The sequence below is a fragment of the Nomascus leucogenys genome, chromosome 2 (assembly GCF_006542625.1).
Source record: "Nomascus leucogenys isolate Asia chromosome 2, Asia_NLE_v1, whole genome shotgun sequence".
Taxonomy (NCBI): Eukaryota; Metazoa; Chordata; class Mammalia; order Primates; family Hylobatidae; genus Nomascus; species Nomascus leucogenys.
Window position 1 is genome coordinate 42817030 of NC_044382.1, and position 144179 is coordinate 42961208.

A 144179-nucleotide genomic window follows, 5' to 3' on the forward strand; every position below is an offset into this window, starting at 1 on the left:
TTTCATGGAAACTAGAGTTAAACTGAATTTTTATTAACTTAATTTTAGTAGGAAATTCAAAGACCACTTTATGAGACTTTGTCATTCCTATATCATCTTTCTTTCCCGGGGCTTCGTGTGCTTGTTATGTGCTTTTTGGAATGCATATTTACATTTTAAAAGTATTTAAAATTAAAATGTTCACTGGTTTAAAAAAAACTGAATAGAGGCTGTTAAACAGCAAATGGGAATCTTTGGATAATTGCACTAGGAATGAAAACACCCAATCCAAATGTTCTCCCAGAAATCAGTACTAAAAAGAATAATGATAAGACATTTAAGAGAAAAAAAACCAAATACGTGAAAAATAGGTTTAGGAAATTTTGACACACATACAGTAGGAATTATAGTAGGAGGAAAAAGAAGATTGGAGGTCAAAGAACTAACGGAAAAAAAATTTACTGAGCTCGAGAATGTCATCTTAAGATCTAATGAGCCAACTGCATGCTCGTCAGGAAGAATCAAAGAACAGCCACAACTAGACATACTCTGGTGAAATTTCTGAATTTCAAGGATGAATATCATGTAATTACAGTCTTAATCCTGAAATTACAGACTATTAAGGAATCCATGAGAATGAGCAAACTACTTTACAAAATCTATGCAATGCTGTCCATGCTGTGTTCAAAAGACGGCTCCTTATCCAGCTATACCTATGTGATGCTGGGCAGGTTACTACACTTCTTATAGCTTCCATTTCCTCATTTTAAAATAATATTAGTTTGGTTCAAAAGTTATTGTGGTTTTTACCATTACCTTTAATGGCAAGAGCAGCAATTACTTTTGCACCAATCTAATAATATCAACTACTTCCACTGTGCTGTGTATGGGTCAGACACTGCTCTAGGGGCTTTCTAGGTACTACTTAATTTATCTTCCACCACAGCCCCATGGTGTAGCTCATATAATTATCCCATTTTGCAGATGAGAAAACCAAAACACAGAGAAGTTATTTGCACAAGGTTATGGAATGGTAAGTGGCAGAGACTGTCTCAAGTCTGCACTCATAACTAATTTGCTATAAATACCTCTTATATGGCCTTGTGTGGTATTATGAGGATTCAGTGAGATAATGCATTTAAGATGTGCAGCATGGTGCCTACCATACAATGTATTCGATAATTGCAGCTGCTATTTGTTTAAAAGGCGAAGCAAATATTCAACTCAAGGAGCTAGAAATTTAAATCAAGTAGAAATTAACAATGAAAAAGCATAAAATGCTAAGTTAGGAAGATAAAAATCATACACAGAATTGATAAATAAAAGCAAAACTTGAATCTCTGAAAAAAATCAAATATACAAATTTCTTACAAGTTTTTTTTACAGAGAAAGATGGGTAAAATGCACACTTTGTCAAATCTGGGATTATTTCCTACAAAAATGCACACAAAAATATTAAGTAGGAAATGTAATAGAGTAATTAAAACAGAAGAAATAGAAAACACCAACAAATGTACCTCCAAAAGTAATCATTCCCAGATTTTACAAATGAATTCTGTCAGAACACAATTGATTCAGCAAATATTCTAATTATGGCCAGGTGTGGTAACTCACGCCTGTAATCCCAGCACTTTGGGAGGTTGAGGCTGTAGGATCACTTGAGGCCAGAGGTTGGAGACCAATCTGAGCAACATAGCAATATGTGAGGGAGACCCCATCTCTATAAAAAATTTTTAAAAAATTAGCTTGGTGTGGTGGTGCGTACCTGTGGTCCCAGCTACTCAGGAGGCTGAGGTGGGAGAATCACCTGAACCCAGGAAGTCACGGCTGCAGCGAGCCAAGATCATGCCACTGCACTTCAGCCTAGGCGACAGAGCAAGACACTGTCAAACAAAAAAATTCTAATTACTATGTCTTGGGAACTGTCTTGTCACTGGCTTTGTGGAAATAAAAAAAGAAAAATCCTTGCTATGGAGGAGTGAGGAGATATTGAAAATTCTCATACTATTTAAACTCTTCCTAACTCGCTTTTTATGTGCCCCAAAAAGGAGGCACATAAAAGGAATATGAAGAATGAACTGCCTTAGGGATGGACATGATCTAAGTAAAGTTGTTAATGCAGCCTCTTCCCTTCTGAAAGAGAACCTGGCTTTTCCATTCATTATTTAGCTCTGTTCCCCTACGCACTAGATGAAGATGAAATATCTAGTAGGCCTGGGTGGCAAAGTGTCTGGGCTGGGACAACTATAAATGAACTATCCATTTTTAGTGGAGTGTCACAGCCTTGGGCTCTCCTGAGTGCAGGGGTCTTGGAAGCTGTCTGTGGAGCTGTTTCACCAGATATTGATTCCTGTGGGGCACAAAGCCTTAGGCCAGGACGTCTTGGGCCTCCCAATGGAAGGTGGGCTTCTCCACACCTGAGTCATCACCTGGAGCACTAAAGAGAATGGTGCCTGGACGACCTTGAGGGCCATTCCTACTGAAGAGGAGCACCTAATGCTGCCACCCTGGGAACCTGTGTTTCATCCTGTTTTCAAAATAAAGGAAGAACAAATTGATTCCATCAGTGTATTAAAACCGTAATATAGTATGACCAAATAGAACTTATTCCAGGAATGTGAGGATGGCTCAACATTTAGTAATCAATTAAAATAATGTATCATACGAGTTAGTGGAAAGAAAACTCATGATCCTGATAAAAAATTGAAAGGCATTTGTAAAATTCAGCTATCATTTCTAATAAAAATTTGGAGAACTGAATATTCGAAAGTGTTCCCTATTAGGAAATCAACAGCAAACATGATATTGATTGATACGTGATTATTTTAGATTCAGGAGGTACATGTGCAGCTTTGTTATATGGATATATTGTGTAATGGTGAGGTCTGGGCTTCTGATGTACCCATCATCCAAATAGTGACCATTGTACCTAATAGGTAATTTTTCAACCCTCACCCCCTGCTCCCCTCCCCCCATTTGGAGTCTTCGGTGTCTGTTGTTTCCATCTTTATGTCCATGTGCACCCATTGTTTAGCTCCCACTTATAAGTGAGATCATGCAAGCAAACATGATATTAAAATGAAAAGCATTGAAAGCATTCCCAATAATATGAAGGAAATGTCAACAATCATTACCACAACTGCATTCTAAAGTCCATCTACAGCTGTAAGATAGCTCATTGGACTAAATTAGAGTCCAGAAAAACACTTAAGAAAAATTAAAATTTAGTGCTCAATAAGGTGGTATTTCAAATCAGTAGGTAAAAGAGATATTTAGTTAGTAATAGTATTGACCAAACATGGAAGAAAAATAAATTAGATTTCTTCTATGCCCTCAAATAAACTCTAAAAAGATTAAAGATTTAATTGCTGAAAATAAAATTATTCACAGACTGGAAAAATAGAGATAAATATGTTATATGTTTGACCACATGAAAACACAGTCAGAAAACACTACAAGCATAACAACAAACAGAAGAAAATAAATGTAATATATTTGAAAAACAAAGATACAAAAAGAACTCTTAGAAATCAGTAAGATTAATATACCAACAGAAAGATGGCCACTAACACGTAACTCACAAGTGAAGAAATATAAAAAACCAAGAATTTGTTAATTTATGAATTCAATACATACGTATTAGCATCATAAATTTGCCAGACACACGGCCGAGGTTAATAAAAAATCACTGTCCAGTGTTGACAAGGATGTCAGAAGTGGACATTCTTAAACATGACTAATGGGATTATTATAAATTATAAATTCTATTATTATATGTTAGAACATCTTTCTGGAGGGCAGTTTGGCAAAATGTATTGAAAGTGAAAGGGTTACAAATACTTGACCATTCATTCCAAATCTAGGATTTATATTGTCATGAGTGGATGTGAGCCCTGGAACTGGGCAGTCATCTTATAGCCCCAAGGGGAGGGAAGTCAACCCACAGTGTGGCAAAGCAGCCTGTCCTCCACAAGATCTCAGAGCTACAGATCCGACCACCCCAGGACCCACCGTATCCACAGATGCAGTGTTTTGTGAGATGGCAAATTTCCTTATCACTCCAGTCAGTGTTAACTGGGGTTTTGTGATTTGTGGTCAATCCAATCTTGATGACACAGGGCTCTGCCCTTCCATTCAGACCTTCCAGCCTCATCTTCCACTTCTTCCCAACAGCCACCTCTACAGTAGTCAGGCTGCTTCCAACCCTGCCAACACCTCGATTTGCACTTCTGGTCCCAAGATTGTGAGAGAATAAATTTCCGTGGCTTTAAGTCACCCAGTTTGTATACTTTGTGATGGCAGCCCCAGGACACAGATACAGCTGAGGCCTAGAATCCACCTCCCTCTGCCCCAAAGGCATACGTTGATTTTCTGCTTGTATTAAGTAGACTTGGAATACAGCCTATAAAGTATGGGTCAACAGAAATGGAGATTGATTTATGGCCTTGCAGATAAGAACACAGGCTCTGGGGTCTGGTAAATCTCATTCAAGTTGCCAGCTATGTGTCTATGGCAACTCTCCTAGCTTCTCTGAGCTTCCATTTGGATATCTACAAATAGGGTTAATAAAGATTGTTGAGAGGGCTGAGTGAGATGATATATATAAAGTGCTTAATATGTTACCTTGTGCACAGGAAGATTTAACAAATTCTAATGCCTTAAGGCCCCAGTGTAATCCAGAACAACAATTCTCATCCTCCCTTAATTAGATGGACATCAATGAATTGGCCACAGCAAAGCGTGGGGAGTAGGGGGAGTCGCATAGTCTATGAGAAATACAGGGGCAGATCTCAAGTAATGATGGACTATGCCAATGGGAGGATGTGAAATTCCTTTTACAAGGATAGCCCAGATTGTTATTAACCAACAACAGTGAGGAAAGAGAAGTGAGAGGAAAGAGGAAAGAAATAGAGTCTAGGTCTTGGAGCTCAGAGAAGACTGTGTGGGGTCACACAGGGAACAGTAGCTTCTAAGGGCAGCAGACACAGGGTTTGCTCAGGCAGGATGTGAGGGAAGGGGTCCTGGGTTCCCCTTCCATGGAGAGAAGACCCAACCAAAGGACAGCATCACCAGCGGGGCTTACCCCATCACGCTTACTTAGAAAGTAGTGATCTAGAAATAACTACTTGATTAGGAAATTAGCACTTGAGGATTCTCATAACTAGTTATCTCTTGGCTGCTTGGAGTAAAAGGCAGAACGGGTTTTACCTGGAAATGTAGTGCCTTTTTTTTTTCTTTTTTGGTCATTTTATGCTGTGCCTTCCTAGAACACATAACCATTTTGTTTTATTCCTAAAGAAATAATCCATGACATATGAGCTTTTATCACAAAATAAAAACATCAAACTTTATCTTTGGAACAAAATAAATGGTTGATCATTGTCTTTTGTCATTTATTGTAAAATATGTTATCTATGATAACTCCTGGTATGCATCTCACTCCAATCTTCTTGATATTTAAAATAGGTGAGTAATTGATTTCTGAGCGTGGTGTATTTGCTCTGTAGCTTATTTGCATACTTACATTTTGATACTGAAAGAAATCCTAGGAGCTAAACCTCAAAAGTCATAGACTTGGCCTAGATAAACATCTGCTGTTTTAATGGCATTTTGAACTGCAGAGCTACCATTTAACAACCTGTATTCTTTTCTTTTTTATAACTGAGTGGGTGGGGAAATGGGAAAGAATTCTAAAGAACCAGTCACCTTACCTGTCTCCTTCTCTCTGTTTCATTCTTTGCAGAGGAGCTCCTGCACTACGCATGCCTTCCTCGTGCAGTTAGTCTAAGAGTCCAAAGAAAGAAGAGATTGAAAAGCACTTCAGAAATTCTCAAACCCTGCACCAATGTAAGGGACTACAGAACTGCAGGAGGATTTACTCCCTTGTTGGTTAATCACTTTTCAAATGTGTTCCTTGTTCAGGTAAATGTGACATCTGCTTTTTGTTTGTTACTTGTCTACTGGGAACCATGTATTGGTCATTTCATCAATAACACAAATTTAATAAATGTTCACAAAATTAAATGTATTAGTCACTTATTCATTTAACCAGGAATTCCTGAGCACTCTGTATAGACCATGCCCTGGGAATAGTGATGAGCAAGAGAGTCCATTGTAGTGTCCACTGTCATGGAACTGACATTCTCCTGGGAGAAACAGACACTGAAAGAGGCACAGGGCAGATGGCAGTGATTGCTGTGGTCGGAGAAGGTCTTGCTGAGGAGGTGGTAGTTGAGCTGAGTACTAAAGGATGAGAGCAGGTCACGTAGGGAGGAGCTGAGGAAGGAGCCAGCAGGCAGAGCTTAGCAAGGGTAAAGGCCTGGAGGATGGAAATGGAAAAAAAACTGATGCAATGGGAGGGTAGTAATGAGGGGGTATCAAAGAGCGAGGCACCTGGACCAGACCAGACCACATTTCCAAACGGAAACATACCTCATTCCTGAGAATATATCCCAAATGGAGCACTCCTATCTTTCATGAGGAAGGGCTGGGTAAAGTCTCACATTCCTTTCTCTAAGTGAGTGAGCGCTGGGGGTGCATTGGTGCAGGGAAAGGGTAAGTAACCTGCCCAAGGAGCACCAGTGGCCATGGATCACTTGACCCTGAGCCAGCTCCTGAGGTGGCAGGGAAGGTGGTCAAGGCCTGCTGGTCAAGCCAAGACTTAGCTTGTTAAGTCACTCACTTTTCTCCTAACTTCAATATGTGGGACTTTTCCTAGTAAACCAGAGCCTGCCTGAGATATCTTTGCTGCAGCTACCGGATTTCATTGAGAGAAGATCTTTGGTTCATTGGACCAGCGCACTTACTCCACAAAAAGCCTCAGGAAATGACAGGCCCCCATCACTTTGGATAATCTGGCAGTCTGTGGCCCAGGTCCCCTGCTCCCTTCCCTCTGTACAGATGCCTGACCTAAATAACCAGATGGGGATAGGGAGAAGAGACACCTGAGCAACCAACCCCTAGCTCTACCCTTCCCAGGTCTGGAGGATAATAGTTGATGACTTCAGAAAATGAGGGGTGGGGTGTGGGAACTCAGCCAGGGGGTGGCCAACTTTTCCTGTAAAGGGGCCAGATAATAAATGTTTAGGCTTTATGGGTTACATATGGTCTCTGCCACACATGCTTGTTTTTATCTGTTAATTATTTCTTTATAAACTTTAACACTCTGAACCCTTAAAAAGGTAAACACTATTCTTAGTTTACAGACCTTACACTCAACCTGAAAAGTGGATTACAGTTTGTTGACTCCTAACCTCGGTTGCTTTGCCCTGACAAACTTCAAACCGGAGGCCACTTAATCCAAGTTAGGGATGGAGGAGCTGTTTCTTTTCATCTCTATGGGAGTACTCTGAAGGGAGCCTTCACTGACAACTGCATCTCTACATCCCTAGATCCCCATTCCCACTTTCCACATCACCATCCTCACTTACAGTCAGGAAATGGAAGCTGGGAGAGGCCAAGCAATTCCCCAAGGCCGTGGAGCTAGCAAGTGATAGAGGCAGGACTTGAAGTCAGGCATTCTGATTCTAGAGTCACCGGTCTTAACCACTGCACTATACTATCCCCTGCTAGAAACTAGAGCTGTGGCTTTCTCTGTGTGGGCAAAGCCCCCATCTGTACAACAGGAGGGGTGGGGTAGTGTTTTCCTCAATGTGATAGGCATACCCGATGGCAGGTGAAATGATTTCCACGGTTCACACACACAGCATCAAATAATATTGATTCACAGAATGAAAAGATGATTGCCTTTTCACATCTCTCTCAAGTCTTCCAATAATGTCAGGGAAGGAGGTTTAATCTGATGTTAATGTATCTTTAAAATCTCTCCAAAGCATGCAAATTTTCTTTTCTTTTCTTTTCTTTTTTTAAACAAGAACAGGTTTTATAACTCAGGGTCCTCAGTAGGCAGTGATAGCTAGCTAGAATTTTAGTATCACTGTTGTACTGTTATGGTTACTTCTCTTGTTAGTTTCATGGTTTTATTTTTGATTGCCTTTTTGATTATTTGCTATTTATGAAAAATGTTAGTGTTGCCATTGCTGTAATTCTCTTTTCCATTTCTTCATAGTTATAATATTGCTGCTGAAGCTTCTGCCATCACACCCAAATTGGAATTAAGGGGAAAGACAGGATTCAGCCACTTTTATCTCCTATTACCAGGAAAGCAAAATAATTTTACATACTTTGCATTGATCGAAACTTGCTGCATGGCTACGTGTAGCAGCAAAAGAGGCTGAAAATGTGGGTGTTTGGCTGGATACATTGGTACCTCAAACTAATCAGAAATCTATCGTCAAGAAAAAGGCATACATCCAGTGCTTTGTAACAAAAGTGTTTGCCACAGGCTGGGAATCCTTTGAGTTTTTTCTTCAGTGTCTGCAAAGAGCAGGGATGGAAGTCAGAGATGTGGGATGGCTTAAGGGAATTTAGCAAAACACCTGTTTCTCTTTATCTTGTTTACCACCAAGACACTCCCTTCCCTACAGTGCAGTGGAACACTGACGAGCCATCCTCACTCCTAAGAAACAATACACGATGAAAAAAAGAGTATTGCCATACTCTTACAGTGAGGCGAGGAAATCTTATGAGTTTGTCCCCATTGGCTGTTACAGATCAGAGTGCTAAGCTAAAGAACGCCTCCCCTTTTCAATCTACTGTGTAGAAGCTATATTTACTTACCTGCACATACCTCCAAATATGTACCCTAGAAATCAGATTTGAAATCTTATAAATCCCAGAAATAGGAAGTGTGTACTTCAAGAACTACTTTTCAAATTAGTGTTTTAATTCAACAAGCATTTAGTGAGTGCTCACAGTTCCCCAGGCACCTTCTTAAGTGCTGAGAATATAGGGATGAACTGGACCCATAAGGCCCTGGAGTATATATCCTGGTGGGAGAGGCAGATAAAAGATCTGCAGAAAACCGGAGCTCAGGAGGATTAAGAGCTGAAATCAGGAGGCAGACTTCTGGGCTTGAATACAAATTCTGCGGCTTCCTGACTTTGTGGTTTTGGGCAAATTACTTGCCTCGCTATGCCTCAGTTTCTCCATCTGTAAGATAATAATTATAGTACTTCATAGAGTTACACTGAGACTGCTTTTTTGACTCATAGTGATTAAACCCAGCCATACTGAAGGGCCAGAAAGCTAAGATGTAGACAGTGTTTTAAAGGGTAAAAAATGGTGATGACAAATCACTACCCACCTCATTTGGCAGCCGAGTGTATTACATGGCTTAATGTATGTAAAGTGCTTAGAAATGTTGCTAGTATGGCCAGGCCCGGTGGCTCATGCCTGTAATCCCAGAACTTTGGGAGGCCGAGGCGGGCAGATCACGAGGTCAGGAGTTCCAGACCAGCCTGGCCAACATAGTGAAACCTCGTCTCTACATGGATGAAACTGGAAATCATCATTCTCAGTAAACTATCGCAAGGACAAAAAACCAAACACCGCATGTTCTCACTCATAGGTGGGAACTGAACAATGAGAACACATGGACACAGGAAGGGGAACATCACACTCCGGGGACTGTTGTGGGGTGGGGGGTGGGGGGAGGGGGGAGGGATAGCATTAGGAGATATACCTAATGCTAAATGACGAGTTAATGGGTGCAGCACACCAACATGGCACATGGATACATACGTAACAAACCTGCACATTGTGCACATGTACCCTAAAACTTAAAGTATAATAAAAAATACAAAAAATTAGCCGGGAGTGGTGGCGGGTGCCTGTAATCCTAGCTGCTTGGGAGGCCGAGGCAGGAGAATCGGTTGAACCTGGGAGGCAGAGGTTGCAGCGAACCTAGATTGTGCCACCACACTCCAGCCTGGTGACAGAGGGAGACTCTGTCTCAAAAATAAATAAATAAGTAAATGTTACTAGTATGTAGTAAGTTCTCAGTAAATGTTAGCTATTATACTCTTTCAAGTACTGGGTTTTTACTTGATGTCATACAGTGTTATATAAGGTCTCCAAAGATACTGAGGAGTCCTCAAGGCCAATTTTAACAAGCATGGTTGCCACATTCTTGTGCTTATAGTTGAAGATTTCTTCTTTCAGACACTTGCACAAAGGGATACTTCTAAGACGCATTTGCATTAGGTGGCGAATTTGGTCCTGGGTATGAAAATCACTGAGATTTGGGAATAAAGGATAGTAAGACTGAGGTTGCAATTACTAAAGGAAAACCCCAACAGAGAGAAGTGAAGTTCTGCAATATCACGCACCCTCCCCCGACCCGCTCTCTCTCCCCAGGCCCCCCTTCGTTAGAACACCCATGACTGGCTATATTATATCAACATTTCCCATAATGTAAAAAGGGAAAATACAGACCTGGGCTTTCATGGAAAGTATTCTAACTCTCACAACGAGAATGCCTGCCTTTGAATTTTTTTTTCTTGGTTTTTAGATCTTTAACTTTTCCTTCAGCATTTCAGTACTCAACTTTTTGAAAATCATCTTTTCTGAGGAATGATATTTCCTGGCACAACATCATCCTTGTCAAGTGACTCAGTTTGATTTTTTTGTTTGTTAATATAAAGTGGCCCCAACTTACAGAGAAAAAGTGGGCTCTTGGTATCAGTTTGATGTCAGGGGTTTTCCACGTTTGAGAGGGAACTTTAAATACCACTCGATCTGAAGGTGTCTGCAGGCGAGCTCCAGTCCTCTGTCAAGATGCTTCTGGCCGTGGTCCTTACCTCTGCCCTGCTGCTGTGCTCCGTGGCAGGCCAGGGCTGTCCAACCTTGACAGGGATCATGAACATCAACTTCCTCATCAACAAGATACAGGTAGGCTGCAGGGGGCGCCCGTGGGAAAGACCGCCACTGACAAAGTGAAATATGTATGAGGATGAAAAAACTCGGGGCTAACTAAAGGTCCTTATCTCTCTATCTACTTTAGGAAGATCCAGCTTCGAAGTGCCACTGCAGTGCTAATGTGAGTGAATGCTCTTTAAGAACTTTCCAAATTAATTTTAATTTTCACATCTGGAATCTTCACTCTGAAATTTCCCTTGCAGGTGACCAGTTGTCTCTGTCTGCCCATTCCTTCTGTAAGTATAGTGAAAGAATATAATTTTGACCTTGCATTTTTTTGGTTTGTTTTTAAGTAAAAATAAGTTGCTTTATTTAATATTTAATGTTATACATTGTTGCTTAATTCAATTGTTACAGATTAGTATTCCCTGTTAAAACCGCATTGTTACAAATTATTCCCTTTTAAAACTATGATCTTGAAATCCTGTATTATGAACATTTCTTTGTATTTAGTTAACTTTATGCCTCTTGAGAAGTCTGAACACTTTTCAACATTAAAAAAAGAATCCTGAATATCTTTTTAGATAGGTGGCCATGTGCACAATTAAATAAAACTGGAACTAAGGATATAATAATTGCTATAGCTCATATCATATTGCTTTCTAACTCATTTACTGATAACTCTAGAGTTGTGAAACAATGTAAATAAAATGACAAGTCCTTATCTTTCATCTGTCATGAATGATCTATGCGCTATACCTCCCCCTCCCTGCCTCCTCCCTTCCTCCCCACCACCCTGTTGTCTGTCTAGCTGATTAGAGTGACTGTTGGTTTGAATGCTGCCCTCTGGGCAGATAGAGGATCTGAGGTTGTGAGTGGAAGGAGGGCTTCCAGAGGTCCACTGTCCACTCTGGCAGGAAGGATGGGTGGCAGGAAAGTTCTGATTCCTAATTCAAACTCCTGGGTAGGGTGAGGAGGAGGCACTAAAGGTGCAGTGCATTATTCTTTCTCATGCAAGGCCTGGGAGAATCTGAGCTTCTTGCCCGGGCTAGGGTAAGACATCGCACCCATCGCAGTCCATCCATTAGGTGAGAAGAGGATAGAGCGCCTTCTGGGCAGGAACCAGGCAGACAGCACAGCCCCTGTCCCTCGGTGTACAGTCCGTGTTTTTAGCTGCTGCTGAAATACCAGCTGCATTCAATTGTCACATCCCATTAACTGGTGTGAAAAGGCTTTTCCTCACTCTGCACTTTCAGACTTACAATCCTTGAAGCTGGGAAGCACCCGTTGAAAAGAATATTCAGAGCTGACTATTTCAGGGCCCACAGCCCTCATGTTTCCTGGATGTAACATACAGGAAGTCTCCTCCAGGAGATGTCACTGTGGAAAAATGGCATCCCCTTTAAATATGGGAGATCACTTCCTACATTGGCAAGGGACCTATCTAAAAATAATGCAAGTTTGAGTAACGGTAATTAAATAAAAATCATCTCTATTATATTGCTCTTTGTGATATATTTCCAAAGCTGTCCTCAGAATATTTCTTGAATAAATCCTTACTATTTATCAGGACAACTGCACCAGACCATGCTTCAGTGAGGGACTGTCTCAGATGACCAATACCACCGTGCAAACAAGATACCCACTGATTTTCAATCGGGTGAAAAAATCGGTTGAAGTCCTAAAGAACAACAAGTGTCCAGTAAGTTTGTTTTCATATGTGATATGTTCCCGTTGGTGATTTCTATGTGAATGGTGATGCCAACCTTGTTTGAACTCAAAAGGATGATAAAGTTGGAATTGATAGTTCAAGGTTGATAAAAGACATCTAAGAAATTTAATCAGAAGTAATATAATTAAAGCGAGATCCATTGAAACAATAGAATTAAAGTGAGATGGATCATTGTTCCCGACAAGGCCATTTACTTCTCTCTACTATGGAATAATTAAAGAATCCTTTCTGAGTGTAATGAGAAGCTACAATCTAGAGAATCAGGGATGTAACTCACATAACCCTAAATTATCCCAGAGATTCAATGTACTAACTGAATGGATGTTGTTAACAGGGATTTTTTTTTTCCTGTTGATTAAGGAGGTTTTGTTTTGTTTTGTTTTGGAGACAGAGTCTTGCTCTGTTGCCAAGGCTGGAGTGCAGTGGTGCCATCTGAGCTCACTGCAGCCTCTGCCTCTCGGGTTCAAGTGATTCTCCTGCCTCAGCCTCCCAAGTAGCTGGGATTACAGGTGCGTGCCACCACGCCTGGCTAATTTTTGTATTTTTAGTAGAGACAGGGTTTCACCATGTTGGCCAGGCTGATCTCGAACTCCTGAACTCAAGTGATTTGCCTGCCTTGACCTCCCAAAGTGCTGGGATGACAGGTGTGAGCCACCACACCTGGCCTGCACTAAGGAGGTATTTAAAGGGCAACGCACCCAGGTCAAGGTGGAAGCTTGCCACTCATCCTGAATGCCCGTCCACACATTCTTTTCTTCAGCATATACCCTAGTCCCTGACAGCAGAGTGGGATGGCAATTTGGATAGAGGTGACCTCCCTCTTTTTTGGGTATTAGCATCTCCACACAAGATCCTAGAAGGCTGAAAGCCCTGAGCTCAGCTGTTTAGCTGTATGTGTTTCTACCATCAATGGCATCTAGTTCTAAGTGCTTAATATATGCTGTCTCACTGAATAAATACATACCTTAGGGACAATTATTCAATTTATTACTCTCAGTGAGGTTAACTAATTTGCCTAAGGCTACATATTTAATAAGTGGCAGAGCTGAGATTTGAACTCAGGTCTATGTGACCTCAGAGCCCCACTCTTAGCCATTGTACTGTCAAATGACCTTGGAAAGACAACCTAAAAGGATAATGACACAATTTTAGGCCTCAAAGAGTCCCCAGAAAAGGCTTTCTCTAATGCAGAGATTTAGGGCCACTTAATAGGAGAGTGTGTGTGTGTGTGTGTGTGTGTGTGTGTGTGGTGTGTGTAAAGACCCCTGAAATCCAATTTGAGGTCAACCACCTATGCTGTCTTTACACCACATGAGCTAGCCTGGACCTGCCCACCTATTTGCTCTGTGTCTCAAGCTGCTTCCCTTCCCATCCCCACAATCCTCACCACCGACTCTGGCTCTTGGCAGGCTGGCTCCTGGGGCTGCTTGGCTCTACATCATTTGAGTCACTCTGTCCTTATCAACTTTTATCCCCACAGTATTTTTCCTGTGAACAGCCATGCAACCAAACCACGGCAGGCAACACACTGACATTTCTGAAGAATCTTCTGGAAATTTTCCAGAAAGAAAAGATGAGAGGAATGGGAGGCAAAATATGAAGATGAAATATTATTTATCCTATTTATTAAATTTAAAAAGTTTTCTCTTTAAGTTGCTACAATTTAAAAATCAAGTAACCTACTCTAAATCAATATCAGTTGTGATTATTTGTTTAAAATTGTATGTCTTTATTTTGAAATAAATACATATGGGAGAAAAACAACATGAGCTTGTCTCTAGGCAATTATTCATTTTTTGCTGCTCAGAACAAAGAAAGCTACAAGTGTTGTTAAGGGGGAGAATAGATCAGACGCTCCTGTAGTGATAAGACTCCTGATGCTGAATACAGACCCTCAGGCTCATAGGCTGTGGCTGGAGCTGCAGGGGGCCTGCAGGGAGCAGTTACAAAGAATGTCTATGGGGACCATCTGAGGGTTGCCGCTAGGGGAGGCTGAAGGCATGTCTGACACTTCTAAGGGGGCTAGGGTCCTGAGAAACTGGCCATGTGCCTGAAAGAGGCGGAGGCAGCAGCTTGGAAGTGGGAGACTGCTCAAGAATGTGGGCATGCAGAATAAATGCTTAATAATTAAGTGCTTAACCCACTAGTTATGGTAGGAAGTAGATATTATTATTACGCATTTCTGTTTTATATATGCTGAAACCAAAGCTTAGAAAGTCTGCATGGCATTCCCAAGATCCCACAGGTGGTGAGATTTAGATGAAGGATTCACCCCTAGTGCTCTCTGCTTCCAAACCCTTTGCTGTTTGCGTTCTGCCCCTTTCTTATTCTCTTTATACCAAGGGTGTACATTGTGCTTCTTCCAACCATAGCCTGAGGGTAAAATAGACCCATCATAATTCCAGTCCACACTCTCATATCCAGAAACCTAGGGAGTCAGATAGGTTTCAGAATTCAAGCTTTTTAGCCTTTTAGAAAGTTAAAACAATCCATGTGCCATATATTACATAACACCCACAGCAGGGCCTGGGGCAAGTTTCCATAATTAAACATATCAATCCTGCAGCAGTCACTGAAATGGTCAAGTTTTGCAGCCAAATGAGTCCTAACAAATCTTGAGTTTTCGCAGCTGTTTGGATTTCAGAATAATGATAAGAAATTAGTAAGCTGCATTAACAAAACAGCCTTTCTCTAGCTCATGGCCTACTTAACAAGGGAGGTGGGGGCTGGGGGCACTCTTCCCAAGACATTTTATCTGGGGCTGGGCTGGGCGTCTCCAGGAGGAATAGAGGTTTCTGTAGCTTCCTGGACAGCCAGCTGTATGGAGTTCCAGATCACAGCTGAAGGGCCTTCTCTTCTCCTCTCCTCTATGTGGGTTTTCTGAATGACTGGTGCCAGACATAGTGAATCATGTGACATTATGTGGTTTACCACCCGCAGCATGGGGAGACACCAGCCCAAGCAGGATCACAGCAGGGACAGATGCTGATGGTTGGTGATGGTTTCAGAATACAACTCGGAAATGCAACATGTTGCCAGAGGATATGGGCAGAGACGAGCTTCCACTCACTGATGCAGATTAATCACCAGCATAGCTTGGTGCTTTCCCTCAGCTCTTCTGCAAAAGTCACATAACCTGCAGTGTTCATTCCTGCAGGCAAGCTCCAAGGAGGGTTCACTTACAGTGAAGTGTGCTATAATTATCATCTTCTCGGTGCCAGGAGAGTTGAGATTCATCAAGAAGCCACCCTGGAAAAAGGAGAACTAATATTCATCGTTTACTCTGTACCAGGCACTCCTCTAAGCCTATTTTGTAGAATATCTGGTTGGATCCTCACAACAACCCCATGAGATATTTATATAATTGTTGTATGTAATTTTTCCCATTGCACAAATGAGATAAGTAGGCCCAATAAGGTTGCATAACTTGGCCAGAAGCACGTTGCTCACAAGCGGTGAAGTTGCTACCCTCTCCAGGTTGCCAGGCCCCAGGCAGAGTTGTTTCCAGTAGATTCCAGATCAAAGCACACACTGCAGGCCAAAGCCAAGCCAAGATGTGGCCAGCCATAAAGCTGGCTTGCCCATCTATCCATCCATCCCTCCCTCTGTACGTCCATCCAGTTTGAAGCAGGAAGATGCTGTGATGTTTAAACCTCACAATTCCTCTCCTCCCATTGTCACACTGTCACCCTGATTCATTGACCCCAGACCAAGACCTTCCTTTCTCTGCAAAGGGAGGCCTCAGCAGAAACTCAAAGAGGACCCAAAGGGCTTCATTCTTTATTTTTATCACTTTAAAAAGATGGCTTTAGCCAGGCACAGTGGTTCATGCCTAAAATCCCAGCACTTTGGGAGGCTGACACAGGCAGATCACTTGAGCCCAGGAATTTGAGATCAGCTTGGTCAATATGGTGAAACCCAGTCTCTATGGAAAATACAAAACTTAGCTGGGTATGGTGACATGTAACTGTAGTCCCAGCTACTCAGAGTCTGAGATGGGAGGATCGCTTGAGCCTAGGAGGTCGAGGGTGCAGTAAGCCATGATTGCACCGCTACACTCCAGCCTGGGCGACAGAGCAAGATCCTGTCTTAAAACAAACAAACAACAACAACAGCAGCAACAACAACAACAAAAAACAGATGGCTTCATTGAGATACGCTTCAGATACCATATGCAATACAATTCATCCATTTGAAGCGTATAATTCAATCGATTTTAGTACATTGGCAGGTTGCGCAACCATCACTTCTTATACCGTATCGTATTGTCTGTAAATAGAGGTAATTTACTTCTCTTTTTCCAATTTGGATGCCTTTTCTTTCACTTCCTTGGCTAATTTCTGGCTAGAACTTCCAATACAATGTTGAATAGAAGTGGTGAGAGTACATATTCTTGTTTTGTTCCTGATTTTAGTGGGAAAGGATCCAGTCATTCACGATTAAATATTAATATGATGTGAGCTGTGGACTTTTCATAAAAGCTTAGTATCAGGCTGGGAAAATTCCCTTTTATTCTCAGTCTGTTGAGCACTTTTATCATGAATGAGATTGGACTATGTCTGATGTATTTTCTGCACTTATTGGTATAGAGGTTATTGATACAGAAGTGAATTCTTGGCTTTAGAGTTTCCAGTGGTAACTTTCCTAGCCCTGGGATAGAAAGTAACTCCTTGGACTATGGAAGAGAAGTCCGAGAGGAGAGGATGATGGCAGACACTGTTGAGTTCCCTGGAGAAGGGCTCTCTGCCTGGCCCCCAGCAGAGCCTCAAGGTAAAGGGCAGAACTCCTGGGGAGGGTAGAAAACCAAGAGTGAAGGGCACATGAGCCATATCCCCTGAATGCCCTGGGAGATGACATGAAAAGAGAATGCCTCTCGCCACGTAACCCAAGGTGTGGTATAGGGAGGACCACCCACTGGCCCTAGGAAGCGGGGCTTGATGCAGCCCCCTGAATAGTTTCAACGGAGAAACCAAAGATTTTCACACAGGGCAGAGACGGGCACTGATGTGTCTTAGAGGATGGTAAGGCCGGAGAGGCCTTGGGATGGGCATATATGGCAGGCTCGGACGACGGGACAGGGACCAAATGGGACTGAAGATGCTTCTACAGAAGCCACCCTGGAGGGAAAGCCATGCTCAGGACTAGCCAGGAAGAACATCAGGGTAGGACAGAGCACCTCCCAGGTCCCTGAAACCTCTCCCTAAATCCCAAACTTCCCAGATCTAAAGTCAACCCCAGGGGAAGGTGGAGAAGGAAAAAATCTTGAACTGGGCATTTAACTTAGAATTTCGAAGTTTTACCCTGAAAAGGCAAAATTATTTTTTTCTGTCATCAGCTTGAAAAAAAATCTCAATTTAGTTAATAAAAAATAAAGAAACCTTCATTTATTTGCTGCAGACCTGAGGATGTGATTTAATCACTCAACAGACACTAACAAGTGCACAGTGAGGAGCACGCGCTGAACTCAGCGTGCGGTGAGGAAGTCGCTACCGCTGTCCTCAGGATCCACGGGTGCAGGAGCAGGGAAAAACCTGGTCTATGCTGAGAGGAGACCGGAGGCACGGGGACGTGGTACTTGAGACTGGAGGGAGTGGCTGAGCCCAGAGCTCACTGGCCCCTCCCCATCCTCAGACAGGAGCGAAGCAATGTTTCTCTGGGTGGTTTCTGGCTCCCTGGTGCTCATGGTCTGGACTTCTCTGCTGGACCAAACATTTCTTGGAAAGCTCTTTGATGCCAGCCTAGCAGAGTGCGCATTGGGGATCACAACCTTGGGGGGCTTGAATCAGTGATTCATGAGGCATCCCAGGCATCAGAAGGGCCACGTCAGTATCTGCACCATCCTAGCCCACGCTTGCTAATTGATGTCCACTTGGAGGTCCAAAGGCAAAACATCTGCAGCTCTTAGGGCTTCACATGCAGAGATGACGCCCAGGGAACACTGTAGTCATTCTGTGTTCACCTCCTGGAAAAAGCAAACAACCCAGACTCAGAGAAGAAGGCAGGCAAAGAACAGAAACCAGAAAAATCACACCAGGCCACCCCTTCCTCCAACCCCTATGTTTTGCACTTTACAGTTTACAAAAACACTTTTTCACTTGATCCTTATGGAAGCTGTGCAAAGTAGGTAAGGGAGACCAGTGTGGCCATTTTACAGATGGCTCAGGGGGCACTGATGCCTGCAAGAGCACAGGTAGCTGATGGCCTACGAGAAACTGGAACCCAAGGGGAAGGTCTCCCTAGTGTGAAGTTCTTTCCACCACAGAGAAGGAAAAGGGCAACGCCAAGGGAGATAGTGAGACCCAGGAAACAGGAAAAGAAGTGTCACGGGGCCCAGGTGCTCTCACCACAGGGCCAAGGTCGTGCACTCCCAGACGCGGGCTCCTGCCGAGAGTTTAGTTGACCTCTGCTGCCACCAAGTGGCTGTTCTGCAGGGTATCAGCCTTTGGGTGAGGGATATGTACATATACATATATATATATACACATACACACACACATATGTATTTTTTCCCCTGTAGGGCAACAGTTCTCAAAGAGGACCCACGAGGTCAAAACCACTTTCACAGAACACGAAGATGCTATCCGCTCTTTTCAATCTTATGTTCTCACAAGCGTACAGTGGAGTTTCCCAAAGGCTATATTGCAAGTGATAACCCACAGACTAAAAGCAAAAGCAGACAGGGGAACACAATTGCCCTCTGTTTAAGCCAGACTTAGCCGCAAAAACGGAAAATGCAAGTCTTCTTGTTAATTACATTGGCTTAGAAAAAATCGTTATTTTCATAGCATGTTATTTATGTTAAAATGTCATGGGTTTATTATTATACCTAAGTGGATAAATATTTTTGAAGTTCTGTTTGAACTTCCAGTAATTGTTGGTAAATATATATATATATATATATATATATATATATATATATATATGCAGGTGTTCTTTGAGGTCCTTAATAATTTTCAGGAGTGAAAGGGGCTGCTGTTGAGAACTGCTGCTGTATGGTAATGGTTTTTGTTCTTCTTTTCATCATTCCTGGTAAGGCAAATTGGCCAACTCTGAAGCCCCCAAACTCCAAGACACAGACACCAAAACTGGTTCTTGGCTTGGAATTCTGTTTTGTTTTCATCCTTCTTAAAAATAGGATTCCATTTGTTTAAAGACTTTCCTGACCATGACAACAGAAATTAATGCCTGATACTAAGCTCCCTGAGGGCAGGGTCCCTGCCATTGTCACCCAATGCCTATAACAGCAGTCAGTTATAGTTATAGCCACAGTCAGACTACACACACACACACACACACACTCTCACACACACACACTCTCTCTCTCACATACACACACAACTATATATATTATATATATTATATATTATATATATATAATATATATATATATTTGGTTAAATAGAACCATAATGTGTTGATGGAGGAAGACTCCCAAGCTGTTGGCCCCAACTATTCCACAAGATTGCCCTCTCCAGAAAAATCTAAGAGGCAGCAGATCTGTTGCTGGCTGACCCCTCCCAGATCTGGCTACCACATGAGATTTGTTTGGGTTGGAGCCAAGTTTCTTCAATAAAGCCGAATTTCATTCATTGCAGCCCAGGTGCTCCTGGGTGGGAGTGAAGGTGCAGAAGATGTGCTGAGGCAGTGTCTGCCCAGCATGGAGGAGGGCAGGGGGAGGGGGTGTGGCAGGGGCTGTTACTCCGAGCCAGGCTGAGGCTGGGCAGCGAGGCAGAGCCAGCTCGCAGCCTGGAAAACAAGTGTCCAGCAGGGAGCTCTAGCTCTGCAATAAGGTGTGCTTTTATTTTAAGAAACTATAAAAACAATATATGCTTGCTGTAAAAAAATTAAAACATTACAATAAACAACATCATCAAATCACTATCATTATAGTGATGTACAAAGAAATCACCAACATCAAAGTCGCAACTGAAAGCCTTCTCCCAATCCCACATCCCAGAAATAGCCACTATTAAATTTGGTGTGCATCCTTCAAGGGTTTTTTAATGCCCATATAATTACCAATATATGATATATATTTTAAAATGAAAATGAATAACATCATATATGTTATTCTGCTCCTCCATTTCTTCACTTACAATGTCGCTGACATATTTCCATGACAATATATGTGAGATCTATCTCATTCTTTTTAGTGGCTGTTTGTTCAACCCCCTCTTCTATTGATAGGCATTTAGAAAGTTTCTGAATTTTCATTATTACAAACAATTCTCAATTAACATGGTCATGCTTGCATTTATGCCCATTAATTTATGCTTCCTTTATTCTAAACCCTGTTCATTCTTGCTGCTATGCTGAATCTAAGGATTGGGAAGACTCAGCCCTGGCTCTGAAGAGGGGCACAGGCCAGTGAGAAAGAGAGGGTGCACAGACATGACTGTAGCACAGGGAGGGACACAGTGCCAGAGGGGTCATGTCGGTGGAAGGGCCATGGATGCTGCTGGGGGAAAGAGAGAGAGAATCAAGGAAGCCCTAACATCTAAGGGCTTAAAGCATCTGAGCTGGGTCGAAAACAGGAAGAATTCCTGTTCCTGGTGATGCTGGGGGTAAGAGTGTCCTATAGGTTAAAGAAAAGCATAGAGGCAGGGAAGCCTGGAGGGTGCTGGGCAGACAGCAGCTGGCCCAGCAGCCTTGTTGGATCACTTGGGAACTCTTTTGGCAACAATTAAACGACCATTATATGCCTGGCACTGGATGAGACGGGGGAAATGACGAGAGCACAGGGAACCTGGACCAGAGCAATGGGAGGTGGGTCCAGAAGGGCAGTTCTGATGTGGTTGATGGGAGGCCTTCAATAGCAGTTTCAGACTCCATACTTATGTGTCCCAACACTTTTTCTTTTTTTACACCATAAAATAGCCATCATCATGGCTGCTGGCGATGTTCCCTGGGCTGGACAGCAGGGAAGTGTAGCCTCAGGAAGATTATCAAATGGGATTGGTGGTAAAATCCTGAGCTGGGGCTCAGGTATGTTGAAGCCTCAGTTTCTTCATCTGTAAACTGGATGAACAATGCTTCTCTCTGCTTGCCTCCTTCTACCATCAAGAGGTGCCATGATGATTAATAGAAACTAGGAAAGGCTCAGACACCTGAAGAAGGTGGTTGTTGCATCTCAGCGTCATCAGGAGCACCCAGTAGAAGACCCCAGTTGGCCTTGTGGACACAGCACCACTTCTAAACAAACTGTGCAAGCACGCCTTGCACCAGGAAATGGTCCAGTTGAGACAGACTTAAGAAACACATTCTAGGATGTGTTAGAGCAGAGACTTCAGGTCTGCCCAGGGATGAACCAGGTGCCAGAAGCATCTCTTCACCCGCATCCTCTGTGCCCACCCAGGCCCAGTGATACTTGGGCAGACAGGCAGGCTGGTCTCTCCCATCAATAGAGCCTCTCCAATGCACCAGAATGACATGCCACTGGAGTCCCTCATGGCTGTCCTCACCACCTAGGTCAGCATCTGCTCAACAAATGTTTGATGACTGAACAAATGAATGAACGTCCCACTGCTGGAGGGTGGGCAGCTTGAACGGTAACCTGCAGAGATACCCAGGGGACCCTGCAGTCCCAGGGGCTGTGAAGGAGAAAGATTGAGGAGGGCATGCTGAGGGTTTTATTTCAAGCATGGAACCCTCCGCTCCAGTAACAGGTTTCACACCGAAGAGATGGAACACTTTCAACTCTTTTGCACCATAGCATTGCTTTGGTGTTGGGTCTATTAAAGCAGAGATTTTTCAGAGACATGGCCCAAATCATTCAAAGGCAGGGGGTGGTGGGGGAACAGCGTAGTGGAGAAACCAAGGAAGACCTTTCCAAGAGAAAGAAAAAAGAACAAATTTGAGGACATTTCCTTCACTGGGATTTAAGCCAGGGATGGCAAATAGATTCATTTTGTATGACAGTTCTGCGCGGCTGGTGGTGGCTGCCACGGCACTGTGCTGAGAAAGACTCTGAGGCGCCACTCAGCTCATCAAGAAAGGGCTCTATGATTGACCAGGAATGCTTGTTGTGGGCACAGAATTGGGAGAGGCTGCAGGGACACACGCCACATAACAGCAAAATAGCAATGGCCTCCCCACGCAGCTCTAGCAAGGAATAAAATTTAGAACAATGAAGTCACTCTGGAAACCAGACTGTGGATCAAGTATTTTGTTTTGTTTTGTTCTCCATGTAAAAATAAGGCCCAGAGAGTGCCCATCACAACCAAGCCCAGGGCCAACCTCTCTGAAGCAAGTCACCAACGTGTGCCACTGCTCAGGGTGGGAGAACCCCTAGAAGGTTTCTGTCCCTCATCACCCTTTTCAACCACTACACCCACTGCTGCCGACCTTAGGCATCTGGGAAAAAGGAAGCCAGGCTGCCCCGCTCAGTTTCTTGCCTCACCTGTGTGGAGGGGATTTCCCTCTGGGCCTGCAACACCCACAGAGGCCTGAACAGAGAGAGAGGAATGACAGTGGCCAGGTGCCTCTTGGAAGCCAGGCAGAGGCATCTGACAGAGAAACAATGTGAAGAGGTTTTTAATGCTTTTATTTTGAAACTTAGAGCCAACTCTAGCTCTTCCATGAATTCACAGTGAGTTTACAATAGCCATGGGGGGAGGGTCTATTTTACTCCAGTTTTGTTTTGTTCTGTTCGTTTGTTTGTTACCAGGTGCAGGTCCAAAGCTGAAATAGTTGGTGATCAGTTGACCAGTGGTCAGTTGAATCCCTCCAAGGCAGAAGCTCTGCTGCCCCAGCCGGGGTGGGGATCAGTATGCTTGTAATTGTGAAGGAAGGAAGGGGTTCCAAGGACAGCCTGTTTGGCTGAAAGCCCACCTGGCGGAGAGTCTTTCTTTCTCTTCAGTAAATTCACACCATGAGTTCTGCAGACACTTTTAGCATTGACCTGTTAATGGGATGAGACCCTGGGAAGAAGGAGGAAAGACAAGAACATCATCTAACGGGAGTCTTGAAATCTTGGATCTTGGGGTCAAACAACCCATTTGGAGACTGGGTTTGTGAAGCACCAAGAGGCAAAGTACAGAGTGGCAGACGCTCTCAGGGTTGCCGGGGCTATTTGTAAATGTTCAAAAAAGGTATCATAAGAGCACTATGTCTTCTTTCCTTGGAAATCAGTTTTCCTGAAACTGAAGGTAGGCTAATGAGACCTGGAGCATGCATGTCAGGACAGAGGGCAGACCAGCACTATTCCAGGAAGCTCTGGGGGCTGGTCTTGAACAGGTAGGGATGGCAGAGTTGGATTCATGAGCCACAGACAAGTCTGAGAGCCAGCCACTGGTGAGTGAGTGGGACGCCACTTCCACTACCAAAGGTCACTGATCTTCCTGCATGGGACTTGGAAAAGCTGGGGGAGATCTCCATGCCTGGTTGTTGGAAGGCACCTGGCAGCTGCTGGGAGCTGGGTGATCTATCCCCTGCAGGCTCTTAGAAACAATTCTCCAGTCATCCCTGTCATCTGTACCCAGGAACTCTCAAGATGGTCCCCATCCCGCCACTTCTTAGGGACGGCTTGGCTCCCTGGATCTCTAATGTATGTCATCTCACTCTGTCCTGGGTCTAGACAATGAGGGAGGCATTCAAAGAGTGGGTGTGACTGCTGCCTGAGCACGGCCTTCTCCAAATCTCAGAGCTACTTTGTAAATTAAAATCCAGTCTTGTTAAAAGGCCTTGGTGTTTTGGGGTTACAGCAGGAAGTTGAATGCCATGGGCAAGACTTGTTTAAGATGAATCTGCAGACCGGTGGCTGGGGACCTCCCTCTCCCACCAGGAGGTAACAGCCTCCTCCCTGCCTTAGCACTCCTCCCTCCTAAGGGAGACAGACGTCCATGCCCCTTGCAAGAAAGAGCGCTTTCAGAAAGAAAAGCTTCCAATTGGGTTGGTCACTGCTTGTGAAAGGCTAAATGCAGGACAATCGTGATTGGGTTGCTAGAAAGTTCCTCCTTTGTCCTGAAGCAGTCAATCACCAGGATGGTCACAGTGGCAGGTATGACAGGTTGGGCAGGCATCCAGCCACTCTGGGATCTGGGAGGTCTTGGCATTAAAACCGTCTTGTAGCTGAAGATTTCATGACATAGGAAAATGGTCCCAAACTACTAAATGGGAAAAGAGGGCTGTAAAACACTGTGTAGAATAGGATCCCAATTTGAAAATACACATAAGACATACTTGGAAGAATAACAACAAGGTCTTGTGATGACAGGTCTTATTATTTTGTTCTTTCTATTTATATAAATTTTCTATTTTTGTCTACAATAAAAATGCCTGGCTTTTATTATAGGATTTTTAAGAAATTACTTTTCTCTGTTAAAAGGGGGAAATGGCCAATATCTAAGCACAGCTTTAAGAATAAGACGAATTCCTTCCCTGTCCTGGATGCCACCCAAATGCAGTAACTCTTCACTCAAGATGTTTAATTATGCAAACTGTGTTGCTACCCTTTTCCTTTTATAAGAAAGGGCAAATGGCCAGAAAAGCTGTGAATGTTGCCACTTTAGCAAAAAGTAGAGAGCATTTTATTTGAAGCCAGCTTCTGGGGCTTGTCCTGGGCTAACTACAGTTAGCCTGATTGGTCAGGCCCCCTGCCTTTGTCCAGGTTCTGGCACCACCCATGCACCCCGGCAGGGCTCTGCTGTCCCGAGAATGCCCCTGCCAGCTCACAGGGGAGGCAGCAATGAGGTTTTATAGACAAATATCATCCTTCCCAGGAGAATTTGTGCTAACCAAGACTGATGTCGAATGGCTTCTTGGTTGACTAGAAAGTTCAGTCCACACTCACTTTGTCTTCTGAGCTTTGCAGGTAGCCGGTATGGGGCCAGACAATGAGGAAGAAAAAGGACAGGGAGGAAGAGGAGGCCTGAGGGGATATGGGGGCTGGCCATCCACCCATCCAATGACACTGCTGAGTGGTCCTTTGTGTGCCAGGCTCTGTGTCAGGCGCCATTAGTGCAAAGGTAGGGACAGCGCAGCAGCCCCGCCTGGGGAGTGAGGGTGGATGCTTGGGCCAACGGCAAACTCTCTGGAACTCAATTTTCCCAACTGTAAGAGGGAGTAATAATAGAATTGGCCTGATAAGAATGTTGGAGGGACTAAATGAGATGAGGCTTTTCAAGCACTTGCACAGTGCCTGGCATTTAGGATGCAGTGGGGGTGGGGGTGGGGGATGGTCTGCAGATGGCGCGACTCACCCCAGCTGAGAAAGCAAGCCAGCATCCTGGAGGAGGAGACTTCTACAGCCTGGATGGCAAAGAACTGGTGAAGCCAAGGACAAGTGGGAAAGGCGCGAGAAGAGGATGTCAGGCAGAGGGGACAGCCTGAGAAAAGACCTAGGGGCGAGAGAGAGGGCGGGGCATTCAGAACAGTGGTGAGGGGTGAGGCCAGCGGAAGCAGGGTGAAGGCTTTATCTAGAGGGCAATGGGGAGCCAAGGAGGGCATGTGAGCACGGGAGTCAGATTTCTGTCTTCAGAAGAGTCCTCAGGCTACAATGATCTTTTGGCAATGAGAAAGAAAAACAGGGCATGGGAGGCAAAGAATGGTGGCAGAGACCTGTCCTCTAGGGCTCTGGGAGCCTGTGGGTGGCTCTCAGAGTCAGGCTGTGCAGTTCAGTAGGGAGGTGGGGAGACGGTGCCCCCTGCAGGTACCCTGGTTGCAGTCCTCACTTGTGAGCCTGGGTCATTGCATCTGCACAGTGAAGGTAAAAGTACTTCTCTGCAAGGGCTGTTGAAGCTGCTGGATGGGAAAATGGAGAGGCAAGCTGCCTGGAAACAGGTGTATTCTGTACCAGACTTGGTCCCTGGGGACCCAGCACACCACCAGTCACTGGTGGGCATTTCTGAACTGCTGTTTGATGACGAAAAGGGTGGCAGCTCTAGCCCCAGCCTACCACAGATTAGATATGTGACAAACAACAGGACATTTCAGAAGGCCACAACATTCTCATGACAAAAAAAAAAAAAAAAGAGTTTCAAGTTCCTGGGAGGCACAACTGGCCGGGATGGAAGCACACTGACCTGGCGCTCATGGGCTCGTCACTGCATGGTCCCCGCGGATAGCCTGCAGCGACAGCTCGTACCCAAGGAACATGGCCGCGCTCATGGGGAAGCCCCGCACCGCGTTCACAGTGATGCCTCTGAAAAACACCTTTGCACAGGGGCCGGGTTATTGCAGGGGACTGACCCACACCCTCTGCAGGGCCACCAAGGAGGGGCAGAGAATGGCTCGTGGTGCTGCCCAGCCAGGCCCCGTGCCCCGCGAGAGCCCAAAGGACCTGTGCAGGCAGAGACCACACAGGGAAGTCCCAGTCATGCCCTGCCCTGACCCATGTCATGCCTGATGGTGCTTTTCCTCCCAGACCCTGATACACATGCACTAAATACTATAGGTAAGCTGTTGGGTTAGGCAAACACCTACATACGCTTTTTAAATTGCCCTCTCTCTCCCCCTCTCTCTTCTTCTCTCACATGTACACACACACACACACACACGTACACACACACACACACACACACTCTCTCTCCTCAGGAATCTGGAAGCCCTAAGTAGACAGAGCACCCAGCCATGCCCAATCCCTGTAGCAGGGGCTTCACAGGACATCCCCAAAGTGGCAGAGAACAGAACTCGAGCTGTGCTTAAGACTCTGCAGACATGGGGTTGAGGCACAGCTTTGCCATTGAGTAGCTGTGTCACTTGGGCCAATGGCAAACTCTCTGGAACTCAATTTTCCTGACTGTAAGACGGGGGTAATAATAGAATTGACCTGATAAGAATGTTGGAGGGACTAAATGAGATAAGGTTTTTCAAGCACTTGCACGGTGCCTGGCATACAGTATAAGCATGCATTAACTGCTGATTATCATCATCACCCTCCTTGTTCTTATCAATAGTCTATCACCTAATAGGGAGTAGGACTCAACCTCCATCACTAGCATGCGTGCTCAGGAAGCATGGCCTGTGCTGATGAGCTGATGAACTCTGCCTTTGCTGCTCCATGACACCTGTATTTGTCTTCCATCCCTGGGGAGTATTATGTGATGCTTCCCAAACACTGCCTATGATCTTCCTTTCCTCCCTCAATCTTCTTGCTTGGTGTTGGGTGTCGGCTCATAAATGTGATGTGATTCCAACTCTCAAGCAGTTATAACCCATTAGCAGAGACAAGGCCCCTTCAGGAACAATAACAACATGACCCAGAAAATGAATGACGAGAGCAGGTAAGAGCTTTGGAGAGGGGGATTGTGGGGAGGAGCTGGCCTTTAACGCATCCTCTGGTAAGAAACAACCATCTAATAAGCAAGTTCCCACACAAATGTAAATGACTTGAGAACTGTCAGGCACAGGTAGAAACCAACTCTGATTCCTGTGTGATTTTCTAAGTTTAAGAAACAGAAGTGGTCATTTTGTAAAAGTAGAAACCAAACCTCTTCATTTCCCCAGTTTCCTCAGTCTCTGGGCACTGTGGTATCAGAGTTGGTGCAAGCCTCTGTCACTGGCTAGGATAACAGGTGGCCTTCCTTCAGGAGAGGTGCCTGCACCTCGCAGCAGCCTGCAGGGTGCGACATGACCCTGGGAAAGGGGCTGATGGACAAGGATCCCTAGAGATGAACAAGTGGCTCAGCCAAGCCCTCGAGCTGTTCAGGCAGGGTGCAAGTGAGATCCTGGTAATATTAACACTCTTCTCTAACATCTGACCTTTCTGGAATTCCACAGGCTCATCCAGAGTGACTGAATAACAGCCAGGAACTGGGTCAAACTCTGAGAGGAAAATTCCATGCTGGTGCCCACAGAAGTTCCCCTGTGGGTCTGGGCTTGGCTCTGCTCTGCAAGGCAGAGGCAGCCAGGGCCCAGCTTGGAGTATGAGCCTTCTGTCCCACAGCCCCAGGCCCTGCAGGAGCTGTGGGCCACTTCAGACCGGCAGACAGCACCCCCTCCAGCAGCTGTGGCCTGCTCTGCTGCAGAGCCCACAGAAGGCAAACAAAGTGCAGACCTGCCAGCTTTTCCCCAGAGCTTTCAGAGCATATGACCTCCAGACCGAGTCCCCCCTCACTCCCACCCTACAAAGCCTCAATGGCTCCCTATGGCCTAGGGTCAGGTCCACACCCTTTCCTGGCTTGCAGGGACCCACATGCCCTCCCTTGCACTTTCTCTGGGCGGCATCTCACAGCTGACACTCTGGGCAGGTTAACAGCCTGTCATTCCTTTAAGGGGCCAGCCTTTTTCCTCCACTGGGCCTCTTCTGGTCCCCTCTGCCTGGAGTGCTTCCCAGGCCTGGCTTGCAGCCTGGCAGTGTCCCCATGGCCACCCCCAGGTGGATGATGGCCCCTCACTTTCTGTGCACTCGGTGTCTCCCCATCACAGCACTCCTCACACTGTTCTCCAAGTGTCCGTGACTTATCTGTCAGGAAGGACAGACAACAGAGGTGGGGGTGGGATTAGCAATCACAGTCAGAGCAGTGAATGCAGGGCTATGTGGGTGGCTTGCCTCTGAAACCCCAGCACCTGCAAGCGCTTAGCCCAGAGTGGACCTTCCATAAACACATTAATTGAATCAGTGAATGGATGGATGGATGAGTAAATGAATGAATGAATGAATAAATGAACTTTTGGACGTGTAAAAGGAAGAGCCTCTGAACTGAAAGAGTCCTGGTGGCTGCAGTTCAGGTTTCCTGGAGTGAGAGGAAGGCTCCAGATTCCCCAGGGACAGCAACCCAGGGCAGCTAGCCCTGGTGCCTCCGGAAGATGTCTACCTACAAATGCCCCGTCTGTCTGCCATTCAGCCTCATCTCACTGCCACAGCCCCTCCACAGCAGCTGCTTCCATGGAGCCAAGGTTACCAAGGTGCTTCACCAGCCTGGTTATTTCAGATAGCAACTCTCCAAGTCAGAGCTATGGTCCATGTAGCCCAAGACGACCCTAACAGTGGGCAGAGAATGGCTCCAAAACTACCAGACTTTTCTTCTGTTTCTACTTGGGGATGCCTCCACAAGTCCATGGACTTTTGATTCCCCCACCACAAAGGCTGCACCACTGATCATCCCTAAGTGGGTTACAAAGAGCTACTCAGATTGGTCACCATCGTAATTATTAATGCCTTTCTAATTCTTTCCTTCATAAACTTCTTCCATAGCAAGGTGAGAACAGATTGGATGATGACGGGCTTGGGGCCTTGCACTCTGCCTCTGCGAGCCACAGTCAAGAATGCTTGGGGAGGGGGGCTCCATACGGCCAGAGCCCAAGCCAGCTGGGAGCTGGAGCCATCCCTGGGGCACCGGGGGAATCCTCTCTACCTCCTCCTGCTGCCGCTGCCAGAAAACTGCCTTTGAGACAACCTGATTGTTCTAGATGGTGTGGTTATTTTTGTTTATGTTACTATTTATATTCATAAGTAAACAGTCACATATGCAAGCATACATAGATATGCACATACACATATATTCTTATATACACTGTAAATGTTTTTGAAACGTATCACAAGAAACTTTACGGTAATTGCCTTTGAGCGAGGACAGGGACCACAGGCAGAGCATCGAGACAGTACATCCTCGTGTAGTTTTGGAAGCTTCCTATGTTCATATATTACCAATTTCTGACCAATTAATACAAATTTTAAACAATTAACCTTGAACCGTCTGATCATGCAGTGGTTACTCAAGCTGAGTATTGTTATCTTGACTTAAAACCTGTCTCTGAACCAACAGTGAGGACCAAACGCTATCGAGATTAAGAAACCAATCGTCTGACCTCAGCTGACTTCCGGGACTTCATTTTTTTAAAAGAGCACAGTAATTTTCAGAGGAAATACTATCAGCAATATATTTTGCCTCTACAGACTTTTTACGAATTATGACACATTACTATTTGGGGAAGTAGACAAAAACATCTCAAATAAAAATGAATCATCCATTTGAAACACTTTTATATCCCTCTATACTCATTGGCTGAATCATAAACTGTACTTCTGCTAAAAATAAAAAAAGAAAAAAAAAGAAGAAAAAAGATACTAAAGACAATTGAGGCCGCACCAGGGCTGGACTTCACCCTTCTGTCAGAGCAGCTCTTGTTAAAAATTTAAAAAAGGAATTTAAAATAATGAGAATAGTAAAGCTTTGAGTTTATCCATCCTTAAAACATAAAGACAGAACTCAAGTTTCCTCCGCATCACATCTTCTTATACTAACCAGGGTCCAGCCTCTCCTCACACGCTATGATATCCTGCTCTTCATTCCCAGGGCACCACTAGGGTCTTGCTTAATGGGTAGTGACCAAAGGCGGGTGCAACATTCCAGCTGTAATCTGGTCAGGGCAGAGGCCTCCACCTCCCTTATTCTACCCACTATACTTCTATTAATGCAACCTTGGGACAGGTCTCACTGTTGGCTCACTGCACATTAGCTGATCAGAGCATGGGCTTTTTCTCTTTTGTTTACTGCTCTGTCCCCAGCTCCTAGAACTGTGCCTACCACATACTAGGTGCTCTAAAAATAAGCATTTGAAAACTAAAGCCCTTATGCATTTTTCCCTAGGAGCCTTCACCAAGTCAGATTGCCCCATCCTCTACAGAGATGATTGATCCATGACTGAATACTAAGGGCTGGACTTTACAGTGACTTCTGGTAGTTCTGTCCTTTAGATGTGGCCCTTTGATCCAGCTTTTGGATCTTGTCCCTCTCATGTGGCATGTTAGTTATTTATCTCAACACTGGGTCATCCCAACTCTGGATCTTTCCCAAGTTGGGGGAGAGAGTAAAACAGGACCTCAGAAAACTTGCTGTAAGAGGCAAAGGAGGGGCAGGTATAGAAATAGCTGTCGCCCATGGTGGTGTGTGAGAAGCGCCTTGAGAGAGGTACAGGAGAAGCAAGCCAAGGACATGGATCCTGGGAATGGCAGTGGACTGCACTGGGCCTGGAAGAGTGGAGCGGATTCATCTGGCAGGGCCTGGGGTGGGGCAGCCATGTGAGAAAAGACTCAGAACTCCAGAGTAACACTGGTGCTAATAAAATCAATACTGATAATACTAATGCAAATGAGAAAGGGTTAACTCTTCCCTATGGGTTACATATTGAATGGAGTGCTTTTTGTATTAACCCACAAATGCCCCGCCCTTCATAGAAGGGATGATCATTCTGGGAGAAACTGAGGCCCTGAGACATGAAGCTGCTTGCTTGGATCCTGCCAGCTCACAGTAGCTACATCTGACTTTGAACCCACGTCTGCTGACTCTAAGAGCCACACCAAGAAAGCAAGGAGCCCGTGCAAGGAACAGCCAGCAGGATGGTTTCTCCGGAGGGTGATGAATCTGTTTATAACCTTGGATACCAGACATGGAAGTCTGGTCTATCCTGGGACAGCACCTTTTCAGGTGGTGGGAAGGGGTGTGTGTTAGGTTAAGCTCTTGAGCTGTAGGAAGAACAGAGGAGACACAGCCCAGGGAAACGTGTTGGAGGCTGCCTCCTCAGCCGCGACCAGAGGTGTGGGGTCAGGGCTCAGGTGGGAGAGCAGAAGACAGTTCACAGGGCCTGGAGCTGGTGAGATGAGCTGACTGAGGACAGGAAGGAGGCAAGGTGGCTCTGGCACTTCCCACTGGGAGGAGGGGTGAGGAAGGCACTAAGCCATGAGTGAGGAAGGGCTGCCCAACCTATCTTGCTGAGAGGGCAAAATGCGGTGACAGACAGACATGGACCAGCTGTGTGGCTGCAGGCAGGTTACCAGCCCTCTCTGAACCTCTGTCAGGTAGGTCACGTACCTATCTCCTCCACTGGCCATGTGAAAAGAACACCCAGGTGAAGTGCTTGACAAAGCACCTGCTTGTGGCACCTGATACACAATCACCAGCAGCCCCCTGGTCTCCTGATTCCCTTCTCTATAGTCCCACATCCCCCTAAATGTGTGAACCACCTTCCAGGGACTGACACTGACCCCGCAGGCCTGCTGTGGGCTTACTTTAAGACCTTCCTTCTGGTAACTCTGGGAGATACAGTCCAGGACACCTTTATATTTGTTTAAATAAACCCCATCAGCTTGGAGTCGACTTTTCACGACATCCATAGGAGTCGCTGTCCCCCAAGAAATTGCTCCTGCAAAGAGAAAGAAACAGGTGTCAGGGGCTGGCTCCTTAGGGTCTGGAGGAGCTTGGTTCCTTGTGGATTTCTACCATTTAGAGATTCATTAAGCTGGGAGAAGGGACAGAGCTCAGGCTTAGAACCCGCAAAGTTTGTTTCTGATCCTCCCTCACCACTTGCTGTGAGACTTGGCAGAAGTTTCCTCCCTTCTCTAAGCCTTGGGCTTCTCATCTGTAAAATGGGGTGGCAGTACCTGTCCTTATGGGGCTGTTTGGAGGACCATATTAATTGATGAACATGAAGCATTGGGCACAGTGCCAGTCCACAGCCAGTGCTCGAGACGTGGCAGTCTTTATTAGCAGGTTTTATTGGAGAAAGAGTAACAGGCTCCACAGGTACTTGGCAGCACATTTCCAGGGCACAGAAGGGAGCCCAGGGTGAGGCATGAGGCTGAAGGTTTGCAGCTCACTGAGGGCAGGATTTACTCTGCACAGAGAGAAGCTAAACAAACACAGGCAGACAGGCTGCTCACCAAGGAAGGGCCAGTCTGGGGGTTGCAAAAACAAAGCAGGGACAGCTTTTTGAAAAATCTCTTTTCTTTTTCAAGTATGTGGAATAGAAGCCTTGGGATCACGTGCCACTAGGTCATCCTCGTGGGATATGCTTAGGTAAGGAACTCTAGGAAAACAATGCCAGGTTATTATAGAAACACAGAAATTCGTACATTCCTAGATGGGGAGAGAAAAACAAATTGATGTTAAAGTCCAGGGCAACTGGTTTGCATGGTTTTGTAATTGCTGCCCAGTAGCTCTCAAAGGAGACCTTAGACTGCCCTTGGCCCTCTGCCTATCCTGGCCTCTGGTCCCCTCAGCCTTCTGCTCTTGGTCCTCCAGGAGCCTCTCTAAACCTGTGCCTTCTGCCAGGACAATGGGGCCACTTCCCCAGGTACTGCCCTGGTGCACTCCCTTGTCCCTCAGCCCTTGGGTGAGGGCATCACAAAATGGGACTTGCCTGCCAGGCCATTCACACCTGCTCTCCGCAGAAGTGAGAGCAGATGGGGCCTTGCCGTCCTCTCTGCCAGTCGGTACTGACTGAGCTCTTACTAGGAGCTGGGCACGAGCACAGGCACCTGGGGGCCAGAAGGTGAAACTGTAGTTAGGTGGCTGACATGAGCTTCGTCATGTGTTTGCTATGAGCTGACAGCATGGCAAATGTTATGAGGAGGAGGAGAAAGAGAGGGAGGAGGAGGAGGAGAGGGAGGAGGAGGATGATTCATGATTTTCTTCTTTCTATTAGATCTTTCCCATCACATCAAACATGTCATGATGTCAACCTTCTTAAAAAGCATCCTCTCTTGGCTTCCAAAGGCCCTTCTGGCTATGGCTGTGTTTATCTGTTCCTCATTACAGCATAGCAGAACCCTCAGAAGAGTTGTGTATACTTGGGTGCACCAGTATCCTTCATCCCATTCTTTCTTTATCCCACTCCATCAGGTTTTTACACCCTTCTCTCCATCAAATGGCCCTTGCCAAAATCCCCAGTTGCCTCCACGTTGTTAAATTCAGGAGGTGGCGAGTAGCAGGTACAAAGGCCCTGTGGTCGGGGAAGGGCCAGGCATGGTCAAGTTGCAGCAGAGACCAGTGTGACTGGAGAAAGTGAGGAAGGGGAGAGGAGTAGAAGTGAGGTGGGTGGGGAACAGGGAGCTAGATCACTGAGGGCCTGGAAAACCGTTGCAAAGATATCAACTTTTACCTTAAATGAAAGAGGGATGTGGTGCAGGATTCTGAGCAGGGAGGTTAAGCAACCAGTCCATGATCACAAAATGATGAAGTGTGGATTTGAACTTAAATCTTTCTGGCTGCAGAGTCCCTGCTATACTGTCAGCTCCAGCTGTATGACCTGGGATTGGCTACTTAACATTTCTGGACCTGAGTTTTCTCATCTGTGAAACGGGGAGACTGATTCCTACCTTGTAGAACTAATGGCATCCTTACATTACAAAGATTGCATTTAATAAACTGAACCATGATAATGGATTTCCTTTCCAAAGCTTAGTAATGCCTGACACAGAGTATGTGTTCAAAATATATCCATTGCCTCAAAGTCAAATGGGAACTGCCATTCTCATAGCTGCATGGGGAAAGGGATGAGACTGAGGTGGGAGAGGGCCGGGGACAGAGTAGGTACCTAACAAAGAATTTTTGGGTGAGTACCTAAATGTGTCCTGCCCTCCCCCTGGGCTGAGAAGGGCATGGCAGTTCCCCAGCTGTCCCACAGCTGTGGCCTGCACAGGGGTGCGGCTCCAGCTGCTGCTGCCCTTACCTGCCATGCCGCCCGCCAGCCACACGGCACAGGGGCTGGGGCCTGTGCAGGCCTCAGGTGTGATCCACTCACTCAGGAACACGTAGGGGATGAAGTAGAGGCAATAGCCTGGGACATCCCTCAGCAGCATGGCACTGGCCCCCCGGTACAGCCCCGCCAGGCCCTCATTCCTCACAATAGTTGTAATGCAGTGCACGGGTCCCTGGTATGCTGGCTGCTCCCCAGGAGCCACTGCCCTGGACTTCAAACCGAGGTTGGCTGCAAAGACAGGGGAGAGAAGGTGGCAAGTGACCTAGGGTGTAAGAGACTGGACATTCCCTGACACTGGAGCCAGCCCAGCCCTTTGACAGTTCCCTCTCATGTAGCCCATCAGCTTTTACCAAATCTGACCTTCTTGGCAGCTCAAACCAGGACACTGAGGTCCCAACAAGAGCCCCTGCCAATATACACAGCCAGACTGGGGACAATCTCAGCCAAGTGATAGAACACCAGTTACTTTAGGTCAATACTACTACTTCTTTCGAAGCAGATGTGACTTCAGAATGTCTAGAATCAATTATGACAAGCCACACTAAGCTCTTCTTTGAAGCTAGAAAATCCAACATGCTGTGTGTGTGTGTGTGTGTATGTGTGTATGTGTGTATATGTCTGTGTACACACTTATTTATGCACAGTGTGGCGGGGCAAAATGTATATGAGATTTGGAGCCAGACTGTCCTGGCTGCAAATCCTAGCTCTACCGCTTATTGAAAATAATTTATTAATTATATGTAAAATTTAAAATCTATAATTTAATATTTATAATTTTATAAAAATAAAATAATTTTATTAAAATTATTTGGAAATAATTCGAAGTTTACCTTGGCAGGGCAGCATTTTCAGCCCATTTCCTTATGTTAAAAGAGGGAGAGCTTGTCATGAGTGCAAATAAAGTAATACATGTATAGTGTTCAAGACAGTGATTTGAACATTGTAGGGGCTTAAAAAGTTATCAACTGAGACCAAGGTTGCTGACATGAATTGGTGGCAGGACCCACAGGTTGGAGAGCTGGGTATATTCTCAGTGACTCACTCCAGCCCTGGCCAGGCTGTGCCCTAAACAGTCGTAGGGCAGCACTGGGGCTTTTGGCTCCTCAAAGTCCTGTGACCCAGGGCTGCTATCTTCTTGTCTAACCTCAGTAGTCTATGCTGGCGGCAACTCAGGGGTTGTTTGTCTCCAGCTTCTTCTAGGGGTGCACATAGCCAGCAGTGACTCTGCCTCTCTCTCATTTGCTACCCATCTCCCGCTCTGATACTTGTCTTCTCTGCTATGGATGCTTCTCTGCTATAGATCCTTCTCTGCTATGAGGCTTTGACTCATGACCAGACAGAACTTCCAGACCCAGTGCAGATAAAGTAGGCTCTTGTTCTTGACTTTCCCTTCTCCAGGAAATAACATAATGTGACATGACCAGGAAAGGCTGCGACCACAAGCCTATTTTGCCACTTGAGTTTAATTCTCTGTACAGTGTTCCAATTTGGTTTTACACATGCTGGTAAACAGGCATACAGCTTTCATCATATAGGTCAATATCCAAGTCCCCCAAACAGTCCATCTTTATCAGAGGAAAGGTTAGAAGCATTCAGCTTCGTGACTCCACAGTCTAGAGATTGGAGAATAAAGTGCAATCTGTACTTTAACTCATCCCAGAAGCAGGTGAGGTTGAGAGGGTGGTTTCTGCGTGCCTGGGAAGTGTGCTTGAACAAACCCATGCTGTATTATCCATCTTCCAGTGGGGAAGGGAGTAAACCCCTGCCATATCCATTAGGCCAACTTCAGTGGGGGCAGGAGATGGAGCCAACTTCTTCCACAGTGGATCCCATAGGAGGTAAGCCAGAGTGGTAGCCACCTTTGGGGGCACAAGGCCCCTCTGAGCAAGATCAGACATGATGGCCTTTGAAAGCCCACTGAGAGATCACTAGGCACCCCTTCCTCTTCCAGACCCATGGTGCTGCTGCCTGGTTCATCCGGAGAAATTCTGCCATTAGACAGAATAGATGTCATTGTCCCAACGTATAAACTTTGCCTGAACTGCTTTCATCTCCAGGCAACACTGACTTGACCCAGGAGTCAAGGTTTTCATGAAGCAACTATGGGTAAATAGTGGCTTTCAGGAGTTACTGATTGAGGGAGAGGATCTTGATAACATTCTGCTTGTTTGAAAGTACAGATGTTGGGAAAGCACTCACCAAACCTCCAACTGGCCTTGTCAACAAAAATCCTGTACTGTTTTCCTTTTCCCTGAAGAGTAAGCAATAAGGAAATTCTCTCTCATTCTCCCAGGTTTGCCACATAACCAATCTAGCTTTTATTGCTTTGGAATTACCCATTTATGGCTGTTAGTGCAGTATAATTATCATGGTGACTCCCATCACCAGGATACTGACACAGCTCCAAACTGACCCAAGTTTATACTGTGAAGCTCTTGGAATTCTTTCTAGCTCCTTCATTCCCAATATTTTTTTTTTGAAAAAACTTTTTATTTGGAAATAATTCCAAATTTGCAAAAGAAGTATAAAAAGCAAAATGTATAAAGAATGCCCATACATACCATTTACCCAGATTTATCTATTGCTAACCTTTTTGCTCATTTGCTTATTGTTTGTGGGTTCTCTCTCCCACTCTCTTCGCTTCCCTCCCTTCTCACTCATTTGTGTTCAATTCAACGGAATCGATGTAATTGTCCCAGTGTCTAAACTTTGCCTAAGCCCCATTCATTTCCACGTAACAGTGACCTGACCAGGAGTCAAGGTTTTCATGAATCAGCTATGGGTATGATGGTGGCTCTCAGGAGTTATTGATTGAAAGAGGGGATTCTGATAACATTGTGTTTGCTTGGAGGTGCAGATGTTGCAAAAACACCTGTCAAACCTTGAACTGACTTTGGCAATAAGACCCAAACTTATCCTTTTTCTTCTTTTCTTCCCAAGGTAAGCAATAGGGAATGTGTGTGTGTCTGTGTGTGTGTGTGTGTGTGTGTGTGTACATGTAGATGTATTTTTACACATTCATACATAACTTCATTTTCTAAACTATTTCTGGGTGAGTTACATACTTGGTGGGTCTTTACCCCTAAATATGTTGAAACATATTTCCTAAGAATGAAGATATTGTCTTACATAACTATAGCACAATTACCAGTTTCATATAGCTACATTGACAATACTTTACCATCTATAATCAAATTGTCATTTGATCTTCATGGTGCCCTTTATAGCATTTTCCCCTCCAGGACAGGATCCAGTGCTTCAATCTGGAACATTTCCATAGCCTTTCTTTGTTTCTTGTGACACTGACATTTTTTAAGAGTACACAACCCCTCTGCTTGTTAATAGAGCTTTCCAGATTCGGTGTTTGTCTGACATTTCCTTACTACATTGTGGTCATGCATTCTTGGCTGGACCTCCGTCCCATTCTTAAGTCTCATTCTCAAAAGTCCCTGTTCTCCTCCTCTGGCCTCTTATTTTTGTTTTTTATCAGTTTGTTTTTTAATTGAGCTATACTTTGTATTCAATAAAAGGTAAAGCTTTCAAGTGCACGATTGATGAGTTTTTACAATTGCATTCACCTATGTCATCACACTCTACAGTGGAAGTGACTTCTTATATTTGAAATAAACTGTTTTGTTTACAGCCCAGTTAGGGAGAGCAGTGATTCCACAGCCTAACTACCCTCTCCTGATTTTCAAGGTAAAAGAACTCTGTGATATCATGAGGTGTCACTCACTGAGAAGCAACCTTTCTCTGGGGCAGTGGTTGTAACTTGAAAGTCCATCAGCACTAGCACTACCAATAGTGGTATGGATGATTCATATTGGGTCCACAGAGCAGAATGTCACCAAAGGTAGTTATTATAATTCTAAGCATAAATATACCTGAGATAAAAATGCATCACACCACCACCATTGGTGAGGTCCAAAGTCCGACAAACCTAACATGATGATGCACTTATAGTAATACTGATTTTCAATTCAACAGCAAGAGTAGGAGCCGTAGAAAACTATGACCAGTATAAGATAGCCCTGCTGATGAATGAACAGAAGAGCCTTCTGGAAAACCACGGAAATCTCCACCAGTGGCCCATGTGGTGCTAAGTGCTCTCTGGCTTGTGGGGGTGGCAGAGCCGGGGGGTTGCCAGGAGCCTCAGCAGATAGCCTCAGGAAAATACTGAATCGGAGTTCTTGGTACTCTGATACCATGGGACCAATTTTAGTTTGTGAAAACCCAATTTTGATGACTCTTAAAAGCTGATTTGGAAAGTTACTGGAAAGTCAGTCTTGGAAATATGCACAACTGAGATCTGTGGACTTGCATGTCCTTTGTCCAAGGAACCTGAGGAAGACTATGAGGTGCCAGATCAGGACACAGCTCACAGGGAACTGCCAACTCCCAGCCCATTGTTCCTGAACCTTCAGGGTGTACATGTATATGTGAAAGGATTGGCATTAGGTATATTTCCTTCTCAAGTGAAGTGTACCTAATTTCTCTTTTTTATTTTTTATTCTGTAATGAGGAAAAATATTAATGAAATTTTGATTTTTTAAAATCATGAATGCTTTGCATTTGAGAACAACTTTTGCTGCCTCTCTAGATCAAGGGCATATTACCTTTCATTAGGATAGATACAGATTATGTACCTCAAAAACTCAGGATGCGTGTGGTTTCCTTCGTTTTCCCAACTTCAATTAGGGCCATCTCAGGCCCCCTGCACCTATGTAACCAAGACTAGCAAGATGTTCAAAGTCAATGAAAACAGCAACCTGCTGCCCTAGGAAGTGGAGGAGGGCCCAGGCCTCCTGCCTTGTCCAGCTCAGTCCCGGCCAGCATACCTAAAGCCACAGGCCATGGCTATCTGGCTCTGCAGCTCTCTGTGAAGTGCTAGTGCCTCACTGCTGGCCTCCTGTTTGGCCTGGGAGGTCCCTTAGAAGGTAGATGCCTCTTCAGGGAGTTTTATTTTGGGGTGTGGTGGTTGTAGGTCCAGGTTTGGCCGATCATAACAGGTACCAGTGCAGCTATCTCTTAGGGGACATCCAACTTCAGAAAGGCTGAGCTGGGCTGGACACAGCCTAAGGACACCAGATCTGCCACTACTGCCCCTTTTCCAGAACCCAGAGACCCAGCCACAGAAAGTCACTGTGCCTTCTTCCTCAGACACAAACACAAAGATGTTCCATTTATTTTCCTTTCTCAGTCAATGCTATTCAATGTCTTCAGTGGGCCATGACCTTGGAAACAGTAAGGCCAGCAGAAACACAATGGCTGGCCACTGAGGGGAGCAGGGCTGGCCCTCAGGAGCACAAAGGCCTGGCCACTCGCTGGAAGGGGAAGTGCTCCCAGCCTCCTCTGCTGTGTGGGTATGTGGGTGGTGGGACAGGGAACACAGTGTAATTTCTCAAGAGGCCACTTTCTACAGAAAATCCTTGACAAATCAGCCATCCACAAATGAGGCCCTGTGGGTCACTAGTCAGGGATGTGCGGGTTTTCATGAGGGTTCTATGTCCAGTAAGGCTCAGCCAGTGGGAGTCATTTCAAGGCACCCCAGAATCCATGAGCATTATGCAATCACAGAATTCCTGCAATGTCTCACACGTACATATGTGCCCATTTTTCTCATATGTGTGGGTGCTATCACAGGTAACACCATAACATTTTACTTAAACATATTAGTAATCCATAGCAGCTTCTTGACATGTTTGTTTTCTTAGTCCATGAACACTTAAAAGTACAGCTGCTGTTCGATGGGCTGGACCACATTTTCCATATTAACAAGGCGATCTTAGAAAAAGGGGCCTGCAGCCCATGCCTGAGGCTGTGCTCCCTAGTATGGCTTGCCACTGTTGCTGCTGTTTTCTGAGCATGTTGTTTTGCCCTTAGCGTGGCGGTGAGTTTCCTGATGACAGGAATCATACACTGTGGCCCGAGTTCCATATATATCTCAGCATCTACTCCATGGACAATGGAGCACCTGACTTAGGCAGGTCTCAGCACTCCCAAGACTCACACCCTTGGCATTCATCAAAAGGCTGGCCCTGACTGATCCTTGGGTCAGAGGCTTTAGATATTAAAGGAAATTCCAAAATCAGGGTCCCACCTACAGCACTGCTTAGGTGTGATGGAAGCATTCAGTAACATGGCTGTACATCCTCCAGCAGACAGGCTGGCTGTAACATCCTCAGTTTGGGTTTGAGCTTGAGCAGACTGGTGGACCCCTCAGATCACTTCCCGGGATATTAAGAGCTGGGAAGCTCCTACCTACTTCCTGTTTCTAAGAGTCCAGCAGTCTCCTCATGACCTGAGAGGCTTAAGATAGGCAGATGCTTTCGTAGAAAGAGCCCTGGATTTGCATTCCTGTTCAGTTGCTATTTTTTTTTTATTTACAACTCCATGCAAGAGATTCAGTCTCACTTGGTCTCAGTTTCCTCATCATCTGTGAAAGGTGGAGAATAAGTGGCCTGTCCACCTCATTTGGCTTTTATGAACATGAAAAGGGAATGTTGACAAATGTACTTCACTGAAATGCATGCCGTGCAAATGTCCCTTACTCAAGGCAAGTAGTTCTTATTCCTATTTTTATCACCGTGTCCTTATATGACTGGATTCTGGAAGTGCTGGACCTGCCAACTTCAGGCAGCTGTGGCCTGCAGCCAAGTCTACTGTGGGAAATCACTGTTGCCCACATGGGGCCAAGAATGACCAATACTGGTGTTAAGTCCAGAAATCAGGACAATACTTGCTATTGTCAATTGCTTTAAGTAAACCATGTGTCACCAATGTACCTAATTTGCACAATGGTGTATTATGCACTACCATTAATGTCTGGTAACTGTGTGGGACAACTGTTTGAAAAGGACAAACTGTTCAAAGGGTTCAAACTAGTCAAACCGTTCAGAACAAGGACTTCTTTGGAACTGCATGGCCATATGCTTGGCCTCTCCACAAACCTCCTCCCTTCACTCCTGGGCTGCCATTGCTCCAGCTCTCACTTGCTATTGGCAACCCACAGCCTACTTGAGAAGGCCCAGGCTATACAGGCCTGGGTTGTCTTCAGGATTTTGGGTCCCTTTTCATGCTCCAAGGGTTCCTGCCTTTCTACATAAGCTTTCATCTTTAAGGGTTGTGTGTCCCTTCAGGGATCTTAACATCAATAACCCCTGCCCTGTACTGGGAAAGTCTTGGAAAATCTGCTGTTCCTTCCCAAAGTCAACCTGCCTGAAGAAGAATATTTTCCTTGGTTGCCACACATCTTCAAAGTAGCAATAAAATGTTGCTAAAGAGACAAATGGATGCATTCAGGGCCTCAGAGGTACAGCTGATGACCTCCCAGCCAGGCATCTCTGAGGACTCAGGGAAACTGGAGAAATGTTTTTGCTTTATTTTGTCACCATGCAGATTCTTGGGCTCAGATGGCTTTGTGGCTGAGACCCACCTCTCAGCTGACCCTCTCTGCTGTTACCATCCAGCCCAGCTTGTCTGCTCTTGGCATGTCCAGAAATTAGGACCTTCTTCACCTCAAATCTGGCCACACTCTGATTCCTTTCTATCCAGATGGTCTTCAGTATGATGGAGCCAGGGCTTCTGACATCAATTCCCTCAACTTCCTCCCACTTGCCCTCAAGAATCTCTCTGCATTTTTACTTTCTTTCTTCTTCCCTCCCAACTTGGAAATGAACGCCTTTTCCTTCTCCATTGCCCTCTGTCTCTGTCCCCATCATAACCCCAACTTTAGCACTTTTCCCCTCCACACACTCCTTCCTCCTACTTCAGTAACACCAATTTCTCAGGACTCAGTTTCTAGGGGTCACAGAGTTGCACGGCCTGGGGTAATTCCCCACCTCCCCAAGGGACAGCCATGTGAGCATGGACAAATTATGTAATTCAGCCTCGGTTTTCTCATCTGTAAAATAAAGATGATAAGTGGGCCTATTTCATAGGGTTGCTGTGATGATAATGGAATGGGCATTAACGTGGTATAGCTCAATACATGGTATGAGCTCGACAATTTTAACTGTAGTTATTAGTGTCACTGTAACTCTTTGCTCCTTCCCAAATTCCTTCACTAAATCTTCTCTTTGCTGCCATCCTCTGCCTTATTTGCAGCTCGCTTGGTGTTTGCATCTAATGTCACGACCTCGACTGTCACTTCTATGCCTATTGCACTTGTGCCTCTACCTGCAGCCCTGATGCTTCCAGGTGTAGTCTCACAGACACCTCACACTACAGAGACCAGGCCAAACTCGTCCTCTTCTCACTCAAGTCTGCCCCTCCAGCAGTAGCCACAGTAAGCATTGATTGATTACCTGTTCCATGCCAAGAACCGTCTTACATGTTTCATTTGCTACTTAATTCCCTGTGTGGGGGGTTCCACTTGTCTCATTGTCATCCAACTTCGGGGTCTTTGGTCATTTTTGACACTTTCCTCTCTCCTGCTTATGCCTAATGCTCGGCCTGCTGCTTCTATATCATCAGGGCCTCTGCATCTGCCACCTGTCTCTGTTCCCAAGCCCAGGGCCCTGGGTCTGTGGCTGTAGCCTTCAAATCAATCTACCCACTTCTACAATTCCCACCACTCTTCCATCCCTTCCAGAGGCCAGTTTTCTCTTCTCCAACACAATTCTGATTGCATCATTCTGGTGTCCAAAATGCTTCACCACCTGCTCAATATCATCTAAGCCCATCCTCGGCGAAGAAATCCAAGCTCTTCCCAACTCACTCCACATCTTCCAAAACCCCCACCATCCCTGCATTGCTTGTCTGTGCTAACCAAAGGCTCCCCTGTCCCACCATGTGCCTACATTTTCCTGCCACTAAATCTTCCCCTATGTTGTTCCCACAGTACTAAAACATGTCTCCATCCCTTGTCCCCATCTCTAAATGCTACATAGAACTAAAAGACCCAATCAACGGCCTCTTCCTTTCTGGAGGCTTCCTGATCCACCAAGCCAGAGTCAGGGGTTCCAAAGATTTTCATGAGGCCTTTCTCATTGAAGCACACATCTGGCTCCCCACCAGACTGTGGGCACCCTGAAGGCTGGGGCTTCCAACACTTCTTTACCCACTGTGTCTGCCTCAAAGCAGGGGCTCAGGAAATGCTTGTGAATGAACAATTCACAGTGAATTCGAACAGGTGTAACACTCATCTCCTTGCCTCCAGCTGGGCCTGGTGCAATGATTAGGATAGTCAGCACAGAGTTAATGTTCAGTCCTTCCCTGATCCTCCCAACTCCAACCTCCTGCTATGTAGAGGGCTTTGTGATCTGCACATTAATTAGTCTTTAAATGGAAACACAGATCTAAACACTCCCAGATGGGGGAGGAGTGAGTGTCTTTAGCCATGAACTTCTAGGAAGGACATAGCTCAGGCAGCAGAGTGACTACTGGTCTGCAGGGCCACAGCCCTGACTTCTAGCTCAGGTTCAACAGGCCACCTAGTTAGGCTCATGCCCATGCAAAGGGCAGTGATTTTAAAAGGAAGGGTTTTTCACAGGTGCCTTACTGTCACAGGCACATCCAACTGAACACAGGCCAGTGTCTCCTTGCTTGCCAAGTGGCAGAGGCCCCAGGAGAATACCTCTGCTAATTTGGAAGCATTCACATGGGGCATAACTACTGGTTATTGTGCAATGGTAGTCAGTGTCAAATGGAAATTCCCTTTAAATGTAAGCAACTTCTTATATGATTTGATAAAGCTCTTCTGGATAACAATTTCACAGTATGTACCAAGAATGTTAAAAATGGCCGCACCCCTTAACCCACTCATGAATCAAAGAGCCCACACATTTAGGGAAATAACCCTAAATAAAGAGAACTCTTTATGAATATATTCGCTGATCACATCACTATTTTTAAGAGGAAAAACTGTAAACAACCTAAATATTCACCATTAGGAAGACTGTTAAATAATACATTTACTAATAGCTAACATTTATTTCACATTTTCTATATGCCAGACATTGTGCTAAAGTCTTCATGTATAATACGTTTCATCGCATCCCAGCTATAAAGTAGCTACTATAGTTATGCCTGCTTTGCAGATGAGTTAACTGAGGCTTGGTGACATTAGGTGAGCTGTCTAACCTTTTTTGGGTTCAGTGGAAGTAGAATTAGAAGCAGGTAGTCTAATTCTGGAAGCTTAATTCTTACCATACTACATATACCCTTTCAGTGTGTGTGTCTGTGTGTGTGTGTGCGTGCGTGTGTATTTGATGGACTAGTGCACATCCATTTTAAATATTGCCCATCTAATTAAAAAAATTATATGCTATTTTAATAACATGGTTAGTGTTTCTGTTATAATGCTGAGTTAAAAACAAGACATGAAATTGTCCATATAGCATGATCACAGCTTCTTAAAATCTTTAATCTATGTATACAGAATGCAAAAATAAACACATTAATATATTACCAGTACTTGTAATTGCATGAATGGGCGCTTTCTACCTCTACTTTCAATGTTCTGTAGCTTGTAGATGTTCAACCATGGATCACCACTAACAGACAATCAGGAGGGGCTGGCTGAATATACATTGGCTGTATATTTGCCAGTCCCCCAACCATCTGAGCTGGGCTCTCACCTCAATGTGGCCACCAGTCCACCTGTCATACGTCCCAAAGTGAAGAAGCCAGAGGCCTCTTGGCACCTGGCTTCTGTATGTGAGTACTGTCTCTCATATCACATAGGATCACCCTGGAAGTGGACTGGCAATCCTGAGGCAGAACCACAAAACCCGATCAGTTTCACAAGCCCTGCCCAAGGCTGCCTAGAAATGCCCACATGAGCATAGTCAACACAGGGATTGGGCCTGACCCAGGGCGCAGACCACAGGACTGCAGCCAGCCCCAGCCCCATTCTATGCAATTCACACAGCCTTGGGCTCTATAGTGTTCTGTTTGGTTTTCATTGAATTACATGATCATTCCAACCAAAATATCTCACGAAAAAATCTACCTTTTTGCCTTCTCTTAAAAACCAGAGGATCGAAGCACATCAGGCCACAGGGCAACAGTCAGTTAAAATGGGGTTGTGGCCACTCCCTTGGACAGGATGTGGGCCCAGCTTGCCACAGTCCCCACCACTCCCAACCGCCTCTCAGACACTGAAGCTTACACATTAGGCTCGAACTACTGCTTTTCTAATAGCAGAATTAGGCAGAAGATAAAATATGTTCTGTGTCCAGGTTTCAATCAAAAAAGGAAAAATGAAACAGGTTAGGAGAGCTGTGGTCTCAAGAAAAATGGGAGAGGATTCACTTCCCCAGACACCTCTTCTCACTTATGAAACTACCTTTGCAAAAATTAGATCAGTGAGAAAATTGTGGCAGTGGGGGCAACCTAATCTAGCCAATCCCCCTTTTGACTTTATCCTTCAAGCTGCCTTGATTATTTCTTGGCTTAGGCTGAGCTAACTTTGCCAGACATGTAGTTTATACTTTAAATGATAATCGCCCTTCCCTAAAAGTAATGAGAGGTCAACAGGCTAGAGGGAGGAGAGGAGGCTGAATTCTGCTAAGGTATAGACATAAAGGATTGCCAGCCATTATTTAGGAGGTCACAAGATATGCAAACTTCCCCAATTACTCCTGCCGATAACATCACTGCAGGAGTAATCAGTATTGTGAAACCTAAGATTGGCCCTTTGAGGTATCTTTTCAGGCTTTTTGCATGTCTGACACCAGTGGCACCAACTCACCAGCCCTGCTCCCGGACCCACAAACCCTGCTCCTGTGGCCTCACCCAGAAGCAACAACGTGCACAGGAGGACCATTTTCCACACCTCTATGATTGCATGCCAACCAATCAGCAGCAAGCACCCATTGCCTAGCCATCTCCATCCCTTCCCACAAACTGCCTTTGAGAAAGCCCTAACCTATAAGCCTCCTATGAGATTGATTTGAGGAATAACTCTGTCTCCCACGTGGTGTGGCTGGCCTTGTGTCAAATAAACTCTGTATTTACTACAATGCCACGGGAGGTGATATGATTTGGCTGTGTCTCTACCCAAATCTCATCTTGAATTGTAGCTCCCATAATCCCCGTGTGTCATGGGAAGGACCTGGTAGGAGGTAATGGGGGTGGGGTCTTTCCCACGCTGTTCTCATGATAGTGAGTAAGTCTCATGAGATCTGATGGTTTTATAAAGGAGAGTTCTCCGGCACACGCTCTCTTGCTTGCTGCCATGTAAGATGTGACTTTGCTCCTCCTTCACCTTCTGCCATGTTTGTGAGGCCTCCCCAGCCATGTGGAACTGTGAGTCAATTAAACCTCTTTTCTTTATGAATTACCCAGTCTCAGGCATGTCTTTATTAGCAGCAAGAGAAAGGACTAATATAGGTTACATGTATGTTAGCTCCCTCCTGATGAGTCTCTGAGTTTTCTATCTCTAGCCTAGAGGGTTCCTGAGGAGCAACTGGAAGAAAACCACATTCCTTCTCATTTTCTGGAGGGATTCCTGGCAGAAAACACTGCCTGGTGACTTTTTGTCAGCCTCCCCTCCCTTCCCCAGTAGTTGATCCTGTCCAGCACCTGCTGTCACCAAAGTCCTTCCCGCAAGCAACTGAGGGCAACGGAGATCAGAGGGGGCAGCCCGATCCCACAGAATTCACACCCATCCCTTGGACCCCACAAGCTGTGCCCATTACTTGGACAACGTCATTTTGGAGACATGCTCCCAGCTCACTTCTCCCTAAAGTTTGAAGCTATTTGTGTGCATGACAATTCTGTGCAAAGGCCCAGGTGGCCTAATGTTATCAACATTGTCATAACCTCAGCTTCTAAAAATCCTGGGGCAAAAGCAGAGATGGCATCAGTGTCTCTGAATCAGACCTCCTCCACCTCCCACTAAGGGAGGGACCTCAGGGTATGAAACCTCTCTGTTCCTCAGTCTCCCCATAGTAAATCCCCAGGAATTGGGTTGTTGTGAAGATTAAACATATGCCAATCTCCTAGCATAGTGCTTGGCACACAATTAGGGTTCAGTAAACACTGGCCACTCAGCCACTACTGCCAAGACCATTCTTATTCAGCCCAGATTACAGAAACTTGTGGGGGCACAGCAGAGGTGGGTCCTCCAATCTTGGCTTTTATTCTCCCTCCATTCACTTGGTGAACCATCTTTGGCTTTGGCTTTGCTCTTTGTGCTAAGTCCATGAGCCCAGGTTCTAATGGCTCAAAGCTTTGCAGGGTTGAGAAATATTTGCCTGCAGAAACCTCCCATGCCTCTTACTAAGAGCCTTCTCCAAGCTCCCAAAAGGCCGGTCTCCTGACACACAGGGAAAAACAGAACAAACACATGTTCATTTTCTGTTGCTGCCTCGGGGGTTTATTTAAGAGAACTGGTTTCCTTCTGGCACCACAGACGAGTAAACAACCTGAGGCCACAGGCCATGGGCAGTTTGCCATACAAGAGGCTCAGGGAATCTCACCTATCCTGAGGCATGTCAGCGCCTCCCCATGGTGGAGGGACAGGGTCCCTGTGTTCTCACTGCTCAGAGGCTTCCCCAAAAGACAGGGCCCTTTAAGGACAAGGTGCCAGGTGGTAAAGCGCCCTTTAAGGCCGTTTAAGGATCCCTTTAAGGACTTCCCTGATGGGAGATCTGAAGGGCCCCAGGTAGGCCATATCCCAGGCTCCCACACCTTGGCAAGGCAGACCTGAGTGGCCCTCAGCACTACCTGGGCAGGTGCACGGCCCTGACCTCCAGGCTTTCCTCCCAGCCCTTCTCCCACCCTGCTCCCAAGCCCTCCTTGACTCCAGCCTGAGAGCCCATTGTATTTCCCTACCATCATGGTTTGTAGGGACCCAGTTCCTCTCTGGCTCTCAGCTGGATGCGGCACTGTAACAGAGACAGGATGCAGTCTTTTGTTCACCACTGAATTCTCAGCACATAGCCCTGTGCCTGGCACCCAGTAGGTGCATAACTATCATCTTGGAGATAAGTGAACAGAGATGGCAATCATATCTGCCTCATGCTGTCATGGTAGATATTAAAGAAGGTGATGGGGGGACAGTACCTTACGTGGTGTCTGGCATAGAGTGAGCATGTCACATTGGCAGCTGCTAATGGTGGCTGCTCAGCTCCCTAACACTGGCCAGGAGCTGTGCACCCTGCTTGGAGGCCATGCTTGGGTTCAGCCACTCCCTTGGCTGCCTCCCATTCTTCCTCTAGTCTCCAAATGCTTCTAGCCTGGCTTCAGGATCCCCTATCACTCAGGGCCTGGTATGACACCATTCTAGCATACTGTACAGGGAAAGCTGGGATGGAGGTGGGCAGGACAGAGGATAGAACAAAATGTTGTCAAGAAACCCTTCAAATATCCCAGACCTTCTTAAGGAAAGTATTTATTGGGAAACACCTCCCTTGGTATCCCAGCTGGCTGAGGGCCCCCAACAGATACTTGAAAACAGATACTTGCAAAGCTACCCCCATTTCCTCCCCTTCCAGGGATAAGGTGCCAGGTGGCAAAGGAGGCGGGGCTGCTTCCAGCAGCCAAAAACCCTCATTGCTGAGCCTTTTCTAACACCCGAACCCCAAACAGTTTTAAGACGTATGGAGATTTCCTCTCCCCTAAGGCAAGCTTTTCTGTAGCAGTCAGGATAGAGCAAAGAGCCAGCACAGGGGCCTGGATGCCTGGGTTCTCAGCCTGCTCATGACAGCCTTCATTCCTCTACATCTTTGCTTATGCCTCTGGGATGGGACAGATGAGCAAACATTCCTCAGAGGTGCCACCCTTGAATCAAATTGAATTGTACCAAGACATGACTCGATATGCTGAAGATGAAGGTGAAGATCTGCCGGCCCTGTGTCTCCCTGATGGCCCCATTTGTTTTCCTGCATCTCCCCACGGGCTGCAGTGGCCATGAGCCTTGGAGCATGTGACACACAGCCTTGGGGCAGCCAGGCCTCAGGCCCTCCATGTGCTCCAGCAAGGAGCAGCAGCACCATGCTTAGAGCGTGTGCAGACCCTGTCCTGGGCAGCTCCGGGGCTGGGGCAGGGGATGCTAGGCTGGGACGTTCCTGAGTGAGCTGCTGGGACTCTGGCTGTGATACATGCTGAAACCCAGCCTCCCTGGGCAGAGGGGTCACACAGGGGCTACTCAGAAGGCTGCCAGGGAGAGAAGTCTTCTCCACAAGGGCCAAGATCAAGCTGGAGACTGTCAGCCCCATCAGATGTCTGAGGTGACAGGAAAGGACTCTGGGTCCGGTTCTTCCATTACACAGGAAAGGACTATGGGTCCAGCCTTTCCATTACACAGAAAAGGAGCATGAGGCTCAGGAAGGGCAGTAATCTAACCTGAGGAGACAGGGAACTGAGTGGTAGAGCTGAGAATCAAAGTACCTCAAGGTACTGAAATACATCTCCTACTACTGCAAGCCTATCCTTCCTCTGGAGCCGGCACTCTCTCTGCTCTGCACAGCAAGTGCCTTCCTGTTCTTTCTACCCTCCTTTGGGAAAGCCACTGCCAGGAAAGACGCAGAAAACTCTTTCCCAGCAAGGAGGAATGAGAGATAAGGTTTGTGGTGCAGAAATGGCTACATCACACAAGAAGTGAAGGTCTAACAGGAAAGGCAAGGGCTGAAGGACAGGCAAGGGTGGGTAAGGGCAGGAGACGGGTGGTCAGGAGCAAGGCCTCGCCTGCTGCACTTCCTGGCATGTGGGCCAGGTGAGGTCGGGACTCTGGGCTTTTGGATGAGACATACATGTGTATGAGTCCCAACTCAGCTGGGGCTAGCTTCGTGCAGATGAGACCAATGTGTTCACACAAGCACCATGCTTGGCTTAGTGCTTTGCTGTTGCCATTGTAAAATATGACATAATTTTTGAACAAGCGGCCTTAGCATTTTGCACTGGGTACTGCAATATTTGCCTGCAGAAACCTCCCATGCCTCACTCTCACTGGTGGCTCTCACTCACAGTGGCTAATCGTGTGTTCTTGAGTAACTATCTTAACCTCTGGGAGCCTATTTTCTCATCCGTAAAATGGAGATAGCAGCATCTGCCTCACAGAATTGTTACAAGATGAATTATGAGAACATATGCAAAGGTCCTAGCGAGTACTTGGCACATACCAAATGCTTAATCAATGACAGTTACTGCTTCGGATTAAATAGTAATAAAACCATAGCTTGTTTTATTGTACCTCACTTCATTTCATTTCACAGATATTTCATTTTTTACAAATTGAAGGTTCGTGGTCAGCTTGAGTCCAGCAAGGCTATCGGCACCATATCTCTAACAGCATGTGCTCACTTTATATCTCTGTGTCACATTTTCATAATTCTCACAATATTTTCGACCTTGTCATAATCATTATATCTGTTATGATGATCTGTGATCTTTGATGTTACTAATGTCATTGTTTTGGGGTACAATAAGCTGTGTCCATATAAAAGAGTCAGCTTAATCATGGTTGTTCTGACTGCTCCACTGACAAGCCAGCCATTCCCTATCTCTCTCCCTCTCCTCAGGCTGCCCTGTTCCCTAAGACACAACAACATTGAAATTAGGCCAGTTTGTAATTCTACAATGACCTCTAAGTGTTCAAGTGAAAGGAAGACTCATAGATGTCTCACTTTAAATCAAAAGCTAGAGATGATTAAACTTAGTGAGGAAGGCATGTTGAAAGCTGAGACAGGTCAAAAGCTAAGCCTCCTTTGCCCAAGAGTTAGCCAGGTTGTGCTAAGAAAAACACTTGAAGAAAATTAAAAGCACTACTCCAATGAACACACAAATAATAAGATAGTGAAATATCCTTATTGCTGGTATGAAGAAAGTTTGAGTAGTCTGGATAGAACATCAAATCAGCCACAACTTTCCCTTAAGCCAAAGCCTAACCCAAATCAAGGGCATAACTCTCCTCAATTCTCTGAAGGTGGAGAGAGGTGAAGAAGCTGCAGAAGAAAAGTTTGAAGCTGGCAGTGGTTTGTTCATAAGGTTTAAGGAGAGAAGCCATTTCCATAACATAAAAGTGCAAGGTGAAGCAGCAAGTGCTGATGTAGAGGCTACAGCAAGTTATCCAGAAGATATAGCTAAGAGAATTGATGAATGTGACTGTACTCAACAACAGGTTTTCAATGTAGACAAAACAGCCTTCTATTGGAAAAAGATGACTTCAGGACTTTAATAGCTAGAGAGGAGACTCAATGCCTGGCTTCAAAGTTTCAAAGGACAGGCTGACTCTCTTGTTAGGGACTAATGCAGCTGGTGACTTTAAGTTGAGCCCAGTGCTCACTTACCATTCTAAAAATCCTAGGGCCTTTAAGAATGATAATCAATCTGCCCTGTGTGTTCTAGAAAAGGAGCAACAAGGCCAGGATGACAGCACATCTGCTTACAGCATGGTTTCCTGAGTATTTTAGGTCCACTATTGAGACCTACTGCTCAGAAAAGAATATTCCTTTCAAAATATTACTGCTTATTGACAATGCATATGATCACCCAAGAGTTCTGGTGGAGATGCACAAGGAGATGAATGTTGTTTCCAGGCCTGCTAACACAGCATCCATTCGGCAGCCCGTGAATCAAGGAATGATTTTGACTTCCAAGTCTTATTACTTAAGAAGTATATTTCTTAAGGCTATAGTTGCCATAGATAGTGATTTTTCCAATGTGTTTGAACCAAGCAAATTGAAAAACCTTCTGGAAAAAATTCACCATTCTAGATGCTCTTAAGAGCATTTGGGGTTCACAGAAGGAGGTCAAAATAGCAATGTTAACAGGAGTTTGGAAGTAGTTGACCCCAACCCTCACAGACAATTTCGAGAGCTTCAAGGCTTCCATAGAGGAAGGAACTGCAGATGTGGTGGAAAAAGCGAGAACTAGAATGAGAAGTAGAGGCTGAAGATGGGGCTGAATGGTGCAATCTCATGATAATATTTAACGGATGAAGAGTTACTTCTTATGGATGAGAAAGATGTTTTTCTTGAGATGAAATCTACTAGTGGTGAAGATTCTGTGAATGTTGTTAAAATGACAGCAAAGCATTTAGAATATCCATAAACTTAGCTGATAAAGCAGTGTCAGGGTTTGGTTGAGAGGACTGACTCCAATTTTGAAAGAAGTTCTACTGTGGGTAAAATGCCATCAAACAATGTCTCATGCTATAGAGAAAACTTTTGTGAAAGGAAGTCAATGGACGTGGCAAACTTCATTGTTGTCTTATTTTAAGAAATTGCCACAGCCCACCCCAACCTTCAGCAGCAACAACCCTGATCAGTCAGCAGCCATCAACATTAAAGCAAGACCCTCCACTGGCAGAAAGATTATAACTCGCTGAAGACTCAGATAATTGTCAATAATTTTTAGTACTATTTTTAAATTAAGGTATATATATATTTAAAACATAATGCCATTGCACATTTAGACTACAGTATAGTCTAAACGTAACTTTAAATGCACTGGGAAACCAAAAAGTTCATGTGACTTTTATTGTGCTATTTGCTTTAGTGCAGTGGTCTGGAACCGAACCCATGTCTCCGAAGTATGCCCGTAATTACGCACTACTAGGTGACAAGGTAGATGCCTTGCTCAATAAAAGGATTTTAACAACCATGTCCCAGATCCCACAAACCAGGAAAGGGCCACAAGTCCCAGACACCAGCCTCCGCTCCCCTGGCCTCTTACCGTCCCGAAACGGTTGTGCCTGCATCTGCAACCGGATCTTGATGAGGTCCACGGGCCCTCCCAGCCCGACGGAGACCACGCCGGCCACCATGCTGGCCAGGAGCAGGTCCGACAGCGTGCGGGGAGGACTGGCCTCGGGCTCCCCGCAGCGGTGCTGGCTGAGGAACCGCTGCGTGTTACTGAAGACCCCAAACACCACGGAGTTGTAGACGGCAATGCTGGCGAGGGGGAAGGACATGCCCTTGAAGAAGCCGAACACCTGCAGTGAAAACCAGAAGGAAGGGGCGTGAGGACTCGGCGCTGCCGTCGCAGAGCCTGCAGGCTGACGGGGGATACCACCGGACACATCCGCCCATGTGTCCATGAAGAGATGGGAAGAGGGTGCTGATGCGACAGGAGGTAGGGGGTGGGGGACTGCTCAGGGGCAGGCATTCTTGCTCTGAGGACAGCCCGGCTTCTGCAGGCCACTTTGTTTCCTGTGGGTGGTGTCCTGGCCTGGAACTCACACATGCTATGCATGCGCAGGGAGGGGCAGTGATCTTGGGCTAGAAAGAAGTCAGGCTGTGGCCAAGGGGGATCCTGAGGAGACCTTAGGAGCAGCGGGCTGGCCAAGCACCACACGCCCCCACCTCATACACCACAACAAAAACATTCTCCAGGCACTGGCCAGGGGCCAGGCCCTGGGGAGCAACCATAAGGAAGAAACGGCCTCCGCCCTCACTGAGCTCATAGTCTGGGGAAAGTGAGGTGCAGAACAGACAAATTGACAGGCAGTTACCACATAGGCAGTCTACTAAGCCTGTGGTGTAAGACGGGTGTTCCCTAGACCCCCCAGGGGTGCCTGGGCCAGCCTGTAGGTGAGTGCCCACAAGCATGGGTGTCTCCTGACAGAAGTGGCTGAAGGGGCCATAAGGACACGGGATGCGCACACACAGGCTGCAGGAGGCTGAGGAGGGGGTGCTGCAGGCTGGATTCGGTCCCTTCCACACGGCATTCTTGATGAACACCACAGATGTGCTGAGGAAAACCGGAAAATTCCACAGGCCCTTGGAGGAGTCAGGGCAGTACACGCGTGCCAAATCCAATGTGAGAAAGTACTGGGAAGCTATTGTGCAGACTCCAGGCTGTGTACAAACCCACTAGTCCTCACTGTGCACACTGTACCCTGGCTGCCAGAGGCAGAATGCCTCACACACACCTGCACACGCACACACACGTGCATATATACACACATATGCACACACACATGTGAGCACACCCTGCTTCATGCTCTTCTTCCATCACAAGATCCTTCAGATAACTTGGGATGTGGCTTAGCCATGGGCTGCTACGTCTCAGAGAAACCGCCCGCAGTCCCCACCAAAACCCCAGAGCTGGGACGCAGGCTGGCAGACGCTGTCGGGAACACGTGCCAAAAGGAGAATCAACAGCCGCTTTCAGGGGACCGTGGACTCCCACAGCATCACCCGGGAACACCAAGTGCTAGGCTTGCAGTGCTTGCCACAATTTTAAAGCAGCCGATCAGGGGAGTTACAACACCACCCTGACGCAAGACACGCTTCATCCGTGGGAAAACTCTAGGTGCTTGCGGGAGGCTTCCAAGCCCCAGGGCACTTGTTAAGATGGAGTCCGGTGGAGACAGTGGCTACAATGGGGCCACATTTCCAGTGACTCAGGGAAAAGTCAGAGGGCTGAGACAGGGTTCCACCTGATGGTTTCTTTAAATCAGGTCATTTCATTCAAAATTTTAAAATTTATTCTAAATTCCACAAAGAGGGGCCTCAGAAGGCTTTCCTGAAGCACATGCTAATTCTCAAGAAGGGAGCCTGATGCATCTTCTACAAAGTATCATTCAGTTTTCCCTTTGGAAAAGGAACACCTCAGGTCGCATGGTCTCAAGTGACTTGGGCACAGGTAAACTCTGGTGTCTAGGCTCAGACACACCTGGCTCCCGCCAGGCCAGATAAAGGGAGGTCTATCAGCACACGGTTTGCCAGTCACTCGTTCCTTTGTGAAAAACTGAGCGATCACCTTGTTTTTGCAGGAATTTTCCACACTGCGGCTCCAGATTCTTCAGGATTTCTCCATAGAGGTTACACAAAACCGGAGTTTTTCCTCAGTTATGCTGTGGTAGTGGCAGGGGTGAGCTTAGGTAACACGTAATATTTGAGGTGTGGTGTGAGATGAAGTAGGGAAAATCAAGCTGAGTGTGAAGAGCAGAATGAGAGGCCCCCACCTGCATGCTGGTGTGGGGCTGTGGCCCTGGTCCCCAGCCTGTGGGGGCCCAGGCAGGCATCACTCCACCCGCCCAAGAGGCACTTACGCTCTCCCTCCTGTACACCATGCGGATGCAGCTGAGGGTGTTTCCGTAGCCAACGCCAGCCTGCAGGCGAGTCTGTGGAGAGAGGCAAGGGCATGGGTCAGCTCAGAGATCATTCATAGCCCCACTGCTCCAAAGATGCCCAGAAGGAAAGGCCCTGCTCATAGTGACCCTCGCCAGCAACAGGTCTGGGTTTCAGTCCTGGCCAGGCTGGTGCTCTGTCTCCAGCTTGCACTGCCTCCCTCTAATGTCTCATTCAGACTCATTCAATGCAGAGAAGCCTGCTTTGCTGAGAGAATGGCAGAGGCCAGCTAGTTGTGCCCAGTGATTGTATGATCCCCACCTCTTGAATACAAAAACCTAAACTGGGACTCTACCCTATCTGCTGTCTGTCGCTCCACTCTCCAAAATATCCTTTGGGGAGACCTGCTCTTCTTGTCCCTAGAACCATCACCCTAGGCCTCACTCCTCATTCTCACCAGAAACATGGCCTGAAGCCCTCCCTGGAACTAAGGCCAGCAGCAAAGCCCAAGTCTCCTTCTTCTCCCTCACTTCCTCCATTTCTCTTTACACAACAGGCAGACTGATCATTTTCAAAGGTCAATGAAGCCTCCAGTAGCCTCCCATCAAATGTAGGATAAATTCCACACTCTCCCTGAGCCTGGAAGGCACCTGTCTCTCACCCCATGTGCCATCTCCTCTCCCCGAGCCCTGCATGAGCTGTATGTTCCCAGACCCTGGAGCAGCAATTCTTTCCTGCCTCCAGACAGCTGCCCCTGCTGTTCCCCACTTCTGGAAGCCTCTTCCTCCAGCTCCTGCCCATCTTTGAAGTCTGAGTCGAAATGTCGCAGTGGCCCTATGTGTTTAATTATATAGAGTTTATGTTGGATCACCCAACTAGGGTAGGACCACCTGTGTTACTTTCCTTTCATCCCCAGAGCTGGGCACAACCCTGGTACAGCGGCCCCTTTGCACTGACTGAACAAGGACTGTATGGCTAATGTGTGGTGGCCTCTGATGGAAGCTGGCTTTGGTGAACAGGGGCAGCAGCTGACAGGCATAGAGGGTCTGAGTAAGCCCACCGAAGAATACCCCTGCCCTAGCCCTAGAGGGTTCCAGTTCTTTTAAGATGTGTAGCCTGTAATTCTCCATCAAAACACTTTGTCAGCACGCACAGCATGTCATGCCTGTGCATGAAGGAGCCATGAGACTACCGAAGAGGAGATACTGGCCCATCCCCATGGAACCCAGTGTGCAGTGAGGGGCTGAGACCCAGAAAAGAAGGCTAGTTCTTCACACAAGCTGCCTGAGATCAGCTCTGTAGACAAGTGGAGGAGGCCCTGGAAGGGTACGTATAGTTAAAATGGTGATCTCGGAGGGGAAGATCACAGGCGATGTTTTCCTGCATGGGACTTTTCTGCATTTTCCAACTTTCCTACAATAAGCAGATGTTACTTTCATTATTTTTAGTTTATGTAGTTTAAAACTAATGTAAAGTACACAACTCATATGGAAATAAATTCTCTCAAAAACAACAACAACGACAACAACAAATTAATGTCACATGTAAGGCTAAAGAAAGCCTCATTGGACCCACCTTCACTCTCACCCTACTCCTCTCCTGAGTTTATGACCATGGCTAGTAACATGGCCAAGAGTTTGAGAAGCATCCATTTGAATAGTTTTATAAACATATGTAGCCATAGGAAAAATATAGGAAATAGTATCACCCTGTTCATAATTATTACTTTCATAATCAGAGAAGTGTGTTTATTGACTCACTCAACCAATATTTGTTCGGGGCCTATTTTATTGGAGGCACTATTCCAATCTCAGGGAATTCAGCAGTAAAGAAACCAGAGTCTCCCCTCATGGAACGTACAACCTGGTGGAGTCAGGAAAGATGGTCAATAAAAAATAATTCCCAAGTAAATATATATTTTAGATGAAGACAAGTACTATGGAGGAAAATAAACTGAGGATAAGAAGAGCTGGGTGATAAGAAGGAAAAGGTAATTTTAAATTCGGTGGGGGAGACTCCCTGGAAGATGCAGCAAGATGAGAACTGGGCCTTCAAGGTCTTCTTGTTGAGCAGAACCACAGAGGCCTACCTCGGAGTGGGATGTCCACAACCCGGACAGTGACTTGGGCCAGGTGGTGGAGGGGTGCAGGTCTCTCTCTGTGCCCCATGTAAGGCTGTCATGAGGCCCAACACTCTCCCAGGGCTGTCCCTGGAAAGTGAATCCACAGAATGGCTGACTGCCACCCACCCCCTGCAACAAGTAATCAAATTCCTGCGAAGAAAGTTGAGTGGTTGAGTCACTCAAGCCAATAATACATGAAGGAACTCAACCTGAGAGCCAAACCTGGATCACAGAATAATTTCAAAGCCATGGAGCAAAGGTCTGTCAGGCATGCTGAGCACTCGGGTAGGCTGGCACTGAGGCCAGCAGAAAAGCCCAAGTCTCTAGGGCCCCCAGTGATAGCAGGAGAAGGCATTTATTATGCACAAACTGCATACTGACCATCATATAAAACTGACCTCACTAAATCCCACAGATGCTCTAAGGCACGGATACTGGTCCCATCTTACAGATGAACACAACTGGCTACTTATATTAGTTTCCTGTTGCTGCTGTAACAAATTACCCCAAACTTCATGGCTTAAAACAGTATGAATGAATTATCTCACAGTTCTAAGACCAGAAATCTGAAATGAGTCTCAGTGGGCTAAGATCAGGGTGCTGGTAAGGCAGCACTCCCTCGGGAGGCTCTTGAGGAGAATCTGTTTTCTTGTCTCCCCCAGCTTTGGGGGTTTACCCTCTTTCCCAGAGCCCCAGCATCACAGATCCTCTTCTCTCCCTGCTTCTGTTGTCATATTGTTTTCTTCCTCTTCTGTAGGAAGAAATCTAAATCTCCCTCCACCTCCCTCTCATAAGGACTCTTGTAATTACATTTAAGAACCTCCCTGATAATCCAGGATCATCTTCCCATCTCAAGATCCTTAACATAATCATACCTGCAAAGTTTTCTTTTGCCGTATAAGATGACATTCACAGGTTCCACAGATGAGGACACAGGCACATCTGGGGACCATTATTCAGTCAACCACACTGCCTCACATGGTTTCCCCAGGAGCCTGGCCCCCTCGTTTGGTTCAGGCATTTCACTCCACAGGACCCCAGAGGCTGCTATTCCCAGCAACCTCTAGCCTACTCAGACCAAAACAAGTCCAGTCCAAGCTCTTGACCAGGTGTGACTGCCCTGAGGGCTGGGTTCTCTGACCTATACATAGCGTTAGGTATATAATAGGTACTCAATGAACACCTGTGAAGGGCAAGAGAGAAGAGAGCTTGGTTCCCTAGCCCAGCTTCAGTGCTTTTAGTTATTAGGGAAAATATCTCCAAATCTGAGGTGTCCAGAGCCCTCATTTTGGCCTACAGAATTGATGGTCTTGCCATTATCTTTCTCGTCTCTCCTGGATATATAGAATCAAGGCCATTTTAAGACTTGCTTAGATTTTGGACTCTTTCATTTTTGCAAACCTGCTCCTATTGTGTCAAGTAAGATAAAATTAAGTATGATTGTATATATTTAATGTACATCCCATATTAATATCATCCACATAGACCTCCATGAAAGCTGAGTTGCATTTGACTATTTAACATGAGATTATATTTTGTAAATATTTAGTGCAGCATTAATTTTGATTCTGTACTTTTCTTCTTATATACTATACTATTTTCTCAGGTCTCTGACACTTTCTTTGGTCCTTATAGAGAATGGGAGCCCTGGATTCTGTGAATGCAGTGGGTACATCTTGAAGATCATGGCCCTTCGTGCAATATTTAGCCCAAAACTATAAGTTTCATGTCAGGGGTGCTATGAATCTCATGCTACTCCAGTTCATGGTTTCCCTCCCACTGGAAGCTCTCAGCACCCCAGAGCTGAAAACCCAAGGAGAAGAGGATGAGTGCTCAGTGTCAGAGGTGAGGTGGCTGAAGCCTCGGAGCTTAGAGCTGAGCCACTGCCTGGCCTGCCCCTGACCAGGCAGAGCAAGCCATGCCCTGGCTGTCCTGGGCCAACATGCATGCCCCAGACTGGACTGGGTAGTGAGGGGGCAGCCTGGAATGGTGGGGAGTATGCTGAAGCAAAACAAGAACCCCCACTGGAATGTTCATGAGAAAGAGGCAGACACCCCCTCCCAAAGCCTGCCCATTGCAGTCCAGTCCCAGTGGTCTACAAGAGTGGTCCCCAACATTTTTGGCACCAGGGACCAGTTTTGTGGAAGACAATTTTTCCAAGGACCAGGGTGGGGTGATGGTTTTGGGGTGAAATCATTAGATAATCAGGCATCAGACTCTCATAAAGAGCGGGCAACCTAGATCCCTCGCATGCACAGTTCATAATAGGGTTTGTGCTCTTACGAGAATCTAATGCTGCCACTGATCTGACAGGAGGCAGAGCTCAGGCAGTAATGCTCACTTACCCACTGCTCACCTCCTGCTCTGCAGCCCCGTTCCTAACAGGCCGCAGGCTGGTACTGGTATGGTATGGGAGTTGGGGACCCCTGGTCTAGAGGCAGCCAAGCCCTGACTAGAAAACCTAGCCACGCTGCATCAGACATAGGCACCAGCCAGGCCTCCTCAACCTAAGACCACGCAGCCAAGGGCACAGAATAAGCCTTTCGCCTGGGTCAGCAGCACAGGCCCTTGTAGCCGGGTTCTTCCACAGGTGAGTCCCGGGACCCTAGACAAGTGACTGCCTGCCTCCCTGCACCCCAGCTTGTCTATTCTTAATAGTAGCATCATCTCACTCATTGCTGTATCCTCGGTACCTCCATGAACAATCTTCACGACAGCCCCACCAGGGAGGTGCTACTTGCCCACTTTACAGACAAGGAAATCAAGGCTCAGGAAGGTTAAGTGCTGTGCCCAGGTCACTGGAGAGTAGGTGATAAGGCCAGGACTGGATTTCCAGTTATTCAGACTTGCCTGGCCCTTTCTTGGTGGACAGCGCCTGTTGAGAAAACATCAGCCAGAAGGAAGGAAAGAAGGTGTGCTGGAGTGCAACAGGGGCACTCAGGCCAAACAAAGACTGGATGTCATGTTTCAGGAGGGCTTCCCTCCAGAGCTTCATGGCAGAGTGCAGAGAAGGGAGAAAGCCCAGCCTTTTCAGCAACTGTGGCCAGGGAGCTCCACTCCTGTAAATTGTGCTAAATCCAATGGCTAGCGTCCTTAGGAAGGACGGGGAGATCTGACACACAAAGACTCAGAGGGGAGGCCATGTGAAGACAGGCAGGGCCTGGAGTTACGGAGCCACTGCCCAAGGAATGCCGAGCACTGCAGCAGGCACTGGAAGCTGGTAGAGGACCATGTGGCAGGTTCTCCCTCAGAGCCTCCAGAAGGCACCAACACCTTGGTTTTAGACTTCCTACTTCCTGACTTGCGAGGAAATAAATTTCTACTGTTTTAAGCCACCCAGTTTGTGGTTATTTGTTACAGCAGCCCAAGGAAACTAATCCATACCCTCAAATTTTTACCATTAAATCTCTCACACCCAACAGTGACTTGTTACCAACTCACTTATATTAAGTCAGCCTGGGTTTTACAGAAACAACAGCCCTTTTCCTTGCTGAGATGCTGGGCCTCTGGCAGACAGTTCCACAGTCAGTGACTGAGCATGCCACTTGGAGAATGCTTGTTCATCTTTTGAGGTGTCCCACTGACCCCCAAAGAGAAATTTATAAATACCATTTAAATCAGAGAATTGAAAACACATTCTCCAATTTTGGTTAAAATCTTGCTGGACATTGTCACATGATGTGGTAACTGAGCAAAACTTAATATATATCGAATGATGTTGATAAAAATAGCAGCTACCAATTTTGAATCCCTACTGGGTACCAGAAACAATGCTTATAATTATACTGACCCTGTAAGCCAAGGATTTGTATCGCGTTTAACAGAAGGCTATGCAATCAGGAAATGGCAAAAACAGGATTCACACCTAGAGCCTGCGTGGTTCCAAAGCCCATGCTTTCTGGATTGGCCATGCTGCCTCCCCACTGATCCATTCTTGTGAACTGGTTTGTTGAATGAGCCCCGGAGAAGACAGACTGGGAATGACTTAGGCGAGTTTGGGAGGGTGAGAATTGCCAGGAACAACCAGCACTCTCATGGAGACATTAAGGAGTACATCTGAGTCTTCCAAGTCTCCCCAGGGCCCAGCCCTGGAGAGGTATGCAGCAGGCACCTTGAACTTGGCTGAGGTCCGAGATGGCCACTCATTCAGCAGGTACTCACCCAGGGAGGCTGTGCCCAGCTCTGTGCTGAGCTGCACTCTGAACAGGACAGAGTCAGAGGCCACAGGCTAGGGAAGCCAGGCCTGGGCACAGTAACTATCCAGCTCTCATGGAGGGCGGAGAGGGCTCAGTAGGCAGCTACCACAGAGGTGGGAAAGGTTTCTAAGGACCTGGCTTAGCTCTGGACAGCCCTGGAGAGTGCCAGACATGGGCCCTAACTCTGGGCAGCAATGGCTCAGCCGTGATATGCTAGTAAGTCCACTTCAGACATGAACTTGCTGCACAGCCCTCCTTGGTGGGCTCTGGGACCCAGGGCCTGGGTGTGCAGGGCTGGCAGGAGGCATGCAGCAAGGCCTCTAGCACACTCTGCAATCCCATTCTCCCTGGGCCTCTCCCAGCACCTGCACCACACCACTTGCTCAGCTCACTGTGTGCACCACACACACACTGGCCTTCTTTGTTTTCCTGGAGAATGTACATTGCAGCCTGTTCCCACCCTTGAGGCTTTGCACTAGCTTGTCGCTCTGTGAATAGCACTCTGACCCCAGTTCTGCGTGTCTGGATCTTTGTGTCATCTGAGTCTCAACTTAGCTGCCTCCCTGGCAGAGAGGCCATCCCTGACTCTTCAAAATAGAGAAGGCTCTCATCACTGTCTTTGCCATCACCTTGTGTTATTGTCCCCCAGCACCTACCACTGTCCATAACTGCTTTGTGCATCTGTTGTGTTCCCTAATTATTGTCCATCAGTGTCCTAAAAATATCTATCTCCTTGCCTGCCTCCCTCACTCCTGAGTCCTCAAAGCCTAGGTCAGCCTGGAAGTAAAGTTTACTTTGGAGCTTTGAATCCAGCACTACGATGCCCGGCTCTGAGGTCTGGGGCAGGTTCCTGTACTCTGCACCTTATCCCCCTCCTATATAAAATGGGAAGATTATACCATTTCAGGAGGATAGACTAAGCCTGCTTCACTCACCACTTTGTGTGACCATCTCCCAGCACTGGGTCCTGCCTGCCATCCCCCTGCATTGGGATGTCCCCTGGGGAGCCTAAACACCCCCCTTTACTACTTAAAGTGTTTCTTTGAATATTTAAAACAGGTAGGCTGATCTTCCCATCAAGAGGGTGAGTATGGGCCCTGACCTAGGAGAGGGTCCATTTTCATACAGGGAGCAAGATGGGGGAGAAAGGACATTGCAGCAGCCATTTGAAAAGGGTCTGTGAGGCTCCTCTCTGTGCACAATCCAGGCAGAGCTTTAGAAATGGATCTGGAAGCCAGTCAGCAGTGAAGAGGCACAATTTATGGCTCTGTTCCCAGAGCATAGCTCTAAATTCTGCTCACCACTGGGGACGGGTGCAGGGGTGAGGATGGGGTGAAAGACTGCTCCTTTGCAGCATCTCGCACCTCAGTTTGTAACTTGTTGTATGATCCGAGATGAGCCCCTTCCCCTTTCTAGGGAACATCCCAGAACAAGGGACTTGGAGAATCCCAATGCCAGGAAGGTCCCAACAGCTCCAGAGTCCTCACACCCGTGTGCGTTATCAGGTAATGATAGGTTCCCATCTCCAATCTAGTTCTAAAGTTCTACCTGGACCTCTGAGGGTTCTGAGTCTAAACCAGACCTCCTGGCACCCCACACCCCCTGGACGGGCAACAGAGCATCTGCCCTAGGCAGAAGACTCTCTGGGAGATTAGAAACAGCAGGCATAGTCCCAGAGGCAGGTCAGCTCCATGCCTCTTTTTAAGAGGTAATGGGAAACATGGCTACTGTACCTTGACTGTATCCAGAGGGTGGCCGACGATGACACTGGCTGCACCTGTGGATCAAAAAAGAATGCCTGGTAACTCAGCCACCCTTGGACTCCTGGCCTGCACCAGCCAGCTCTCGGGACAAAACAGGCACTCATTTAGTCAATGGTCAGTTGCTGGGGTAGGGGGAGTGGGTGGGCTCCAATGTGCTAGGCACTGGCCCATGCACCAAGGAAGGCAGAGAAAATAGAGTAAAACAAGCAATCACTCCATAAAAAGAAGGCAAAGGGACTGGGACAAATGGATATTCACAGGCAAAAGAGTGAAAGAGTGGAGACAGACCCCCTACCTCATACCATATACAAAATTAACTCAAAATAGATCAAAGACCTAAATGGGAGAGCAAAACTATAAGATTCTTAAACTAAAACATAGAAAAAAATCTTGACCTGTGATTTGCAATGGACTCTTAGATATGATACCAAGTGTATAACCAACTGAAGGAGTGAAGGACATGCCATACCAAAATATAGCAGATGGGTACATTGATTATCTCAAGTTGAAAACATTGAGAAATCATAACTTCTGAAAGGGTGAGCTGACCTGCCTCTTCCTGCATACAGCAAGCAATAAAGATTCCTGTGGGAAGGGTACCCTCTCCATACTAGGGTAAGAAAATAGCCCTTATTAGCTGGGATTCAGAATTGAAGGCTGCAGTGGCCCTGAATTCATACTTAATGAAGTAATCCTTGTCTTCCACCTGTTTTATACCCCCCACCCACACATCTCCTAGTGACTCCTCTAGCAAAATTCCACCACCCTAGCCAGATTTTCTTTGTCCTGTCATTTCTTCTCAAATTGATCACTCTTTGTCTAAAAAGTATGAAAAGATCTTGCATTGGCCACTTCTCCCAACTTCACTCTCTTTTGAAGATCCCTATGTCATGAAAAACTAACAACATCTGTATTATTTTTCTCTTGTTAATCAGCCTGGTGTCAATTTGGTTTTTATATTCAGCTGAAGAGCCCAGTAGGAGCTAAACAGGGGGTTGGAGGTTATCTCTAACTCCCCTACATGACACAAGAAATAATAACATTCATAAAAATTGAAAACTTTTGCGCACAAAAGTGAAGACATCCTACAGAATGGGAGAAAATGTGTGGGAATCACATATTTGATAAGGATTTAGTATTCATATATAGAAAGAACTCTTACAACTGACTAAAATAATTTTAATGGGCAAAGGACTTGCACACACATTTCTCCAAAGATGATATACAGATGACCAACAGACACACGAATAGATACTCAACATCTGTAGTCATTTGGGTAATGCAAATTGAAACCACAATGAGAGTCCTCTTCACACACACTAGGATAGCTATAATTGAAAAAAGTGGAAAAGAACTGTTGGCCAGGATGGAGAAAAATTGGAACTCTTGTACATTGCTGGTAGAAATGTAAAATGGTACAGCCATGGTGGAAACAGTTTGGCAATTCCTCAAAAAAGCCAAACATAGAGTTACAATCTGACCCAACAATTCAATTCCTACATATATACCCAATAACAGAAAACAGATACTAAAACAACTACAAGTACACACACATCACGGCAATATTGTTCACAATAGCCAAAAATGCCCATCAACTGGTGTATGAATAGCCAAAAATGCCCATCAACTAGTGTATGGATAAACAAAATGTGGGATATTTATACAGAGGAATACTGTTTGGCAATAAAAATAAACAAACTATTGATGCATGCTATAGCATAGATGCACCTCCAAAACATTATGCTAAATTAAAAAGGCCAGACACAAAAGGCAAGGTATTGTATGACTCTACCTATATGAATTATCCAGAATAGGTAAATCCATAAAGACAGAAAGTAAATTAGTGGTTGCCAGGACTGGGAAGAGGTGGAAATGGGAGTGACTCTTGAAGCGTACAGCATCTTCTTTGGTCATGAGAAAAATGTTTTGGAACTAGACAGAAGTGATGGTTGCACAGTGTTGTGAATGTAATAAATGCCACTGAATTATACACTTTCAGATGGTTAATTTTCTATTATATGAATTTCAGCTCAAAAAGTGGGGTAGGGTATGTGTAAAGAAAAAACCTGAAAACTTTTCAGTTACCTGCGGGTTACTTAACTTCTCTATGTCTCACTTTTAGCATGCGTAGAGTGGGAATAATAACAGCACCTACCTCCTGCTTCCATGGTAAGAATGAAATTCAGTAATGCATATAAAATACCTAGCAGAGAGCCTGACACCTATAGGATGCTCAAATGTGAGTGATGTCACCATAGAATTTTTTTAAAAGAAGACCTCTTTGGGAAAGTGATGAATACACTGTATCTTTTCACAGAAAAAATACCTATACACACACACACTCACAAGACCTGTACAATTTGAAGAGAACCAAGGCTGCCCCAAGGCCACTTAGATTAAGAAGCCCTTTATATTAGTTTGTTCTCACACTGCTATCAAAGACATGCCCAAGCCTGGGTAATTTATAAAGGAAAGAAGTTTAATCAACTTATAGTTCCACATGGCTGGGGAGGCCACACAATCATGGTGGAAGGTGAAGGAGGAGCAAGTCATGTCTTACATGGCAGAAGGCAAAAAGAGAACTTGGGGAACACCCCTTTATAAAGCCATCAGGTCTCACAAGACTCATTCACTACCACAAGAACAGCACAGGAAAACTTGCCCCCATGATTCAATTACCTCCCACTGGGTCTCTCCCATGACACATTATGGGAGCTACAATTCAAGATGAGATTTGGGTGAGGACACAGCCAAACTATATCATTCCACTCCTGGCCCCTCCCAAATCTCATGTCCTCACATTTCAAAACAAATCATGCCTTCCCAACAGTGCCCCAAAGTCTTAACTCATTTCAGCATTAACTCAAAAGTCCACAGTCCAAAGTCTCATCTGAGACAAGGCAAATCCCTTCCACTTATAAGCCTGTAAAATCAAAAGCAAGTTAGTTACTTCCTAGAAACAATGGGGGTACAAGCATTGGGTAAATACACCTGTTCCAAATGGGAAAAATTGGCCAAAACAAAGGGGCTACAGGCACCATGCAAGTCCAAAGTCCAGTGGGGCAACCAAATCTTAAAGATCTGAAATGATCTCCTTTGTTCCATGTTTCATATCCAGGTCACACTAACACAAGAGGTGGGTTCCCATGGTCTTGGGCAGCTCCATCCTGTGGTTTTGCAGAGTACAGCCTTCCTCCCAGCTGCTGGCATGTGTGTCTCCCAGGAGTTAGCAAATGCTATCAACATAGCTCATCTGCATGCCCCGCTGCAAAGGAAAGTGCTCTGAGAGGTCACCATCAGGGAAGGAACTGAGGGAGAAAGGAAGTGGGGTTTCTTTTTTTAAAAGTAATTTTATAAAAAATTATAATGCCCATGAGGCTGGCAATGAGTGTCTGTGGCTTTTCCAGGTGCATGGTGCAAGCTGTCAGTGGATCTACCATTCTAGGGTCTGGAAGATGGTGGCTCTCTTCTCACAGCTCTACTAGGCATTGCCCCAGTGGGGACTCTGTGTGGGGCTCCCACCCTACATTTCCCAACCACACTGCCCTAGCAGAGGTTCTCCATGAGGGCCCCACCCCTGCAGCCAACTGCAGCAGACTTCTGCCTGGACATCCAGGCATTTTCATACATCCTCTGAAATCTAGATGGAGGTTCCCAAAGCTCAGTTCTTGACTTCTATCCACCCGCAGGCTCAACACCATATGTAAGCTGCCAAGGCTTGGGGCTTGCACCCTCTGAAGCCACAGCCCAAGCTGTACCTTGGCTCCTTTTAGCCATGGCTGGAGTAGCTGGGACACAGAGCACCAAGTCCCTAGGCTGCACAGAGCAGGGGGGCCCTGGGCCCAGCCCAGGAAACCATTTTTTCCTCCTAGGCCTCTGGGTCTGTGATGGGAGGGGCTGTCGCCAAGGTCTCTGACATGCCCTGCAGATATTTACCCCACTGTCTTGGTGACAAACATTTATCTCCTTGTTACTTATGCAAATTTATGCAGCAGGCTTGAATTTCTCCCCCGATAATGGGTTTTTATTTTCTATTGCATCATTAGGCTGCAAATTTTCCAAGCTTTTATGATCTGCTTCACTTTTAAACATAAGTTCCAATTCCAAACCATATCTTTGTGAATACATAAAACTGAATGCTTTTAGCAGCACTGAAATCATCTCTTGAATGCTTTGCTACTTAGTAATTTCTTCCATCAGATACCCTAAAACATCTCTCTCAAGTTCAAAGTTCCACAGATCTCTAAGGCAGGGGCAAAATGTCACCAGTCTCTTTGCTAAAACATAGCAAGAGTCACCTTTATTCCAGTTCCCAACAAATTCCTCATCTCCATCTGAGACCATCACAACCAGGACTTCATTGTCCATATCACTATCAGCATTTTGGTCAAAACCATTCAACAAGTCCCTAGGAAGTTCCAAACTTTTCCACATTTTTCTGTCTTCTTCTGAGCCCTTCAAACTGTTCCAACATCTGCCTGTTACCCAGTTCCAAAGTTGCTTCCACATTTTCAGGTATCTTTACAGTAACATCCCACTCTACTGGTACCAACTTACTGTATTAGTCCATTCTCATTCTGCTAATAAAGACATTACTGAGACTGGGTAATTTACAAAGGAAAGAGGTTTAATTGACTCACAGTTCTACATGGCTGGGGAGGCCACACAATAATGATAGAAGGTTAAAGAGGAGCAAAGTCCCATCTTACATGGTGCCAGGGAAAAAGAGAGCTTGTGTAGGGAACTCCCCTTTATAAAGCCATTGGATCTCATGAGACTTATTCACTACCATGAGAATAGCATGGGAAAGCCTGTACCCATGATTCAATTACCTCCCACAGGGGTCCCTCCCATGACACATGGAATTATGGGAGCTACAATTCAAGATGAGATTTGGGTGGGGAAACAGCCAAACCATATCAGCCTTGTTGTAGCAGCTGGTGAATGAAATTGAAAGGGAAACTGTTCTTCAAAGACAATTCCCAAGAACACTGAGGAGGAAGGAAATATCTGTGTTAGTAGAGGTGATTTAACCAGGTAAGTTTGCTAAGGGCTCCTGGAATATTAGATATTTATAGGGACAAAGAAACCAGCTAATCCCAGAACAGTGATTCCCTGGGTCCAGAACCACCTGTCCCCTCTTATCCCCTCCTACCTACTAAACTGGGCAGAGGCAGAGAGGTGATGGCAGTAATTAACCCTTCTCAGTAGTGGGGGGAGGAGCACTGGTCCTCAGGTTCCATGGCTTCCCTCATAGTGAGTGCACACATCCTTCAGCTCAGGGCAGGCTTAGATCCAGCCTTAGGCCAACATCTCCCTTCCACTTATTAGCCCACCCATCTGAAAGCAGAGGATTTGAGATTTAAAAAATGGGATTATAAAGTCAGTGGTTTCCAGACCTTGGCACTTCACAAACCAGTAAAATCTCAAACAAAATGTATGTGTGTGTGTGTGTGGTGGGGGGGTAATATCAAAAAAAGGGCAAAATTTTGTTATGCAAGGTTATTCAGAAAGAGTTAAGATGAAATTAAGATGGCAGATTCTGGTGCCAGGCAGCCTGGGTTGGAATCCTAGTGCCAATGCTAGATGCATGGTCTTAGGCAAGTCAGTGAATTTCTCTGTATCTCAATTTCCTCATCTGTAAAATAAGGATGCAACGGTACCTACCTCTTTGGGGTTGTTATAATAATTAAAGAACTATACATAAACTGACACAAGAGATCACATATTGCAAGATTCAATTGACATAACATATCCAGGAAAGGCAAATTTACAGAAAGGAGATTAAGGAGAGGGAACAGCATTCAACTTCAAATGAGGGATCTTACTGGGGGATGAAAATATTCTAAAACAAATTTATGGTGATGGTTGCACCTCTCTGTAAAATTACTAAAAGACATTGAATTGTACATTTGAAATGGGTGAATTTTATAATATGTAAAATAAACCTTGATAAAATTGTTTTAAAAGAATACATATAGCACTTAAATAATACCTGGTACCTAATAAGTATTCAAGTGTAGTAAACAGTTACCATCATTTCATGGAAGCCAAAAAAAAAGGCATGTTATTAGTTTGGTGCAAAAGTAATTGCGATTTTTGCCATTACTTTCAATAACATCACCAAAGGACAATACCAGAATAAAGCACGAAAATGCCCTACTTGCTGTGAGTTGGGGAGGGTTCACGTGTTATCACGTTTGGGGGTGGGGAGGGGTATCAGAGTCTTGGAACTACTCTGACTCAGCCCTACCTTCCAGGGCATTTCTCAAACCAAGCCATTTGCATCCCTGCTGAAGGTGGTCTGCTTATTTAAGGGGCAGCCCACGGAAGTGTCTCCTCTCTCTGCCTGCCCTGCTGAATGGTGGAATAATTGTCCTGTCAAAAAGGGCCTGGATATGCCCAGGGGGCCTCAGGCTGCAGCCCCCTGACTGGGAAAGTTAGGAGAGGCGGGTCTCAGCCCCACCCAAGGGCATCTGTGCCAACAGACTTACTCAAGGTGAAAGGAGCCACCTCTGCTCAGGAAGGTGTGAAGCAGGGCCCTGCAGCCACCGGTCGGGGGAGAGCGGTGGTCTCCTGCTAGGTAGGAGGGGAGGAGTTGTGATCCAATCTGGTTTGTTTGTTCTTTTCATCTTATTTTTTTTTCCCCCTTTGGTTAGGGGCTACGTTTGCCAACATCCCTTTTAGGATAACCCTTTTAGATAGGTCCAAAGAAAGAGTTTGTTGTTGTTGTTGTTGTTTTACAATTAGCAAAGTCCCTCAAACTTCCCCCTTTCCTAATAGCTGAGAAAAGAGGGATAGACCAATTGGAAAGAAAAATGGAGAATCATGGAAATGAATGCAACTCTCGCCCAGGCAACCCATCCCAGGCCCAGTAAAAGAGTGGCTTCGGGAGCTGTGGCGAAGGGACCAGCAGACCCAACAGTGCCCGGAGAAGGGGCCTTGGAGGTAGGCGATGGCTGACGGTTGGCGGCGGCTGAAGGCAGTTAAGTGTTCCTCGCAGCCTGGCAATGGACACCTGCAGCCGGCGCTCCGCTCCCTGCTGTGAGAGCTCTGCTCCCTCCAGTCGGGACGCCTCCTTGGGCCGGCCTGATCTCGAAGAAGCCTGGCTCCCCACCACCCTGCGCCCCGGGGTCAGCAGCCAAGCGCTACCCTCAAAGATAAGTTCCCCGCGAGCCACGTCCGTAATTCAGGTGTGCACCAGGTCACTGAAGGGTGTGTGAGCCGCCAGGAGCCTCCGTTGGCTGTGGGCTTTGACGAGCTGTTTAATCATTACCTCATCAAGTCCCACGGATCCTAACTTAATGAGCAAATCAGAAGCTCAGCCCGAATCGCTGTGAAGCTCTCAGAATTTAGCCCTGGCAACTGCAAGACCACCAGGGGGATCTCGGGGCCAGGCACGCCCCAAAGCAGGCTGCGCGCGCAACGGGGAGCGGGATGGCAGCGCACAGAGGCGCAAAGTTTCCTCAGAGCACAGAGGCAAACTCCGCCAGGCTCGCTGGCTCTGACCGGGGGTCCCCGGTAAGCACACTCACCTCCGATCCAGCCCGCCGCAAAGTCTTCCAGCTGGAAGCTTCCCATGGCCAGTGCTCGGTCTCGCCCTCCCGGAGCCGGGGCAGTGCCCACTTAGAGTCAGTGGGGCATGGCCCGCGGGCGCGAGCGCGCTGCACGACCGAAGTCGGAGTCTCGAGCACGCCGCAGGTCCTACTCCAAACCCAGTACCCGAGTCACCGGCTGCGCGGGCTGCCGCGCTCACCTCTCCAAATGCCGGACGGCGGCTGACATCACGCCCCCAGTGAACCTTAAAGGCACAGCACTCCCGGTGGATAAGGGTGCTCTCCGCGCGGCTCATCCCAGACCCAAAGAGGCAAGGGTCATCAAGTGAAATTCTTAGTCCTCCCTTCTCCGGGTTATCCTCTTCCTTGCCAACTTCAGCGCCTCAGCGCCTTTGAAGTGAAAGTGCCAGCCGCCCATCCAGAGATGGCAATGCTCATATCTCCCTGTGCTGTGCTGTGTTGACAATGCTGATTCCAATCAGCGGTGGACTCTCTCCCATCCCAACTCTGGGCAGTGATCCCTTTTTGTTCATCTCAGCCATGTCCCACTCAGTACCCCGTGCCTAGAGCAAGTACCTGGTGGTTCAGGGTCATGTCTAACTTTCAGCTACAGCTCTCTAGGGGCCCAGCTTCCTGCCTGGCCCTGGCTCAGCCTACACTGTCCTCCCTGGGCCAACAGAAGGCAGAGGTGGTGCTCTCTACCTCAAACTCCCTCTCTGTAGGCAGACCCTACATTCAGCCAGGCCCCAGGCCAGGGGTCCCTGCTCACTGGAGAAGTGGCCTGCTGTGCGGAGAGGCTTTTGATTTCAATGAGAGTTTCTTTCCTCCCCTCCTAAGAAGTCTCGAAGCCCCCCAGCGTTCTGCTAGTTTCCAGCAGGGACTCAGCTGTGGGTCTCAGCCAAAACACCCCAAGGTTGACAAGAATGGCAAATGGTATGGTCAGGAGGAAGGGGCCTCTGCTGGGTCTGCTGTTGTCCCACTGGGCATATCCATGTCACGTCATCCAGGTTAATATGCAGTGACAGCCAGCCAGACCTCCTTCTTCCAAAGCAAGACAGAGCCTGACCACCGAAGCTTGATCCTACAAAGCCCTGTCCACTGAGGAGTGGGGTCTTGGAGGTGAAGGGACCTTCCTGCAGCATCACTCCCTCCCCTGCCCCGGCACACAGAGAGTGGACCTGTATCAGGAGAGGACAGCCCCGGATGGAGTCGCCAGCCTGGGTGGGGAAGTATTGCAAAGTTCCAGGGAGGAGTGGAAGCATCACACCCCATTCCCGCACCTCAGCTTCCTGCTGCACATGGTGACCCACTCAGTCTTGAGGCTTCAGAGTTGCCATCAGCATCAACCCCAAGCTGTGCCCTGCCATGCCCGGGATATATGCCTAGGGCTGCTATGAGAAATGCAGGTCTCTGAAGAGTGGCCTTTTAGTGAGTTCACCGTTGAAATGCATCCACAAGTGGAAAGCCTGCCAATTCTCAAAGCCCACTCCTTTGGAAGACCACCTAAGGGGTGCCAGGCAGATTGTCATCCCCTCAGTCCTGTGTTAGCACCAATTGAGGAGGTCTTAAGTTGTCAGGCAGTGTCCCTGGCAGCCCCAGGATGGCTTCCCAGGCCCAGAAAGCTGCTGCTTGAACTACTAACGAGTTGGAGCAGAGCAGAAGGAGTGGGTTGCTTTCCAAAATGAATTACTACACTCCATTCCCAAATGCATGCCACAAACCTGCCCATGGGGCACATCACCCAGGGAAGTGAGGGGAGGACCCTAGGTTTACCAGCAACCATGGCCAGGCCTGGAGAATCCCAGACCACACGGCTATGAGCCCAGGTGGAATGCTGGCTCTGTGGCCAGGATCTAAACCATCCCTTCTTCCTGGCCTTTGCACTTCAGAGTACCATTTGCAGTGTGCTGCCATTCACATTTGCATTCTACACTCGGGAGAGAGCAGGGCAGCTACTGGCCATTACACAGAGAAAGAAACTCCACAGAGATCCATTCCCTGTGTGACTAGGACCAGAAAGCAACCCCATTTTCTTTCTCCCTCAGTTCCTGCCCCAATGATGACCTCTCAGAGCACTTTCCTCCGTAGCGGGACATGCAGATGGGCTATGCTGCTAGCATTTGTTAACCAGTGGCCCACTCCCCATTTCTTATTTACCCTTTCAGGCCACAGCAATTTCCTGAGCATCAGTCTGTGCTAGTGCCTTGCTTTGGGGAAAGTCTCTGTTTGAGAGGAGACAATCCATCTGAGATGCTACACAGAGGTGGCTGTAAGAGCACTGGAGAGGGAGTCCATTGTTCTCCAGGAAGGAATCAGGGAAGGCTCTCCAAACTTGGAGTCTCCTGGCTGCACCTTTAGTCTACACAGCCCCACAGCTCCCACCTCCCCAACCACTCTCTCAGGCAAGCCAACAATATCCTCCCTGGGTCCACCTGCCACACTCGGGCAGCAAAGGCCTGGGCCAGCTGTGCACGCCTGACCTGCTGCAGTGAAGGCACTGCCCATGCCGCCTGCTCCCCTCTGCTTCCAGATTCCTGCCCTCACCCAGCTTTCCTCCTGCTTCTCCAGCTGTTCTCATCTTCTTCCCTGGTGCCGTGGCCCCTTCTCATGCTTAGGTGTGGATTCCTCAGGGCCCCATCTGGACCCTCACCCACCCGTACCTCCCATCTCTCAGCGTATAACCCCCACACCTTGCTTCTGAGTCGACATCCCTCTACTCAACACCTCCACCTGGGTGGCTCAGGTCATCTTAGCACATCCCTCGATGAACTCTTTCTTCCTCCTCCAGTGTCTCTTCAACTTAGAGAAACACACCTCCACCCAGTGGCCACCCAAAACAGAACCTTGGATGCCATCCTCCATTTCTCTCTCCCAAGGTCTTATCCCACCAGCCACAAAGTCCCGAGTGTCCATCCCCTCAATGACATCCAGCCCTCATTGGTGTCTCTGAATGTGGCTAGCCCAGCCCTGTGCCACTGCCCTGCCTGGATCACAGTGGACACGGGTTCCTGGGTCCCTCTGCCTCAGTCCTGTGTCCACCTTCCAGCTGCTGCCCCAGTGAGCTTCTGAAACCTTGAATCTGCTCAGTTTAGTGAACTTTGATGACTCTCTGTGATCTTGAGCATAAATTCCAATTCCCCAGTATGATGTGTGTAGCTCAGTGGGACTAGGTCTGGCTGCTTTTCCACTTTGTACCTCAGCGTCTCACATTCTGTGCATGTGTGTGACTGTGCACGTGCTATTCCTTTGCGAGGAACACCCTCTCCCTCCTCCCCTGGCTAACCCGTGCCCAACCCCTGCCCCCTTCTTCTTTAAGACTCAGCTCAGCTGTCACCTCCTCACAGGCCTTCCTTGAAGGCCTTCCTCATCACCCTATGCCACATGGGATCTGCTAGCTCTCAGCTGTGTTTCCTGAATACTCTGAGCATATCTGTATCACTGCTGTCAGACTCAATGGTTGATTGTTTCCCATCCAGACTGTGAGCCCACTGAGAATAGGGTACTGCCTCATTCTGCACTGGACCTGCAGAGCCTGGCGCAGGCCTGATGGGCAGTCACTGCTCAGTCACCTGGGCCTTAAATGGGGAGACATGGAGAAAAGTCTGAAGGTCCTGCCGGTGGCTGGCAGACAAGGAGGGTGGCTGGCAGACAAGGAGGGTGTCTGGGTACAAGACAGAGCTGAAGAGGTGGCCACATCACTCCCGGGTATGAGGACTCCCCCTGGCCTTTCCTGGAGCATCACAGAAGCCCGGCTTCTTTCAGGCCCTCAAAGGTACCAGCCACATTTCCCCCACAGAGCTTTTGCACTGATCACTTCCTCTGCCTGTAGCTCCCTTTCCCTGCCCTTCTCATAGCCAACTCCTACCTCCTTCAGATCTATGCCAAAGCGTCTTCTGCATGAGGAGGCCTCCCTAAGCCCCTCATGGGAGGTCAAGACCTCGTTGCCCTCTCTCAAGGCACCCCTGCTTCTTTTTCCAACTCTCAGCATGCCGCTCGGTCCTTGCGCAATGCTTGGTTGCTCCAGGAAGGTAGATAGGACCCGTCTGACCTATCTGCCACCATGACATTCTCGGGCTCTGCCACAGAGCAGGCAGACAGCAATTACTCAGGACTGAGTTCAAAGGGTTAATGAAACAGGACCGCAGGCTTGTGCTGTCTTTCTTTGTTTGCCCCAGCTGCATCGTTCCTGCACTGGCCTGAGACAGTGGGGAGCTCTGAGCTCCCTCCCTGACTCTGATGGGAAGGAAAAGGAGCACACAATTTTCGAGCTTCTCACTGGGAGCAGGATTTCTTCCTTTGGTGATGGCACTTTGAGAAGCTATGTGCAGACTGAATCTGGCCCATCACCTATTCAGCTTGAGGCTGGCAGTCAAGAAATAGAGGTAAGTGGCTGTGAAGTGAGGAGGTGAAGCAGCTGGCGGGAAGGCTAGGCTGCCTGGGCTCTGGTCCCAGTGCTGCTGCTGCGTCTCTGGGCATCTTGGGAAAGTCCAGGCCTTAATTCTTCCTCTATTTTTTGGAAGGTAAGAACCATCTCCTCTTAGGTGGTGTCCGCAGAAGTCTGAAATTCTTGGCCACAGGGATATCAGCTGCGGAGGTCTCATCAAGATGCGCCAGGAGAGGGCGCTGCTGCACAGCACTTGAGGCTCTCGGGCGAAAAAGACAAGCGTGGCTGCCCGTTCTGGATCGTTTCCTGACCCGGTTTCCCTGGCACTGGCTGGCAGAGAGCCACACTCAGTATATGTGTGGGCCGTGGAGGAGATGCTGGTCCAGGAGGCTCAGAGTGGAGTCTGAGGTGCCACAGCAAACCTCTGAGGAGCTTGATGAGAACCCATCTGAGGTGTTTGCTGTGTGCTTGGATGGGAGGTGACACCCCAATCTCTGTAGTTGTGTACATCTATCGAAGCCTTGAATGTCCCAGGCTTTCTTCCACCTCAGGGCTCCGAGCTGGCCCAGTGCTGCATGCTCTGTTTACACCATCTTGTTGAATTCTCTGATGCAAGTCCTCCTTGGGTAGGTGAGAAGAATGAGGCCCAGGGAGGTCAAGCAGTTTCTCTAAAGCCACACAGCAGTCAGTGGAGGATGATGAAGTCACACCTGCTGTTTGACCCCAGCGTCCATGCTATTAAAAAAAAGTGCTGCCTCCTGGCCAAGACTCGGGAAGTAGAAGTGACTTTCCCAAAGACCCTTGCCCCCACCCCCACCCCTCTGCATAAATGCCCTAACTTCTCTGCCTCAGTTTCTCCACTATCAGTGTGATGGTACTAACACTGTCCAACTGTGTCACATTCATAGGACTCCTGCAACAGTTGAATCAGAGGGAAAACATCTCTTCCCCAATACCATCCCAGTTCCCTGGGCTGCCCTCCATCCTTTCTTCCCTGACAGGTCCTGTGGGTCCACAGAAGTCTGAAATTCTGGGCCACGGTGATATCAGCTTGAAAATCGTATGTGCTCCTTTTCCTTTCCATCAGAGTCAACCTGCGGGTTGAGGCTGGCTCTGTGGACATCTGAGAACAGGAAAGGCTGCTGTCCGTCTGACTGAAGGCCAGGCAGGTCAGTGGACCAGGTAGCCCAGGCTGGAGAGGTTTGGAATCAAGGGGTTTCTGTGGGAGTGTAGGAGGAGCCACTGCTGCCTGCTGCTGTCAAGTTCCCATCTGAAAGCCTGGCTGAGCACCTGCTATATGCTAAACTTCCTGGGACTCGGAGGAGTTTGAGTGCTGACAGTGACAGAAGAGCCAGTGTTTGGGGACAGCCTACTCCATCTTCTGCCATGTGGCGGTCTCCTCTGTCATGCACTCATCAAACGTCAGCTGCTGGGCTGGGGGAGACCCATAAACCTCACATCAGGCCTGACCTCAAATAGAGGCCAGGAAGGACCATAGGAAATTTGGAGGGCAGAACCCAGAAGTCTTGGGAAGGAGCAGCATTTGAGCTGGAACTAAAAAGACAAGCTAAGTTTTGAGTAGTGGAGAAGGGCGCAGAGGCAGAGGGAACCGCCTGAGCAGTGCCAGATGGGAGAAGGCAAGGGGAGTCGGGAAGAGTTTTCCAGCCCTGTGGAAAATAAAGGGAACAGTCCAATTGCCTCACCCCAAGAACAAAGCTGAGTTTTCCTGGCAAGGGTACCTTTATTTCTTCATACTCCCATCATACTCCAAACCCCGAATCCCCAAACCCAGTGGGAAGTCACAGGAGTGCCTTGGAAATAGTAAAAAATAGATTTTCTAAAAAGAATTTCTTTGATGTAACTCTAGTGTGACCGATTGATTTCTCTCTCCTTCTCAAAGTCCTCATCCTCAGGAAGCATGTGAGCAGGTGAGGGCATTCCAGACAAGCAGCCATTGTGTGGAGGAGCAGGGATCCAGGGGTCAGAGGTGTTTGAGCATCAAAGCAAACAAAGAACCCACACCCGGGGAGGAGACACAAAGCCAGCGCCACGGGACAGAGAGGCTGTGAACGTGGGACATGCCAGTGTGGCTGGCACTAAAGGAGTTTCAAACAGGAATCAGCATCTAAGTGTCTTGTCCCGGAGTAGGTGGGATGAGCACATACTCTCAAAATCCCAGTGTGCTTCAGCCATGCGCCAGGTGGGCCTGGGGTTGGAGGTTGGGCTGGAGCACCAGAAAACAGATCCACAAGGTCCAAGGAGGTAGGGCCTAGCAGACACATGCAGAGTCACCATCCTTACCCGCTCTACCCAAGGGCAGGGGCAGGGGAAGGAAAGGTGCAGAGGCAATGAGGAAAAAGAGAGAACGAGATGGGTCTAGGGGAGCACCTGGCTCATTTCTTGCTATGCATAGACCCACTGAGGAAGAATGTAGCGAGGAGGTGTATAAGCACTTTGCCCGAGGTCAGACAGAGCTGGTGTGAATCCCAGCTCCACTGTTCCTGGCTGTCTGCTAGCTGTGTGAGCTCGGGCACCATATGTAACATCTCTCAGCCTGTTTACTCAGCTGCAGAATGGAGATGACACCAATGTCTACACCCAATGATTATGGAGATGATCTCTGTAAAGTGCCTAATACCAAGTAAATGCTTAATAAATGGAAGCTGCAAGTATTACTCCAAAGCATCCAATTAGTGCACTAGCTCCAAGGTGCATGATTTATTTACAAAACCAGCTTCTGGGTGTCTGCACCCTTCAGTTGTTCAGGTGGCTCCTGCTTCCTCCGTCTGAGCTTGGGTCAGGCTACAAAAGGAATGGTCTGAGGTCAGAGTGCTGGAAAGATGGACACTTCTCTCCAAAGCCACTTTTGGTGTGGCCGTTCAATTCTCATGTGGCAGTTTTTCCAGCTAGGAGAACAGGAAGGTGGCAGCCTAGGGCGGGATGGGTCTCTTCCTGGGGGTGGAGTGGCTGAACGTGGGGCACAGGCTGAGTTTCTCCCCTCTGCTGCTTGAGGAGAAAGGCAAACCCTAGGCCTGCGGAGTGGGACACCTCATGCTGGCAGGGAGCAGCCTGGTGGGCTGAGAGGTGCTGGGAGAATCTGCCAAGGGTTGGGTTCTTCCTGCTGGCTCTGCTGGGCAAGGGGGTAGGATGCCTCTCATCCATGGTCATGGGCACTGAGACAGAGAGAATACAGGCCTGAGTGCCAGGGTCCCAGGCCAGCTCTGGTCCCAGGGCAAACTGACTGACCTCTGTGAGCCTCCCCCAAATCACCTTCATCCCTCGATGGTCAGTGGGTGCTGGGGGCCTGCTCTCCAGTGGCTTCCGCTGCAGTCAGCTCCGGCTTCCCCGTGGTGTGACTGCACCAGCCCTGGGCAGACCCTGAGGGCCCCTGGATCCCAGATGGAGAGGCAGGAGGCCCAGGGCTAGTGTGTAGCCCCTCCTCAGGGGTTCTGTAGTATGCACAAATCCTGGGGCATAAAGACCATGGTCCCTGGAGAGAGGGGCATCCCGGTCACTGTCATGGGGGAACCCTGCAGAGACCTGCAGGACGGGGCAGCAGGCCAGTGAGTGTGGGGACCCAGAGATGAGGTCGGAGTGTGCTGAGACAGCCTGGGTATGAAGAACAGGAGGGTCAGCCTGATGCAAGCCCACCTCCCAGGTTCAGGCCCAGATACCCGGGACCAGCCTGTGCCTGCAACACCGCAGTGGTAGTCCCAGAAGAGGACAGGCCCATGTGTGCTCTACAGCCCAGGAAGCACTCAGCGATGTCACTCACCCATCCAAGGGCACCCTGCTGGGAGGGGTGCGTCTGGGATTAAAACCCACCCGCCTTGCCTCCTCTGTCTTTGCAGTCATGGGCCACAGTGCCCAGCTGCATGGTGGGGATTAGGAATGTTATAGATCACAAGCGTCAGGTCAAATCCCAGGTTTGCTACTTGCTAGCTGTAAGCCCTTGCCCAAGTCACTTAACTTCTCTGAGACTCATTTTCTCATTCATAAAATGGGAATAATAGTACGGCTTATCTTATAGGATTACTATTAGAATTAAATGAGAGGATGCTAATGAAACATTTGTCTGAGAGCCTAGCAAGTCATAAGGACCAAATAAATGTTTCTGTGAGCTCACCATCACACTTAGCACTTTAGGTACGTGGTTGTATGTAATTCTCACAATGGCTCTATCGTTGCTGCTGCTGTTCTCTCTTTAATAAGGAAACCACGTTCCCCAGGCTGCTCTCCTAGCAGGTGGTCAAGCTGGGCTTGAACAGGACAGTCTTCCTGCAGTCTCTGTGCTCCCAACCAGTGACACCTTGCTCCAAGAGCTGCAGCAGCCTGAGAGGGACCTGTCCAGGGGCCTGTTAGAGTCTGGGCCCCAGGACAGAGAGGTTTGAAGGATGCAGGGGCCTGGTGCTGCTCCCCCCACCCTCTATGGCCTCCTCAACTCACAGAGCATTCGTCCCTGACCGTTGTCCTGCAGAAGCTGCCAGCCTGTGCCTCCTTCTCAGTGGGCAGATCTTGGGAGCCCCTGTGTGACCAGCCAGGAAGGGCCAGGCTGGACAAACTCTCCTCAGAGCGGTAGTAAGGGAAGAACCCACTGAGCAGTTCTGAGTCCTCCTGGAGCCGTGTCTTGGGCTGCAGGACCAACCCCTCCTCTTCCAGGAGGCACCCATAGGTGCAGAAGAAAGGCAGGTACTCCAAGGCCACCTGGGCTCTGTGTGAAAGGTGGAGGGAGCTTAGGGGCTTCTTGTCCCTTGAACTGGTGGCCTGCTGTTGGGAGGACAGGGGCCCTGGTTCATCCTCCTCCAGGAGGCTAGGAGAGGTTAGAGCTCCGGATTCAGCGTCACAGTTCTTCTGACACATCTGAGAAGAGAAGGACGTTCCATCTGTTACTGCACCCTGAATTCCTAACCACACCAGCTCTGTCCCCAGTCCCTGCCTACATTGGAGGCCAGAGGGGTCTTACAAAGCCCAAACCTGACTGTGGCTCTCCTCTGTGAAAAGCCAGCAGTGGGCCACAACCATGGTTAGATTGCTCAAGCACACAGGCCTTCTTGCCATTCCTAAGTCATACCGAACTTGGCCTTCCCTTAGAGCCTGTGCCAAGATCTGCTCCTGGACTCTCAGCTCAGAAGAGCCTTCCCAGCCCCAGCCTCCCTGCAGGGTGACTCCAGATCATTTCATCACTGGAATGCTCTTCCTGGGCTATGTGGTCAGCCTTCTTCACGTGTGGGGTGGTCTTATCTGTCTGGTGCCTCATGTTCATAACAGACACTCAGTTGACACTTTTTCAACTAGTCTGCTGGCTCTCAATCCAACTCATAGTCCCTTCACTCTGTCTAGTCCAGCCACACAGGCCTTCTCTTGGTCCATCTAACTCGCCAAGCATCCTCCCGCCATGGGGGCTCTGCATGGGCTAATGCTTCTGCCCAGAGTCTCTTCCCTCTCCTTTCTCCTAGGTGGTGACTTCCTCAGTGCTTGGCTAAGGTCACTTCCCTTATGTCCCTGGCTTAGTGGCACCACCTTCTTCATGACTGCTGCCACCCTCATACCCCTCATTCAGAGCACCCATTCCTCTGCTGTGAAATATTTGACTGTGTGGTTTCTTGATTAATATCTCTCATTCTGTAAGTTACAAATTCCACCAAGGCAAGGCCCATCTGTCTGGATCACTTCTGTGTCCCGAAGGCCTAGAAAAACCCTGGCATATGGTAGATACCAAGTATTGGAAGAAAGGAAAGAAGGGTGGGAGGGAAGGAAAGAGGTAGACAAAAAGAGAACACCTTGGCCAGGGACGAAGTCTTTATCAGACTCCATGGTGATAGGAGGGAGAAGTCACATCTTGGGGAGAGGGTGGAGAAGCAGAATGAGGAATTACTTCCCAGGCCCAGAGGGGACACATGGCCCAGAGTACCAGATAGTGAAAAGCCAGCTCATTCCCACGTTGACTGTGCCAGACCCGGAGCCCATCAGGAACATGGCAAGGGGTCCATTTGATCCTGAGCAAGTACCCAGGCTGTTCCACTTGTGGACTCTGGTCCCATGGAAGAACCTATGGTGGCTTAGCCCCCAGCCTTCCTGACTCCCACCCTGGCCTTTCTGATTCCCACCCTAGCCCTTGGGCCTTGAGTCCCTGCCCCTGACACATGCTCTTGTGGTCCACGCTCTCCCCCAACTCCCTGCAGGCAGCCTGACCACTGAGGTCCCTGTCCTAAGCCGGACCCCTTGGTAAGTGCCTACTGGCCCATAGACTGCCAGCTTCTGGTGAGCAGGAACCAGGGCCCCTCCTCCAAGTCCGAGAGGCCCAGCTCGGAGCCATCTTCGCTGAGTTTCTACCACTCCCAAACACTCCGCAGAGCTCTGTGGTCCCCTCTCTCAGGTAATCCTTAGGAAGCCCACCAGGATAGACTTGCCTTTCCAACCTCACTGTGCCAAGGAGACGGGATAGGCTAAATGGCAGAACCCAGGTCTGACCCACTCTGAAGCTGTGAATTATATGTTGTTGTGTGTCCCCCACAGGACACGTTCAAGTCTTAAGCCCTGGCACTTGTGGATGTGACCTTATTTGGAAATGGGATCTTTGCAGATGCAATCAAGTTAAGATGAGGTCACACTGGGTCGGGGGGGCCCTAAATCCAATGACTTGTCCCTGTGAGGGAAATTTGGATGCAGACACACAGGAAGAATGTCATGTGACGATGGAGGAAACTATTGGAATGATGCTGCCACAAACCAAGGCACATCAAGAAGTGCATCATCACGGGAAGCTAGGAGGGAGGCATGAAGGGACAGATTCCCTGCTGAGCCCCCAAGAAGAAAACAACTCTGCCAACACCTTGATTTTGAAATTTTGGGCTTCAGAACTGTGAGAGAATAAATGTGTGTTGTTTTAAGCTACCAAGTTTGTGTTAATTTGTTCTGGCAGCCCTAGGACACTAACTCGTGTGGGTTTGCTGGATGGCTCATTTGTGGGGATAAAGCGATTTGGCACAGGCTTGAGGGCTCTCCCAGCACCACCCTGTGAGCAGCCTGGGGAGAGAGGCCCATTGCCATGGCTGAGGTTCACTCTGTGTGTGTGGGGGGGGCTCACCTAAGGCCCTACCCTTCCTGCCATCCAGTGGGCACTGGACAGCACAGCCTCCCTGTGGTGGACCAGCTGCCCTCCCACAGCTCATTCTTTCCTGCCAGGGCCCCGGCTCCACTTTAACAGTGAGTCCTGGATTGAAGGAGGCCAGGTGTCCTCTGAGCTCCCCTGGGAGGCCTCAGCAAGACGGCAGGTGCACAATGCCACTCACAGTCTCTAGTGAGCGCCACTTCCGGCGTCCTGTTTTGGGGTCAGCAGTAGCACCGCATCGTGACATGATGAAGCCTAATTGTCAAACTCTGGCTGAAAAGCCAAAGCCTCCCTCAGCAGGCCTCTTCCTCCCAGCCTCCTCTTTACCCTGGCAAATCCCCCTCTGCCTGCTGAGAGAAGATTCCATCATGAAGTCATAAGGCCTGGTGCCAGGCAAGAAAGCCAGATGGCTCTGTTACCATGGAGACTCTACTCAAGCACCCAACATGTGTGATCATCACCTGTCTCTTAATTCAGCTTAATCCACATCTCCCCAGGAGACTCAGGGGAAACAAAGAGAATGCAAACATCTTCTGGAATCTGATCAGTTCTTCATGACTGGGGGCCAGTGAGCTCACCTGGGACTTCTGCCCAGAGACTGTGAGAGTGACTCAGCACCTCCAGTAGATGGTCAGGAAGGGCCCCAAGGATCTGTTTCCCCAAGTCCAGGGAACTGGAGTGAGCTGCATGGGCCGCTGCTCTCTGGGGTGCCTCAGTCCACTCAGGGTGGGGCTGAGACACCAGTCTCTGCCCTTGTCACTCGCTTTCAGCTGCCTCTCCTCTGTGGCTCCTCCCCAGTCACTTGCTGGCAGGACACAAGACAAGTGGAGCAGTCATGGGAGGGCTGATGATGTAGGACATCTGCTTTCTCCCACAGAGCCACCATCCCCAGCTCCTTTCCCAGGCCTGGTTCTCCTAAGTGTTAACTACTGCCCAGGGCAGTTCCCATGTGGTGTGTCATGTGGTCCTCCCCACAAACCTTCAAGTCAGAAAGTGCACCACTGTCATGCCATTTTGCAGATTGGAGAGTTGAGCCTCAGTGCTGGGACAGGAAGTTGAACCAGCCTGAAAAGGGGGCTCCAGTTCATTTCTAGCCTTAGGGCTTGAGGCAAGAAAGCCTTGGAATGCCATTGATGGTCACAAGGCTGAGACATCTCCAGGACCTCACGCTTCCCCAGGGCTGGTGTCCAAGCCAGGAGTGACCCAGCCGGGTTCTCCAGGCTCAGGCATGGCTACAACGTCTCTCTACTCTGTGCCCTCAGACCCTGGTCCCCGTCTACTGTTGGGCCATTTTCTTTTGTATAGACTTAACTCTTTATGTCAAATTTAGTTGTTGTAAATGATAATAGATAAGCCTCTAATTTTATTTTATATTTTGAATAGTCACTCGACTCAACATCTTTTAAGAATAAATTATTTTTCCCTAACCTGATTTGAAATGCCAAAATAGACACATTCTAAATTCTTAACTATTGCAAACTTAAGTCCATTTTTATAATTTATTTTCGTATCCGTCTCTTTGTGTCTCTTTGTACCAATACCATATTATTTTGATCTCTTTAGTTTTATATAAGTTTAATTCGTGTTACGTCATCACCTTTTAAAAATTCAACTTCATTGAGGTCTAATTTACATACACCATAAAGTGTGCTGTTCATGAATTTATACACCAAATAACAACCTCGGAATTAATATATAGAAATGCCACTTTTCAGGTAATCCGCTCTCTTGCTTCCCAACTCCAAGCAACCACTGATGTGCTTTTTGATACTATAGATTCATTTTACCTATTCTAGAATACATGGAATGGCACAGTACATGTTCTTTTGTGCCTAGTGAGCTTCTAATATTCAGCGCCATGTTTTTAAGATTCATCCTTTTTGTGGTACAGTTTGCTCCCTTTTATTGAGGAGTAGTATACTGTTATGTGGTGTAACACAATTTGCTTATCTAGCCTTCTGTGTATACAGTCTACTTGTTTCCATTGTGAATAGTGCTGCTAGAAACAGTTACGTACAAGTCTTTGAGGGGGTATAGTTTTCATTCCTCTTAGGTAAATAGCTAGGATTTGAGTAGTTTGATCACATGGTAAGTGTATATTTAACTAAATAAGAAACTGCCAAACTGTTTCCATTTTATGGAATATAAAATGATACATTTATTTTACATTCCCAACACTAATGTGTAAAAGTTCCAGTTTCTTCACATTCTTACCACCACTTTTTAACTTCTGCCATTCTCGTGGGTGTATAGATACCATGCTGGTTTTAATTTGCATTTTCTTGATGACTAATGATGTTGAGCATTTCTTTTATGTGCATACTGCCAATTTGTATATTTTCATTTAAGGGTTTATATCTTTTCCCATTTTAATAACTTTATTGTTATAATTAAAGTACAATTAGCTAATAGATTTAAAGTTTACAATTTGATCAATTTTCACATATGTACACGCCTCCGAAACTATCACCATGGTCAGGATAACAAACATTTATATCAACCCCCAAAATTTTCTCATTCAGTTTCATAATCCATCTTCCCTCCATTCCCATCCACAGACAACCATTGATCTGCTCTCTGTCACTCTAGATTATTTTACATTTTCTAGCATTTTATATAAATGGAATCTAAAGTGTATGCTTTTGTATGATTTCTCTTACCATAATGCTATTGAGATTAATCTATGCTGTTGCACGAATCAATAGGTTGTTCCTGTTTTGTTGAGCACTATTCCACTGCATGGATATATCCTTGTTGTTATTCTACTGTATGTAGTGTGCCACTCTTCTCTAGCTGTTTTGAAGATGTTTTTCTTTATCCTTTGTAAAAGGATAAGGATAATAGATAAGGCTTTTAGCACTTTATAATGTGTCTAGGCATGGTTTTCACTGACCTTATCCTTTCTGGGGTTTACAGAGCCTCTTAAGTACATTGATTTACATTTTTCACCACATTTAGGAAGCTTTATTTTGTCAAATTTTTTTTAGCCTATTTCTCCTCGCCTTCTGGGACACCAATGTCATGTATGTCAGATTTTTTTTTAATGTTTTTCCACGGATCCCTGAGGCTCTGCTCATTTGTTTCTTAACCTTTTCTCTGTGTCTTCCCCATTGTGTAAATCATATGGATCTATCTTTAAGCTCACAGACTCTTTCATCTTGACTCACCATTCTGCTATTGAAATAATCCAGTGAAAATTTTTTTTCAGATTTCATATTTTTCAGTTCTAACATTTTCATTTGGTTATTTTTTATAGTTGCTATTTCTCTATTGAGAACTTCTGTTTATTCCTGCCAAATGTGTTTTTCTTAACCTCACAGAACCTACTCATAATAGCATTTTGAAGTCTTTGATGATAATTCCAACACATGGCCCACCTTGGGGTTGACATTAGTTGTCTTTTCCCTTGAGAATTGTTCACATTTTTCTGGTCATTTGTATGCTGGGTAATTTTAGATTGTCCTAGACATTTTGAATATCATTTTGTGTAGACTTTGGGTCAGGTACATAATCCTCTGTATAGAGCTGATGTTTTAGCTTTATCAAGAAATCAATTTAGTTAGGTTTGAGCTGCAAGTTCTGTCTTGTCTTTAGTCTACAGTGGTGCAAATCTCAGTTCTCTAAGCCTTTGCTGTATTCATTTGGGTCTGTTTTTTGCATGCATTATTTAGCAATTAGGATAAAAAGATGTGTGCACATGGTTTAAATCTTAGTTGGGTTCTTTCTGGAAGCTTTTCTATTCTGGTTTAGGTCTATCCCACTCATGCATAACTCAGGAGTTAGGCTGAGACTTGTAGGCATTTATTCGCAGAATTAGAGGACTGCTTTTCTGGCTACCTTCCTTCCTGGATGTCCTCATGCTTTGTTTCCTTCTAGGGTCTCTGTCCTGGTTCATTTGACCAGAAATACTGGATTTCTTCTAGAGTAGCCAACCTTTTGCCACCACTGCATTGCTGTTGTGTAATTAGAATGTGCCTTCTGGGCAAAGCTGAGAGAGAAAGAAACAGAAACGGGGCGGTGGGGGGGAGAGAGAGAGAGAGAGACAGGGAGAGAGGAGAGAACAAACCTGGGAAACTCTCCCCTGCATGGATCACTGTCTTAAGTCCAAGTAATTTTGCCTCTCCTCTACAATGTTTTTGTTTACTTTTTAGAGTTCTCAGGTAGCTAGTTTTTGCATTTTGTGTAGAGTTTTTGGTATAGTAAGTGGAAAGAATGGGCCATAGTGAAACTTAGGCTATCACGCTATGATCTTCATTTTGCCCACTTCTTATAAGATTGTTTGTCTTACTGTTGATTTGTAAGAGCTTTTTGTGTATGCTGGATACAAGTTGTTTGTCAGAAATAGGTATTGTGAATGTTTTCTCCCAGGTTGTGCCTTGACTTTTTATTTTATTAACAAAGTCCTTCTAGGAAATGGAAATTTTAAATTTTGATGGAATCTAATTTATTATTTTTTATTTGTGTTTTTTGTATATCTAAGAAATCTTTGCCTACCATAAGATTGCGAACATTTCTTCCTACCTTATTTTTCAAGTTCTATAGCCTCAGCTTTCATATTTCGGCCTGTGATTCCATTTGAGTTCATTGATACTATTTGAGTTTGGGAGCAAGATTTGTCTATATTTTCCATTTGGATAGCTATTGTGCCTCACTGGCTGAAAAGACTTTTCTTTCCCTCATTTACATTGGCATATTTGTCAAAAATCAGTAATATACATGTGGATTCATACCTGGATTCTCTGTTCTGTTCCATTGGTCTCTACTCACTGCCTTATTGTGGATCACAGTTTCTCAGCCTTGGCACTATTGATACTTTGAGCCAGATAATTCTTTGTTTCAGGCCATTGTCCTGTGCACTGTTGGATGTTTAGCAGCATCTCTGGCCTCTACCCACTAGATGCCAATATCATACTGCTGTCCTCCCTCCAGAGTAGTGACAATAAGGAATGTCTCCCAACTTTGCCAAATGTTCCCTGGGGGAAAAATTGGCCCCGTTGAGCATTACTGCTATAAATTTACTATATTCCTTGATAGCTAGGATAGTCTGCCAACTTTGCTCTTCCTAAAATACATTTTTATATTTTTACAATATAAACAAAAATATATTCTAGGTCCTCTGCAGTTTCATATAAATTTATGTTAAATTTATCTCTAAATATTTTGGGATTTTTATGTCTCTCTTTTTTAGTTGGTTTTATTCAGATCTAATTGTGTACAGTGAAATTGTCAAATACACTGTTACATTCTAAAGAGTGTCTTCAGGTTGAAAACTGAGGTAATTTTAGGGCTCACCTCATTTGTTCTCTTTCTCTTTGGATCATTGTCCTATGTTTTCTGTTTTCCATCATCTTTAAATAGTGGTTTCTTATTTTATTCAGTTTTCTTGTTGCTTATAGTGGGAGGGCAAATCTAGTACCAGTTACCTCACCATGACTACAAGCAGAAGTCCCTAATAACCAGCTTTTAAAAGTCTCATTTATTTGAGTGGTTACTCTGTGCCAGAAACTACACTAGTCATTCTTCATTGATTATTTTATTTCTTATGAATAATCTTATCAGGTAGTTACCAATGATCATCCCTATGTAAAGATAAGAAAATGAGGCTTAAAGAGGGTAAGAATTTATTGAGTAATAGACAGTAGCAAATGGCAGGACTGGAATTCAAATTTTGGTAGTTGGATTCTGAAGCGAAGTGTTTAATCACTTTGCCAGTTGTACAAAAGCAATATATGAAAAATGATTTTAGATGACACACAGGTGAACTGTTTTTATTTTAGTAATAATTAATGTAATATATTTTATGTAATATATATTAGAAAAAATATAGTTACCACATCTGATGTGGTTTGGTTCTGTGTCCCCACCCAAGTCTAATCTCGAATTGTAATCCCCACATGTTGAGGGAGGAACCTGGTGAGAGGTAATTGGATGATGGGGGTGGTTTCCCCCATGCTGTTCTTGTGACAGTAAGGGAGTTCTTACAAGATCTGATGGTTTTAAAAATAGCAGCTTTCCCTGCACACTCTCTCTCTCCTGCCACCATGTGAAGAAGGTGCCTAATTCCTTTCACCTTCCGCCATGATTGTAAGTTTCCTGAGGCCTCCCCAGCCATGAGGAACTGTGAGTCAATTAAACCTCTTTTGTTTATAAATTACCGAGTCTCAGGTAGTATCTTTACAGCAGTGTGAAAATAGACTAATACAACATCTAAGCCATGATTTTTCAGATACTTTTGCTTGGGACAAGAGTGAGTAGATATTTTTAAAATAAAAAGATGAGTCTTTAAATATCTGTATTACAGGTCATAATCAGATATGGCAAGAACATGCAGGTGACAGAGAATATCTGCACTCTGGGAAGGTGCACTGACTATACGTATCCCTTCTGGCTTGGTGAATGTGGCTCCAGGCCTGCCCCTGTGTCCATGTGCATCTTTGGACATGGATGAATGGAACTAATTTCACATAAGGGAAGCTTGCACTGCAACTTGCTTTCTTCATTCCACAATATGTGCTAGCCTTTGCCCTTACCCATACATAGAGAGAGTTCAAAGGCAGCCCCTCAGGCCTTTCTGTGGGGTTGATGCTCTTCCTTACTTGCAAGCAAGCAGCTTTTGGTGCCTTTATAGCAGGCACCACCCCCCAGGCCATGGACTGGTACTGATTCGTGGCTTTTTAGGAACCAGGCCACACAGCAGGAGGTGAGCAGCCAGCAAGAGAACACTACCACCTGAGCTCCACCTCCCGTCAGATCAGTGGGGGTATTAGATTCTCATAGGAGCGCAAACCCTGTTGTGAACTGTGCATGTGAGGGATCTAGGTTTCATGCTCCTTATGAGACTCTAACTAATGCCTGATGATCTGAAGTGGAACTGTTTCATCCCATAACCATGCCTTCCCCCTGTCTGTGGAAAACTGGTCTTCCACCAAACTGGTTCCTGCAATATTGGGAGTAATATCATCCTGTCTCCCCTGGATATTAGGAACTATATTACACTTGGGGTGTACAACTTCTGCGATTTTGGGAGTAATATTCTCTTCTTATCTAGATGTTAGAAACAATATCGCAGAGACAGTGTAAACTCCCTGAGATATTGGGAGTAATATCATCCTCTCTTCTCTGGATATTAGGAAATATATCACTGGGGGATGTACACATCCATGATATTAGGGGTAACATCATCCTCTTTTCCCTTGGATATTAGGAACAATGTCACAAGAGGGTTGTACACCCTTTGCGATATTGTGAGTAATACCATCCTTTCCCCTACTGAATATTAGGAGCAATATTAAAGTAGGGATGTACACTCCTTGCGACATTGAGAGTATATCATCCTCTCTCCGCAGTGGATATTAGGAACAAATTTACAGGAAAGATGTACACCCTTTGCGATATTGGGAGTAACATTATTTTCCCCCTAGGTATTAGGAACAATATTACATGGTGGGTGACCAGCCCCTGCAATATTTGCAGTAATATTAACATATCCCCATCTGGATATTAGGAATAATATAACAGGGGGGTGTACACATCCTTTGATATTGAGAATAATATGATTCTCTTTCCCCTGGATATTGGGAACAATATCACCGGGAATGTGTACACTTCCTGCAATATTGGGAGTAATATTATCTTCTCCCCCGACCGGGTATTAGAAACAATATCACGGCGGGGGGGCATTGTGTCCACTTTCTGCGATATTGGGAGTAATATCATCTTCTTTTCCCTGGATATCAACAGTATCACAGGGAGAATATCAGAACAGAACAGTATCACAGGGAGGGAGTGTATCTGCCCTTCAATATTGGTAGTAATATTATCCTCTCCCTCCCTGGGTACTGGAAACAATATCACAGAAGGGGTTTACACACCCTACAATATTGGGAGTAATGTCATTCTCTTTCCTTCTGGATATTAGGAAGAATATCACAGGGTGCTGTACATCCCCTGTGATATTGGGAGTAAAATCATCCTCTCCCACCCTGTACATTAGGAAAAATATCACCAAAGTGGTGTACATTCTTTGCGATATTGGGAGTAATATCATCCTCTCTTCTCTTGGATATTAAAAACAATATCACAGGCGAAGTGTACACCCTCTGCGATATTGGAAGTTATATCTTCCTCTCCCCCCGGATATTAGGAACAATATCATATTGTGGGTGTACACTCTTTAGGATATTGACAGTAATATCATCGTCACCCCCATGGATATTAGAAACAATATCACAAGCGAAGGGTACAACTCCTATGATATCAGGAGTATTATCATCCTCTCTCCCACGGGAAGTAGAAACAATATCATGTGGGAGGGATGTATACCTTCTGCGATATTGGGAGTAATTTCATCCTCTTTCCCCCTGGATATTAGAAACAATATCACAGGGATGGTGTACACCATCTGAGTAATTAGCAGTAATGTTATCTTCTTCCCACCCTAGATATTAGGAACAATATGACAGGAGAGGTGTACAGCCCCTGCAATATTCAGAATAATTTTATTATCTCCTCCCTGGATATTAGGAACAGTATCACAGGGGTGGTGCACACACCCTTTGATATTGGGAGTAATATCATTCTCTTTTCCCTTGATATTAAAAACAATATGACGGGAGGGTGTACACCCTCTGTAATATTGGGAGTAATACCATCCTCTCTTCCTCTGGATATTAAAAACAATATCATAGAGGGGGTGTACACCCCATGCGGTATTGGGAGTAATATCATCCTCTCCCCATCTGGGATTAGAAACAATATCACGGGGGTGTCTACACCTTCTGCGATATTGGGAGTAATAACTTCCTCTCCTTACCTCAATATTAGGGACAATATCACAGGGGGGTGTACGCCCCTTTCAATATTGAGAGTAATATCATCTTCTTCTCTGGATATTATGATCAATATCACGGGGGGGTGTACACCCCCTGCAGTATTGGGAGTAATATTATCCTCTTACCCCCTTATATTGGGAACAATAGCACAGGATCAATATCCCAAAAATTGTATTTTGGGATATTGATCATAATGCCATCGTCTTTCCCTCTGGATATGAACAATATCAGAAGAGGGGTGTATAACCGCTGTGATATTCAGAGTAATATCATTCTCTTCTTTCCTTACAGATATTAAGACCAATATCACACTGGTGGTGTACAGTCCCTGCGATATTGGGAGTAATATCCTACCCTCCCCCCTCTGGATATTAGAAACAAAATCACAAGGAGGTTGTACACCCCCTTCGATATTAGGAGTAATATCATCCTCTCTCTTCATGGATATTAGAAACAATGTCATAGGAGTGGTGTACACGCCTGTGATATTAGGAGTAATATAATCTTCTCCCTTCCTGGATATTAGAAGCAATATCGCAAAGGGGATGTACACATTCTGGGATATTGGAAGTAATATCAATCTTCTCGCATTATATCTAAAGGGGTGTACTCTTCCCTGATATATGGTTCGTAATACCGGGGGTGGGGGAATGCAAAATAACATAGGGAAATGTACACTCCCTGTGATGTTGGGAGTAATATCATTTTCTCCCTTCCTGGATATTATGAACAATATCACAGGAGGGTGTACGCCCCCTGCGTTATTGCAAGTAATATCATCCTCTGCCCCCTGGATTTTATATTATCACAGGGGGTGTACACCCCACTATGATATTGTTCATAATATCCAAGGTGTGTACACCCCTTCTATGATATTTTTCTTAATATCCACAGGAAAAGAAGATGATAGTAATACCAACATTCCAGGAAGTGTACACCTTCTGTGATATTGGGAGTAATATCATACTCTCCTTCCAATAATATTAAGAGCAATATCACAGGGAGGGTGTATACCCCCTGCAATATTCAGAGTAATATTATCCTCTACCACCCTGGATATTACAAAACAATATCACAGGGGGTTGTACACCCCCTGCGATATTGAGAGTAATATTATTCTCTCCTTCCTAAATATTATGAACAATATTACTGGGAAGTGTACACCCCCTGCGATATTGGGAGTAATACCATCCTCTCTTCTTCTTGATACTACGGACAATATCACAGGGGGGTGTACATCTTCTGCAATATTGGGAGTAATATCATCCTCTCCTTTTCTGGATATTACAAACAATATCACAAGGGAGTGTACACCCCTGCAATATTGAAAGTAATATTATCCTCTTTTTTCTTCGTTATTCTGAAAAATATCACAGAGGGCTGTACAACCCCTGAGACATTTGGAGTAATATTATCTTCTCCTCTCTTGGATATTATGAACAATATCACACCATCTGCGATATTGAGAGTAATATTATCCTCTCCTTTCCTGAATATTACAAACAATATTACAGGGAGGTGTACACCCTTGGCGAGTTGGGATAAATATCATTTTCTTCCCCCTTCTGGTTATTACGAACAATATCACAGGCTCTGTACACCCCCTGCGATATTGGGAGTAATATTATCATCTCACCCCTCAATGCTGCAAACAATATTATAGGGGGCGTACACTCGCTGCAATATTGGGAGTAATATTATTATCTTTCTTCGTGAATATTATGAACAATAACACAGAAGGCTGTACACCCACAGCAATATAGGGAGTAATATCATCCTCTCCCCCTCTGGATATTACGAAGAATATCATAGGGGAGTGTACACACCCTGCATATTGGGAGTAATATGATCACCTCTTTAGGTGGATATTAAGAACAATATCACATTGGGGTGTACACCACCTGTGACAGTGGGAGTAATATCCTCTCTCCCCCCTTGATATTACAAACAATATCTCAGAAAGGTGTACACCTCCCTGCGATATTGGGAGTAAAGTCTTCCTCTCACACCCTGGCATTATGAACAATATCACAAGCGAGTTTACACAGTCTGTGATACTGGGAGTAATATTATTTTTTCTCCCTCTGGATAATATGAATAATATCAGAGGGTGGTGTACGCCTTCTGTGATATTGGGAGTAATATCATCCTCTCCCATCATGAATATTATGAACAATATCATAGGGGAGTGTACAGCCCCCATGATATTGGGAATGATATCACCCTCTTTGCCCCTGTATATTACATACAATATTACAGAATGTTGTACACTACCTGTGGTATTGGAAGTAGTTGCATCCTCTCCCACCCTGGATTTACTAATATCACAGGGTTGTGTACAACCCCTGAGATACTGAGAGTAATATTATGTTCTCCCCCTAAATATTACAAACAATATTACAAGAAAATGTACATCCACTGCCATATTGGAAGTAATATCATCCTCTCTCCTCTTGGATATTACAAACAATATCACATGAGGATGTACACCCCCAGCGATATTGGGAGTAATATCATCCTCTTCTTCCTGTAATATTGCAAACAGTATCACAGGGAAGTGTACACCCCCTGTGATATAAAGAGTAATATCATTCTCTTCCCCCCTAGGTATTAGGAACCATATCACAGGAGGGTGTACACCCCCCCCCCCCATGAAAATGAGAGTAATATCACTGTCTCCTCTCTTCCCAGATATTACAAACCATATCACAGGGGAGTGTACATTCCTGTGATATGGAAAATTATATCACCCTGCCCCTTCTGAATAATACGAACCATATCACAAGGTGGTGAACACCCCCCGCAATATATGAAGTGATACACTCTATCCCCCACTGGATGTTACAAACCGTATCACAGGGGGATGTACACCCTCCATGATATGGAGAGTGTTATCACCCTCCATGATATGGAGAGTGTTATCACCCTCTACCTCCCTGGATATTATGAACCATATCGCAGAGCGGTGTACAATGCCCATGATATGGGGAGTAATATCACCTTCTCCCCCCCGGATATTACAAACCTTATTACAGGGGGGTGTGCACGACCCGCGATATTGAAATTAATATCATTTTCTCCCCCACTGAACATTAGGAGAAACATCACGGGGGGGGGGGAGGTGTACACCCCCCCCGCAATATTGAAAGTAATATCATTCTCTCCCCCCCTAAATATTAAGAACAATATCACAGGGGGTATTTACTCTGTCTGCGATATTAGGAGTAATATCATCTTCTTTTCTTCTAGATATTGGGAACAATATTGTTATATTGAACACCTCTTGAGATATTGCAAGTAATATAATTCTCTTTTTCTCTGGATATTAAGAACAATATCAGAGAGGGGGTGTAAACCCCCTGCAATATTAGGAGTAATATACGCTCCTTCCCTAGATATTAGGAACAATATCACAGGAAGGGTATACACCCTTTGCGATATTGGGAGTAATATCAACCTCTCCCATTATGGATATTAGGAACAATGTCACAGGGGTGGTATACACCTCTTTGATATTTGGAGCAATATTATTCTCTCATTTTCTGGATATTAGAAACAATATCGCAGGGGGAGTGTACACTTTCTGGGATATTAGAAGTAATATTATCCTCTCCCACTGGCATATTAGGAACAATATCACAGGGGTGTGTACACCCCCTGCCATATTGGGGTAACATCATTCTCTCCCCACCTGGGTATTACAAACAATATCACAGGTGGTTTGTACACCCTCTGTGATATTGAAAGTAATATCACCCTTCCCGCCTATGGATATTAGAAACAATATCACAGGAGAGGTGTCCGCCCCCTGCGATATTGGGAGTAATATCATCCTCCCCCCCCCAGAATATTATGAACAATATCACAGGGGGAATGTACTACCTTTGCGATATTGTGAGTAATATTATCCTCTCCCCCCTGCATATTAGGAACAAAATCCTAGAGGGGGTTTACCCCCCTGCAATATTGGGAGTAATATAATCATCTCCTCCTCCTAAATATTAGGAACAATATCTCACGGGGACTGTACACCCCCTGCGATATTGGGAATAATATCATCCACTTCTTTTCTGAATATTAGGAAAATGTTACAGGGTGGGTGAAAAATCCCTTGCGATATTGGGAATAATATCATTTTCTCCCCCCTGGATATTAGGAAAAATATCACGGGGTGGGGGATTTGTACACTCCTTTCGATATTGGGAGTAATACCATTCTTTCCCCACCTAGATATTACCAACAATATCACAGGGTGGTTTACACCACCTGCGAAATTGGGAGTAATATTATACTTTCCTCCACTGGATATTACAAACAATATCACAGGGGTGTGTACACATCATCCTCTCCCACGCTAGATATGACAAACAATATCACACGGGGATGTACACCCCCTGCGATATTCAGAGTAATATCATCCTCTACCCAGCTGGATATTATGAACAATATCACAGGGGGTTGTACACCCCCTGCCATATTCGGAGTAATATCATTCTCTCCTCACCTGGATATTACAAACAATATCCCAGTAGGGTGTACACCACCTGCAATATTAGGAGTAATATCTTCCTCTTTTTGTCTGAATATTACAAACTGTATCACAGTGGGATGTACACTCCTGGGAGTAATATCATTCTCTCCCCCACTGGATATTGCAAACAAAATCACTGAGTGGTGTTCACTCCCTGGGATATTTGGAGTAATATCATCCTCTTTCTTTCTGGAAATTACCAACAATATCACAAAGGAATGTATGCCACCCGTGATGCTGTCAGTAATATCATTCTCTCCCCCCATAAATATTGCAAACAAAATTACAGAGGGCTGTATACCCCTACAATATTGGGAGTAATATTTTCCTTTCCCCCCATAAATATTATGAACTATATCACGGGGGGTGTACACCCCTTGTGATATTGGTAGTAATAGCATTTTCCCCCCGCCTGAATATTACAAACAATATCTCAGAGGTGTTTACACCCCATGTGATACTGAGAGTAATATTATCCTCTTCCCCCTGGATATTACAAACAAGATTGCAGAGGTGTGTACACCCCCTGAAATATTGGAAGTAGCATCATCCTCTCCCCCCATGAATATTACAAACAATATCAAAGTGGTATCTACAACCCCTGCGATATTGTGAGTAATGTCATCATCACTTTCTCTGGATCTTACGAGCAATATCACAGGAAGGTGTACACAAAGGGTGTTTACGATATTGCGAGTAATATCATCCTCTTTTACCTGGATATTATGAAAAATATCACAAGGGGGTGTACAACCCCAGCGATATTGAGAGTAATATCCTCCTCTCCCTCCCTGGATATTATGAAAAATATAACAAGGGTGTGTACACCCCTGTGATATTCAGAGTAATATCATCCTATTTCCCCCTGGATACTATGAACAATATAACAGGGGGGTCAACAATCCCTGCGATATTGGGAGTATCATCATCCGCTCCTCTTCTGGATATTATGAACTATGTTCACAGAAGGCTGTACACCCCCTGTGATATTAAGAGTAATATTATCCTCCCCTCCCCCAGATATTATGAAACGTATCACAGAAAGGTGTACACTCCCTGGGATATTAGAAGTAACTCCTTCTCTCACCTACTTAATTTTACGAATAATATCTCAGGGGTGTTTACATTTATATCATTCTCTCTCTCCCTGGATATTGTGAACAGTATCACAGGGGAGTGTACACTTGCTGGAAATTGGGAGTAATATCATCCTCTCTTTCATTGGATATTAAAAACAATATCACAGAGGGGTGTACACCGTTTTCAATACTGGGAGTAATATCATCCTCTTTCCCGCTGAATATTATGAAAAAATCACAGTGGGGTGTACACTCCACTGCGATATTACTCCCAATATTGCAGCGGGTGTACACCCAACTGTGATATTTGGAGTAATATCATTCTCTCACCACTTGGATATTAAAAACAATATCACAGGGGGGTGTATACCCACTGCGATATTGGGAGTAATATCTTTTCCCCCCGCCTTGATATTATGAACATTATCACAAGGGTGTGTACACCCCAGCGATATTGGAAGTAGTATCCTCTTCTTCGCCCCTGGATATTATAAACAACATCACAAGGGGGTGTACAACCTCTGCGATATTGGGAGTAATATCATCTTTCTCTGTGGATATTATGAACAATATCACAAAAGGGAGTACACACAGGGTGTTTGTGATATTGAAAGTAATATCATCCACTCCCCCCGCTAGATATTGTGAACAATATCACAGGTGGGTGTACACCCCCTGCAATAATAGGAGTAATATCATCCTTTTTCCCCCTGGATATTGTGAACAATATTACTGGTGGGTGTACACCCCCTGCGTTATTGGGAGTAATCACATCCTCTTCCTCCCCTAAATATTACAAAAAATATCACAGAGGGTGTACACACAGAGTGTTTACGATATTGAGAGTAATATAATTTTCTTTCTGGATATTATGAACAATATCACCAGGGAGTGTAAACTCCCCACGATATCAGAAGCAATATTACCCTTTTTTCCCAGGATATTACGAACCATATCACAGGGGTGTGTACACTGCCCGCAATATGGGGAGTAATATTATCTTCTTCCTCCCGGATATTCTGAAGCATGTCACAGGCGAGTGTATGCCTTCCACGATATGGAAAGTAATATCATCCTCTCGCCCTCTGGACATTACGAACCATATGAAGACCACCCCAATATAGATAGTAATTATCACCCTCTCCCACTTTGGATATTACAAACCATATCACGGGGGGGTGTACCTCTCCTGTAATATTGGGAGCAATATTACCCTCTAAACCCCTAAATATTATGAAGCATGTCACAGGGAACGTACACCCCCAGCGATATTGGGAGTAACATCACTCTCTTTCCCCTTGGATATTATGAACAATATTACAGGGGGATATACACACCCCAATATATGGGAAGTAATATCACCCCCTTTTCCCCTGTATATTATGAACCATAGCACACTTCCCGTGGTATGAAGAGTAATATCACGCTCTCACCACCTGGATATTATGAACCATATCATAGGAGAGTGTACACACCCCGCGATATGAGGAACAATATTACCCTCTCCTTCCTTGGATATTACAAAACATATCACAAAATGGTGTACACTTTCGGTGGTATGGGAAGTAATATCACCCTCTCCCCCCACCCCCCCATATAGTATGAACCATATCACAGGGGTGTACACACTCCCAGCGATATGAGGAGTAATACCACCCACCCTCCCCCAGGATATTACAAACCATATCACATCACTCGTGATATGGGGAGTAATATCACCCTCTCCCCCATGGATATTACGAACCATATCACAGAGAGGTGTACCACCTTCCGTGAGATGGGAAGTAATATCAGCCTTTCCTTCTTTAAATATTATGAACCATATAACAGGGATGTGTACACCCCCCGCGATATGAGGAGTAATGTTACCCTCTCCCCCCTGGATATTATGAACCATATCACACCACTTGTGATATGGGGAGTAATATCACCCTCTCCCTCCCTGGGTATTACGAACCATATCACAGGAAGGTGTACAACCCACCGACATGGGGAGTAATATCATTTTTTCCCCACCTTGATATTACAAACCATATTACAGGGGGGTGTACACTGCCGCAATATGAAGATTAATATCATCCTCTCACCCACCCCCCAGATATTACAAACCATATCACAGGAGGATGTACACCCACTGCGATATGGGGAGTAATATCACCCTCTTCCCCCCTGAATATTACGAACCATACTACACCAACCGCATTATTGGGAGTATCACCCTCTCCCCTTCTAGATATTATGAATCATATCACAGGGGGCTGTACATCCCCCGCGATATGGGGAGAAATATTACTCTCTCCCCCGCTGGATACTATAAACCACATCCTTGGGGGAGGTGCACGTGATATGGAGAGTAATATCACCCTCTCCTGCCTTGGATACTAGAAACCATATCACAGGGGGATGTACACAATCCGCGATATGAAAAGTAATATCACTCTCTCACCCTGGGGATATTTCGAACCATAACACAGGGGGGTGTATGCCCCCCGCAACGTGGGGAGTAGTATCCCCCTCTCCTTTCTGGGATATTACAAACCATATCACAGGAAGGTGTATGCCCCCTCTCCCACCCAAGATATTACAAACGATATCACGGGTGGGTATACACCCTCTGTGATATAGAAACTAATACCACCCTCCTCCCCTTAAGATGTTACAGGGTGGTGTACGCCCCCAGAGACATAGGGAGAAATATCATTTTTTCCCACCAAGATATTATGAATTACATCACAGGGGGGTGTACACTCCTTGCGATACAGGGAGTAATGTCACCCTTTTGCCCCCTGGATATTAAAAATTATATTACACCCCAGCGATATAGGGTGTAATATCACCCCCTCACCCTCTGGATATTACCAACAATATCACAAGGGGGTGTACACGCCCTGCGATATGGCGAGTAATATCACCCCCCTCGATATTACAAGCCATACCACAAGTGGGTGTACACCGCCAGCGATATGAAGAGTAATATCAGCCTTTTTTCCCCTGGATATTAAGAAACATATCACACCCCCCACGATATGGAAAGTTAACATTACCCTCTTACCCCTGAATATCACAATCCATACCACAGGGGGGTGTACACACCCCACGATATGGGGAGTAATATCACCATCTCCCATCCTGGATATTACAAACCATACAACAGAGGGGTGTACACCCCGTGATATGGGGATTAATATCACCCCCTCCCCTTTGGATATCAGGAACCATATCACAAAGGGGTGTATGCCCCTCTGTGATATAGGGAGTAATATCACCCTCTCTCCCCCTGGATATCACGAACCATATCACAGGTGAGTGTACACTACCCCCATATGGGGAGTAATGTCACCCTCCTTCTTCTGGATATTATGAACCATATCACAGGGGGGTGTACACCCTCCGCGATATTGGGAGTAACATTACTATGTTTTTCTGTGGTTAATACGAACCATATCAAACCCCCGCGATATGGGGAGTAATATCACCCTCTTCTGCTCTGGATATTAGGAACCATATCACTGGGGGGTGTACACCCCCTGCCATATGGAGAGAATCTATATATATCATCCTCTACCTCCCTGGATATTACAAACCATATCACAGAGGGGTGTACACCCCTCTGTGATATGGGGAGTAATATCACGCTCTTTCTTCCTGGATATTATGAACCATATCACATCCCCTGCAATATGGGGAGTAATATCACCCTGTCCCCCGCACTCAGGAAGCTGAGGCAGGAGAATTGCTTGAACTCGGCAGATGGAAGTTGCAGTGAGCTGAGATCGCGCCACTGCACTCAGCCTGGGTGGCAGATCGAGAATCTGTCTCAAAAAAATAAATAAATAGAATTGAGTGACACAAATTGAGACAGATGCTAAATTGTAAGCAGAGCAGGTTCTTTCTGGGTTTTCTGTCTCTCGTGTGTGTGTGTGTGTTCCCATTTCTCCGGTTTCCTAAGCACTGCTTGGAGCCACCTTCAGTCACAAATTTTGGCTTCGAGGAAGACAAAGTTTAGACAAGTTTCCTGCCTGCCATAAGGTGGGCCAGTGGAACACCTGTTGGCTTGAGTGGTGCTGAGGACTCATTTGATCTGAGGGATTCCCTCTTTCTTCCCCTCCTCGTCCTCCATAGAATATCACGTTGCCTCCAGCGCTTGCGGGATCTGGGGCTGGGTAAACAGGGACAAGTGAGGCTGTGTAGCTGCTCCTGGGCTGGCTGGAGGGTGCTGGGTCTCACTACAGGCAGGTCCTGAGCTGGGGCTGCGGGAAGACACGGCTGGGGGATGACACCATGAAGTTCTCAACTCAGGAGGCTCTGCCATGACAAGGGCTCAAAACCCAACAGATGCCATTGCTGTTGCTACCACCTTGTACGCCAAGCCGTTAGGAAGCGTTTCTCCAAGCACAGCCAGCCCCCCTGAGTCAAATGCCAGCAAATTAAATTTCCACCATCCTATTGTGTGGTTCTCACTGAGGGATTTCCCGTCCTCCTCCCATGCCAGGCTGCGAGCTCTCCAAGGTCAGGGTTTGTGTCTCATCTGTCTTTTTCTTCCTCGATGACTCCCATGCCTGATCTCATACACAATGCACACACACGCGCACCCACACTGACACAGCCTCACACCCCTCCAGGTTCACTCTCACACACAGAACTCATTCAAACCCTCTCATGTTCACATCTACACATGCACACATGTACTCTTACACTGTCACACACACCTACCCCCACTCACATCCATACTCAGCCACACAAACACACATGCACACACTCACATTTGCTGTTTCTCAAACTCAACACACTGTAGTTCTCCCACTGATTCTTTTACAAACTCACACATCTACACTCACACATTTATACACACTCACACTATGCTGTCACACACCCATCCTCTAACCTATACACATGCTCAATTTGTATTTGCATATGCACACACTCATATTCAACTTACACATGCACACACTCATTCTCACTCCCGTTCTTATACACTCAACACACCCGCAGTCACAGTCACACTCCCATTCTTTCATAGTTACCCACACGTACACTGTGGACACACCCCCTGACCCAAGACATATACTATATACTATAATATACCCATATAGCATATAATATACCCATATGCTATAATAATACCCAGCAATGTTCTACTCCTCCCCTGCAGCCATTTAGCAGTATCTTTCAATAGATCAATATTTGGAATTAGTAATACATTACCGTGGTTCAAAATACAAAATGTACACAAGAGCACACCTGGAAAATCTCCCTCTTGCACTCTGCCAGCTCTTCTCCTGTCCTCAGTCCTTCCAGCATGATGTGTGCCTCTGCAGACACCACCCTTCACCCCCATTTTCAGCCAAATAACAGCAGACTGGGCCCTTGCCTCTCCCTGCACCTCATGCATTCATCTGCGTGATTATTCCACATTAGCATACATAGATTTTCTAGCCCCGTGCTGTTCAACATGATAGCCACTGGCCAAACGCGGCCATTTAAATTTCAACTAAGAGTTGGCTAACCACATTTCAAGTGCTCAGTAGCCACATGTGGCTGCGCAGAACAGTACATTTCTACAGAAACTTCTGTCGGATAGTGCTGTGCCAGCTGTCACCTAAGACGGTCTCCAATGCGTTCCTTTGGCAGACAGATGGGTTTCATATCAGGTTCACAGATGCAGTGCGGTCCCTTTCCAGCCCATGGAGCTCAAGCAGCTGTCTTAAAACAATCTGGGCAGGTTCCAGGCAGCGATGGGAGGAAAATGGCCCAGCAACCTCGGCCTGGAGCGTCCAAAGTGTGGGAGGCCAAGTGGGGGGCAGAGGATCTGGAATCGTGCTCCTGGGGACAGTGAGGTCTCACCTCTTCCATCTCACCGACCCTCCTCCTCCACTGACCACACAGTGTAGGATTCTGCCAGCCATCTGGCATTTCAGAAAGAGAACGTGTTTCCCATGAATACGGTTTAAGAGAGATTGAAAACAATCTTCTGGTGATGGACGAGAGGCCTCTAAGCAGTGGTGTGGTGTAGCTAGGGCATTTGCATTGGAGTAGATCATTTTTTTAAACACTTTCCTCTACTGTACAATATTTTCAGTAACAGTTATATTTTTGGTTTTATGGTTTTGTAACAATTAACAAATAAAAGGAGAATATAGTTCAGTTTTCTTTCTTTTTTCTTTCTTTTTCTTTTTTATATATTTTTTTAAATTATACTTTAAGTTCTAGGGTACATGTGCACAACATGCAGGTTTGTTACATATGTACACATGTGCAACGTTGGTGTGCTGCACCCATTAACTCGTCCTTTACATTACGTATATCTCCTAATGCTATCCCTCCCCCGTCCCGTTGGGTCTTGCTCTGTCATCCAGGCTGGAGTTCAGTGGTGAGACAATGGTTCATTGCAGGCTCAACCTCCTGGGCTCAAGTGATCCTCTCACCTCAGCCTCCTGAATATATGGGACTACAGGAGCGCCACCATGACCGGCTAATTAATTTTAATTTTAATTTTTAGAGATGGGGATCTCACCATGTTGCTCAGGCTGGTCTGGAACTCCTGGGCTCAAGCGATCCTCCACTCCTTGGTCTCCCAAAGTGTTGGAATTACAGGAATGAGCCACCACGCCTGGCCAATGTTAAATACATTATTTGGAATCAGTAAAAGATTTCACAGAGGAACTAAAAATGTCACTTTCCAAACAAAAATACTACACCTTGCAGACTGCACTCTGCTTTATTGTTGTACTCTTGACATAGGTTCTTATTTTTCTTTACACCAGGGAAAAATGCACACAGGTTATACACACGTACACACATGAAAGTAGAGATCATATTTTGTCTACATATATTATATATCCAAAGTTGAATATCAGAAATTTGAGATTAATTCTTTCCTTCAAGAAACCCCACCTTGCTTAGGAAAATCAGGCGAAAGCCCCAAGTGGCCGACAATCGGGTCAATTTCCCAGGTGACTTAGTTTCGCTCTGTGGATGGCAGACTTTCATGGCATCTATCCTCACTCAACTCCCCAAATCACTCCAGCGGCTGACCTGGAGCCCCGCTGAGCGAGGTCCCAGACACTTCCAGCCTGCAGAGAGCAGTCCACCCTGGAAATCACCAAGGGGCATTTTTTTGGCCTCTTGCTGTGTTTTTCTAAGGCTCTGCCTTCCCCTCCACAGCAGCCCTGTAACTGGCATCAATTTGGGGGAATCTTGGGGAGCCCCTTTCTGGCCTTGGTGTTCACGCCTGAGCTCCCCAACACCCAGACCACCAGGATCCCAACGAAGTCAAACAGGCAGAAGCCGCCACACCTGAGTGGGATCTGTTGGCATCTGAGCCAGGGCTCAAGGGAAACCCTGTGTGCTCTGCACAGAGACCCTTAGAAAAGGAATATATGCACGTGTATGCACTATGTAACTATAACAGGAATATATGCACTATGTAAAAAGTACATAGTAATAAAGTGTATAACAAGAGGTCCGCAGGAGCGAGAAATCATCAAGATGATATATAACAGGGGCCAGGCGCAGTGGCTCACAGCTGTAATCCCAGCACTTTGGAAGGCTGAAGGTGGTGGATCACTTGAGGCCAAGATTTCGACACCAGCCTGGCCAACATGGTGATATCCCCATCTCTACAAAAAATACAAAAATTAGCTGGACGTGGTAGTGCATGCCTATAGTCCCAGCTACTCGGGAGGCTGAGGCAGGAGAACCACTTGAACCTGGGAGGTGGAGGTTGCAGTGAGCCAAGATCACGCCATTGCACTCCAGCCTGGGCAACAGAGTGAGACTCTGTCTCAAAAAAAAAAAAAAAAAAAAAGATGATATATAACAAGTAAAAAATACACACACTCTTCAATCCTGCAGCTTCTTCTGAAGTTCTCACACATGCCCAGATGCGTATATGGAAGGATATTTGCTTTTAACATTATGCTAAGTGAGAATGCTAGATTCAAAGGACTGCATCTTATATGATTCCTTTTATGTGGCATTTGTGAGGACCAAGGGCCCTATTGGTGGCAGGGGGAAGGGACAAGGAGACTCCCTGGGGTGATAGAAATGCTCTAATCTTGGCTGTGAGTGGGGGCAGGCCTGTATGACTTATTCAGGACACAGTAAATGTGTGCTGAAGAAGGAGAATTTCACTGTGTGAACATTGTACCTCGATAAACTTGACTTAAAGAAATTCCACGAGAAAAGATATTTATTGCACCAATGCTTGTAGTAGCAGAAGTCAGGGAACAACTCAAATGCTCAGCCATAGAGAATGGTCAAATAAATAATGGTACATCCATACCATGGAGTACTACACAGCTACCAAAAAGGAAGAGACGTTTATAACTCGAAGTGGTATGGTCTCCAAGAGCATTTGTTATGTGGAAAATGGTTTGTATGGCATTAATGATTTATTTCATATATATATATATATATATATATATATATATATACACACACACACACACAGATATCATGATATTCTTCATATCATAGTGTGTTAACACTAGATGATATATTCATATCATGATATTAATATCATAAATGATATTATCCATATCATAGGTGATATTTTATTAATATTATTGTGTGTTAACACTAGATATTATAGCATAGATGATATTCTATTAATATCATAGTGTGTTAACACTAGATATTATTCATAGCATAGATGATAGTCTATTAATATCACAATGTGTTAATGCTTGATATTATTCATGGCATAGATGATATTCTATTAATATCATAATGTGTTAACACTTAATATTATTTATAGCATAGATAATATTCTATTAATACTATAATGTGTTAATGCTTGATATTTATAGCATAGATAATATTCTATTAATATCATAGTGTGTTAACACTAGATATTATTCATAGCACCAATGATATATTAACGTCAATGTGTTAATGCTTAATATTATTTATAGCATAGAAAATATTCTATTAATATCACAGTGTGTTAACACTAGATATTATTCATAGCATAGATGATATTCTATTAATATCATAGTGTGTTAACACTACATATTATTCATAGCATAGACGATATCATATTAATATAATAGTGTGTTAACACTAGATATTATTCATATAATACATGATATTCTATTAATTTAGTGTGTTAACACTAGAGATATTATAGATATCACAAAGATCATATTCTATTAATATCACAGTGTGTTAACACTAGAGATATTAAAGATATCATGGAGATCATATTCTATTAATATCTCAGTATGTTAAAACTAGAGATGTTATAGATATCATACAGATAATATTCTATTAATATCACAGTATGTTAACACTAGTGATATTGTAGATATCGTAGAGATGATATTCTATTAATGCCACAGTGTGTTAACACTGGAAATATTACAGATATCATAGAGATGATATCCTATTAATATCACAGTGTGTTAAAAACACTAGGGATATTATAAATATCATAGACATATTCTATTAATATCATTGTGTGTTAACAACTCTAGTGATATCATAAATATCATAGAGACGATATTCTATTAATATCATCACTGTGTGCTAACAACACTGGAAATATTACAACTATTATAGAGACGATATTCTATTAATATCATCGTGTGTTAACAATACCAGAGATTTTATAAATATACAGATGATATTCTATTAATATCATCGTGTGTTAACACTAGAGATATTATAAATATCATAGAGATGATAGTCTATAAATATCATTGTGTGTTACACTAGACAGTATAAAATCTAGATGATATTCTATTAATATCATAGTGTGTTAAAACTAGACAGTATAAATACCATGTAGATATTTTATTAATATCATAGTGTAACACTGTGTAACACTACACATTATAAATATCATCTAGATAATATTTTATTAATATCATAGTGAGTTAACACTAGATATTATAAATATATAGATATTTTATTAATATCTTACTGTGTTAACACTGTGTAATAATACATTATAAATATAATCTAGGTGATACTTTATTAATATTGTGGTGAATTAACACTAGACAGTATAAATATCATCTAGCTGATATTTTATTAATATCATAGTGTGATAACAATAGACGTTATAAATATCATCTAGATGACATTTTATTAATACCATAGTGTGATAACACTAGACATTATAAATATCATCCAGATGATTTCATTAATATCATCTAGATGATTGTATTAATATCTAGATATTTTATTATCATCTGGATGATATTTTATTAATATAGTAATAACGCTGTGTTAACACTAGACATTATAAATATAGATGATATTTTATCAATATCATAGTGTGTTAACAGTAGACATTATAAATATCATATAGATATTTTATTAGTATCGTTGTGTGTTAACACTAGACATTATAAATACCATAAAGATGATATTTTATTAATATCATAGTATGTTAACACTAGACATTATAAATATCATATAGGTGATATTTTATTAATATTATAGTGTGTTAACACAGACATTTTGAATATAATATAGATGATATTAATATAATGTGTTAACACTAGACATAAATTCTATATAGATATTTTATTCATATCATGGTGTGTTAACACTGTGTGTTAAAACTAGATATTATAAATATCTCATATTTTATAAATATCAGTGTGTTAACACTAGATATCATAAATATCATATAGATGATATTTTATTAATATTATAGTGTTAATACTAGATATTGTAAATATTATATAGATGATATTTTATTAATATCATAATGTGTTAACACTAGATATTATAAATATTGTCTAGATGATATTTTATTACTATCATAGTGTGTTAACACTACATATTATAAATATCATTTAGATATTTTATTAATATAGTGTGCTAACACTGTGTTAACACTAGATATTATGAATATCACCTAGATGACATTTTATTAATGTCATAGTGTGTTAACACTAGATATTATAAATATCATCTAGATGATATTCTATTAATATTATGGTGTGTTAACACTGCGTGTTAACACTAGATATTATAAGTATCATACAGATAATTTTTTTTTTTGAGACAGAGTTTCACTCTTTTTGCCCAGGCTGGAGTGCAATGGCACGATCTCGGCTCACTGTAACCTCTGCCTCCTGGGTTCAAGTGATTCTCATGCCTCAGCCTCCCGAGTAGCTGGGATTACACCACGCCCAGCTAATTGTATTTTTAGTAGAGATGGGGTTTCACCATGTTGGCCAGGCTGGTCTTGAACTCCTGACCCCAGGTGATCCGCCCACCTCGGCCTGGGATCACAGGCATGAGCCACCACACCAGGCTGATATTTTATTAATATTATAGTGTGTTATCACTAGGTATTATAAATATCATATAGATGATATTTTATTAATATCATAGTGTGTCAACACTAGATATTATAAACATCATAAAGATGATATTTTATTAATATCATAGTGTTAACACTAGATGTTATAAATATCATGTAGACTATACTTTATAGATATCATTGTGTGTTAACATTAGCTATTATAAATATCATGTAGACTATATAGACATCATTTTGTGTTAACACTAGCTATTAGAAATATCTAGATGATATTTTATTAATATCATAGTGTGTTGACACTAGATATGATAAATATCACAACAATATTTCATTAATACCAGTGTGTTGACATTAGATACGACAAATATCACAGCGACATTTCATTAATACCATAATGCATTGACACTAGATATTATATGATAAATATCATAGTGAAATTTCATTAATACTACAGTCTGTTGACAATAGATATATGTCACAGCGGTATTTCATTAATATAGTGCGTTGACACTACATATGATAAGTGCCACAGAGATATTTTACTACCATCATAGTGTGTTGACACTAAGATAAACATCACAGCAATATTTCATTAATACCACAGTGCATTGACATTAGATATGAGATAAATGTCGCAGCGGTATTTCATTCATACTATATATGCATTGACACTACATATGACCATATATATATCACAGCGATATTTCATTAATAAGGTAGTGTGTTGACACTAGATATGATATAAGAAATACCACAGCAATATTTAATTAATACTATAGTTTGTTGTCACTAGATATGATAAATATCACAGCGATATTTCATTAATACCATAGTGTGTTGACATTAGATGATAAATATCACAGTGATATTTCATTAATACCATACTGCTTTGACATTAGATATGATGAATACCACGGCGATACTTCATTAATACCATAGTGCATTGACACTAAATATGATAACTATTACAGCGATATTTCATTAATATCACAAGGTGTAAACACTGTGTGTAAACACTGGCTATTATAAATATCAGAGCGATATTTCATTAATATCACAGAGTGTAACTGGATATTATCAATGTCAGAGCGATATTTCATTAGGTAAACACTGGATATTATAAATATCACTGCAATATTTCCTTAATACCACAGTGTGTAAACACTGGATATTATAAATAGAAGAGGGATATTTCATTAATATCTCGGTGTGTAAGCACTGGATATTATAAATGTCAGACCAATATTTCAATATTATCACAGTGTATAAACACTGGATATTATAAATGACAGAGCGATATTAATATCACAGTGTGTAAACACTGGATCTTATAAATGCCAGAGCGATATTTCACTAATATCACAGTGTATAAACACTAGATATTATAAATGCCACAGCGATATTTCATTAATATCACAGTGTGTAAACAATGAATATTATAAATATCAGAGCAATGTTTCATTAATATCATGGTGTATAAACACTGGATATTATAAATATCAGAGTGATATTTCATTAAAATCACAGTGTGTACACACCGTGATATTAACATCAAAGTGATATTTCATTAATATCATAGTGTGTAATCATTGGATATTATATCAGAATGATATTTTATTAATATCAGAGTGATATTTTATTAATATCACAGTGTGTACGCACTGTGATATAATAAACATCAGAGTGATATTTCATTAATATCACAGCATAAACACTCCGTGTCAACAATGTAATATGATAAATATCAGAACAATATTTCAGTAATATCACAGTAATTTCACAGTAATATCACAGTAATAACCCTGTGTGTAGACAGGCAAATGGCATTTATCATATGTAGTGTCAACGGACTATGATATCCTGCATAATAATATCCTTCAGAAATGACTGCTGCTATCACAGTGGGTGTACACTGTGTGCACACCCTGTGATATCCTGCATAATATAATCGAGATATGACTGCTACTGTCACAGTAAGTGTACACTCTGTGCGTACACCCTGTGCTATCCTGCATAACATCCTCAAGATATGACTGCCACTGTCACAGTGGGTGTACACCCTGTGATATCCTGATTAATAATATCCTCAAAACATGGCTGCTGGTGTAACAGTGAGTGTACAGCCTGTGTGTACACCCTGCGATATCATGCATAAAAATATCCTGGAAATATGACTGCTAAAGTCGCATTGGGTATACAGCCGGCATGTACACCCTGAGATATCATGCATAATATCATTGACATAAGACTGCTAATATCACAGTGGGTGTACACGTGATGTCATGCATAATAATGTCCTCGAGATATGACTGCTAATATCACAGTGTGATACCACCTGCTAATATTACAGGGTGTACACACAGGGTGTACAACCACTGTGATATTGTGCATAATATTCTCACTGCTAATATCACAGTGGATGTACACCCTGTGTGTACACCCTGTAATATTAGGCATAATATCCTTGAGATATGACTGCGAATATCACCGTGGGTGTGTACCCTGTGTGTACACCCTGTTATATCAGGTATAATATTCTCAAGATATTACTGCTCATGTCACCAAAGGTGCATGCCTTGTCGGTACACCCCATGATATTAGGCTTAATGTCCTCTAGATATTACTGCTAATATCACCCTAAGTGTGCAACCTGTGTGTATACCCCATGATATTAGGAATAATTCCCTCGAGATATTACCACTAATAACACCATGGGTTTGTGCTCTGCGTGTACAGCCTGTGATACTAAGCATAACGTCCTCGAGATATTAATGCTAATATCATAGGGCGGGTAACTCTGTTATTATGCATAATTTCTCAAGATATTACTGTTAGAATCACCATGGGTGTACACCCTGTGATATGATGCATAATATATCCTTAAGACATTACTGGTAATATCACAGTGGGTGTACACATATTATGCATAAAATATCCTGGAGACATTACTGCTAATATCACAGAAGGAGTATACCTGTTTCTGTACACCCCGTGATACTATGCATAATATATCCTAGAAATTATTGCTAATATCATAGGGGGTGTACACCCTGTGTATGTACACCCCCAGTGATATTATGCATAATATATCCTCAAGACATTACTGGTAATATCATAGGGGTGTGTACACCATGTGGTGTAAACCCCTGTGATATTATGCATAATATATCCCAACAAATTACTCCCAATATCACACCGGGTGTACACCATGTAATATTATCCATATCATAGATTACTCATAATATCACAGAGGGCGTACACCATGTGTTTACACCCAGTGACATTATTCATATCATAGAGATATGACTCCTAACATCACTGTGATATTAATCGTAATATCGTAGGGAGATACTACTCTTGAAATCACTTTGGGTGTACACCCTGTGTTATTATTCATAATATCATAGAGATATTACTCCTAATATCACACTGCATGTACACAATGTGTGTATACCTTGTGATATTATTTGTAATACTGTAGGAAGATATTACTCCTAATATAACAGTGGGAAACCACCCTGCGATATTACTCGTAATATCATAGGAAGATATTACTCCAGATATCATAGTGGGTGCACACCATGTGTGGACACGTTGTGATACTATTTGTAATATCGTAGAAAGATATTACTCCTAATTTTTGTATTTTTAGTAGAGATGGGGGTTTCACTATGTTGGCCAGGCTGGTCTCGAACTCCTGACCTCAGGTGATCTGCCTGCCTCAGCCTCCCAAATTGCTGGGATTACAGGGGTCAGCCACCGCACCCGGCTGGAAGTCTTTTATCAATTATGTGTTTGGCAAATGTTTTTTCCTAGACTGTAGCTTGTCCTTTTATTCTCTTAAAAGTGTCTTTTGAAGAGCCATTCTTAATTTTGATGAGATTTTATTTGTTCATTTTTTTATGTATTGTGTTTTTGATATTATATCTAAGAAAGATTTACTGAATGCAACATCACAAAGATTTTCTCCTGTTTTTCCTTCTGGACATGTTACAGTTTTAGACTTGACATTTAGGTCTCCGATCCATTTGGAGTAAATTTTTGTAGGTAAATTTTGTATGTGGTGTGAAATATAGTTGAAGTTCATTTTTTTTTCTGTTTGGATATCCAATTGTTCCAATACCATTGGTTGAAAAAGCCAGCCTTTCTCCAAAAATTAACCTTGAAACTTCATTGAAAATCAGTGAACAATTTCTGGACTCTATTTTTAAATATATATAATTTTTTTATGAGACAAGGTCTCAGTATGTTGCGCATGCTAGAGTGCAGTAGTGTGATAACAGCTCATTGCTCATTGCAGCCTCCAACTCCACCAATCCTCCTGCCTTAGCCTCCCAAGTAGCTGGGACTACAGGAATGCACCACCATGCCCAGTTAATTTTTAAATTTTTTGTAGAGACAGGGTCTCACTATGTTGCCCAGGCTGTTCTCCAACTCCTGGCCTCAAGCAATCCTCCTGCCTTGGCCTCCTAAAGTGCTAGGATTACAGGTGTGAGCCACTGCACCTGACCTGTGTGACTAATCGTAGCCAATGAAAAGTGGTCAGATAGGTGTCATTTCTAGTGGAAACATTTCAAAACCAGTGTAAAACCCCTGGCTTGTGTCCTCTGTGTTCAAAAGGGGCCACAGGACACGGTGGAGCTTCAGTCTGTGTCCCTGAGGAACCACAGGGAGCAGGGGCCTCTGTCCATGAAGTTACATATGGAGCAAGTGCCAAAATAAACTTGGTTGCCTTGAGCCACTTCAGTTTGGGGATGTCTGTTTTAGCACCGTAGACTAGCCTATCCCGGCTGAAACAAACACTGCTGCAGGCCCAGGAGAAGGAGGAGGGCCTGAGCTGAGGCAGGAGGGATGCTGGAAGGCACGGAGTGTCAGTTGTCTATAGCCACTCCAAACTCAGCAGTGTCAAACAATCAGCATTTAGCAAGTTCACCAGCCTGTGCACCGGCTAGGTGGTTCTCCTGGACTCATGCATCTACGGCCAGCTGTGGATCTGGATGGGTGGATCTGCAGCTACTGGCTGGACTCTTCTCATGTGTCTCCGGGCCGCTGGTTTAAGACACCCTTGGCTGAGAGCACTGGGGTGGCTCAGCTCAGTTCCATGTGTTTCACCTCCCATGGGTCAACCCAGACCTTCTCCTAGTGATTGCAGGAGAGCCAGAGAGAGAGTGAAACAGGCAAAAGCCCCATTATAAGCTTTAGCTTGTGTCACATTTGCTAAAATAAGTCACATGCCTGAGCCCAGAGTCAAGGGGTAGAATAGAACCCCCTCCCCACACGTGGGAGGGCAAAGTTAGACAGCCAAGGGCACAGATCCAGATGGGGGAAAGAATTGGGGTCATGTGTGCTACCAGTCTACCACCTGGGGGCGTAGCTGCTGGCCTGATGTCTGATTGGATGCAGGGGGTGCTGTGGGCATCTCTATGGACAACATTGACCTCCTTCCCCGTGTAGGTATGCCACCCCACTCATCAAGAGGTGGAGTCTGTGTCTGCAGCCCTTGAACTTGGGCTGCCCCTGTGATGCTTTGATGGAGAGAATATGGTGAAAGTGACTGCCACTTCCCAGCTTTGTCATTCCCAGCTGCCATTTAAAGGTACTCAGGCTAGACCACTGAATACTGAGAGGGGGAGGCCACTAGGAGGGGATCAAGGCCAGTGTGAGAGTGAGGCCATTTGGGACCTTCCAGCCAACCCCCAGTTGAATGAAGCCACAGTAAGTGAGCCCAGGTGAAACCAGAAGAGTCACAGGAAGCAATAAACCATGGTGGGTTTAAACCACTACATATTGGGGTGACTTGTTACACAGTACTTGATGACTGATTAAAATGGAGAAAACTAAGCAAGGCTGATGCTCAGATTTATGGCTTGAGTTCTTAGCCCAGGGGTCATGCCCTTTCCAGGGATAAGAAACCCAGAGGCAGGAACTGGCTTGAGAAAAAGTTGCAGACATTTATTTGTTATGCTTGTGGGACATCCATGCAATAAAATCCAATAGGCACAAGGTAGGATACACAGATCTGAACTTACAGAGAAAGAGGTGCTGAAGCTGGAGACAGACGATGGATGGTGTCAGGGCTGTCAGCTGCTCGCCCAGGAGGAAGTGGGAAATGGGACTGGAAGTGGCCCAAGAACAGAGTTTTGGGGAGCACTCACCTTAAGAAGTGGTCCTGGCCGGCGAGGTGGCTCACACCTGTAATCCCAGCACTTTGGGATGCCGAGACAGGCAGATCACCTGAGATCAGGAGTTTGAGACCAACCTGGCCAACATGGTGAAACCCCGTCTCTACTAAAAATACAAAAATTAGCCCAGCGTGGTGGCGTACGCCTGTAATCCCAGCTACTCAGGAAGCTGAGGCAGGAGAATCGCTTGAACCCGGGAGGCAGAAGTTGCAGTGAGCCAAGATCATGCCATTGTACTCCAGCCTGGGCAACAAGAGTGAAACTCCATCTCACCCCCACCCCTCCACCCAAAAATAAAAATAAAAAAAGAAGTGGTCCTCAGGTGTTAGTGGATGTGATCACCATCTGCTGAGACCATCAAGATGCAGATCAGATTCCTGCCCAGCTCTGAGTTTCTGATTCAGGAGACCAAGGATGGGGCCTGGGAATCTGCTTTGCAATCTAGGCTCTGTCCTTCTGCTCCCACTACTAAGGATGGAAAATTCCATCCCAGGTGAGATGGGGGTTTGGCTAGGGGGGAGGGGGAGCAGTAGGAGAAACCTGGAGCAAAGATGAGAGAAGGTTTATTTCCTTTTCTTGGGGTTTTTTTTTGTGTGGAACACTTGATCATTTTTATAGCCTTGTTGTGGGGAGGAGTGAGAAGCAAGGGAAGGGTAAAAAAACAGTAGGCATTTCTTCCCTGCCACTGTGCAAAGACTCACTGAGTGCAGAGTGGGAGAACCTTGTGTGATTAGAGACAAAAGAGAGATCTAAAGTGATGTCACTGCTGGAAACAGCTAGGAGGAGCCCTCCAGGAAATGTCTTAAGGGACATCAGGAAGGAAGAACAAAATGGACCTGTCTCAGCCAGGCGCTATGGCTCACACCTGTAATCCCAGCACTGTGGGAGGCCCAGGTGGGTGGATCACCTGAGGTCAGGAGTTCGAAACCAGCCTAAACAACATGGCAAAACCCCGTCTCTACTAAAAATACAAAAATTAGCCAGGCATGGTGATGCGTGCCTGTAATCTCGACTACTCAGGAAGCTGAGGCAGGGGAATTGCTTGAACCTGGGAGGCAGAGGTTGCAGTGAGCCAATATTGTGCCATTGCACTCCAGCCTGGACAACAGAGACTCCATTTCAAAAAAAAAAAAATGTACCCGTCTCAAGCCTCTGAAGTGTGGCAGAGGAAAAAGATTCTGTGGTCAGAAGAGTTCCAGTGGAGCCTGCGGGCTGTGAGAACTTGAGCAAGTCACTTCACCTCTCTGAGCAAGACCCTCAGTTTCCTCAGTAAAAGGAGAATAACTTGCAGCAGGGCGTGGTGGCTCATGCCTATAATCCCAGCACTTTGGGAGGCTGAGGTAGGCAGACCAACTGAGGTCAGGAGTTCAAGACCAGCCGGTCAAACATGGTGAAACCCTGTCTCTACCAAAAATACAAAAAATTAGTTAGGCGTGGTGGCAGGCACCTGTAGTCCCAGCTACTTGGGAGGCTGAGGCAGGAGAATTGCTTGTACCCAGGAGGCGGAGGTTGCAGTGAGCAACTGTGACAGAGTGAGATTCCACCTCAAAAAAGAATAAAAATAAAAAGAATAACTTGCATCCTCCCTCCAATGTACAGTATAGTGATTAAGAGCCAAGGCCCTGTATCAGACTTTGTTAAAAACCCAGTTCTGCTCTTTACTGCCTCTCAGACTGTGGGCAAGTAAATCTTGGCAGCCGTCTTATCACCTGTAAGATGGAAATGACAACAGTCCCTACCTGATAGGTGACTTCCTCTCTGCTCTCCAGGCCTTTGCTGATGCCCCATCACTCTGGCCTTCTTCTCCCGACCAGATGGGCTCCAGATGGCAGGGGGCAGGTCAGTCTGGAATCTAACCCAGTGCTGGCTGAGACCGTGTGTTACTAAGTGCAGGCTCTGCAGCCAGACAGACCAGGTTTATCGCCATGGTTCCTCTGCTACCAGTCATGTGACCTTAGAAAAGTAGTTTAACTACTTTAAGCCTCAGTTTCCTCATCCAAAATGGAGACAGTAGGACTATAAAAGGACATAAATTAGGTAACTCACACGAAAGCACAAAGATGGTAGCTGGCAAATAGTAAGTATTCTACAAAATGCTGGCTATAATTAGTGGTACTGACAGGCAGCTGATACATTGCAGTTTAATAAATGTCTCTATATTCTTAGTGTCTGGGGCCAAGTAAAGTTTGTTCACTCATTAATATTCCAGGTGCCAAACCTGTGATCAATGACATTCCAGTAGCAATGAGTACTTGTGGCATCCAGATCTTGGCTTCCGAACTGTTGTCTGCTAAAAGTAACCAAGGCTCCCCAAAGAAATGACTGCAGCAGTGAGAAGGGATGACTGAAATATCTTATTGTTTCAGAAAGCAAGAAAATGTTCAAAGAAGTTGTATTAGTGCCCAAAGAACATAAGAACTGTCTTGAAGAGGCTTCACTGGCCACATTTGGGGGGAAAAATTGACCGGAAAGCATAACAATAATTTATTATAAAAGACAAATTAAAAAAAAGAATCCAGGAATCCATAGTGAGAATCCAAAAAAAAGAAAGAAAAAAAAGAGAGGGTATATAACTGATATATAGATACCTATATAGATATCATATATGAAACTATATCTATAGTTATATATATTACATCAATGCTGCTAAAATCACTCAGTGAAAGGCCGATAGGGAAGAAGATGGTCACATGGTCTTTCAGTGCATCACCCCAGAGAATACTTGTTAATTACAAATGGAAGAGGGTACCATTCACTGGAAAAATGAGGCAGACACCACTTTTACCAAACCATCAAGCTTCACATTACCGAAAACGGGACAAATTGACATTATCCAAGTGTGTTCTGCAGGAAAAAAATAACAAAAAACACTTACCCTGAATCTAATGACAGGGCAAGAGTGCGGACAGGATTAGACAAATCAAGATTATGGGATATTCTATAAGACAACTGGTCTGGAGCTGTCAAAATTATCAATGTGATGAGACTCCCCCTAAAAAAGGAAGGACTGATCTGAATTAAAGGAGACCAAAGAGACGTAACTCTAGGCAATGAGTGAATCTAGGGTGGGAGGGGGTCTTATTTGGAACAATTGAAATTGGAATATAAATTGTCTATTGGCTAATAGTACAGCATCGATATTAAATCTCTTGGGTATGAAAATGGCACTGAGGTCATGAAGAATGCCTTTGTTCTTAGGAGATGCACTGCTGAAGTATGTATGACAGGAAATCCCTGCAAAGGAACAGAAGTGAGTCTCAGTCTCTCCACCCAAGGTTCACATGTGCACACAGCCCTCTCTTTTGGAGACTTATTTCACACCGGAGAATCGGATTGTACCTGCAAGGCGCAAATGCACGACAGCAGTTCCAGTGACCACAAAGGCGGCAAAGGCGACAGAATGGAGGAGGTGCCTCACGTGAGTTCCTGGAGGAGGCGTGGGTGGTGGGGCGAAAGTGTAGCAAGCTGCTGTAACTGTGGTCTTGTCTCTGTGCAGACTTTCCAGGGGCCCTCAGTGCCCAGGCGGGCCAAGGTGCTTCATGTCAGGGATGCCCCAACCAGTGGCTGTGCATTTCTGGATTGGGGGCCACCCCAGACCCGGGTGAGAAAAAGGCAAGGCCTCAACAGGAAGTGTGAGGTACAGGCCCAGAAAAGGCCACATGTGGGAGGGAGGGAGCAGGATCTGCAGAATGAGTGATGGGGACGGGCTAGAAGGTATTGTATACAGAGAGGAGTGGGGCCTAGAGGGCGCTGGGCGTGAAAAGTAGGCAGGGTGGGGGCGGAGCTTGAAATGAGTGACAGGGTCGAAGCCTGTAGAAGGCGAGAGCGAAGGATGTGGCACGGATGGAGGCCAAGACTAACCTGAGCAGCATCTGAAGGGACATTAATTAAGATGATCCGGGACAGAAGTTTGAGTGACAGTAACTGACCATGGAGAAAATGGGATAAGCTTCAAAGTCAGGGAGTCCTCAGATTTAAATCCTGGCTCTGCCAGTTACTTTCTTGACATAATTTTCTTCCTTTTGAGGAGTGATTCTCCCATTCATTCAACAGAAATGCGTTGATCAGCTCATAGGTACTGTGCTGTGCTGGGGACACAGCTGGGGATCAGGCATGGTCACTGCCCTAGTGGAGTTTAGCTTAACAGGGGAAACGTAAACACGTGAGCTAGCAACTAAACCACCACAGCTTTAAGTGCTGTGAAGCACAGATTCAAGGATGGGAGGACCCTAGGAGGCTGCTCAGAAGGACCTTAAAAAGCAGGAGGCAGGGGGAGAATCTTTTTTTTTCTTCCCCCCACCCTGCCTTTTTTTCAGAGGGAATCTTGCTGTGTTGCTGGGAACTGGCCCCCCAAATCTGGCCATAAACAGGCCATGAGAAACTGGCCATAAACAAAATCTCTGCAGCACTGTGACATGCTTGTGATGGCTATGATGACCACGATGGATGTTGTTGGTTTACCAGAATGAGGGCAAGGAACACATGGCCCACCCAGGGCGGAAAACCTCTCAAGGCGTTCCTAAACCACAAACAATAGAATGAGCGATCTGTGCCTTAAGGACATATTCCTGCTGCAGATAACAAGCCAGAGCCTGTCCCTTTGTTTCCCATAAGGAATGCTTTCAGCTAATCTATAATCTATAGAAATAATGCTTATCACTGGCTTGCTGTCAATAAACATGTGGGTCAAACTCTGTTCAGGACTCTCAGCTCTGAAGGCTCTCAGCCCGGATTCCCACTCTGCACTCTATTTCTGTGTCTTTGTCTTAATTCCTCCAGCGCTGCTGGGTCAGGGTCTCCACAACCGAGCTGGTCTCGGCACTGCGTAGCCCAGGCTGGAGTGCAGTGGTGTGATCTCAGCTCACTGCAACCTCCACCTCCAGGGTTCAAGCGATTCTCATGCCTCAGCCTCCCCAGTAGCAGGGACTACAGATGCCCACGACCACACCTGGCTAATTTTTGTAGTTTTAGTAGAGACAGGGTTTCATTATGCTGACCAGGCTGGTCTTGAACTCCTGACCTCAGATGATCTGCCTGCCTCAGCCTCCCAAAGTGCTGGGATTACAGGTGTGAGCCACCACACCCAGCCAAGGGGGAGAATCTTGAAGGAGTTTAAAGAGAGACTTGGGTTTGATTCTTGGGTCTGTGCAGTGTGACCGTCAGCAATAGTCGTAACCTGTCTGAGCTTCTGGTTCCTCATCAAAAATGGAGACAGGCCGAGTGTGGTGGCTCACACCTATAATCTCAGCACTTTGGGAGGCCAAGGCGGGTGGATCAGTTGAGGTCAGGAGTTCGAGACCAGCCTGGCCAATGTGGTGAAACCTGTCTCTACTAAAAACACAAAAATTAGCTGGCATGGTGGTGCATGCCTACTCTCAAGGCTGAGGTGGGAGGATCACTTGAACTGGGGAGGTGGAGGTTGCAGTAAGCTGAGATCATGCCACTGCCCTCCAGCCTGGATGACAGAGTGAGACCCTGTCTCAAAAGAAAAAAAAATGAAGAGAAAAATAGTTACCTCTGTCAATCCAGTGGAGAGATTGAACCATCTCTACCAGTGGAGGTTTATTGAGGCAGAGCTTGAGGGGATGCCCTGGAAAACACAGAAACGTCTGTGGCCTATGCTCCCTGGAGAGGTTCCAGGAGGCTCGTGTTTATATATTTCTTTAAAAGGGGAAAAAGCATGCAGGAAAAAGTGCGGTAGGCCTTGAGGCAGTTAGTTAAATTCTTGTGAGGTTTTAATTAGAGCCCAGTATATCTATGCTATACAGAAGATAAGGTAAACATTCAAAAGAGGGAGTAAAGGAAGAATTAATTAGATGTCTCAGGGTAGGAGAGGAAGGATTGATCTTATCTTGTCTTTGTTTGGCACGTGAGAAGATAAGCTTGTAATGGATGGACATCCTCAGTGTGACATTTAACAGATATCAGTAGCAGACAAGGAGTTAGACTGAGGTTACAGTCCTAAAGTTACAGTTGACATGTCCTTGTTTATGGGAAGATATTCATCTTCAAAGGTTTAGGGGCCAGCAAAGAAGCTCCTTAGGAGCAATTTGTGAGGGCAGTCATCCCACGATGGAGATGCATGAGGCCTTTGGCCTTTTGCAGGGGTCTAGTTAATGTAGAATGCTTTGATCCAAGGTTGGGAAGTAACAGCTGTCTGTTGATGGGGAGGAGGACAGCAGTGTTGGGAGGTTTCCAGGCTTAACTTTCACTTGAGTTTGAGCAGTCATGAGACATTTTATTTTCCATTATACCTCAGGTGTTAAAGATTTGAAATGAGATAGTTTCATTGACAGATACTTAGTAGGTGCCTGCTATCTATGAGGGTTTCTCAACCTCCACATTGTTGACATTTGGGGCAGGATTACTCTTTGTTGTGGGGGGCTGTCCTGGGCATCACAGGACATTTAGCACAATCCCTGGCTTCTACCCATCAGATGGCAGCAGTACATCTCCTGTCACAATGAAAAGTGTCTCCAGGCTGGGCATAGTGGCTCATGCCTTTAATTCCAACACTTTGGGAGGCCGAGGCAGGTGGATCACTTGAGGTTGGGAGTTCCAGACTAGCCTGTCCAACATAAAGAAACACCGTCTCTACTGAAAATACAAAAATTAGCCAGGCGTGATGGCAGCCACCTGTAATCCCAGCTACTCGGGAGGCTGAGGCAGAAGAATCACTTGAACCCAGGAGGCGGGTTGCAGTGAGCTGAGATCATGCCACTGCACTCCAGACTGGATGACAGAGTGAGACTCTGTCAAAAAAAAAAAAAAAAAAATGAAGGGAAGGGAAGGGAGGGGAGGGGAGGGGGAGGGGGAAGGGGAGGGCTCCAGACATTTCTAAATGTCCCTGGGGGATTTTGTCCCCAAGTTGGGGACCATTACTATATGCAAAGTTCTCTTCTGGAGCTGGGAATACATCACTGAAAGCTTCAGACAGTCCCTACCCTTGTGGACAGTATGTTCTAGTTGGGGGAGACAAGTGTGTAAACCAATAAATGAGACACTTTCAAGTGTGATAATAGCCTTATTTTCTTCCTAGCGCTTACTTCTACCATTGACTAGGACTTAGCTCTTCCTAGTTTACTGGAAGAGTGACATTCGAGGTTCGGTCAGAGACCTCATCCCCTAAACTTTGGCTTTCTTTGCAGCTGTAGAGGAAATCAAAGAGAAAATGAAGATCATAAAACACAAAATCTTGGTATTGTCTGGGAAAGGCGGTGTTGGGAAAAGCACAACCAATGCTCACCTTGCCCATGGCCTAGCAGAGGATGAAAACACACAGGTGAGACCTCAGGGACCACTGGGAGATGCTCATTCTATCTGAGGGTCGTGATGGCTATTAAATAACTGATTCCTAGGCCAGGTATGGTGGTTCATGCCGGTAATCCCAGCACTGTGGAAGGCCAAGGTGGGCAGATCACTTGAGGCCAGGAGTTTGAGATCAGCTTGGCCAACATGGCAAAATCCTGCCTCTACTAAAAATACAAAATATTAGCTGAGTGTGGTAGCACAGGCCTGTAATCCCAGCTATTCAGGAGGATGACCCACGAGAACCACTGGAGCCCAGGAGGCAGAGGTTACAGTTAGTTGAAATTGTGCCACTGTACTCCAGCCTGGACGACAGAATGAGACTCTCAAATAAATAAATAAATAAATAAAATTTAAAAAACTGATTCTTTAGACTAAGTTGAATTGGCCTCTTTGGAATGTCAGTCCCTGTGGAGAACAAAGAAATGCCCAGTAGTCAAATGAAGCATTTCACTGGATTCTCTAGCCAAGAAAATAGCTTGCAGATGTACATCTCTCCTTGCACGTGGATAGTTTATTACATTACGTTCACGCATCTTTTTCCTCCTTATTAACCCCTTTTTGCTTTTCTCGAAGCCAAGGACCTGCAAACTATAGCCAGTGGGCCAAATCCAGCCCATCTCCTGACTTTATGGCCTGTGAACTAAGAATGGCATTCACATTTTTGAAATGTTTTTTGTTTGAGAGAGGATCTCACTCTGTTGCCCAGGCTGAAGTACAGTGCTGTGATCAGGACTCACTACAACCTCTATCTCCCTGGCTCATCAAGCTATCCTCCCACCTCAGCCTCCCAAGTAGCTGGGACTACGGGTGTTTGCCACCATGCCCGGCTAATCTTTGTGTTTTTTGTAGAGATGGGGTTTTGCCATATTGCCCAGGCTAGTCTTGAACTTCTGAACTCAAAAGCATCCCCCTGCCTTGGCCTCCCAAAGTGCTGAGATTACAGGCGTAAGCCACTGTGCCTGGCCTAAAATTGTAATTTTTAAATTAGTACCTAAGTACCAGCATATGATCCTTGATTTTGCCCACAAAGCCTAATTATATATTTTCTATTGGCCTTTGTGGAAAATGTTTGCTGGGCCTTACATGAGTTTACTCATTTCCACCCAAGTATACAGATGAGCATGAAAATTCAAATAACCCCATGCTGCCCTCTGGATCTCAGCTTTAATAAAAGGGGTTGTGTGTAGCTAAGAACATACACTTTGGAGTCAGACACCCCAAACTCAGGTCCCAGCTCCATCCACACCACAGCTGTGACTTCGGGCAAGTTACCAGGCTTACTCTGCCTCCGTTTTCTCATCTATAAAATGGGACTCCAAGGACTGAGTGAGATGACACATGTAAAGCACTTAGCATAGGGCCTAACAAATAGTAAATGTTCAGTAAATATCTGTGATGGCCATTTTTATTACTTTATTTCACTAACTGGATATGAAGGGATGATGATTATATCTGCCTTAGAGATGAGTTCGTAGCCCACCCAAAGTATAGTATTGAGTAGATTCAAAATATGCTTGTTGGGCTGGGTGCAGTGGCTCACGCCTGTAATCCCAGCACTTTGGGAGGCAAGGCGTGCAGAGTTTATAGCTTGCTGTGAATGCCAAGAATCAGTTCTCAGACAATTCCAGCTGAGCAGGGCTCGGGGGCAGCTCTTCTGAGAGAGTCCACCCCAGCATCTGTCCACCAAGTATTTATCGAAAGAGCTTGTTAAAACACAAACACCCACTAGATGGCTTTTTTGAGGCTGGGTTGTGAGACACCTGTGGCCTTGTAAAAGCACTCAAACGGCATTCTCAGGAGGCTGTTTTCAGTGTTCCTTATCACACCACACACTCCACTCCCTGTCCTGTTTTCAGGGTCAAGGAGTTTCATTCTCATGCACAAATAACATACACACAGTGCCTCAGTATTTTTCCGTGCCCCGACCTCAAATGCCTTGTACATAAGCTTGAATATGTTGCCATGCATCCCCCGCCCAAGGCAGGTGGATCACTTGAGGTCAGGAGTTCAAGACCAGCCTGACCAACATGGTGAAACTGTGTCTCCACTAGAAAACACAAAAATTAATTGGGCGTGGTGGTATGCACCTGTAGTCTTAGCTACTTGGGAGGCTGAGGCACGAGAATCCCTTGAACCCAGGAGGCAGAGGTTGCAGTGAGCCGAGATCACCCCACTGCACTCCAGCCTGGGTGACAGACCGAGACACCGTCTAAAAAGAATGCATATATATATATATATACACACACACGTACACACACACACACACACACACACGCACACACACATGTATACTTGCCGATTCATTATTCTGTTAGCAATCTCTTTCCATTTGAGGGTCAAATTTATATTGACCTGGTGGGCTCACTAAGAAATCTGCTTTCTCAGATTGTCTATATAGTTTAGAATAATCTTTGCTTTTTGAAGCTGTCAGGAATATTCTTAAACAGCTCACTGGAGATGGGCTTTCATCTGGCCACTTGCAAGTAACCACTTGTGAGTAGACAACTGTTTATATCATTCACTTTCATGTAATTATGTTCTGAAGTCTTTGCTGCATGCCTGTCTAGACTTCGCAATATACAGAAGGAAAACACACCATTCAGTGTGGAAATATGGCTAGATCAGCGTTTTTCTTTATGCAATGGTAGTTTAAAAAAAAAAAAAAAGAAGTCAGCATTTAGGAATGTGTGCTTTCCCCAGGCAGAACTACTCATGACAGTGACATCACTATCTGCAAAGTGTCAACATATGGAAAATGCTGAATATGTCTTGATTACAGTCAAGTGGCACAGATTTCTCCCTGCCCTAAATCCAGCAGGATGATGGGACACACCCTGACCCTTTTCTGCCTGCCATCTTGTGGAAGCTTGGCTCTAACTCTATGCAAGGCCATTCCATGTTAGTGCTTGAGGCAGGCAGGTGTCTGTCATCTCATTGCCAAAGGGCCTTGGATCAAGAGAGAGCAGAATTAGAAAACACCCCTGGCGAATCACAGGCTGGCCAGGGAGTGTATAAGTTGTGGTGAAGGCAGGAGGAGCCTCTGTAGCACAAGCCTGAGCCATGAGACAGCAAAGAGTAACACAACATCTTCCACTGCAAAAGTCACCAACTCCCAGCCTGGGGTACAAAGTGAGACCCCTGTCTCTACAAAAAATAAAAAAGTTAGCCAGGCATGGTGGTGAGCACTTGTAGTCCCAGCTATGCAGGAGACTGAGGTAGGAGGATCACTTGAGCCTGGGAAGTCAAGGCTGCAGTGAGCCATGATCACGCCACTGCACTGCAGCCTGGGCAACAGAGTGAGACCCTACCTCAAAAACAATGAATAACAAGTCCATAAATTAAACTTGTTTGTTTGTTTGTTTTTTGAGATGGAGTATTGCTGTGTTGCCCAGGCTGGAGTGCAGTGGTATGATCTCGGCTCACTGCAACCTCTGCCTCCGGGGTTTAAGTGATTCTCCTTCCTCAGCCTCCCAAATAGGCAGGATTACAGGCATGTGCCACCATGCCTGGCTAATTTTTATATTTTTAGTAGAGACAGGGTTTTGCCATGTTAGCAAGGCTGGTCTCGAACTCCTGACCTCAGATGATCCATCTGCCTCGGCCTCCCAAAATGCTGGGATTACAAATATAAGCCACTGCGCCCAGCCACCATAAATTAAACATTTATGATTTTGTGATCTGAAAGGCAAACTATCATTACAAGGTCAGCACTGGGTGTTTCAGGATTGAGTGTGCAAGGCCCTCCTGTGGGGCTTGGGACTGCAGAGCTGGAAGGGGCCTTGATGATCCCGGAGCACTCGTCTCACAGATCAGAAGCTCAGACAGCCAAGGCTTAGAGAGCAGAAGCAACTTGTGCAAGGACTAAAAGTTGGGACTAAACCAGTCATCACCTATCCTCCTTATCAGGGGCAGTTTGGGAGTAAAAGGAGTAAAGGAGATGCTTCGGGTCCTGATAGCCCTGCAGCATCCCCATCCCTCCACCTTCTGCAGCAAATGTCACCTCTTCCCATCAGCTGCAAACACGGGCCCAGGGGTCCTGGTGTGGAGGAATGCAGGCCATTCCTCTCAACTGTGCTTCTCTGGCTTAACCTAAGCAGAATTAATTGAACAGATTTTAGGGTAGTAATAGGATCAACAGGAAGTCTGAACAGACAGGACACAGGGCCACCCTGGCCATCTGGGTAGCAGGAGCATGTCAACAGCCTCTTGGGCCTGCCACAGGAATGAGTGCGCTTGATCTGCTTTTCACATCCTTGTATCATTTTGCTCAAGATTCACTCCCCAAGGAAGTGAAATTCCTCTAAAGGGAACTGATTAAATTGTTCCCTGAAGGAAGGGCATGGAGACAGAGTAGCTAGAAACCTGAGAGTATCGAGGAAAGTCTCTATCACAGTCATAGTGATGGTGTCGTTTCCCCGTGGATCATTGACAAATCAATCCCAAGTATCAAGGTCCTGAGAGAACAAGTCAGGTTTTCCGATGATGTCGCTCTGCTGAGCTCCTCGGATGGTCCCATAGAGGGTGCCCGAGGCCAGCGCTGGTCTGTGGATGGCATTTTCCCATGCACAGGTTTGAGACACCACTGGGTGCTGACGAAGTAGGAGGCTGGGTTCGTTGAGAGAATTGAAGAGGAAGGCAAGAAACTAATTCAGGGCAAGTTAAAAAGTGACCCGGAGGTGCAGCACTTTGGATCCGAGTCATTACAGCTTTTAAGATGAATACTAGCCCTGTTCTCAAAATGTTCCAGAAGGCTGTCTCAGACCTCCTTTACTAGAGGGGAAGGCTTGGGATGGAAGGAGTCACCTGAAGCTGCACCTGAGTCACAAACAAAGAGCTCTTCCAGGTTTCCATCTTACTTTAAGTCTCTGTTTTGAAAGTTTAGCCTAAACCATCATTCACCTTCAGGATCAAAGGAAAGCAGGGTTTGGTCAGGGTTCAGCTAGAGGTTCCACTCTTGTCCTCCATGTCAGGCTTCTGAGCCCAAGCTAAGCCATCATATCCCCTGTGACCTGTGCGTATACATCCAGATGGCCTGAAGTAACTGAAGAATCACAAAAGAAGTGAAAAGGGCCTGTTCCTGCCTTAACTGATGACATTACCTTGTGAAATTCCTTCTCCTGGCTCATCCTGGCTCAAAGGCTCCCCCACTGAGCACCTTGTGACCCCCACCCCTGCCAGCCAGAGAACAACCCCCTTTGACTGTAATTTTCCACTACCCACCCAAATCCTATAAAACGGCCCCACCCCTATAGCCCTTCAGTGACTCTCTTTTCGGACTCAGCCCGCCTGCACCAAGGTGAAATAAACAGCCTTGTTGCTCATACGAAGCCTGTTTGGTGGTCTCTTCATACGGACGTGAGTGAAATTTGGTGCTGTGACTCAGATCGGGGACCTCCCTTGGGAGATCAATCCCCTGTCCTCCTGCTCTTTACTCCATGAGAGAGATCCACCTACGACTTCGGGTCCTCAGACCAACCAGCCCAAGGAACATCTCACCAATTTTAAATCAGGTAAGCGGCCTCTTTTTACTCTCTTCTCCAACCTCTCTCACTAGCCCTCAAGCCCTTTCTCCTTTCAATCTTGGTGCCATCTTTCAATCTCTCCCTTCTCTTAATTTCAGTTCCTTTCCTTTTCTAGTAGAGACAGGAGATGCGTTTTATCTGGGAACTCAAAACTCCGGCACTGGTCACAGACTTGGGAAGACAGTCTTCCCTTGGTATTTAATCATGCAGGGATGCCTGCTAAATTATTCACCCACGTTTCAGAGGTGTCTGATCACGTGGGGATGCCTGCCTTGGTCCTTCACCCTTAGCGGCAAGCACCGCTTTTCTGGGGGGCAAGCACCCCCCACCCCTTCTCTCCATGTCTCTACCCCTTTTCTGCTTTTCTTAGGGGCAAATACTCCCCACTCCTTCTCTCCGTGTCTCTGCTGTCTCTTTTCTCTGGGCTTCCCTTCTTCACTATGGGCAACCTTCCACCCTCCATTCTTCCCTCTTCTCCCTTAGCCTGTGTTCTCAAAAACTTAAAACCTCTTCAACTCACACCTGACCTAAAACCTAAATGCCTTATTTTCTTCTGCAACACTGCTTGGCCCCAGTACAAACTTGACAGTGGCTCTAAATGCCCAGAAAAATGGCACTTTCAATTTCTCCACACTACAAGACCTAGATAATTTTCGTCAAAAAATGGGCAAATGGTCTGAGATGCCTTACATCCAAGCATTTTTCACACTTTGTTTCCTCCCTAGTCTCTGTTCCCAATGCAATTCCTCCCAAATCTTCCTTCTTTCCCTCCCTCCTGTCTCCTCAGTCCCAACCCCAAGTGTCACTGAGTCTTTCCAATCTTCCTTTTCTACAGACCTATCTGACCTCTCCCCTCCTCCCCAGGCTGCCCATTGCCAGGCTAAGCCAGGTCCCAATTCTTCCTCAGCCTCCACTCCTCCACCCTATAATCCTTCTATCACCTCCCCTCCTCACACACAGTCTGTCTTACAGTTTGGTTCCATGACTAGCTCTTCCCCAGCTGCCCAACAATTTCCTCTTAGGTGGCTGGAGCTGAAGGCACAGTCAGGGTACATGTGCCTTTTTCTCTATTAGACCTCTCTCAGATCAGTCAGCATTTAGGCTCTTTCTCATCAGACCCCACTAAATACATACAGGCATTCCAATATCTAACTCTGTCCTACAGTTTAACCTGGAGTGATTTAAATGTCATCCTAACTTCTACCCTCTCCTCAGATGAATGGGAAAGAGTTTTTTCTCTGGCCCAATCTCACGCTGACAACCACCGGCTCCATGAACCAGACCTCCAGGAAGGCATTAGTGCAGTTCCCCGAGAGGATCCCCAATGGAACTATCAGGCAGATTCCCCAGGTATAGCTAGGTGAGATTACATGATTTTCTGCCTAGTTGAAGGGCTTAAAAAGGCAGCTTACAAAGCTGTTAATTATGACAAACTTAAAGAAACTACCCAAGGTAAAGACGAAAACTCAGCCCAGTTCATGGCTCGTTTGGCAGCAACCCTGAGACACCTTACACCCCTAGACCCTGAAGGCCTAGGCCTTCTGACCGTCTCATTCTAAATATGCATTTTATCACCCAGTCAGCTCCTGACATTAGAAAAAAACTTCAAAAATTAGAATCCGGCCCTCAAACCCCACAACAGGAATTAATCAACCTTGCCTTCAAGGTGTACAATAATAGAGAAAAGTTACAATTACTTGCCTCCACTGTGAGACAAAATCCCAGCCACATCTCCAGCACATAAGAACTTCCAAACGCCTAAACTGCAGCGGCCAGGTGTTCCTCCAGGACTGCCTCCCCAAGGAACTTGCTTCAAGTGCTGGAAATCTGGCCACTGGGCCAAGGAATGCCCGCAGCCTGGGATTCCTCCTCAGCCGTGTCCCATCTGTGCGGGACCCCACTGGAAATCAGACTGTCTAACTCGCCTGGCAGCCACTCCCAGAGCCCCTGGAACTGTGGCCCAAGGCTCTCTGACTGACTCCTTCCCAGATCTTCTCGGCTTGGTGGCTGAAGACTGACGCTGCCCAATCACCTCAGAATCTTCCTGGACCATCACAGACGCTTTGGGTAACTCTTACAGTGGAGGCTAAGTCCATCCCCTTCTTAATCAATACAGAGGCTACCAACTCCACATTACCTTCTTTTCAAGGGCCTGTTTCCTTTGCCTCCATAACTGTTGTGGGTATTGACGGCCAAGCTTCAAAACCCCTTAAAACTCCCCCACTCTGGTGCCAACTTGGACAACATTCTTTTATGCACTCTTTTTTAGTTATCCGCACCTGCCCAGTTCCCTTATTAGGCCAAGACATTTTAACTAAATTATCTGCTTCCCTGACTATTCCTAGGCTATGGCCACACCTCATTGCCACCATTCTTCCCAACCCAAAGCCTCCTTTGCATTTTCCTCTCATATCCCCCCACCTTAAGCCACAAGTATGGGACACCTCCACTCCCTCCCTGGCAACTGATCACATGCCCATTACTATCCCATTAAAACCTAATCACCCCTACCCTGCTCAATGCCAGTATCCCATCCCACAACAGGCTTTAAAGGGATTGAAGCCTGTTATCATTCACCTGTTACAGCATGGCCTTTTAAAGCCTAAAAACTCTCCTTACAATTCCGCCATTTTACCTGTCCTAAAACCAGACAAACCTTACCGGTTAGTTCAGGATCTGCGCCTTATCAACCAAATTGTTTTGCCTATCCACCCCATGGTGCCAAACCCATATACTTTCCTATCCTCAATACCTCCCTCCACAACGCATTCTGTCCTAGATAAACCTAGCTGACCCCAAAAATGCTAAATCCTTTCCCCACTCCCCTTTCCATTCCTTAAAAAACAGCCCTAAAAGCTGCTCCCACACTAGCTCTCCCTAACTCATCCCAATCTTTTCATTACACACAGCCGAAGTGCAGAGCTGTGTGGTCAGAGTTCTTAGACAAAAGCCGGGACAGCACCCTGTAGCCTTTTTATCCAAACAACTTGACCTTACTGTTTTAGCCTCATGTCTGTATGTGGCGGCTACCGCTGCCTTAATACTTTTAGAGGCCCTCAAAATCACAAACTATGCTCAACTCACTCTCTACAGTTCTCATAACTTCCAAAATCTATTTTCTTCCTCCCACCTGATGCATATACTTTCTGCTCCCCAGCTCCTTCAGCTATACTCACTCTTTGTTGAATCTCCCACAATTACCATTGTTCCTGGCCCAGACTTCAATCCGGCGTCCCACATTATTCCAGATACCACACCTGACCCCCATGACTGTATCTCTCTTGTCCACCTGACATTCACCCTGTTTCCCCACATTTCCTTCTTTCCTGTTTCTCACCCTGATCACATTGGTTTATTGATGGCAGCTCCACCAGGCCTAATCGCCACTCACCAGCAAAGGCAGGCTATGCTACAGTATCTTCCACGCCTATCATTGATGCTACCACTCTGCCCCCCTCCACTACCTCTCAACAAGCCAAACTCATTGCCTTAACTCGAGCCCTTGCTCTTGCAAAAGGACTACGCGTCAATATTTATACTGACTCTAAATATGCCTTCCATATCCTGCACCATCATGCTGTTATATGGGCAGAAAGAAATTTCGTCACTATGCATGGGTCCTCCATCATTAATGCCTCTTTAATAAAAACTCTCCTCGAAGCCGCTTTACTTCCAAAGGAAGCTGGAGTCATTCACTGCAAGGGCCATCAAAAGGCATCAGATCCCATCGCTGGGACAATGCTTATGCTGATAAGGTAGCTAAAAAGCAGCTAGCTTTCCAACTTCTATCCGTCACGGCAGTTTTTCTCCTTCTCCTCTGGTCACTCCCACCTACTCCCCCACTGACACTTCCACCTATCAATCTCTTCCCACATAAGGCAAATGGTTCTTGCACCAAGGAAAATATCTCCTTGCAGCCTCACAGGCCCATTCTACTCTGTCATCATTTCATAACCTCTTCCATGTAGGTTGCAGGCCACTAGCCCACCTCTTAGAACCTCTCATTTCCTTTCCATCGTGGAAATCTATCCTTAAGGAAATCACTTCTCAGTGTTCCATCTGCTATTCTACTACCCCTCAGGGATTTTTCAGGCCTCCCTCCATTTCCTACACATCAAGCTCGGGGATTTGCCCCCGCCCAGGACTGGCAAATTGACTTTACTCACATGCCTCGAGTCAGGAAACTAAAATACCTCTGGTCTGGGTAGACACTTTCACTGGATAGGTAGAGGCCTTTCCCACAGGGTCTCAGAAGGCCACTGAGGTCATTTCTTCCCTTTTGTCAGACATTATTCCTCGGTTTGGCCTTCCCACCTCTATACAGTCCGATAATGGACTGGCCTTTATTAGTCAAATCACCCAAGCAGTTTCTTAGGCTCTTGGTATTCAGTGAAACCTTCATACCCCTTACGGTCCTCAATCTTCAGGAAAGGTAGAACGGAGTAATGGTCTTTTAAAAACACACCTCACCAAGCTCAGCCACCAACTTAAAAAGGACTGGACAATACTTTTACTACTTGCCCTTCTCAGAATTCGGGCCTGTCCTTGGAATGCTACAGGGTACAGCCCATTTGAGCTCCTGTATGGACGCTCCATTTTATTAGGCCCCAGTCTTATTCCAGACACCAGCCCAACTTGGACTGTACCCCAAAACTTGTCATCCCTACTATCTTCCGTCTAGTCATACTCCTATTCACTGTACTCAACTACTCATAAATGCCCTACTCTTGTTTACACTGCTGGTTTACACTGTTTCTCCAAGCCATCACAGCTGATATCTCCTGGTGCTATCCCCAAACCGCCACTCTTAACTCCCTTTCAAAGTAAATAAATAATCTTTGCTGGCATGGCCATGCTGAACCTCCTTGGGCACTCTCTAATTGGATGGCCTGGGCCCTCCCAATTCTTAGTCCTTTAATACCTGTTTTTCTCCTTCTCTTATTTGGACCTTGTGTCTTTCGTTTAGTCTCTCAATTCATACAAAACTGCATCCAGGCCACCACCAATCATTCTATATGACAAATGCTCCTTTTAACAACCCCACAGTATCACCCCTTACCACAAAATCTTCCTTCAGTTTAATCTCTCCCACTCTAGGTTCCCACGTCGCCCCTAATCCCGCTTGAAGCAGCCCTGAGAAACATCGCCCATTATCCCTCCATACCACCCCCAAAAATTTTCGCTGCCCCAACACTTTACCACTATTTCGTTTTATTTTTCTTATTAATATAAGAAGACAGGAATGTCAGGCCTCTGAGACCAAGCTAAGCTATCATATCCCCTGTGACCTGCACGTGTACATCCAGATGGCCTGAAGTAACTGAAGAATAACAAAAGAAGTGAAAATGACCTGTTCCTGCCTTAACTGATGACATTACCTTGTGAAATTCCTTCTGGCTCAAAATCTCCCCCACTGAGCACCTTATGACCCCCACCCCTGCCAGCCAGAGAACAATCCCCTTTGACTGTAATTTTCCACTACCTACCCAAATCTTATAAAATGGCCCCACCCCATCTCCCTTCACTGACTCTCTTTTCGGACTCAGCCCACCTGCACCCAGGTGAAATAAACAGCCTTGTTGCTCACACAAAGCCTGTTTTGTGGTCTTTTCACGTGGACGTGAGTGAAACTCCACAGCAGGCCCTGTGGTGTACTGGAAAGAGCCCTGGTTGGGGCCGGAAGATCTCAGTTTATGTCCCAGCTCTATTCCCCACTTACTGAACTGGTCCCCTCTGAACCTCAGTTTCCTCCTCTGTAAACCAGAGATAATGATACTCACCTTGTAGGCACATGTCACCTTTGCTCCAGTACCCAACAAGTTCCTCATCTCCATCTAAGACCACCTCAGCCTGGATTTCATTGTCCATGTCATTATCAGCATTTTGGTTAAGGCCATTCAACAAGTCTCTAGGAAGTTTCAAACTTTCCCACATTTTCCTGTCTTCTTCTGAGCTCTCCAAACTATTCCAACCTCTGCCTATTACCCAGTTCCAAAGTTGCTTCCACATTTTCAGGTATCTTTTCAGCAGCACTCCACTCTACTAGTACCAAAATCTGTATTAGTTCACTTTCATGGTGCTGACTAAGACATACCCAAGACTGAGAAATTTACAAAAGAAAGAGGTTTAATTGGACTTACAGGTCTATGTGGCTGGGGAATCCTCACAATCATGGCAGAAGGCAAGGAGGAACAAGTCACATCTTAAGTGGATGGCGGCAGGCAAAAAATGAGAGAGCTTGTGCAGGGGAATGCCTCTTTTTAAAACCATCAGATCTTGTGAAACTTATTCACTATCACGAGAACAGCATGGGAAAGACTTGGCCCCCATGACTCAATTACCTTCCACCAAGTTCCTCCCATAACATGTGGGAATTCAAGATGATATCTGGGTGGAGACACAGCCAAACCATATCAAATTGGAACAGTAACAGCATAGGTTTGTTATGGGAATTAATTTAGAGAATAGTCATAAAGAATAAGAATAGCACTTGGACTCTAGTAATCTCCCCCAAGATTATGGTGATTTTTATTTATCACCCCTTCTGTCTGAGCCCCAAAGCTTCTTGCCTACAACCTCCTTATATACCTTACACCTGTCAGTTTATGAGCTCTGGGCAGGGACATGAAGAGTGATTTACCTGATGAAGTTGCCCATTGCTCTGAGCACATGAGACAGGAAACACTAAATAATATATATTACATATAATGAATGTATAACATCACCACTTTATTTTTATTGTGTTATTTAAAAATACCAGTCATAAGGCCAATTAGCTATTACAAAGATATGTCTAGTTACTTTAACATGAATTTTATATAAAATGTACTTCCTATTACTTTTAGATGAGAAGGAAACTCATATAGCCTGTGGTTCCCTCAGAACTCTCACATGTAACTTTTAGTGAGGAAAATGAGGTACTTTCCGAGCTATCCACAAGGGGGTAGACTGATTCCATTTCTTCTGGAAGGTATCCATGGGGTCATCATTAATGATCATTTAAAACTGATATTTCTCATTTTAAGTAACTGTTTCCTTCCAAGAAAAAAAATTTCCCTATGCAAGCAAGATGCCACTTTTTTAGGCTGACAACTTACAGATGACCCTTGGTTTAAAAAGGTATTGCAAAATCATTTACACACATTTTCCCTGCAATCAATCATGGAGGATTCTAACAAATGCCACATTCAGAATGTAAGAACACTGAGGTCTTTCCACTAGAAAGTCAAGCAAATTATTTAAATTCCCAGGGACAAAAAAAAAAAAAAAACTTTCCTCAACATCAAACAAAACATTCTCTCTTTGAAAGTGTATATCCCTTAAACATTCAAGAATTTTAACAAGCTTCCCAGAAAACTATCCTATTACTCTTTGAAGCCCTTAAGGAATTTTCTTAAAATAGTCACATGCTACTCAGGGTGTGGAGAGGGCCTAAGTGACAATGGGAGTCGAAGCTCTACAGTAGGGCCCCAGAAGTCCCCATGTACCTCCTTTCAGAAAGGAAGAGCGGCTCCCAGAGAATTACTAGGCACATGGAAGGGGTGTGGGGAAATCTTCTAAAAAGAGTAAAGCACAGGACCCATTTCCCATCTGTTTTGCATCTGGGGTTAGCAGTAGGACACAGAGCTCTGAACTACAGGAAGAGCCTCAAAGAAGATGTTAAGAACAGAGAGTTTAGAGAATGTGGAGCTCTCATCTGTTGTAACTCCTCTATCCAAGCCTTGGGGTGTGTGTGTGTGTGTGTGTGTGTGTGTATGTGTGTGTGTATTTGTGTGTGTGTTCAGGGGAAATTCCAAGAGGATGAAACTGAGGTGAAAGGCAAGTCAGAGGTAGAAAGTGGCCTGAGCTGATAACTAAATGCTAGTTTCACTTCAAAGAACTGGATCTTCATCTGACATCAGAAAAACAGAAGAATCAAGAAGGCACGAGCAATTTCACTCAAAGAAGTTTTTCCTGAGGAAATAATTGAGTATGTTTTCAGAGACATGGTTTTAAGATATTTATCACAGTTTGTCTATGACAGGAAAAATTAAATACACAAACAAGAAATTTAAAAAAGAAACACCCTTAAGTATGCAACAGTGAGGGATTAGCCATATAAATGATGCTGTATCCACACAAGAGAATAGTATGAAATGATTTAAAATTACAACTATCACCACAGAAAAAGGGTCATCATATTTACTTATATTGTTGGGTGAAAGATGATTATAAAGCGGTCTATATAGGTTGTATACACTGTGATAGATTCACAGAAGTTTTTAGTTCTTTTTTGCTATTTTTAAATGTTCAACCTATTAAAAATACAAAATACATGCTAGCTATAGAAAGCCACATTCTTTTTTTTTTTTTTTTTTTGAGACAGAGTCTCGCTCTGTCGCCCATGCTGGAGTGCAGTGGCGCGATCTCAGCCCACTGCAACCTCCGCCTCCTGGGTTCAACTTATTCTCATGCCTCGGCCTCCTGAGTAGCTAGGATTACAGGCGCCCACCACCACGCCCAGCTAATTGTGTTTTAGTAGAGATGGGGTTTCACCAGGTTGGCCAGGCTGGTCTCCTACTCCTGACTTCAGGTGATCCACCTGCCTCGGCCTCCCAAAGTGCTGGGTTTACAGGTGTGAGCCACCGTGCATGGCCAGCCACATTCCCTTAAAAGACAGAACACAAAATTTCTATCAAAATCCCAGCAAATTATTTTGTAGATATAGGCAAGATTATTCTAAAATTTGGAAAGGCAAAGAAACAAGAAACTGGAATTGCTAAAATAAAATGGAGTCACTCTCCCTGATTTCAAGACTTACTTTTATAGCTACAGCAATAAAGACTGTGGTATTAGCAGAGAGACACACAATGAAATAGAAAAGGGAACCCAAAAATGGGACTCACACAAATATGTCCAACTGACTTTTGGTAAAAGTGCAAACGCAGATCAATAGAGAGAAGATAGTCTTTTCAATAAATGATGTTGGAACAATTGACAATATATGAGCCAAAAAAACCCTTGACCCAAATCTCACTCCTTATTTGTAAGTTAACTAAAAATGGCTCATAAACCTAAATGTAAAACGAAACACTATAAAACTTTTAGAAAAAAATAGGAGAAAATCTTTTCCTAGGGTTAGGCAGAGTCCTCCAACTTGACATCAAAAGCACGACCATTAAAAGGAAAAACTGATAAATTGGACTTCATCAAAATTAAAAACTTTTGCTCTGAAAAAGACGCCGCTAGGAAGATTAAAAAGCAAGCTATAGAGCAGGAGAAAATATTTGCAAACCACATATCTGACAAAAGACTAGAATTTCGACTCTATATGTGTGTGTGTGTGTACACACACACACATATATGTATTTTAGAGTGTTTTTTTTTACTATCACACATACATAGATATCTATATTATTTTTACTATACACACACACATATATATATAGCCTGTGGCTATATATGTAAAAAACAGTAAAAAAAAATCCAATTTAAAAATGGACAAAAGACAAGAAGACCCATTTCTCCAAAGAGGATATACAGATGACCAATACACACATGAAAAGATGTTCAACGTCTTTAGCCATTGGGGAAATGCAAATTAAAATCACAAAGAGATGTCACTACACACCTGTCAGAAAGGCTAAAACTGAAAATAGTGACACCAAATGCTGGCGAGGATCTATAGAAACTGGATCACTCATACATTGCTGGTGAAAATATAAAACAGGACAACCACTCTGGAAAACAGTTTCTCAAAAAACCAAACATGCAACTACCAGACAACCCAGCAACTGCACTTACGGGTATTTATTCCAGAGAAATGAAGATGTTCACACCAAAATCTGTACATGAATATTTATAGCAACTTTATTCATAGTAGCCAAAAACTGGATATAACCCAGACGTCCTTCAGTGGGTGAATGGTTAAACAGACTGTGGTACACACATACCATGGAGTACTACTCAGCAATAAAAAGGAACACACTATTGACACATGCAACAACCTGGATGGAGCTCCAGAGCATTATGCTGAGTGAGAAAAGCCAGTCCAAAGAGTTACATACCATAAGATTCCATTTATGCAACATTCATGAAATGACAAAATTATAGACATGGAGAATAGTTTCATGGCTGCAAATGGTTAAGAAGGGATAGAGGCAAGAGGGAGGTGGGTGAGGCCAAAAAGGGCAACATGAGGGATCCTTGTGATTATGGAAATGGAAATGTCTCTATTTGACTGTATGGAGGTCAATATTCTGACTCTCATATTGTACTATACTTTTGCAGATGTTACCATTGGAAGAAACTGGGTAAAGGGTATGTAGATTCTGTATTACTTCTTACAACTGCATGTGAACCTACAATGATCTCAAAATTAAAAGCTTAATTAAAATAAAAAGGACATAGCATGAGACTGTCCCCAGAAAACTGGCAGACATGGCCCTGCTGCTACACTGCTGGGGCTTCATCAGAGGCCTCCAGTGTGCAGTCAGGCACTGCTGGCCTGGTAGGGCCAGACTCTGGCTATAGTCGTAAGTGTGGTGTACACCTGGATCAACCCTGCAACAGTTACACTGTCTCTTCACAGGGAGATCCTCGAGTCAGTCAGTGTCCATCAGCAATCAGCCAATGAGTAGACGCAGCTTGTCAGTGCTATCTCCCCTGGCACTAATGGTGTGTTTAGCTAAGAGCCATTAACAAGAGTAGCTTTCTCCAATTAACCACAGGGGAGTTTTTTTGCAAACCCTAGCATTCCTCTTAGTAACCAAAAGGTAAACATAACATGATTTGTCACTTTGCAAGTCCAAGAAATGCTATTTTGATCTGTTAACTGCCTCTGATGAGGACACAGCTATCTGAGATGTAAACATGCCATCAGATGGAAAGGTCTGAAAGTTTGGAGGAAGCATGACATTTAGAACAGCTACTGCTTGCCCTAGAGCTATAGCTAACACCTCTCACTGCTGTATGCCAACACAGGAGCCCACGAAGGGGAAACAGTAATGACTATGGAGGCAAAGGAGGAATACAGCCCAAACAGCTAACTTGAGGAAGGAGAGGGAGGCCATTTGAGAGATGCAGATTAGGAATCCTCTTACTCTAAATGGCACTAATGCTGAACCTAGAATAAAATATGTCCCTTCAGCCTCCTTTCTGTTCCTGAAACTTGCCGAGCTGTTTCCCACCTCAGGGCCTTTGCACGCGCTGTTTCCCATGCCTGAGTGCTCTGCCCCAGATCTGCACTTCCTCAGAAGGGCCATCCCTGACCACTCCACCAGCCCCCACTCCAGTCACAGTCTCTGCCACATCTCCTAGACTGTCTCCTTTACGTCACTTGTCTTCAGGAAGTATCTTGCTTGTTGACTAGTTTATTATCCATGCTAAGATAGATGTTTCATAAAGAGAGAAAGCTTGTCTGTCTTATTCCCTCAGTTAACCCCATTATCTGACACAGAAAGCCTCAATAAATACCTGTTGAAAGAATGAGTAGCAAAAGCTGTCCCTGTTCCTGTAGCAGTCTCTGCTTCTGCCCAGGAAAGGTATGGTCATCATAAGGTCCCTTTCGGATTTTTACTATTTGTGGAAGATTCAAAAGAGCAAAAAGCCTTTTCCTTTTAGGAAATCCCTTTGGCAGGAGCTCTTGTGATAAGGCTGATCAGGCAGGCCAGTAGCCAAGGCCGGGCTGGGCCCTGTTCTGTGTTCCTCACACACCTGAGTCTGTGCTGTTTCTCCACCTCTGTTCACCACACTGGCCAGTCACTGCCTTCTTTCCAGTTTCTGCCCTGGGCTGTCTAGTTACATGATGGCACCAGCCTGTTCCAAGGGCAGAGCTATTGGCCAACTCTAAAGCCTCTCCTTCAATTTCAGATGCAGTCTATTGAAATCATCTCCCAACGAGGAGAACAGAACCCTGGTCATAGGTCAAGAGACCAAGGTTATAGCCTATCAGGGCCAATGACTCACCCTGTGACCTTAGGCAGGGCTTTTCCTGTCTCTGGGCCCCAACTTCTGCCAGACACAGGCCTCTAAGTCCCCCTGTCAGCCAGGCACACACTGACCTGTCCAGGGTTCATGTGGAGTGGAGGAAGGCTGGCTTTTCTACCCAAAGAGAGATGCACTGTGGGGAAGGCACCTTGGGCTTAGCAGCCCATCTTGGGAGCTTTAGACCAAACTCTACCCTGCAGGAAAGGCCCTCACTCAAGGAGCTGGGTGGCACAGAGGCTCACGCCTACCTGAAGGGGCTCCAAGGAGGTGGGATGAGGGAGGCAGCCTCTGACATTTAAGAGCCATTAGACTTTGGACAAGCCACTTCAACATCTTGAGCCTCAGTTTCCTCATTTGTAACTGAGGACAATAACAGTGGCAACTAATGGGATTAAACAAAATAATGATGCAAAAATAATATTTAGAGTGCCTGGCACAGGGAAAATGCTCAATAAATGGCAGCTCTTAGAAAAATGATCATAATGGTGGTGGTGATGATAATGGAGCACAAATTGAATTCCCATTGAGAAAAGCCATTGAAAGGGACAGTCTCTGGTTGTGCTGCTGAAAAAGACAAAACCATGTGTGTAAGGGATCTGGGCTTGAGCCTCCTTAGAAAACAAAGACATTTATTTAAATAAGCAGAGAAGAGCTCCAGTCTTGGGTCAATAATGTATCTTTCCCAAGGAAGCTTTTTAAGGCCAGGTATTTCTAGAGCTCAATAACATTGAGAAATTATAGAAATCACCTAGATGTTTGTTTCCCAGCTAATTTGGGCTCTTTCAGGAAATGATGTAATAGTCAGCTAGGCGGCTGATAAGTAAATTCCAGAAGCCCCACTTGATGGAATTGAGTGAGCCATTAAAAACGATGTCTATGAAGACTGCAGGGCAAGGGTTAAGATATAAGGGAGAAACAGAATGCAAAACTGTGTTATGATTACAGTTGTTTAGAAACATGTCTGCTTACAGGCAGGCCCTGGAAGGGAAGATTAAAAACAGTTGATTTGCTTCAGTGATGGGATTAGGAGTGATTAAAGCAACATTTCTGTTACGGTTTTACAGTGTGGTTTGTGTCTTTTTTTTTTTTTTAGTGAAAAAAAAAGAGGATTGCAGTTGTCGCACTATGGTTTGTGCCTTTTTTAAATTAAAAAAAGAGAAAAAGGATTGCAGGGGAATGCATCAGAGCTGTCCCCCTCCCCATTCTGTGAGTGTGTGTGTGTGTGTGTGAGAGAGAGAGAGAGAGAGAGAGTGAGAGACAGACTCCCTTCCACTCATACCATTCGGAATTGTTTCAGCTCCCACTGAATGGGGATTTTTGCAAATTTCTAGCAGCTGAAAGAATAGTGAATTGATTAGCCAATGAAAACCCATTGTTGGGCTTTGTCTTCAAGCTTATCAGCGCACTGGGGAGTTAAAGAGACTTAAGAGCAAATACACAGTCTCGGGCGCCAGACTATGGAATTGAGCTTGCTAGAAGCCTCGTGTCAGGAAGCTTTGAGCCCTCAGGTGGGGGCCCACAGGGGCTGGCTCCTTCCTCAGCAAGAAGATACCTAGCCATGCCGGCCTCTCCAAAGAGGGGCAGGGGCTCTGTATTGATCAAAGCGGTCATGCAGGAACATCAGACCATGTGGTCTGGCCCTATCTGGGGGTGACCCCCTCATGGGCAGCCAGCGTGGAGAGTTTCATTCCCTCTAGATGGCCTATGGACTCTGCCTGGGAAAAGCTAAATGAGGTGAAAAGCCTGAGCCCATCACAGCTGAGCTGAGGTCAACCTGACTGGACACCAGGGACAAGGAGGACAAAGCTGGCATTCCAGAGCACCCTCTAAGATCACCTGACTGTCCGGACAATGATGAGGTCATTGCTGCTGTTGTTTCAATCATGAGACCTCACTACAGGCCTGACACTGTTCTGAAAGCTTTACATGCGTTATTCAATTCAACCCTCATAATACTGTAAAGAAAGCACCATTAGTAAATTCCCTTTCACCAGTGAAGAAACAGTCTCCGAAGAGACTAGTAACTTGCCTAAGATCCAAGGCCACACATCCTAGTAGATTACAGAATGAGATTCAATTCCACACCATGTTCCTGCCTGTTCACCATAATAAAAAATGTAAACACGTGGCAAGATGTCTGAAAAGAGAAAGAAAATAAAAATCGCAGGCAAATACCTTTTGCTACAAACACACAAATTCATAGGTCCCTCAGCCAGTCAGGTTACACAGTCAAACTGCCTAGCAGTTTGCCCAAAGTGCTGCTAATAGTGTAAGAAGCTTGGGGCAGGTAGTATGGAACCTCAGATAGTTGAACCATCAGAGAGACAAATACCCAAACAGCCTGGCAAAGTGCTGCTTTCAGATAGAGCAAGCACAAGTAAATGTGAGAGATTTTGAAGAAAGAGAAGAGAACAGATTCCTGACCCATGGCTGCTCAGTTAGCATGTTTCTACATAGATTCAGAAGATACTTCATTTTAAATTATTTCTGTTCTAGGCCTGCTGATATTGTTGACAACAACGGCAAAACCACAGTATACAATTTCACAACAACATGGAGTCCAGAGAGCCCTTTAGACTAAACTCTGAGGATTGCTTTGGAACAGCCTTGGGGAAGCAGACAGGGGGCCCCAGGCCCCACATACCTGGACTCAGTGCCCTCTCTGAGGGTCATTTCTGGTTTTCAGCAACATGTTTGTCACCAAAGCACATCTTACAATAAAGAAGAATTCCAGGGCATCACAACCCCATCCTCCTTGGACTGTGGCCAGGTTCATCTTCCCAGAGCTCTGGCATCCTCCCAGTCAGTGAGCAGGGCTGTCAGCAGTCTGCTGTGGACACACGGTTCTTCTTTGCTGCCCTCTCCCTCCGCTTCACCTGCACCCCTTGAGAAGTCTCCTCCTCCTGCAGGAACTGTCCCCCTCTAGCCCTCCCAGCTCTTAACACTTGCTTTTGGAGAGCAGGGATCTGTTTCAATTATGCAGTGCTCAGACCATCCAGCTGGTAGCTTTTACACAGCTTCAGCTGTGGAATCCTTTGAAAATCAATCTTATACGGGTCCCAAAGTGTAATGAGACACAAGTGGAACAACTCCAGTTAAAATGTAAGTGGGAGGCTGGGTGCGGTGGCTCACACCTGTAATCCCAGCACTTTGGGAGACTTAGGCGGACAGGTCATTTGAGGTCAGGATTTCGAGATCAGCCTGGCCAACATGGGGAAACGCCATCTCTACTAAAAATACAAAAAACTGGCCAGGCGTGGTGGTGGGCACCTGTAATCTCAGCTACTTGGGAGGCTAAGGCAGGAGAATTGCTTGAACCTGGGAGGTGGAGGTTACAGTGAGCCAAGATCACGCCATTGCACTCCAGCCTGGGTGACAGAGCAAGACTCTGTCAAAAAAAAAAAAAAAAAAAAAAAGGCCAGGCATGGTGTCCCAGCTACTCTGGAGGCTAAGGCAGGAGAATTGCTTGAACCCAGGAGGCAGAGGTTGCAGTGAGCTGAAATCGGGCCACTACACTCCAGCCTGGGTGACAGAGAGAGACTCCGCCTCAAATAAATAAAAATAAAAATAAAAAAGGGAATGGGAACTCAGAGCCCCTCTAGCCAGGTCTCCCTCCGCTACCTACCCTAAGAGCACCCCATTCTTTAAGCATCATTTGTGCTCCTGATATGCTCAAGAATGCTAGGATTTCACACGCCAGTGTCAGAGGGAGGGCCAGAACCCAGGGTTACCAGGTCCAGCCAGAGACTTCCACCACATCCACCCCACTCCACCACCAGGAGAACTCCAAAGTGCACGCTTCTCCCTTCCCTACACCACCCTTCTCCACTCCCCATTTTTGTTCAGTGGTTTCCAGGCCTGGCTTATGTTCCTCTCTTCCCTTTTTTTCTACCCTGGTATCTATCTCTGTGCAACGGATTGGGGGAGATGATCATGTGACCAGGATCCACCATGATTTTGCCAGGGCTGGGCTATGCATGGGGCAGATGGATATCGGGAACCACAGCATCAACCCATTCTGGGGAACCCATGTTTCTTTAGTATCAGTGACAGTGAACACTGGATTCACAGGGTCATTGATTCTCACGAAAAGTCACTTTACTCCTGACTCCTAAATGTGTCCTGTCACACAGGCTGGCCGGGTCACCAAAGGGGTGGCAGAGTTTAGGTGGAAGGACACCTAAGTAGAGGCAGCTGCATGCGTCACATGGCCTGGTGCCCATCACCAACTCCACATCCTCCTTTCACAAAGGGCCTGGGCCCAGCCAGTGCTTCTGTGCCAACTGGGGCTTCCACATTTGCTTCAAAAGCACCCTTCTGGGCCATGGCAACACAGACCCCTCCTGTGGGTCCCAGCAGCTGTCTTATCTCAGCTGCCCTGGACCCAAGAAATGGGTCTGAGTCAACTGAATCACTCAGGGTGGAAGAGAACCCTTGGAGGGAAATCCCACCCCATAGGCGCTCCACTGCTACAACGAGCAGGAGGTGG

General features: G+C 45.3%; 3 protein-coding genes across 6 annotated transcripts; 1 reads left to right on the forward strand and 2 right to left on the reverse strand.

Moving 5' to 3' along the window:
- The first annotated feature begins 10639 nt into the window (after positions 1 to 10639).
- Positions 10640 to 14214, forward strand: IL9 (interleukin 9). The gene is made up of 5 exons (XM_003266410.2): positions 10640 to 10770; positions 10883 to 10918; positions 11001 to 11033; positions 12308 to 12439; positions 13950 to 14214. The coding sequence occupies exons 1-5, from the start codon at positions 10657 to 10659 to the stop codon at positions 14067 to 14069; spliced, it is 435 nt and encodes a 144-aa protein (XP_003266458.1). The 5' UTR covers positions 10640 to 10656; the 3' UTR covers positions 14070 to 14214.
- A 3613-nt stretch (positions 14215 to 17827) lies between these two features.
- On the reverse strand, positions 17828 to 71699 carry SLC25A48 (solute carrier family 25 member 48). Of its 4 annotated transcripts, none has more exons than XM_030822805.1 (8): positions 71471 to 71688; positions 63906 to 63949; positions 55836 to 55907; positions 53513 to 53771; positions 34859 to 35116; positions 32418 to 32551; positions 26491 to 26620; positions 17828 to 18431 (listed from the first exon to the last, which is right to left on the reverse strand). In XM_030822805.1, the coding sequence occupies exons 1-7, from the start codon at positions 71514 to 71516 to the stop codon at positions 26498 to 26500; spliced, it is 936 nt and encodes a 311-aa protein (XP_030678665.1). In that variant the 5' UTR covers positions 71517 to 71688; the 3' UTR covers positions 17828 to 18431; positions 26491 to 26497. The 4 variants fall into 4 exon arrangements, with proteins under 4 accessions (XP_030678665.1, XP_030678681.1, XP_030678674.1 ...); XM_030822814.1 differs by lacking the exon at positions 17828 to 18431 and adding an exon at positions 24493 to 24576; XM_030822811.1 differs by lacking the exon at positions 17828 to 18431 and adding an exon at positions 25669 to 25806 and having other exon boundaries at positions 71471 to 71699.
- A 7462-nt stretch (positions 71700 to 79161) lies between these two features.
- Positions 79162 to 83233, reverse strand: LOC115837300. The gene is given in 4 exon segments (XM_030822827.1): positions 79162 to 79331; positions 79334 to 79415; positions 80322 to 80735; positions 83168 to 83233. Coding segments are annotated over 4 exon segments (732 nt in total).
- Between the last annotated feature and the right edge of the window lie 60946 nt (positions 83234 to 144179).

Bases quoted from the DNA above. Each gene is read 5' to 3' on its own strand.
- IL9 (XM_003266410.2), top strand. From the start codon at position 10,657: ATGCTTCTGGCCGTGGTCCTTACCTCTGCCCTGCTGCTGTGCTCCGTG. The intron at 10,771-10,882 runs GTAGGCTGCAGG...TATCTACTTTAG, and splicing joins TCCTCATCAACAAGATACAG to GAAGATCCAGCTTCGAAGTG. The intron at 11,034-12,307 runs GTAAGTATAGTG...ACTATTTATCAG, and splicing joins TCTGTCTGCCCATTCCTTCT to GACAACTGCACCAGACCATG.
- SLC25A48 (XM_030822805.1), bottom strand. From the start codon at position 71,516: ATGGGAAGCTTCCAGCTGGAAGACTTTGCGGCGGGCTGGATCGGAG. The intron at 32,552-34,858 runs GTAAGGGCAGCA...TTCTCTTTGCAG, and splicing joins GCTGGCGGGCGGCATGGCAG to GAGCAATTTCTTGGGGGACA. The intron at 26,621-32,417 runs GTAAGCCCACAG...CCCTGTGCAAAG, and splicing joins ACCAGAAGGAAGGTCTTAAA to GTGTTTTTCAGAGGCATCAC.